Source organism: Neodiprion virginianus, chromosome 3, assembly GCF_021901495.1.
Source record: "Neodiprion virginianus isolate iyNeoVirg1 chromosome 3, iyNeoVirg1.1, whole genome shotgun sequence".
In the NCBI taxonomy this organism is placed as follows: Eukaryota; Metazoa; Arthropoda; class Insecta; order Hymenoptera; family Diprionidae; genus Neodiprion; species Neodiprion virginianus.
Window position 1 is genome coordinate 4,101,955 of NC_060879.1, and position 112,983 is coordinate 4,214,937.

A 112,983-nucleotide genomic window follows, 5' to 3' on the forward strand; every position below is an offset into this window, starting at 1 on the left:
CTACAATATGTACGGTAGTTCGATACCCGTGCACGGATTTCGAAAGCACAAAGCTGTGATATTCCTCGATTCTTCGATTAATTTTCCTCCGATAAAAGCTCAGGCGGATCGACAGACAAAGAAAGTAAATTCACAGAGAAACGCTTCGATTCTCATGACGTAAATTAACGCGATGTGAATTCACGATAGCCAATGGGAGTGTTGACGCCGTGGCGATGATGATGATGACGACGATGACGATTTGGTTGAGAAGAATTCGAGTCCGCCTCTTGTACGCGCTATTTGTTTGACTTTAGAAGTGGGACGACGTAGGTAAAAACCACTTGTGCAAATAAACTGCAGCAAGGTACGTAACCTACACGAGCCTTTTGCTTCTACGTATTCGCATTATACTCACACGTGCCGTTGCATTCTGTTTGCATTGCATTTTAGATACGTTTTACCAATTTATTCATGAACCCCCCCTCGGCAAGGAGGCTGCATCGCATTGACGCGAATAGCTTGGTACCTATACCTTATCCGTCTTTTATACCGCTTACCGATCAGCTCGATACTGGTAGCCATGATCCGAAACATAGTCGAAAACCTACGCTTTGATTTCTCTCGCTCTCTTTCGAAATTGCGCTTGAAGGTCTGCTTACTGCAAAAAGATACGAACACAATAAAGTTACCACTAGACATTTACCCACAAATCATTCGTCCGTCATTGAACCGGGTGAGAAGTTCACCGCGAAAACGATTTTTCACTCCAGAGTTAAGCGCTAAGTTGCAACTGCTGATTCACTTTTTTTTTTTTTTGATCTTACATTCTGATACTGTTCTGCTATTGCGCGCAGCTCGCTGCAAAGTTTCGAATAACAAACAATCTTATCAATCAATCAATTTCTACTTAAGAGAATAAAGCGTTGCGTTCATACAGTCATTGGAAACCATGACTCTGTACCATCGTTTATATGATTTCAAGATACTTGGTAAAAAAAAAAAAAAAAAAACGAGGACATCCAGGCTTTTCAGCAAACTTCTCTAACACTCGGAATATCGACAGTCTGGTGGCCTCGTCCGAGTTTGCGTATAATCTCCGCATCCATAATACATAACGTCCGTGGTGCAAGACTTTTTGACACTGCGAGTATTGTCCGTGGTAGGCGTGCGTCTGGTGATGGAAGCCGCGGAGTTTTCAGTCAATTTTTGTATAAATACTACATTTTACTAACGCTTATTCCGATGCACTCGACGCTTGCATATTACACCAAGCGTATGTGGCACAAGGCCGACATTAGCATCTCTACCGGTATACACTTCGTGTCCCCCGAGCAGTCCTTTGCGAAGCCTCCGGAGCTCTGCTCGCAGCACGAGTTTGTCCGGAGCTGAATTCTGCGGGACGATAAGCAACGAGGCGAACGCTTTTCGCGTCTGATAGCTTCCCCCGATTCCAGCTTCCGGAAAAAATCAGAAAAAGCAAAAATCGGAATGGCCAGAATTCCGAATATAAATATATAGAAAACTCACAATCGCGAAAGAACGAAGTGGTGAATCTTCATTAGGCCAGAAATTATGGAAAAAGAATATAAAAGTATCGAAATTTGAAGTTATACAATTTAGAATACACGGCTGGTGAAAATTCTGAAAGGCCATTGGCAGAATGAGGCAAACACAAACAAATTACCTTAGGACGGATCGTAAAGTAGAATTTTCGTCTATTCGAATTCATAAATGCCAAGGATCAAGAATCAGAATGGTTAGAACTCCGAGTAGTAATCTTATAGAAGGCTCGGAATATAGAATTGCAGCGTGTCGGAATCGTCGGAATGAAGAATCGCAATATATCGGAAGAGTCGATAACTCATATCGTATTGGAAGCCAAGAAATATAAGTTTACGATATCAAAGTCGTATTCAATCTTTTAATGAGACAAAAATGTTGCAGATGAAAAGATACGCCCGATGCACCTAAGAATTTCTTTGATTCTGTATACAAAACATTTTGCAAGTCAAAATAGATTAGTCGGTTACTTTCGAATACCGATCTTTCCGAATTTTACGATTCCGAATAATGACCCTTCTACGTTCAGGATATCTGTTTTCCACCGTTTCTGGATGATCAAGTTCCAACTTTTATTTTTATAATATTTGGACGTTTGAGAATACGAAACTTTCTACAAATTCTTTCTCTGGAACACGGACTCTATAAATTATTAAATTCTGCACCTCTGAATTCTCGGATTAACGTTTTCTGAAGTAAGTAAGTTCGGATAATATTAAAAACTCTACTAAATACATTTTAGGTTAACCGCAGCTTTTTATTGGGCACCATTAGGGACTTAAAATTTCTGTAGTATCTATTCTCTCACATTTGTTATTCGAGTTTATTAAATTCGGAATTCTGGCCATTCTGATTTTCGGTTTTTCTGACTTCGTACCCCGACCCAGTCCGTTCGTCATCGATTCTGCAATGAGACATTCGAGACCACCAACTCGTTCCAACACTCAAATCGTCCCAACGGTTGAATTTGCCTAATCGTTAAGGTTCCGGATGATCGATGACCCGACTACTCGATGCCCGATTAAAACAATCTGAATCTTGACCATTCGAAAAGGATCCGACAAGCCGTTGCGAATTTCTCGGCATGATCGTGGGAAATCGCATTCTGCACGCGCGTTAGACTCTGAAAACGATAATCCGCGTGCCTGATGCAGGCACCTGGTTTGGAGCATAGGAGCAGATTTGAAATTGGTGAAAGTTCGAAATGGTCGCGAGATGCTGTTCACCGTAAAACGACTCTTGGAAATCGGACGAATTATATCCCCGTTATACGCGCTATCGCGCTGCGTTCCGTGTAAAGCGTGAATTAAGAGGCTCGAGTCACTTTACGGCAATTTATATCTACGCGGTGATGCACGTGTACATTAGCTGGGATAGATTTCTAACCAGAAATTTTCCCGATCGATTCGTCTAATTGCGTGTTTGCGAGTTGCGTCGGGTTCCTGAAACGCCGACACTTATTGCACACGCAGTTTTCAATCGACTTGTGCTAACTGGGACAAAAAATGTCTCGCTTGTGGTATACATTGGATCGAATCATCGTCGGTGCATTATTGCACGGACTTGTGTAATCCGGGAATAATTCATGACTCATTTTTCAATCGGTAAAATGCATTGTTCAGAGTCTGATTTAGTCACGTCATCATCGGAGCACGAGTCATTGGTGAATCGAAAAGTCTTTCAATTCAAATCGCAGAGTTCAAAAATCGTACAATGTCGAACCGAGAAAGTGGAATTTCAATTAATTCAAATCTTCCAAGCTTGAAATTCAACCGTCCGACGCTCTTTATACGCTTCAATCCTACGATACAGAAAAATCATTCTAAAGAAAGAAAAAGGATAAATTGCCGGTACGTTGTAACTTTCCACTTCATTTTCAATCCCGTTAACGTGACAACAAGCGTATGAATTTTATTTTCACAAACGTTCCGACCAAACGATATCTCGACGTGCAAAAATTAGAGTCAGTCCAATGTAGAATTATTTTCGGAAAATATTTGTAAAAATTTGGAAACAGTTTGTCCAAAGAACCTTCTATGTATAATTTGGAAGAGTTACTTAACGAACATCCTGTAAAATCTGAGAAGCTCGTGCACAAGCCGGGCAAAGTTTCTTTCCATTCTCTCGAATTCCGTCCTTGAAGTACGACTATAGTTTCGGGTATAGTTAGTTCTGTACTTATAGGTATACTCTACGAACACAGTTGTGTAGTTGCTCAAGTTTCTGTTCAGCAGTTCTCCACTCTCTGTATACTCCGACAGTCTAACCATTGAGCAAGCCGATAGGTCTGTCAAGTTGGTACAACCAAGGCATCCCTTCCTGCTCCCTTCTCCTCTCCCTTCTCCAGTCTCATCGACCACTTTTGATCTGAGAGCAAGTTTCCTTTGTTCCTCCGTAGCTGCATCTCCGATAATTACCGATTACCCAAAGGCCACTAATTGTAAGAAGCCGTTGTTGTCCAGGGATTTTTCTTCACGTAGCAATGGAAACATCGCCTCCTAAAAGTCTTTCGATGGTCTCGCACCGTGGCTTTTTCTAGAATCTTGAATCACGTAATCTCGTGTATCATCGAAATCCGACGTCAGGAGGAACTCGGTTTCAATTGTTGAAAAATACCGGGTGGATCACCAAGTTCAAGTTGATCGAGAATACTCTACAAGTCCACTAGTAGGACACGTGACACGTGTGGACGCATTTCATGGACCAATGAAATATCCACAATACCTACCGCAACGCGACTATCAGACCACTTCACTGACCCAACGATTAGAAGTTCCGGAGTTGGTTATCTGAACTTCTTGGAAAGTCTGCTCGAGTTGTTTCAGCGCGAAGGAAGGTCAATATGACAGGATCGAATGGGACGCGTTTAAAGATTCATTTTGAAAAGTGCCAAGAATGTCAAATTCCAAATTTTTCCTAGCCATCGGCTTTCCGACCATTCAAAACACTGTCGCTTCTTCAAGGTTTGACTTCTTTACCTCAAGTTTCGCTGTCACATAATTCGGAATTAGGCACTCTCGGAAGTTTTCAAATTGGGAACTTCAATCCCGCCTCGATCGAATGAGGAACAAACTTGAATTTTGATACATTGACGTTTGATATGTGGCGTGTGGAGACTGTGAATAGAATTCCTATCGTGAATGGAAGAAAATGCAGTTAATTTGGTCGAATTTGCGTTTACACCGCTTCTTTATTGTACCGGCTGACGAGTCCATGGAAACACCGTGTTCTTATCTCTGATTTCACTCGGTGCAAGCTACGAGTTCCGAAGGATTCTGAGTTTTCTAACCAACTACCGGACGCCTTGGCGCAGAAGTGCGAGTTCTGCTGAAATGAAACTCGCTGAGCGCATTTTAACCGCGGAACATATTCATTGGTTCGTTATGGGAAATTAGGTTTGTGATTCTGAGCGTGCGATGAAAGCTCAATTAGAGAGAATATCCTGCTTTACTTTGAGAACTTTGCGCCTTTGATTCGAGACCAAGAAAAGCTCCATGTCTCTCGTATTGGTCCTTTAGATAAATTGACCAATTCGTCCGAAGCGTTTCCATGTTTTAAGAGCATCATAAAACTGTCCGCGATATTTTGGTTTCCAATTTTGAGTATTTGGTTTTCGAAACTGGGAGCATGGATTTGACGGAGTTCAGCTTAAATACGTTTGAAATTCAACGAATTAAAATCAATTTTCAAACGTCGAGCTTCGCTATAAAATTCAGTCACTTCCTTGCAGAATTGAATTTCTCAGCTTCTGTTTGTCTGCAGTTAATAACTGTGGAAGTAGACTGGCAAAAACTTAAAACGAGTTTCAGAAAGCCCGAGGCTCGTTTGGCGTCACTGATTATTTACATTGCACAGGAGTTGATGATCAATTGAGTTCCTTAGGAAATATCATTTAAAATTGTACGTGACGCTTGCGAATCTTTATTTTCCGTATTCGTTGAAGTAAACTTAGAACCTGGTCAAGAGCACGTACGCAATTTATCAATTAGATTACGTGAATTTTCAAATAATCGCGGTGAGATTTTCTCTCTTTCCTCGTTGCGATGAGTGCTCCATAACTTTTTCCGCGGTCAGTATTTGCTGTATCATTCACTCGTTCTGTTGAAACTATCACCGTATGTTATCACAAAAAGGTCAAGGAGAACGAACAACGATGCCCTGTTTAATTGGACGTGAGAAAATTCGTTTAGATCACGTGAAAAACGTCGGTCAAATTTTCAACTTCGAATCAAATGGTCGATCGATAATTAACGATTCAATCGATGTCTGCAAAAAGGATAAAAAAAAAACTTTCTTCGATTTTCTACGAATTTTTATTAAAATCGGAATATCTCACAAAACTTTGTGCAAATAATAATAATCTTACGTTCAAAATTGTAATACGAAAATTTGTATTTTTTTTTTTTTTTCAGAAAAATATCCACAAGCTGCAACAATTTTTAACGAGAATTAACAATCCGTTACAAAAAACTAGGCACGTATTTACAATTTTGTAAAAAAAAAAAAAAAAAAAAAAACAGGTAATACGAAACGTTTCAATTTCCGTAAAAATTTATAGTAGTAAAAATTTTCACCAGTCAATTATGTTTGCAGATGTTAAATCGAAGCTGAGTGAGATGATTGCTACTATTTTTTTCCTCTATTAAAATTGAATGAAAAACTCTGCAGCCGATTGGAATGCATTTTTGGTCACCGCGAGATTAGGTGACGAGATTAGGCGTTAGATAGTTTTTTATCGCCTCAATTTACGCCCACATTTTTCGGTTACTGTGATAATTTTCGGTGTCCGCAAGGTCACCTCTTGTTTCATACGACGAAATTACACGACCGGAAGTTCGCTGCTCTAACCTACGTCATTAAAAATGACCACATACTACAATGATATGATAACTGAAGTTTAGCTCTTGGACACCGCGGTTAGACATTTGTACAAACGAGCGGAGGCAACCGCTTTTCCATCATCGCGACAGTGTTTTAGTGCTGAGCGCGTTACTTGGAAGAATACCAAACTGCGCGCAATTCATTTCGGGTAATTGGCGTTTTCTACACAGTAATTTTCATTCCAGATATTACCGAAACTGAAAATTTGTAATTTTTAATTTTTTTTTTTTTCTTTATCACTTAGTAAAGTATTAAAAAATTGTTGAGTCAACCCAAAAATCTCGAGTCAACCTGCCGATCGAGAGACATGTTTTTTCTAACCGTGAGAAGATCGCGTTGTTGATTGAAGAAAGATGCATTGAATGTAAAAATTATTGATCACTGGAACAGGTTGTTTTATTTTTTATTTATTTATTTTTTTATTTTTTTTGTAAAGAAAAGATCAGTGCTGTGCATTTATCGATGACGAAAGGCGAAAAAAGATGACAGAATTGTTTACGCATTTCGCACATTCGTCGCATAGATTCTGTGAATTGCGTGTAAATTTTGAATTTCGATTAAACGAATCGAAGCCGGAATCGAGATTATTTTCAATTCTACGGATAAAATCGTATCGAACGAAGAATAAATGGTAATTTTGTAGGTAATAATAAAATGACCGCTTCTGTTTTCATTTCGACCAGACGATTATTACCAACGAGAGACAATTGTTTTATCGAATGGATCGAACGGAATGCAATAATGTCTTTTACCGAATCCCAGAAATTGAAAATACTTTATTATCAACTCGACGTACACTCTCGACTTTTCATTCTAAAAGCATTAAAATCAACATGTTTTTCATCGATTACCAATTCACGAGTCTGTACAAAGCGTTGCTCGTGTGTAGAATTATCGATAAGACGTAGGGTAAATGCGACGTTAAAAATTTTCGTGTTATTTGTTTATTTTCACGTTATACGTGTTGTGTTGTTGTTGTTTTTTTTTTTTTTTTTTCTTTATTCTTCTTCATCTTTTTTCGGCAAGTTTATTGCACACACCGCGCGTATCGAGGCTGCTATCGCACAAGAAATGTCTAGACGCGTCGTAGCCGGTATATTTCTGTTTGCACCGAGTGCACAACCTGCACCGGCAGAAGCGGCAGAGTAGCGGAATAACGAATTGAAAACTTATCTCCTTATTTTGTTTGTACTCGAGGTGAAATTGGCGATAAGAACCCGACGCGTTAGCCAGCCTTCGACGAGTTTAACGACGCGCGTCGCTTTTTGGCGGGAAAATGAAAATTAAAACGAGGCGGGAGATTTGAAATTTCTATTAATACTTTAACCATCGCCCCCGAATTAACCGAGTCGAAATCCCCCCCCCCTGCGTCACTGAACGAATATCCGCTTCCCGGATACGAATGAACTGAGCGCCTGGGAAGCTGATTTCAACTGTTACCGGTTATGGTCAGTTGGTTTCCGGCAGAATTTCCCACTCCGTATCAGGTTCAAAATTCACAATTTCGAGAGATGGAGGGAGGCTCTTATCGGCGCCGAGGCTCGACGCCCGGCATCGTTTAAGCTCCAATCATTCATCCGTTCATTCATTCGATGTTCGAAATCTCGACGGCCTCGACCCGCGTTTGGCTAATCCAAAAAACGTACTCACCGATAGACCGACTCAATCCACGGCCAAGGAAACAACGCGCGTTACAAGTTCGTGTTTTTGCAGCCAGACAACAGCCAGCCAGCCAGCCAGAGGAGACGCGGCCTTCGCATTGACCGATAGCAGCAGCCGTTTCGGTGCCTCTAACGCAACTCTTCGCAACGCGAATTATGATAATAAAAGCAACACATAGTGTGTAACGTGAGGCAGGTTAGGGGAGCATTCTTCTTGATCAGTCCGGAACAACATGTTGACCCAGACGGTTTAGAGCAGAGCTCCGACGATATTCTCTTTCGCTATTTGTATTTCGCGTATACGTTTCCACCAATTCACGGCCGAGCTTTCTTCGATAAACCTTTTCGGTGTAGTTCTATCATCGCTCGGTTGGATTCGGTTCGATCTCGTGACTTTGTGTACTTTGGTTTGTGATCGACCTTCGACGCGTCGTTATATTTTATCATCGTCGTTTGAAGGACTTTGTGAAGTGGTGCAGAAGAAGAAGAAGGAAAACAAGGCAATCAAAGAAAGACTCTGGAATTTTGGTAAGTGCTACGTGTATGTACCTGGTCTAAGACCTCGAAGATTGTCGATTTACCAATTCGGGAATGCGGAACGAGTTGTTTGAGGATCGGAATTATAGCGCGGAGGGAGAAGCTTGATGTTTTTCTTGTTTGACTTTTCGTTGGTCAGCCGCGAATGAATTTTGCGGAAAATAATGAGCGATGAAAAACATTAATCCTCGATTAATCCATTTTTTTAAATTTCAATACATCCTTGATTATAGTTTCCGGGCTAATGACGTTTGACGAAAAATAACCTTTAACTCTTGATTATCTTTACTACAGTTTTCAAGCTGTGATGTTACAATTTTTTATCAAATATGGAAAATTATTTGTGTAGTCAAATATTATTGACAATTTTCATTTCGAAAGAAGAAATTGAATACTGTTTTAATTACGAAATTATGCTTTATTCTTTCATCTTCGACGTTTCGAATGATTTTTTCCAGTTTACAATTTTGCAATATGTAAGCGAGTTTTACTTGCTATTAATAAAATTGTGCAAGATGTTCAATTTTAATAATATCGGTTTAACATCGTGAAAAATCATAAATGATATTACGAAAAAAGTTATTACACAAAAATTTCATGGTTTTGAAACAGGTTTAAATTTTATAATCGAATTTTACTATAGACAGAAATAAACCAGAAACTTGGCATCAATTAAATTCGTTCGTATCCTCAAGATAAATTAATAATACGTAGTTAAATTTGTCGCAAGTGACAGATCGTTTCCAAAAATTTGGAAAAACAAATCTGCCACATTTTATTTATAAAATTTTTTCACACATATGCGTGTGAAAATTTTCATTTACCCTGCTGTTTTTGCTTTTTTACAAAAAGTTTGATTTTCGTTAGAAATATCCTGTGTCCTTGTATTGTTTCCGAAATCGCATTTGATATTTTCACCGATATCTGTATCCTGAATTTCATGTAATTCATGCACTTTTCGATTCGCGGTAATTTGAAAAAAAAATTTTTTTTTTTTTTTTTCCTATTCTTCATCGTCTCAAGTAATGTTCAAAAATATTTTCGTAAAGACGATAATAAACCTGTCGGCGTACAGGCTGAAAATATTATTGCGCTTTATCGTTTTATTTTCACATCCGATCGTGTGAGACGAGTTAACAAATATCTGTGGCACCTCAATTATTTTAATTCGATTCTCCGTAATTAAAACTCGTGGATGTAAAAAAATTTTACAGATAAAGCACAGAGCCTGACAATAAAGTACACTGCGTCTGGAAATTGCGTCTCTGACATTATCCGGGGTCCGGTCAGCGGTCTCTGGCAGACCAATAAAATTATTAAACGCAATATCTCGTTAGTGCGCCTTTGAATTAAAATATGGGTAATGAGAGCGGAAAATAACAGTTTTCTGGCAGAATTGTTTATAAAAGTTGGCAGATATGATTGAAAAAAAAAAAAAAAAAAAGATTTCAGCGAGAAAAACCACAATCATTTTCGCTAAATCAACTGTCTCTCTACTTTTCCGATAAAACTTACAAATATATAAAATCATTCCATCACATAATTCGCAGTAGCTTTACTTATTCCATTTGTTTTTAATTTTTCTTGTTCTTTAAACTTTCATCGCTTTTTCTAATTTTATACCGCTAAAATCTAGGATTTTTTTTTTTTTTGTTTTTTTTGTTCTTCAACAATTCGTAATCATTCCGAGACAATTTGTCGTACGTGGAAATTGCAACACATATAAACACTCCTCTTGGTTTTCATGAGTAAAAAAAAAAAAATTTGTTAAAATAAAAATCGATAAGTTATAAACAGAGATAAGGTTGGCTGATCGATTTTTTTTTATTTTAATTTTATTCTTTTTACTCCACTACGTTCATCAAATTCCTGAACGTCAGATGAAAATAATCTTGAAAAGAAACCGAACAATTCGTATCCCCGTGTTAAGAGATCCTTTTAAATGTTAAAAAAAAAATTCCAATCTTTTATATTCGACCTATAAAATTTCTATCGCATGGGAGAAGAAAAACGCAAGTCACAGCTATCCACGATTATTTTTTTTTTTGTTGAATCAAAAGGGATTCAATGTTTGAAATGTCGACGAGTTCTGATAAATTTTTCGATCGCAATCGGAGATGGTGGTTTTTATAAATTTGAAATAGTTGTCGCAACGAATATCATGTTTTTTCTCCGCTAAAATTCCGATTTCACGGCATGGATATTATTGCGGGTAGATTTTCTTCATACTTGGTGGATAGATCCAGAATAAATAACAAAGAATATCGTCAACCGCAAATTGATGTAAATAATCAGAACGGGTTGTTTCCGCGGTTTGATATCGTAACGCAAACCGTTGTTGTGAGGCGTATGAATATTTGTTGCTTAACCCATAAACATTGTAAAAAGCAATTAGAGACAAAGCTTTAAGTGCTATTGTTATAATTTGTAACACCAGACGCCTGCGTTCATTTTACAAGATGCCTCTTTTAGGAATGTACATTTCGAAAGCGAGACGCTTATCGCGTTCACATCATTTAAACACGCAATAAGCGGAATCTGCGGAGCCGGAAAACTGTGGTTTCTAGCAACCTGATTGCCGAACATATAAAATAGCGTCGCAGCGTTAATTTTTCCTAGAACTTGTCGGGGTATTAATTTGAAACTGAAAAATATAATATTACCAAAATATTTGACTAAAAATCAGAGAAAACAAGCGGAAAGAGGGAGAAACTTTAGAAATTATCTAATTACCGAGGAAAAATAATTGTTAACGTAAAAAGTGGGAGAGAATTCGGATCAGTAAAATAAGGATCAAAGTGATGCGCAATTGTAAAAATTCCAAATTTCTTTTTCGGGAAAATTGAACCTTTTTATTTATCAAATGTTCAGAGTTTCGCGTCTGCTTAAACTCAAAACCGTAAATAATATTCTCCCGAATATAAATAACTTCATCATTTTTATACCTATCGGCAAAATCGTAGCCTAGACTGGTCTCAGTTTACTGCTGTAAGTTTGCCTCTCCGGAGAACGGAATACAACAAATAAAAAAATATTCAAATCTAAAAAAATATTTATTCCAATTTCCCTCAGATGATAATTAATCGATGATTTAAACGAATAAAAGTGAAGAAAAATACTTTTTTCTTACAATGGAAGTTATTTTCTTATTCTATACCACACCAGCAGAAGATATTTCAGTATCTTGTAAAAAAGAGGACAATGTTTATGATAAATTCTTTGACATTTGTACGTAATTTTCATTGAATTCGAGTGTATTGTTATTATTATTATTATTATTATTTCTTTTTTTTTTTTTCTTTATTTTAATTTTACTAGATTATTTCAAACGTACCTCTTACTGAATAAAGAGGAATTCTTGCTCATTACTCACACGATTCAGACTTTTTTTTCTCCGAGGAATCTAAACCATCAACAATTGAAATTAGTCAAACCGTTTACTTTTAATTTGAAAGCAGACGATTAGTAGTTAGGAAATTAAAATGATAATCCTCTCGCATTGTAACAGTGAAGAGAAAAACAAATAAAAAAAACAAAAAGAAAACAATAAAATACTAAAATTTTATTAAATAGAATTGTACTGTTAAAAATCAAAAAAAAAAAATTACCGCTTCTTAGCGTGAAGGAATAAGAATTGTATTGTGAACGAATTTTTGAATGTCACGTTAAATAGCAAGAGCGATAACAGATGATTTAGATTGAGATAATAAAAATTGAAATCAGACGACCCGTTGCTTGGGCCTTCAACTCGACGGCGGACGATTAGTGGTTATAAAATTGTGATAAGAGTGAATTCCTAACTACCGCACGTTCCGTCCTCTTATAAAATTTAACGCGCATGCGTTAAAATGACAAAAGAGTGACTTTTTGCCAGGGCTGCCAACCGTAACGAACGTAATCTTAAAAATGTTGACAATTGTCGTTGGCAGTTGTATTCAAAACCGATAGTCGTTGAAATATTTGAGGTAACATAAATCGCGGCGAACTGTCGTGTGTAAATTTATGACGGTTGGTCACCCTGGTAGACAACCGCTCTCGAATTATTGCGCACGCGCGTTAAATCTTAGCAGACGACGAATCGTCCGGTATTTAGTAAAGAGGGTACATTTATTAATTACATTAATCAAACTCGGCAAATCTTTCGCCTGAAGGACTAATTCGAAGAAATGCCGAATCGAATAAAATAATTCATCGCAACACGTTGTTAACGAATTATACCAGCCTCTGAACACCTCACATATCAACATACATTTACGCATATCGAGGAGTGACAACGAGTCTTGTGTTTTCGGCGGATAAATTTCGCTGACTCTACGCACTTCCTCCGAGAGAGAGAGGGAGAGCGAATTAAGCCTCGCTCGGTCATCGGTGCATGCAACTGCATTTCTGTACGGCTGGAACGGCCTCGTTCGACGGCCATGTGACCCGGTGTATCGAGTCAGGCCTGACCTGGGCCAACCGTGGCGTGCAGTGCCGAATAACGAAACCGCAACCGGTTCCGCCGCCGCCGCCACCGTTTCTCCCTACCCCGTCATGACCGTGGCCCGGTGAAAAATGCACCGAGTGGCCCAGAGACCCAAACACAAAGGAGGGCCACGGCCAGCCAAAAATAATCCACGCCGCTTCGCCCCCCTCCGACTCTCCCTCTCGATATTGCATCGCGTTTCGCTCCGTCCTCCGAAGTCGGCGACGTTTCGCGGATTTTCATTTCTCTATTCTTTTCTTCCTTTCTGTTTCTGTTTTTTTTTTTTTTTCTTGTTGCTCCCATTTTATCAAAAATTATGCACAAAACGTCTCGTCATACTTGTCGCTATTTTTTTCATTATATTTTATACCGGTGTTCCGATAAGTCGATGTTAAATGACTGAAGACTTGTTGAGTAAAATGAGGAAATGGATTTGGCGTTTGATTGATAAAGAAATATCGTATTGAAAATTATACGATTATATTGAATAGTTACTCGTGCCACATTATCTTAACACTTGAACCATGCTTTGATTATTATTTTAATGGTACCCATTTTACTCACAAACAGAGTTTATATCAGCTCGGTTTCGTTGACGGTATTTTTGATGAGAAACCTTTTTTTTTTTATACTCTGTTGTGCTCCTTCTTATACTATATGTATGTGTAAAAAGTAAACGAATTGGAACAATGATTATGATCGTGAAATACAGGCTCGAGACGTGCGATTGAACTTTGTTCGGAAAAATATTCCCTGAAAATGAAGAAAATTAAAAATCTTTAGAGTTGAAAATATTGAAAAGGTTCAGTTGATTTATACCGTATTGAAATAATCGAGTTCTTTCGTCATTGTGTCAAACGCCATAACTTTGTTTTTCGTTCAACTTCGACGAATTATCTGCATCGTAGATTTTTTTCTGTAGGCTTAGATGCATGAAAAATCTTCTGCAAATCGTCTTAGGAAAAGATTTTAAATAAGCCTGATATTTAATGATTGTTCTCAGGTCAGATGAGGTTTATTATACATCGAGTATAATTATTTACGACACTAACTCTGTGAAGAAAATTAAGTTTATTGTCAAAAGAAAGAGCAATAACGATATGTTTCTGGCATTAGAAAAAATGTCCGAATGATTGAGCCATCGTTAAAAAACAAAATTTTTCCGATTCTTGCGAAACGCAATTTTCACCGATTTTCAAATTCATCAAGCAGTATCGAAATGTTTTCAGGAGTTCAAAAAATTTTCGGACAATCAGGATTGGAGTATAGAAGGAAACAAATTTTTCACAAACGGCCTTTTTTTTGTGATCGGAATCATTCGGTACGAAGAGCAATCAATTTCTTCAGTCATACGTGTGACATAAAATTTTTCAGACAAATTGAAAATAGCCTCTATCGAAAAATTCCGGTTTAAATCGTTCAGTAAATCTGTTAGAATATTATTTCAAATATGATATTTTTTTAATACCATTTTTCGAGTTAATTATTTAATTAATGTAACAAATTCGCATGCTGCAAATATCCCAGCTATACCTACGTTATTGGGTTTAGTCTCAGGCCCATTGAATTGCGAACAAGCGTGCAACGTTTCTTTCTAAAATAAGTTTGCTTGTTAAATTCAACAAAAGAAGTCAAAAATAAACTTCCACTTCCTCTCTTCTTGCTCGCAGCCACTTTTCCGATACTTGCCGTTCAAGAAACTTGAAATTTTTCACCCTTGGCGACCTGCCCAAATAGGTCGCGCATTTTAAACTTCGAATCAGCACTCACGCTGATATTATTTCAGTTTCCGTGAATAATCGATTAAATTATCGTAATCACTTGTAGCTTGACCTTCGATTAGCTGTTGAAAATAAGTTTTCACTTTGCAAAGGCTGGAATTGAAAGAAAATGTGACACATGTAACTATTTAGTGTAATTACAGTCGTCAATACTAAATTTTCTCATCACTGCCACATTCGATATGTTTGTTTAACAAGGTTTGAACATCCATTTATTGTTGCTCCGACGTAAAATCATTCCAGTAGTTCGAAGAAAATATGAGACGAGTGGCCATGGTTAATAAGAACAGCGAAACACGTAAAACAAGATTTCGGGTTACAGTTGCCAGACTCATGTTCATTTTTTACACAGAATTAATAGATTTGTTGGTTATGGTGAAAAATTAAAATATTTAAGAACCATTAAGTAACTTCAATTCGAGGTTTTCGGCGCAAGCACAAACTAGACATGAGTATTAGATTTCATTAAGTCATCATCATCATCATCATCATCATCATCATCATCATCATCATCATCATTATTATTTTTTCCTCATAATGATAAATTTCACGTCGTCATTGCGTGCAGACCGTCAGTGCCCCTCCCGGTTGGGGTGTCTGCAGTGTATTCGTATGCTCATTGGAAGATGGGCGAGGTAGCTGCAGCCCCAGCTTTCCGGTTAAGGTTTTTTCCCCTCCTGTGACCACAATTTGCCATATGCTCGGAGAGGAACACGGCGGCGCGCACGCCCTGCGGAGGGAGAGAAGAGAACGAAGGAGAGAGAAAGAGGAAGAGTGAGGGGGAGAGAGAAACAGAGAAAGAGAGAAAGAGAGAGAGAGAGAGAGAAGGACGAAGCTGGGCGATGGGGCCTCGCCACGTCAGCCCCAAATTTAACCACAATGGAATACATTGAACGATATTTGGCGAGTCCACAGGCATGGCTATGGACGCCCTACAGACGTGACGCCATGTGCAGACAAAGTGCACCGCAACGTCAGAGGCCAGAGCACTCGAATTATTCACCGGAAGCTCACTTTTTACCTTGTGCAATTTTCCTACTCCCGACTAATGACATTCAGGCACAATTGTGGAATTAATTGGGCAAGGTTCGTAGCAAAAAAGATTCAATTCGGGTAGATTTCTTCCCAGTCCTCACTAAAATCTTATGCGAGACTGCACAAGGTGCACAATGATCGCACAATTGAGTTTTGGACTTAACTGGAAGACCGATCAACAAGTTTTACGGAGCTTGAAGATGTTTGAGGAAACTTAGACACGATACGTCAAGGACGGGGGAACTCGAATTATTCACCGGAAGTTCACAATCAGTTTTTTTATTGTGCAATTTTTCAACTCACGATTAATTTCGTTCAGTGTACAACCGTGGAATTAATCAGGCAACATTTAGACAGAAAAAACTCATTTTTGTATGCATTTCTTCACAATGCTCACAGAAATATTGTGCGAGTTTGCACAAGGCGTACAATATTCACAAGTTTATGCAAATTCGGGCTGGATTCGACGCGACGACTGATCATAAAATGTTTGTAAGGACTTTGAGGAGTTCGAGGATACGGCTGACGTGTGATTTTTGTGATACAAAATTTCGTTCAGTTCTCTTTGCAAAGATTGCACAATCAGGGTTGTTCGGTCCGTTCGATTTCTGGCCACACGCGAAATATGCATTAGCGTCCCTGCACAGCGGTGCACAGCGAGTCGATAGAGGTAATTATTATTAACCTCAACTAAGGAGCGTTCACACCAGACGAACGGATCGCTGGTCGAGAAGGTTCACCTTGCACAATTCGTTTGAATGAATTGCACAATGGCGATTCGCCGGCGAAGATTGGTCCGAGAATGGAGGTAACGGAGATCGAATAAAGGTGAGATTCAAGGCGTTGATTTTTCGGCTCGAGTTATTCAAAAGACTGTACTTGCAGAGTACGCGGGACTGCATGTCGGGTAACGTGGCGCTGCGTAAGGTACACCACAATTTTGTTCCCCCGTCGAGGGTTGGGCGCAGGGTAAGCGCTCGTTGCACGAAAGAGAAAATCAATAAACAACCCTTTTTAGGATACATTTGACTGGGCGAAAAGAGAAAAACGCGTGTCGAGAGCGTGCACGTTGAAACAGGCTGAACAGTTACGGATTTTTCTCCTCCTTCGTCGTCCTTGCCTTGATAGTTTTAGCCGCAATCACCGCTATCGCTGCATTTCCGGGGGAACTTGACATTGTCGCAGAATAAATGAAAAACATGGTAAAATGGGACCGCGTTTAATTCCCTCAATGGTGAAATCTTGCCATTCATTTACGACGATGGACTGGTTCGGCTAACCGCTCCTATCAAAGTCCTAATTAGACGCACTCCACGGCTAGGACTCATCCGCTCGCAGGAGGCTTCAACCGACGTACGTGGTTACGTGTAACCCACACTGTTCCTTGTCTACATACGCGCCCATCGACCCACACGCCAAACTTTTCCGCACATGCATCGCACACACACTATTCACTCACGTAATGCAGCAGTACCCAGCAATCGGCCAAGTCCCGCTAACGTCCGCTCAGCCTTGCTGAATTCAGACCTCGGACAGATATCGCATACTGGGTGATCCAACTCTACCATTGCGCTGAGGGGCCGTTTTTTACCCCTTGTTTAAGCCACCTTCGTTTTCGATTCCATTTTCTCATGTTTGCCGATCGATCAGTCCTGTTATGCTTGTCAGAAAAATCTGACACCTGGCGTGATTATGGTTGACGATACCAAAGAAGCATTCTTGAACTGCAACATCTATCCTCTGGAAGTCGTTGAGCTTGCAGTACTAGTTTCTCCGTCGAGTGTACTCGCAGAATTGTTACAAAGGTTAACTCGATGAGTCTTTAAAACGCAAAACTGTCGACTTATAAGGCGATAATACGGATTGGTTTGACTTTGCGCATTTCATTATTTTAAAAGTTAAAAACCGGGCCGTATAACTGCGGCTACCGAGTTCAACCACATCATTCGTCATTTGGGTAAAACAGCTATCTACAATGTCATTTCCGCTGTTACATGCGTCCGTGAGATTAATTTTCTTTTCATTCGTTAATCACGATTCGTCATGATCTGACTTCACACCATAACTCGGCATTCCTTTAACCAGCAGAAATAAACTTCAGACGTGTAAAACGAACCGCGTCAATTTCATTGCATGAAAAGCGTTCGTTCGCTACAGGCAATGAATTACACGGAAGGGTCTCTGCTCGTTTTGGAAAAAGTAGCAGTCTTCTGTTTAACACACGTTGTTCATGATTTCAGGAATCGGTTAAAAATCTTGACAACCAATCGGAACGTCACCAACGATCAAGTCACACTTTGGCTAGCATACCCGTCGACCGAAGTCTACGTACGGACATCTTTGGGAAGCTTGGAAATCATATCATCGTAGGACCATAATTATTCATCCTAGGTAAGTGGTGAAAACAGAATGTCCAAACGATAAGACGCCACCGCGTTAAGATGCCTCTTGGTGTTGCGCAACGTTGAAAAACGACCTGCCCTACATTCGAACGTCGGTCTCAAGTATCCGTAAAGCGAATTGGGGGGGGGTTTACGGTTAGCCTGGACCACCCGGTACACATTCGCATCACGTACACACACCTCGCTTCGAAGTGTTGAAGAGGGGCACCAAGGGAGACGAAGGGGGGCAAGTCGTACATACGCTACCGGACTCTGTGGCTACCGGGTCCCCCGGTCTTCGCGTACACTGTGTACTTACACACGGGTCGATCTGGGTGTGCACACGGTGTATGCACACGGCATCGCACATTGCGCTGGGTTTGTGCTCGCAAACTGCAGCGTCTGCGCCGCGCCGCCTCGCCCCAGTGCATTATACATGTGCTGCACCTTCGTACGTGTGGCGAACATTGAGCACACGGATTCTGCGATGCATGTGCCAGTGGTACACACTCTCGTTTTCCGTCCTGGGCCACTTTCGCTCTCTGTCTATCTCGCGCGTGTTCGAGAGGGAAATTTGGCAGCAGCTGTTTTAAATTGAACCCAACTCGAGTAGTCGAGACCAGCACTGCGCCCGCTGCTCAAGCCGCGTTTTATAATTCTCTTCGTAATCCCGAATTCGATACCAATTTTCGCACTAGTTTACTGCAATCACTTCTTCATGACACCTGTACCGTAACTATGATTATCGACATAGTTTTTCTCGCTTTTACTCAATCGTGTTGTGACGTTTGACGATTGTGCAGTATTTTCGATCGAGCTTTGTAAAGGCTTTTCAACTTTCAGCATTGCGTCTTCAAGACTGACCAACTCGCTCTTTTTTCTTTCACATGTATACCCAGTAGAATTTCGTCGCAATTTTTTTCGCATCGTATATCTTGGAGTTAGAAAGCATTTCCAATTGATACAGAGTGTCTACCGCAAGAAGCCTCGTGAATCCGTTCTACGAAAATCGGTCATCTTGATACGGCTACACAGAAAACGAACTTTTTAAAAACACGTTGACAAAGATTATGTAATTGTGAGAGCCACTAGTTCGAGACAAGTTCTACGAAGTCTAGCTGTGCGATGATCTAAGAAAAACCACTTCCGTTGGTTAATACTACGCAACTGCTGTGCAAGGAATTACAAGAAAAGTAAATAAATAAGTAGAAAAATCGAATCACGTGAAACCCTTCGGTTTCATCAAAATTTCTCTCATACTGTATCAATACCGCTACACTTTTGCTCAAGGATATAAAATGCGGTCTGCTTTGACCACAACTCCTCAATTGGCGCTCCCTTATCGTATATTTCCGGTAAATTCATTGCTTACTCATAAACGTACAATAAAAGAAACATAAAACAAAACAAGCTCGGAGAAATTGTAATTTCAAGTAATGAGAGCTTTCGAAAAGAATACCTTGTACGGCATACATTTTTGATATTATGATAAAAATTGTTCTTACAAAGATCATATATATATGAGCGAATCCGAGCTTTTCTTCGACCGCGAATCCTGACCAACAGTCGCGCCTTCCGCTTATTAAACAGGACTCACAACTTTACATAGAAATCTTAAATAGCCGAGAACTTTGATTCACAAGCTTTTGAGAACACAAGTCAGCCTTTGGAACAACTGTGAAAAATTTGTAAAACCCTCTTTAACCGTACGTCATCATTACATCCCGTTTGCTTGGACTTTGCCGGTTCATCGCGTGGTTTTTCTTTTCGTCTGTTTATTATTATTATTATTGTTATTGTTATTGTTATTATTATTATTATTTTGAACACGACATTTGATCGCGTAATCGCATTGCAGAGGTAGTCTAACTATCCAAGCTCACGTTGACAGCGTTGCGTTAAATTTTCCAAAATAACACCAGAATTGCAAAGTTCAGTTTCGGTGGAAATGACGAAAGCTTACCTGGCACGGTTATTCGTTTACCTTTTACAAGTGCCTCATTTAACCGTGAGATGATTCTGAAACCAAGAAGGTCACAGTATTAAAAATCGGACGCATCATTCCGACACTGTGTGATAAAAACCCACGTCGAATTGCCTTTTCGTCATTGAGTCATGAGAGACCTTCAAATATATCAAGGCGAGTGCGATTACCGCCAAAATGCGTAATGGGCGCATTTCGCGGTCCCTGATATGGCCTTTTGATTTGTGGAAGGCAATTCCCTCGGACGAAACGGAGTCTTCCGGTTTAATTTCGCGAAAAAATCGCATGCGGTGATTTTTGCCACCGTTTTTGGCTCTTCCAGTCTCCTTGCAATTTCGCGCGATTCCATTCCAGAACACAACAAGCCATGCAGATGCGCGAATTCGAATCTTGACGGACGTGCAATTCGTTTTGATTAACATTCTGGTGCAACGAACTAATTACGCTAATTACTGATTAGCCGTATCTTTCGCTTTCGCTTTGGCTTTTGCTTTCGCGTATAATGCATATATTATATATGCATTTATCCGCGACGTTCATTTGCCGCGAGTCCTTGGCTTCGCCGCAGCTTCCTTTCAAATGACATTCATCAACGCTCTCCGACTGCAGGCTCTTGATGAAAATCCCATTAGAAGGGAATTCGCGATATTTACTTGGAAACACATTCGGTGATCCCATTGGAATAGAACTCAACCAAAGTATTAGGCAATTTTTAATCAAGCTCAACTTCTCACAGTCGTACCAAAAAATATGACTCGGTGTAAACCGATGACTATCAACGATCGTTTTTCATCAAACCCTGACATTTATAACTGACCGATGATTCGCTCGCGATTTTCAGACCGCATTCAATGCCTCGTTCCACGATGACTGCTGAACGATTATTCCTGCACGGTGATGAGAAACTGCATGCATATATCGCGAAAATCTTTTGACACTTGAAAATGAACCGCGCACGCGCGATTTTTATCAGCCGTTCGCGCAGGCTGGCCAACCCGAGTTTTCAGCCGTCAAACTGTTTCTGCCGGCGATGTGGTTGACACGAATTTTCGAGGTTAGAATCTCAAATAATCGAGGCAGTGACTCGGAAAGGTTTGAGAAGCATTTGTTATCGGGTCGGAAAGTTGATTCTTCAAAGAACGGTCGGAATTCATCGCTTGTGCTCTTTGAAAATTCAAACGTAGACATTTTGCGTAGGTTGGCCGGCCTGCATCGCGGACAAGAATATCGCTGCGGGAAGATTTCGCCGACCAATGAGATTTAACTATTTGGCGCATGCGCGGTTCATTTTCAATTCTCAAGATATTTTCCCGGTATATACCAGCGGAAAAAATTCGAAAAATCTTGCCTATTCTGGATCTCCGAATCAACGACAATGCACCCGCCTTCAGATGAGATATAAAAAATGGCGCGTGTCCAATTAGCAACACTGCAGATTAACTCGTGAAACTTTGGCTCACCGACGACGTTCCAACACAAACGCGTATCGCGCAACGTGTCGAGCTAGTTTACAGCAGGCGCGGTAGCCTGTTGAAAACGAGCTGTACATATATAAAATACATACTTACATATGTACCTAGCGTAGTTGGTTACACACAGACGCCTATGTACACCTGCATTAGGTATACAACGCTCTATGTTATACCTATAATATGTGTAGGTGTACATACGTATGTATGTACAACTGGTGCACAGGCGTGCGGCTGGTTTCGCACCTAGTTCAGTGTTTGCCAAACGCTCACGACGGCAAATATAATTCATTCCCATGTCACTGTTTATCATTCATAATATTTTGTTGCCTGTAATCAGCACGCCTGAAACTTTGCAACAGTCATCGTTCACGATCGGTTGATGGATATTCGTTGTGCACGGGTGTCAACGATCTTTTCAATCGATTATACATTTCGGATCCAATGAATTTGAATATCCGTTGTCAGAGATGCGATGCGTTGTTGGGTTGATTATTGTATTGATGTGTTACTGTAACCTCAAACGGGATTGAAAAAATTGTTTGAGAACGAACGTGGATATATTTTTTACGATCATCGATCATATTTTTTAAACTTTTGAGTCGCCGGAAATTTATAGGCTCGGTTTGACAATGACCGAAGTTTGGCTGCCAATGGAATTCGGAACTGCGACACTTTGTCACCGGATGAGAACCACTGCACTGTCCGTATATCGGCCATCCTATGCGCAACAAGTAGAGGCTCGGATATTCCGTGTCCAAAATGCTGCTCCAGCATCCCGAATCGAGGTGTAGCTTCGGATTAGAGCAAAGCTGGATTAAACGGCTGATTTTACCTCCGGATAATTCGCAAAGCGTTTACCCTCGAACTCGTGTTACGGGCATCGCCGAAAATTATACTCCAAACCCCGAATAATCCCATCTTCTTGTCGTACGACACGTTCGTACAATGTTTATAAATAATTGCCATTTCATTAGCAAAAAAATTATAGTTTATTATTTCTGCTTCAATAATTGTCGGATGAAAGAATTTCGCTTGGAATCTGAGTTGTTTCTTTTTTTAAATTATCGTTGTTTCGATGAAAGAAATTTTTTCGTTCGATTCTTGTGCCACAATAATCGTAATTTCAAAATTTAACGACAATATTTTTATTGTTACAATTTAAATTTCTATATTTCCCACATCATTCTGACTATGCAAAAAATTTTTCCTCTGTAAATTCTTGTGCGATAATTATTGTGAATTTTTAGATTTGGATAATTCTTGAAACGATGTGAACAAAAATGTTTTCCGCAATTGAAATCATTTTGAGCATAATTTATCTTCTCACATTTCCTACACGCACAATTGAAAATAATTTCACATTCCAGCACAGATATTTGTGCAAAGATTATTTCCCCAATGTCGTTAGAATACAATTACAATCATTTTCAACCCCTATAATTGAGAAATTTTCTTTTTCCGAATAAAACCAACCGATAATAATGATTAGAAAAATTTTCTATGCAACAATGAGCGCGAATTATCTCGCTCACAATATTGTGCTCGCTCTACACTTGTGCGTGTAGAAATTCATTTTCAAGCCGATAATGATCGGCCAGTGTAAAAACACGACGAGACTTGCCGAATCCTCGGAAAATAAATTATCCGCGCCTGCTGCGAATTCAGCATTGCGTTGTGTCAATTTTCACCATCGGCATATGCTTAAGTGACGTCACCTGGATACCACGGGAGAAGATAACGAGATACGGTCAAGGCCTGCGGCGAATCGTACGGATGCAACGAGGCCGGAGAACCATGCTGATGCACAAGGCAGAGATTCGCGGCTGTTGAATCTGCCCTCGCGAATTTTATCAGGTTCCTCGGAGCCTCGCGTCGGGTCGTGTTGTTCGGTTATTTCGTCTCTTCGCGAAGTCGGCTTTGCAGCCCTAACCGAGATTTGAATTCTTCCGAAGCTACGTCGGAAGAGGAAAAAAAACAAAAAAAATAAAAAATAAAAAGAGAAAAAAAACGTATTCAGACACGATGCAGATATTATCTTGGGTCGTTTTTCTTTGATCAAGGCCATCCTTAGGACGTTTCACGGTCTCACGAATTGCATTCAAATTCGCTCAAGCTCATCGGAACCGATTCCATTTTTTTCCTTTTTGTCTTCCATTCTCTTTTCTTCTCGCATACGAGAAAATTAAAGCGAAGCGAGGAGATGGTAAAGATTTCGAAGTTCGAGTATTTTTTTTGATTGTAACGTTTCGAGAAATACATCGATCGTGTGACGGAAATTCTTCAGATCGAATTATTCGAGCTCACTCTGACTTTGAAATTTTACTTTATTTTCCAACAATCGATCTTTATCCACATGAACGATATCCATTGGCTACACTGAGAGAAATTTTTAGTTCCGGTTACCGCTCAGTCCTTAAATATTTTAATTTTTTTTTCCACAATCGAAAAATATAGTTCTGGGTAGAAAATGAAAATTAGTTTTCTAGCCGTTACCGGAAAGTCTGGTATCCGTCACTATTATTTCTCATTACGATCACTTTTACTATATTAGTCAGATTTTAAGCCTTGACTGAAACGAAAAAAGAAAAATATACTAAAAAAAATAAATAAAAATAAAACAATCAATTACAATCGGAAATCATGCAGTGACTCTTTTGCCTCCGCTGACAAAAATCGTTTCCCTCAATATTAATCCGAGGGATGGTTGAATAACCCAATTTACAAGTCTAGAGATGGAGCGAAGGCGCCTTGTGCACACAGAGAGGGAGAGAGAAAAAAAGAGAGACGGAAAGAGAGAGAGAGAGAGAGAGCAAGCGAGGCGCGGAGAGGAGAGTTTCAGTTGAATCTAACGCCTGGGAAGATTTCGTAAGCAGGCCCCGCCTCCTACTCCATCCGACCCATTCTAAACAAATGAATCACGCGCCAAAATGGCCGACTGACTGAATTTAGACGTCACGTGGTGCGAGTAACGAGACCCGTCGTACCACATGTACATTTCGTATACATTTATATACACGTATGCATGTAAGAACGTAACCAATCATGCCCGCGTGCACTCATCCGCATTGCATACGTTCCTTATCAATATTATCTGCACATGTATACGTATGGATCGCTTATGCGCGCCTCTCTACCGAGGGCATAACACGTATAGGTATACCGTGCACGTATACACGTATGCGGAATTTGTATAAAAGAAACTGAAAAGGAGAGAAAAAAAAGGCTACATTGATAACGCTTATAAATATATATATATATATATATTCAGCAGCGTGCAATCGTTATTATACGGCAATTTCGTGATAAGATTTCCTTTTTGTTTGGTCGGTTGTCTTTTCTCTCATTTTTCTCTCCTCCCATTTTTTTTTTTTTTTTTTTTTTTCAATTTTTCTCGTATACGCTACTTCTTTATTACAGTCTCAAATCGCGTCGCCGGTTTTTTTTTTTTCACAAAAACCGGAAATCAGGCATTCTCTTCGGTGTTGGAATCGAAAATTTTCAACGGGCGTAAATATTTTTCAAAATTCCAAGTCACAGATGTAGGTGCAAAAACCTGTGGAAAAATTAACAAACTTTCCGATAGTGGAAACCAAACGTTTTTGGGTGACCAAATTTTCATGGGTGCGGTACGGAAAATTATTATTTACCTCAGGTTTGATATATATATATATATATCAATCGAACCGATTACCTGCATAAATTTTCGTCCCACGTGTCCGTAACGATCTGACATTATCAACAAAATCGAAATTTGCGAAAGGTGAGCAATTCGTCGTCGATTAAATTTCCCGGTCGATGGCGCGAACTTGCTATCGGGATTTGGAAAAAACTTTCGTTCCTTCTTCACATTTTACCTGTGAAGTAAGAAAGAAAAAAATGAAAAAAAATGGAAAAAAAAAAATTTCGAAAAAGAATTCGCGGTCGCCAAATCGCGCACGAAAATTCAACATCCGTTAATACGTGTGGGTCGTAGTAGTTACAAGGTGCGCCAGGCAGCGAGAATATTATTCCCCTGCTGCACAATGCGTAAGTGTAAGGTAACTCGCAGTGACTGCGTCGAGTTATGGACAAGACTGCGGTGCAAAGAGCGCGCGAGTTACGTAAAGCGTATAAGAATTGCGCAATCGGCGGTCGCGGATTAGCGAATATTAAATTACAAAGGCGCTAAAATTTTAGCAACTGTTGTAACACATGCACGAGTATGGTATATGCGTATGTATAATAACATATGGATGTATGTTGAATACAACAACGTGTATACGTGTACGTGTATATCTTTATAATATATTGCAAGCTAGTTGCAGACATTCAAAAGTGCAAATTCACCGCTCATACAGTACCGGGCGTTTATTCGCGCCGAGAGAGAGAGAGAAAGAGAGAGAGAGAGAGATAAAGATAGAGATATTATCGACATACGTACATACGTGTATGTACACGTACGTAATGGATAAGCCTCCGAAGCACGGTTCTTTTGCTTCACTGTTCGGTAAGCGCGAAATCGCCATCTGCAGGGTTAATAAATTGCGGTCTGAGATAAAAATTTATATAATATCTACGTTATACTAGCTCAGCTCCGCTCGTTTATATTTTCAAGTGAAAAACTTTCGGCAAAGCTAACAGACACGTCGATGTATTTTTTGTTTTTTTTTTTAGAACTCATGGATAGCCTTAAAAGTCTTGAAAATAATTTTCCTCCATGATCTCTGTAAGAGTTTACGATCGCCAGCGTTCGCATTTAGGTGTAACTGTGCGAAAACGTAAAGACTTGGTGCACAAATATCGTTATATATTCTAAAACTGTTGATCCGATTGAAACTTTGATATTATAGCCTGAAATTTAGAGCCAGAGGTGGAAGCTGTAAGCACAGAAAAAAATAGAAAATAATCAAAATCGATTCGGTAGTTTTGGAATTATAGACGAATACACGAAATGAGGACAAACACGAGAGACTTTGAGTTTCATACGCGTAAAGATGTTGAGATGTATGAAACTCGTATAACTCGTTACCCATCTCTCTCTCTATCTCTCTCTATATATTATTTATATTTTTCTCTCTTGCTGCATTTAGTGATTAGGCCGCACTTATCACCGGCAATTGTAATTCTCGGTGCAAGATATACGTATTATATACATACATACATATACAATATACATACATATATACCGGAAGAATCTCTTGAAACTTGAAAATGAACCGCGCACGCGCGATTTTTATCAGCCGTTCGCGCAGGCTGGCCAACCCGAGTTTTCAGCCGTCAAACTGTTTCTGCCGGCGATGTGGTTGACACGATTTTTCGAGGTTAGAATCTCAAATAATCGAGTCAGTGACTCGGAAAGGTTTGGGAAGTATTTGTTATCGGGTCGGAAAGTTGATTCTTCGAAGAACGGTCGGAATTCAACGCTTGTGCTTTTTGAAAATTCAAACGTAGACATTTTGCGTAGGTTGGCCGGCCTGCATCGCAGACAAGAATATCGCTGCGGAAAGATTTCGCCGACCAATGAGATCGAATCAATCGGCGCATGCGCGGTTCATTTTCAAGTTTTAAGAGATTGTCCCTGTTTATACGCGTACGTTGCGTGTGTGCAAACTGCACCTCGAATCCGCGATCGCGTGGTCGTCGCCATATTTCGGTTCCGAGGGACGTCGTCGACGCATTAGAGTAGCTTAAAAGAGAAAGGCTGCGCAGCTCGCCGGTTGGATCTGCCTTCTATATATCCCCGATTCGAGCTAACGCCGAGCGAAGCGACGTCTCGCAGGCTCCACGAAATCCCGGCCGCGGACCGAATGGGATGAAAAATAATAACCGCGTTTAATAATTATTCGCCTATCGTTGAGAAGAAATGGCTGAGCGATCGGATGAAATGAAATCTGCATCGCGATTTTATATTTCAAATTCGATTCTAAATTTTTTGACATTTCTTCTTGCAATTGATTATATTACTCGATGGTGTTCGAAAAAGCTCTTTGCGAACTGGCGTTTTAATTACAATCAAACTTTTTGAAATTTTTAAAATTCGTAGTCGATACAATTTTCACGTTCTCAAATTTGAGACGTACTGCAATTAAACGAGCTGCACAGTTTTCGTTATTTTAAAAATTTAGACGTCTACGTCTGTGAAGATATCCGTCACCGCATAATCGTTTGATAAGACGCTACAAAAGCTGTTGTTTAGCAAACCTTGTCGTTCTTTATATATATATATATAGGTATATATGTCCAAACTCTAAATTTATGTGAAAATTTTCGGCACAGCTTCGCAGCTGTGTTTGATTTTTCCTTCGAGTAGGCACCTATATCTCACCTCGAACCTAGAGTACGAGATGAACACTCTCAAATAATACGCTTCTGCATCCTTGGAATACCACAAATGAATTTAATTTCAAGTTGGTACAGCACGACGACGTTGCATACGGTAGGTGAATATTGAATTCGCAAGTAGTGCTGCAGAAGTCGCTTCACATATATACCTATGTATATGTATATATATATATATATATATATATATATATATATATATATATATATATATATATATATATATATATATATATATATATATATATATATATATGTGTGTGTGTGTGTGTGTGTGTACGCGACACGTATAATTATAGGTATAAAGTATCATCGAAAAGGATTGCGAAGCTAGGAAGTCGCCCTGATACTTCTGCATTAGTATCTTGAATGTGCGTCAATATAATTATTTCACCTCCTATAATAATCACACGTATAATGTTGCTACGCGTTGCGTAACTAACGGAGATTGTCACAAAGCGGTTAAATAATTTCAACGGTACGACACAAACTCGCTATATATATATATATACACAGGGAAATTATTATAAATTGTAAAAAAAAAAAAAAAAAAAAAACAGACAAAGACATTGGTAAATTTTTCAGTCTTTGTATTTTCACCTAAATTAATCTGTAGAAACATTGCGATGTGATTATTGTATTTTTTTTTTTTCTTGTCAGGAAATAACCTCGGGCAAAGATAAGTATGTAAAAAATAAAAATAAAAAATCAGCCATCAATCCAAACCTTACCTATACATGTATATATTTTTGTAAACAAAATGTCTATTCAAATACGAAGAGGCATCGTTTGCTCGAGTTGAAAACAATACAATATCCAAACGATGCGTGAATAAATACTTGTCGGAATTGAAGAGAAAGAGAGAAAGAGATGGAAACAATTTGCAGCGTATATATAAAGTGCATCACGTGGAAGGAATAACGAGGTAAAAAATCGAAGGTCTATGCATGCTCGCTTAAAGCGAAAGACCAGAATTATGCATCATGCTGGTATGTACAAGATTATACCAGATTGTACATACATGTATACATACATGTATACATACATATATATATATATATGTATATGCGTGCATACATGCATACACGAGGTATGTGTAACGTGCTAAGCCGCGGTGGAATTTTTGTGCAAGCTATTAGCGTTTAAATTTCAAATCCCAGTGCCAACTGCAGCCTGCATTAAATTGTCTTCTATTAAAAGTGTCATGGCCGAACCTTCTCCCCCTTCCTCTCAATCCCCTTCCCGCCTTTCTTCTCCCCTTCCTCGCCGTCTCATCATCCCGTGTCCGATCGACACAGTCACTTACTACTCGGCCCGTTACTCGACACACACGAATGTTGCAGGCAAACGCGCGGCGGACATTCAAGCTCCAACTTTTCTCCGCTGGCTCTTAGCGAAACGACAAAGGCGAAACGCGCCGAAAAAGCTCACACCTCACCCACCACCACTCTCGTTACTTGCCTGTCGGACTCGAGACTTGATTGATATTACCTCGTTATTTGATCTAAATACTTTTAAAAGATCGATGAGAATCAACTGTACGTAGTTCGGGGTAGAGCTTATATGGAGTCGAAGTAAAAATTCATTATGAAACGTGTAAAATCGGTTCCAAATGGTGAAGAAAGTAATAATAATTCCTTAAATTTTTCACATTCTTATTTTATTCCCACGGTCTTCGTGTATCGAGCGGGAAGTTTCAAACTATATTTAAAAATAAGCTCATTCGCTATATTTTATACTGAATTATATTTCAAGGTTATTTGTTGGCAAAAAAGCCATATCCTCGAATATTCAGTGAGATTCACTCATCTTTTCAGTGATAAAAGAAAAAAAATGATCGTTTTACCAATCGGATGTAATCTGGAAAAAAAAAAAAAAAATTGAAACAAAACACTAGCATTCATTAATCAGCACTGTAATGGAATAACCCACATGTCAGCACTACGTAATATCACATTCAGTGACGTATTTTTGTTTTTTTTTCACTTAATCCGATCGCTTGACATATTGAAATAAAAATTAATTAATGCAGCACACGTTTCTCATGGAATATCCCATTTATGATTTTTTTTTTCACTGAAAAGAAGATGAATTTCACTGAATATTCAAGATTATGGATTTCATTGCCGACGAATCATTGTTTTTCACTATTTGGAACCAATTTATTTAACCGGCTCCATCGTGAATTTTTTTTTTTTTTGACCCCAATATAATATATATATGATAAATCAATTTGAAATGAAAAAAATTTTCACAATTTTCGAGTAAAAAAAAATTAGAAACTATGGTTTAATTATTTTATTTAGTTGAAAGAAAAGAGAATATTTTTCCCTTTGTTCCCCCTTCTTCTGACAAAATAAAACAAATCAAACAATAGTTTACTGATTTTTTTTACTCGAAAATTGAGAAATTTTTATTTTCTCTTTGTCAATTTTAAATTTATTCCGGCACCGTTTCCGATCGATCTAAAAATCTGAAATAGTTCAGGCACTATCTTTTCGTTATTATCTATCGATTCTAGGGGTGGGAAATATAACTTGGAAATTAACGAGCACTCTAAATTATACATGTAACAATCATCTTTACGCAAAAATATTGGATATACCCGAAACTGTAGCTTTTATGCGACATCGTGATAAATTTTAAAAACATCTCTCGATTCGATTTGCAATGAATTTGATTATAGATTCTGGAATAGAAAATCACTCTGACTGATTCAATGATTTAGTATAATCGAATTTTATCAATCAAGGTTTTGGACATTTTTTGAAAAAGATATTGTAAGCGCTGTTCATGTATTGTAAATTTATCCAGTGTTTTGTTTTTCTGTCCTAGTGTACGCGAAATTATTACGAGGTTTCTAAATTTCTATTTCCGATTTCTTCGTACATTTGTGAGTCGATAAGTTTTCATTATTTGGACCGTGACTAATTGGTAGTAATTAAAATTGTTTTCGGTAAATAATTCCCGAGAAATTGGATAATTCTTTTACACGAAAGAGTTGCTAGATTCAAGTTAATCTTATCGGAATTGAGCCTTCAGACGTTGCGAAAATCTGTTAAATAAATAATAACACGCGGTGATACGATTTTGTTCTTATCACTATCTCTTTGATTGGATTTCAACACTTGTTTGCGCAAGTTTCCAAACTGATATGCAGTACAGTTTTACAAGTGAAAATATTTCTCTCGGTATCATAAGTCGAAACATTCCGCAGACGGAAACTGTACGGAATAGAGAAATCATGTCAAGTACGTGTGTAAGACGAGAAGGGAATGGAATTATCGAGGAAATCGAAAAGCAAAAATTTCGTGTGTCAACTACCCGCAGTCGTTAGACTTGCAACGGATATTTCCACCGCATTTTTCGATCACTTCTTTCTGATCAATTAGCCTAATCCCTGAGCCTCCGTACAAGCAATAAGCTAACAGGTGAAACCACAAATCAGGGATAAGAATCGGCGATCCTTCATCCCGCGGAGTGATGAAAAGCACAAAAAGCACAGCTGCTCGATGCGCGTTTACGAATTCAAAGCGGTCGGACTTAATCAATGCGGTTAAAAAAAATAGTGAACCTGAATATCGGCCCGCAGGTTCAGGATCAACCGAGCAAAGAGCAGCTCGGGCGGGGATTTTGCTTGCCACAAACTCTCCTCCTCCAACAAGCACCAGCAGCAGCAGCATCAGCACAGTTTGTATATAGAGCAGAGTCCCAGCTTCCGAAGCCGTCTGACCTTGACCGACAAACTCCACTGCACCGAGCGTTTGCACTCGGCACCGTCGCTCCTCCTGCTGCTGTTGCTGCTGCTGCTGCTTCTACCGCAGATGCAGAAGTGCATTAAACGCGCTGCGCTAACTCAGCGAGTTTGGTTGAGCTAAGCTTCTTTTCACTTGCTGAAACGTCGTTCTCGCTTAATTCCACCCTGGTTTCCCGATCATTTCGGTCAATTTCTCGCACGGCTTGATGATTTCTTGTTGTTTTTTTTTTTTCTTTTTTCTCTGAAATTCGCATTAGCAAGGTTACAACTAAACGATGATTCGACGAAAATTGTGCAAGTTGCAGCATTCCATTCAGCTCAGGTTCCCTGCTGAATGTGATGTAGTTTTCCGACCGTCGAGTGGTCAAGACAATTTCACGGTCTTTGCAGATGCGGTACGAATGGTAAAAAAAAAAAAAAAAAAAAACAAATTCTCGGAAGAGAGGAAAGAAACGGGGATCAATGAAAACTGTTCAAGCAAAGAACGAAATGGCTTTATTTCTTCACTCAAGACTTTATTTTATCATCAGACTAATATTCATTGCAAATACAGTCGAAAATGCGTCTCATGCAGTTCTTTTCCAAAATCTTCGGAACGAGATTCTGGAATCGATTAGATCGTGTGAAAAGCAATCAATCTTTTTTTTTTTGTCTACACTTATGACGTGAGTGCGTGGTTTTTTCGATGTTGATCACAGTTCGCGATGACGATTGAGAACGTTGAAATCGAAGTGACATCAAGCCTGCATCACCTATAACGAAGGTCGGCTTCAAGTCACTGTAAGATCAAGTCAGACTTTGCTGTATTCCGAAATTTCATTCCGACGAAATCGCGGTTATGTTTATTGCGAGGACTCGAATTTGTCCACGGGAAAAGTAACAGAACTTCAATGTTGTTCGTAAGTTTGACTCGAAATCACGGAAGGAGAAATTTTTTTCCGCAGGTTAAAATGCACCTGGAATCGAGTATCCGATCTGTTTAGAGAGTCCGTTTAAATGGTTTTATAGTAAGTTGCGGAACGCTTTGCAGCTTTCAGAGAGGTATTATTACTCTCTTCGCTTCGCGGCAAAACCATAAAATACCGACAAAATTCACACCTACATAGTACAAAGCTTCGTGCTGCATTTTAGACAGCTAGAACGACTCGAGTGTGTGGGTATAATAAAGTACAGAGTGACGCGACTCTACGTCCTTCGACTTTTTGACACCGTCGTGTAGATCTCGTTGCACGCACGCATGCGGGGCTATAGAATTTCATGCAACTCTACGTTATGCATATACGAATACCTCACGTTTCAAATAAGTAAAATTATTCGCATCGTCAACGTGTACGAACCGTTCGTTTCCAATAAAATATAAAATAATTACTTCAATCTTTTTATGAAGTTTCGAGACTCCAAGAATCTGGGATTCAACAAGGCGACGTTACATTAAAAAAGAAGTCTAAAATCATGTACGTATAACGCATATTTATTTCGAATTTTCATTTTGAGTTCGTAATGTATAAAAACTCATCGTTAATTCTGGTGTGGTGATTGAATTGTTCGCATCCCGGATCATTGGAAATAATTTTCCTTTATCATCATCCGCGTCGTAAGTACATTAAATATCGTTACGAACGATCAATTCGAGAAATTGACAACATCAAAATTTCATTGCTTCGAAAGAAAAAAAGAAAAAAATTACTCGAACAATACCCAATTGAGTGATTTAATAATAATAATAATAATAATGATAATAATAATAACAACAACAACAACAAAAATAATAATCGTGGGAAATTTGCTTTCCGGAAAAAATGCAGGCGGGTACAGTGAGAGGTGGTAAGGTATAGGAAAAAAAAACAAAAAAAAACGTTGCGGAGTTAGAGGGAAGGGGAAATAAAGATATGTACACACACTGCGAAGAAAAACGAGGCAAAATTTCAAGGCAGAAGGTAGGTAGGTAGGTAGGTAGGTAGGTAGTCAGAGGTGTTCGTCGTTGTTCGAAAAGGCGGGGGAGTGGGGTTGGCGGTAGGGGGAGGGTCAGGGGGAGGGGGAGAGGGGAGGGGGGGGGAGGGAAGAGAGCGGGTACATTGCACTTATCGGTCGCGTCTCCTCATCTGGCTCTCCGCTGGTATACCTACCTACACACACACACACACACACACACAAAATAGGTAAGATGTACCGTCGCACGAGGCGCCTACTTTTGCGATGTTCTGTACCTACCGTACGTTCCGCGGTTTGAAAATTTCTGCAATTGCACCAAGTGCATGTGTATGTAGAAGAGAAGGCAGGCAAGTAGTAAGAGAGGCGGCCGGCTAGCTGAAACGGTAGGGGGGAGGAGAGGGACAGAAGGATCAGAAGGAGAGAAAGAGAGAGAGAGAGAGCCTCTTGACGCACACACCGCCAGTGGACGCCGCCACTCTTCCATCGGCGTTAGTCCGTCCACGAACGGCTTACACTACTACTTTGCGCAGCGCTGAGGCTTGGCTTGCCTCGTTGAGCCGCAGCGCTGCGCTGCGCTGCGCTGCGCTGCGCTGTGCTGGCTGCTGGAGCTGCGCACGCACACACACACGTGCCCAGCCGGTGAAAACGTACACGTGCAGCGCGGAGGGGAGGAAGCGCAGCGCGGTGGGGAGGGAAATAAGGGGCGTCTAGGGTGGGGCGAGGGAGGGGGGGGGGGGGGGGGGAGAGGAAGGTCTGTCGCAGCGATCATGCCTGCCCGGTTGCATCGCCGGGTGGCGCGGTGGTGGCGCGGTGCAACGACGATAGTGGGGTTGCAGGTTTGCGAGTGTGCCGCGCCGGTGGCGCGCTATCCAACTCGTGGTGAGAGATGCAGTTACGCTAGCGCAACGCGGCCGGTCGCAACTGACAACACTCGCCAGCTCTTGTCGCGGTGCACGCCGCCGCCCGCGCCTCTTCGGCAACCGTGAATTTATTACACGCGCACACATATATATGTATATATATATATATATATATATATATATATATATTTATACACGCTGGTATATACCGTCTATATATATATCTGTACGTACATATACCTATGTATGTATACATGTATATATGTACACCGACCTACGCGAGTAAATATATTATGTGCGTGTGTATACGTATATAAATATTTTTACGCGACGCAAACAAATACGCAGACATATACATGTATATATATATATAGTGCATATAGTGCATATATATATATATATATATATATGTTTATATGTATGTATATGTATATATGTATGCGTAAAGTTTAATAAACGAGTATATTAATAATAATAATTATTAAACATACAAGAACATACGATAATATCAACGTGTATGTGTATATGCATGTTAACTTGGCAGATGAGAAGGTAGAGAAGAAAAATAAAAAATTACCGTACACGGATTGCAATTTTCAATGTTGATAAAAATAAAAATGAACAACGAACAAGGAAGTGGATAAAAACAAAAATTAATGCAAGAAACAAGCTTTTCTTTTCTCACATTCGTTCTGTAATACTTCAAGCACGGTAGTTGTACTGCGGGGAAAAGTATGCGAATATATAAAACGACTTGATAAAAGGAAGGAAAGAAAGATAATAAAATAAAAACTCCCGAGGGAGAGATTGAATCGACGCTGATAAAAAAAAAAAAGAAAACCAAAAAAAAAAACTACAAACAATCGTATTCGTTGCACAAGTTTTATAAGTGACATTGTTAAAACACACGTACATCATATATACAACAGAGTAATCGGGGAAGAACGAGGGAGAGAAAGAGAGAGAGTGATCAGTCGTCGATGTAGGTAGTTCATACCTGGAAAAAGTTATAACAAGTAAAAAAAGAGAAACAACAAAACAAAAATTTGAAATCAAAAAAAAAACCCGAAACCAAATGAAATTGTTAAGAAAAGACCCGATGAGATTCCGCTGAAAAGAAGATGTAACATATTAAAACGACGTTGAAATGAAAGTTTGCGTAAAATAAAGAAAGAAAAAAAAAAAGGAAAAAATTGAGGTGTCGGTAGTTTTGTTTGTTTGTTTGTTTTATTTATTTATTTATTTTTTTTTTTTTGCCATCCCGTGGGGCGGAAACCGGAATCATTTCTTATATACACTGGTAGGGGGTGCAAGGCGTTATATACTTCGGGGGTTGCGTGCGCGTCGGGGGTTTTGAAGTACTCTATCAGTTCTTACCGTTCGTTCGGGTTCTGTTAGATACGGGACAGTGTTTTTTTACCTCCTGAGTATTGAAGTGAATTGCATACGAATACATACGTCTGACGAATATGTTTATACGTACATACATATACGTGTATAAAACGTAAGCGATTAGTTTGTTACATCGAAATTTAGTGAGTTGAAATATTTGCGTAGATTCTGTGACGAGCGGAAAAATCATCCGGACAAGTGTAATTCGTAAATAATAAAACATGTTCGTGATCAGTTTCTTCAAGATGATTGATTAAAAGTTCCTCCTACAAGCAGCGCTGGAATCTCGAGATCGATCTACATTTTTGGCTGACAAACAGTGAGTAGTGAAAAAATATCTTATCGCGCATCGTCGATTAGCCCGTAAAAATTGCCGTTCCGCACGTTTTCAGTATAAGTAATATGAAAAAAAATAAAAAAAAAAAAATCCACGCGACGGCCTCAAGGTCTTCCCGATCCTTGGACAATTTTTTACCAAAATCTGCGATCCGATGTACGTATGTTTAGTAAAAATCCACTCGACGCGTCGAATTTTCAGCGGATCTGCAAGCTCGCGCGTCGGCTGGATCAAGCGTCGAAAATTCACTTTTGCGTTGGCGCCTCGAGAGCATATAAAGTGACATTACAGAGCTGTAGTGCGATGCATCATCGCGAGCACCAAAATGGCCGAAATAGCCGACACGCGTGGCGTGTTTTTCACGAGATGGTAGCCGAGGGATAGCAGATACGAATAATTGTCAATGTCGTTAAGTACGGTTTCTCAGCTGCTCCATTCTCGTACTCGTTGTCTCTTCTCCGATCCCTTATCAATGTTTTGTCTACGTTGCAGCTCGTTGTGCCACCTCCTTCACTTTAAAATCTTGTTGTCAGTGAATTCTGTACAATTCTATTCGCGCAAAGTCAGGACCATTGCGGTTCGCAAAAACGACGACGCTCATCCGTCTTCGAAGACCTTTGAAAACGCAAAAATTTCAACCTGTCTTAATCGGCTGATTCACTTACGCTTTTTTGAAAATCCAACTTTACCGCCAATTGTGTAAGGGACGAACTTCGCGGGGTTTTTACCCAAGTTTTGAATGCCACGTGGGGGTCGCGCGTTACTGTGACGTCACGACCCTGCGCTCTGCGGAAACAGGTCGCCATCGTCGCGTCGTGCCTGTGAACATCATCGAATTCCAAAAATTTAAGCGAAGGGCTTTCGAATTCTGTGCTCGCTTTTAGTGCCCGTTCAACATCGCGAAAACCTTCTCAAACTTTTCGATACTCGTACAAATATTCACGCTTCACAAGTTCAAGGATGTTTTGTCGGCAGCTCTGCAGTTTGTACCGTGAAGTTCACTGAGATTTTAGTAACCGGGAAATGAGTTTCCCTTTTTTTGTTATCATTTGAAAGCTGAATAACCGATCGGATAAACTGACTTCTATCGATGAACCGAGCCGAGATTTCGTCGCAAAGAGTACTTCCGAATTTTTCTCGTACTTTCTTTGTTCTCTTTTGCTTTGAGGAAACTTTGTGCAAGAGTCACGTATCAAGTTTTCTGTTCTCGTTCGCTTGTCCATCGTCATTTCAGTAAAAATTCTCAAATAAAAATAGCCAAGATGACAGTTGAAAGAGCACAACATTTTCTACGGTAAAGAGAGCAACCTGAAGTCGTGTCTGAAAATAGGTTTCAACTTATTTTTCAACTGCTTCGAAACTTTCGGTGACAAAAATACCTCAAATTAACCCTAGAACGGTAATGTTACTTTTTTTTTACTGTTCCGGAAAGGGGGGGGGGGAGGAAAAAAACGCCCCAATCTTGTGAATTCCATATCTCGGGTACATCGTATCGTTGAGAGTTCTATAGGGTCTCGTTCTCTCCTTTTTTTAACAGAGAATCACGTGGGCTGAAAAATATTTTCCACGAATTCCAAAAAAAGTGGACAACAATCAGTAGGCGAAATATAAAAACATGAGATCTTCTCTTGCGGCGGGAAATTTACATTCGCCTGGGGTGTTTTAGGGTTAATTTTTTTTTTTTTTTTTATTTGCAAATTACGAATTAACAACGCGGTGATAACGAGAAGAGCGAATTCGCGAATGATGGTGATGGTCGTCGGTTACTTTCACGGTGCATGGAGTTGATTCTACACTAGGGTTAAAAGAATTTGAATAGATCGCGGAACCACTGTGCAACAGCGAAGGAAGGCTGTGAACGAAGAGAGGAAAGAAGAGAGTTCGAGGTGCAGCCACCGCATGCATTATACGTGGACATGTCAGGCGCGTGTATCGAGATGGTTGCGTTACATGGGAAGAGTCGGCGAAGAGTCGTCTAGTGCTGATCTGAATCGGGGTCAAACCGAATTTTCTACTTTAACCTACTGGATATACGGCGTGAATTTAGCTTTCTAAAACCTCCATCCATATTAGAATTTAAACAGCGCTAACCGGCGCTCCGCACGGAAACAGACGCCTGATTCGAGCGTCTTTTCATTTACCGAAGAAGTCAGTCTTAGTCCTCGCCGAATGCTGTAGTTCCAACACGGGGAAGTAAAAGTATCGAAGATAATAACGAGGATCAGTTTTTGCGTCAACTTTCGGATCATGACAGATCGTCCAAAGCCACCGAACGTTTTTTGATTATCCGACAATCGGTTCGGGACAAAGTTCGGAATCATCAAACTTCAGACGAACCATTAAATCGAATGTCTAAATTCCAAACGGCCAAGACTTGGAACTTTAACAACCTTCCTGTATACCCCGATGTGTTTACTGCACGTGTGAAGCTTATGGCAACATTCATGAAGTATCGACCATTCGGAATTTGGACGTTCGATGTTACGGTCTGAGCCTGAGCTTCAATATTCGGAACTTTGACCTGCACCGAAGCCAAGAATCACCCAAAAGTGTCATTTTCACGATGACCATGATAAGGACGGCTGTCTTTCCGAGCATTCTGCTCGACCCGACTCGCGTACACACCGAAGTCTTCATCCGCACGCGTGCATCGAGACCCCCATAGTCCGAGGCACCAAAGAGAAGTCTGTGCCAGCCACAGTCCGTGATTAATCCGTTGTGCGGTATGGCATTGTGTGGCATTACGTGCTTTCCAGCGTCTGTATAGCTCTTGACCTCCGATCTACCAGCATGTGCAACGCGTAACGGCAACGGCACCAAGCTCACATGAGCTTTCAGGGATGGACCGAGTCCACGTTATTCCAACCACGTACGGAAACAACGACTTGTTGCCGAAAATCTGCCGGGCTAGTTTGCTCTCGACATTGTTTCCACGGTTGGTCTCGATTCTTGTGCTCTTGTTGAATGTTTTAAAGCAAATCCATGACCATCGGGCGATATTTCACATTTGCTTTATTGGGTTTTCAAAACCGTTTTGTTACGGGAACAGAAACGACGTCGGTGGCAACGAATTATTGTTGAGCAGTCGCTAATGGCAGTTGGTCAGTCTGTTCGTAGCGTTGGGATATTTTGAAAATGTGGCAAACCACTTTGCTTCAAAATTTGATAGTTAATTATCTCGAAACCACACCCAGCTCAATCCATCGCGTTCGTATATTTTCTAAGAAAAATATAATTTGCTTTGAAAAATACAGAGGGGGGGGGGGGGGGGGAACCTTTCCACGCAGAGTTGTTTTCTTGTTATTTATCTGTGGTTAGAAGTGCTGACATTCGATCCTACATGGTGTCAGTTATTAGAACACCGCGTACCGATTCGTTAGAAAAATTCTTTCCATTGTAAAATCCCCGTTGGAAGAACAACGCTGTTTGCACGTAGTGTTGTTTTCCCGATAACGAAATTATTTGAGGAGGAATTTTTTTATCTTTTAATTTTTTTTTTCTACGCCATAGCCGATGAGACGAGGAAGAATAATAAACACAATTTCTGCACGAAGTGTCGATCCTCTCTATCAACTCACGACTTTCAATCCAACACTACCGAACATGGTTGAGAAATTAATTTTTCCCCTTACATTCTGCAGTATCGAAAGTGCACAAAAAATTGCCTAGCGCATAATTTACGAGCCTGGATAAGACAAGCACTGCTAATAGCAACGCGGGAAAAGTAAGGAGGCAAGTAGCGAGCATGGAGTCTCGAACCACATCCAACCAAGGGAGTAAAGGTCAGTTTCACTGGAACCTCTAGTGTCGTACATTGGTTTGTAGGTGTATCTCACAACCAACCACACGCATACACAACGACTTATCGATCGTCATACCGAATTGGCAATCGTCCTTTTCCAACGTAGGTGCGGTTAACGTTCCCATTTACCATTCTTGCATAAAAATTCTCCTCTTCAGTCGTCACACCGAGCGTGTCGTTCGTTCTGATCGTTATCTCCCGGTTCACAGATTTTCAGACAAGTTGGTGTCGGATGATTTCACGAAAATCGTCGCGCGTGCTTCCCTAAGAAAATCGCATCCACCTAGCACAAAATTCAGCTTGCATATGGAGCAAATAACTGCAGCGTTGCGAGTAATACCGGGAGTATTTAACATAGGTGACATTCAAGATTCGTATGGACAAACGTCCCGGCGAGACCGTGTAAAGATAGAAAAGAGAAACGATGGAGAGAGAGAGAGAGTGAGAGAGGGAGAGAGAGAAGGGGGGGGGGGGCGGCTCATCCGGCACTGGGGGGCACCGGGGGCACGCTAGACAGTAGCTAACAAAATGGCCGACAGATTTAGAGTTATGTAACTCGTGTGCAGTCTGCAGGCTGGATATGTATATATATATATATACAATTTTTACTTATATATATATGTATGTATATGTGCAGTGCCAAACATGAACGCTCGCTTATAACTCGACGTTGCCATTCGCAGGGTCAACCGAAAGGCGTCAAGCCTCGTAGTTCAATTGCGACGTTAAATTTTCACCACCTAGAAGCTTCGGAAGCTCTTGACTTTGCCGATAATTTGCGAGACCTGGACCAACTTGAGCTTTCGTCAGAGCTTCACCGTCTCGCACGGAGTTGTAAGAAAAATTTTCCACCTCGACTTTACGACGTCCAACGTCATTCGTTTTTTAAACCTCCAAATTGTTGAGGTTGATTGTCGAAATGTAGGTTGTCGAGACGGGCCAATTTCAAAAGCTACATAACTGACACCGTGATATATATATATATATATACACACACATTATTCTGTGAGATATTTTACAACGAAATTTTTCTCATTGTATTTATTATAGTAGCGATCAAAGTTGAGATGATCGGCAGTGTGAAAAGAAGCCAGTAAATCGGGGGAAACAATCATTAAATACTCGTGTGTGTATATATATATACATATGAACATTGACGAAAGTGTAACGTTGCGATGTGTTAACGCAGTGTTTATATGAACAAGGTGCAAAGTTCATGGGCAAGCGGGGAGCTTGCGAGCTTGCGACTTTGCATAAGTATAGACTCCGACTTGTACCGTATATCTGCTTAATAAGACCAGCATGTAGAGAGGTACCGCTAGATCTGGACTGGTAATCTGGCATAATGTGTGTGTGTGTGTGTGTGTGTGTGTATAAATAAACATACATACAATAGTATAATATATCATAACTTACATCACGGTATTGGTATTATACATGGAAATATGCACGTACAATAATGCGCTTGTAGGTATAAAACTCAAAGCAATCAGGCTACGCACAATATGCCTGTGTAATAATGTTGTGTGATATGCGATTGTGAGAAACGTGTATTTTTTATATTTATATATATATGTATAAGAGAGTATTGCGAACTTTTAACGGATCAACAACTGCCGCAGGGCAATGCAATGCTCTCCGTTGTGCAGGTTCATCATTCCCTGTCAGATATCTGGGTTACCACCCATCGTTGTCTTCAATTTTCTTCAATATTACACGAGCGATTTTTTTCTTACGAAAGAATTCCAAGATTGAGAATAAAATTTGAATCGGTCACCGTTCGCTGGTCTCTGAAATATATTGAGCCGCTTTTTTTATTTTATTTTTTTTTTTTCAACTAGATTCATCCAAAATCTTGTAATTCAAAAATTGGTTTATCGTAAAATTGACCAAAGGCGGTGAAGTCACTCGTTTGTAATTGATGCAGAAAAAACGTGTTTAACGAATGTTGTTCAAACGCTAATATATAGTTCGTAACGATCATGAGCTTTAATGGAACATTCGAAATCGAAACGATTGTCTCAAAGCTAAGTTTTCGTACTCTTGGTGAGAGGAAAAATAAAAAAAAATAAATAAAAAAATTCAAGTACAAGCAGCGGCAGCTGTCATATTTTGTATACTTAGACTCGTGTTAAATGCTAGTCTGTCTTCAGATTATTTTATCTATTCGTTTGGTATTTTCATCTTTTACGTGAAAAACTTTTACACCTTTCGTGAGTCGGATGTGAAAATAGAAAAATGGATTCTAAAAAAACTGTACGTAGAAATCGTCGCGGATGTAAGTTTTCAATTGTTTATTTCGGTCCTTCTTTAAACAAATTTTATCCAGAATGTGATGAAATCTTGAACGGTATTTATATTTTTCTATTTTTATTTTTGCAGTGATATTTTTTCATCCGCGTTTTTATTATTTCTTTTTCTCACAAAACATTCCTGCATCTTAAAATTGGAATTGAGATGTTACGCGGAACGAATGTGTAGAAAACAGTGACTAAAATTCATTTCAGTATCGTGATAAGCCAATTTCTCACAATCGAAAATCTATATTTAAATTCCCGTCGCTGTTTTTTGTTTTCCTTTTGCGCGTGAACGAAGAATGAGACATCATTGTCCGAAATTTTTTACGTATTGCATAATAACAACCGATACATTATGTAACATTTTGCATATTTGTATTATCTAAACAGCTGTGCAAATTTAAACTCTGTGTTACGTTAACGAGAAAGCTTGCGATTCGCAGAGTGGTTTTTTTTTCGAGAAGGCGAGCCCTCAAATAAATGAACCTCCAATTGTGTTTCGATATTTGCGAGGCGAGTACCCGCGACACATTTTTTTTTTTTTTTTTTTCCATGCAATTCACTGATTCGATTTTTTCTAGAATACCAAGCCTGAAGAAAAAAAACCAAAAAAAAAAATAAATAAATCAATGAAATTTCAGCGTCTAGAAAAAAATAAAAGCAAAAATTAACAAATACAATACAGGTATAAACGAGCTCATAGATCTCAAGTTGCGACATTATTTTTTTGAGGAGAGGCAGGAGAAAGGAGAAAGAAAAAACAAATACAAAGAGCAATGTTATTCCGACTTTTGGAAGAATGTTTTTGAATAATACGGTAGGAACACTCGTCAGTTTGTTGCATTCTTGTGTGTTTTTACAGCTTTCGATAATGTTCAAATAAAATCTTCGAAATTATATACACGGTGTTAAAGGTTACGTATACCTGTATAATAGACGACAGATTGTACTCGGTAAGTCGTAATAATATGAAAATTTTTTTGTAACCAAAATTGAAAATTTAAACATTTGTATTTATAAAATGAATTTAGATGTCACCTAAGATCAATTTTAATCGGATTAATTTAATTATTTATTTACTAACCGTAATAAATAAATTTCTATCGATTCAAGTATCTTTCCGTATAAAATAGAACTGGCAGTAACGCATCTAACAGCTGTATTTTGCTTGTTGTCAGTGTTTAGTTGAATTTCATTTATAAATTTACAAAATGGGTAATTAAACAATTCAATTTCGACGCAACGGACAATTTGGAAAAAAAGAATAATATACATTATATGAATTTTCAATCACTTGGATTAAAATATCTACAAAATTACACGTAACAAAATATTTTTTATAATCCATGGGTAACGTACGAGAATTGGTTAATACAAATGACACTTTTTTTTGTATTTTGATCGTCAACAGTTGCGATTGAATATTGCATAAAAATATCCAATCTTTTATAATTAATCGCACAAAAACTGCAGGTCAGATCTTTCTCAAAATATTATCTCACTAGAATTTATTAGCGATTAACAACATGTCAAAAACACTGAGTTTTACATTGACATTACTCTAATGTCCGAACGGCCTTAACGGGCCGAATGAATTGACGTTATGCCGTGTAATATACAGACGTGCAATTCAACCCGTCGCGCGGTTGAAAATTTAGCCTAGTTTCACCGCTGGAGATTCTCTTCAACTTTCCGCAACGATCAATCGACCCTCGGTGGATAGCAACGGCTATAAATATAAACAATAATGTAAATTGGGTTAACGAGACGAATTTCACGTCTCGTTGTACTTCTTTGCGTAAACGTAGAACTCTACGATTGGCAAAATATCTCTCATTTCACTGAAACAAGATCTGCGAGAATTGAAACATATTTTACTCAACTATACTACGACCCATTTAACAATCCGCTTCAATTCTCAAGATAATAAAGAACGTTAGCCCGAGAAAAAATTGAGCGGGGGGGAAGCGACGAGAGATAAATTAAACAAAATGAAGAAGAATCTGTACAGAAATGAAAATAAAATCCATACTTCTTATCGTGAGAACGTGAGAAAACAATAGGGGAAGAAACAAACTCGGCGAAAAACAACTCGAATATAATTTCTCAATAATCGTTGGGTCTTATCTTGTTAGGAATATTTTAATTGCCAATTAGGAATTAATGCATATTGCGTTATACGAAAATATATGTTTAACGAACGATTGTCATTAACGGTTATAAAAATCTTTGATAAATCTCGCGCAAGGATCGGTTTCTTTGGGAAAATAGATTCGGTGAAAAATTTTAACGGAATATTTATAAAATACTACGGATTTTCTTCCTTTGTCACGTGCTCCGAGAATAAATCTATGCAATGATTACGAGAATATTAGGGAGTCGATAGCTGCGTTACGTAAAATCAACAATTTGGCCGCTAATTGTGAACGATATAAACGAATGTAAAGGAGCGTCGAATCGACTTGCCGCTCATTGATACGGCACTGGAAAATGTAGAATCTAGGATCTAGAATATAGGAATATGTAATCGGACGGGTCTTGAGTGTACAAAGCGCGAAGCACAGATGACGGCCAAACTGGGAATGAGGACATTTACTGGCGTAAAGTACCCACTGTGCGTCCACTGCACTGGTGGTGCAGCTGGGAGCTTAGAACGCGTGTGCATTTCCACATATTTAACACACACACACGCACACATGATATGCAACGTGACTCATACTAACGGGCTTAAAAACATTTTCTCGCAATATCGTTGCGCGATGGAAAGCAAAGATCGCTCGAAATCTGCATATGTGTCTCCAGCAAATTGTGATTTCGAACTCGAACGTGAATTTCGTTTCGATCGAGGAACGAAAGTTTTTCTCACGAATCGTTTAGAGCTGATTAATTTTATTCGAAAATTGTAGCTACGAATTATCAAAAATAATAAAAAGAAAAGAAAAATAATAAAAAAAAAACACAACAAAATGGAAGTTTCGATGCGGTTTTAAACATCGAACAAAGAATTTCGTACGCCCGCGATTTTATTTTACATGCTCAAAACGACCATTTTTTTTTTTTTTTTTTGTCAATTATTAATGAGCAGGAAGCGTGAAGCCGTTTCACAGGATCAACCTCGTTAATGTATTTTTCGCTTCTTGCGTTTTTTATTTTATTTATTTTTTTCAACGGAATGTAAAACATTTTTTTGAAAGTACGTTTCTGTTGCGTAAAATTGTAGTCTTATTTCAATTGACCATGATAGATTATTTCGTCGTCGTTAAATATACAGCAACAGATGGATGAAGAAGGAAAAATGATTAGTAAATATGAAAGGCCGCTAATTGTATAATTCGCCGCAAACCGCAGATGATAAAGTACTATAGCCATAAATGTCTTGGAAACAGGAAAATCTTTGGCTATCAAATAAGCCTCGTTAGTTTCCTCAGCTGCAATCGTAAACGAAATTGATATTTTTATAACAATTTGTATGCTTTTTTTATCGGGAAAAAAATTTTACACCGCCTTTACGGTGAATAACGATGAATTTTTTAACTCGCGTTACGCAAACATATCACAAGTGAATTGTAAAACAAAAAAAAAACAAAAAGTACAATCGTTACAATAAATTTAACTCGTGTATTTTTACCCAGTGTGAAACGTTAATTCCTACTTTAGACTTTATACTCCGATCTGTCTACAGTTTCCCCCTCCCATAAAAAAAAAAAGAAGTCGACTTGAAAGGCTTCGGTCAAAAAGTAAAATGTGAGGGAGAAGAATCAGAAGGAGGGTTCGTAAGGGTTGAAAAATAGATTAAACTAATCGGTGTTTCTTTTATTCCAACTGTAATTTCTCGAGGACGATGATTGATGAAAAAAATAGGGGATAACAATAAATAAATAAAAAAAAAACACATTTATTTACCGGGACAATCGTTGATACGAATTTTCGAGGTTGAAATCTCAAATAATCGAGGAAATGACTCGGAAAGGTTTGGAAAGCATTTGTTATCGGGTCGCAAAATTGATTCTTCAAAGAACGGTCGGAATTCAACGCTTGTGCTCTTTGAAAATTCAAACGTATACATCTTGCGTAGGTTGGCCGGCCTGCATCGCGGACAAGAATATCGCGGCGGGAAGATTTCGCCGACCAATGAGATTCAATCATTTGACGCATGCGCGGTTCATTTTCAAGTCTCAAGAGACTGTCCCGGTATTTTCGTAATTTGAGGTTAAGCCTGAATTTCATCGACGCCACTTCTCACTGTGTAATATACAAGCTGACAGCAGTAATATCGCAAACCGATTTGAGACGCGAATTAAAAATTACTTAGGGACAACGTGTCGGCTAATAACTCATGTATAAAGCCGATGCGGTGCAACGATTGCGTGTGTTAGTCTACCACAGCACAATGTGCATTATTCCCCCTTCGCGTAAGGCTTGTAGTAGAAGGTACGTTACATCCACCTGCATTTATACCAAGTCTGTGTGTAAGTTTGCACGCGTACCTTTATAAGTAGGTGCAATATATGAGCGTTGCCGTGTGCTCGATGAAAATCGATCGGGTAAAACTCACGACCTAGTTTCAAATTTGTCTCAAAGTATCCTGTCATTATTCACAACTGTATGAACCCACCGTCTTCGATAGCTGTGTACCTACTAATGTGCGTTATGCAAACAGCCGCTTGGAATACCTTTTTTCTAAATAATTTTTTTTTTTTTTTTTCCACTTTTCATAAACTCCGGTGATATGAGAAAAGCTTGGGTTTCGGTCGGAAATCATTGTTTGCAATTTCGACGGATGTTTGCGTTTTCGAACCTCTGGAAACCAAAGAACAGACTTTTATAAAAATGTCCGTACGTCGGTCTGTTCAGAAAAATTTGAAACTTACAGGATTTTACAATCAAATAACGGACATGAATAATTGGCGTGTTCCGTTTAATTTCATCTTACGGTTCTACCGGCAATAAATCGATTTTCAATGTTTTACCGATAAACATGTATTTACTCTCAAGAAACTTTTATGTTTTTCCCCGTTTACATATATATATATATATATATATATATATATATATATATTTTTTTTAAGAAAACATTGTATAAATTTTTTTTGTTTTTCAGAAACTTTTTTCTTCCTCATTTTTCTTTCACAATTTTTTCATACGGCTGCCAAGTCCTGTGAGTTTCAGATTTTTCACCCGGCCAATTTCAAGATCATAGCGGAAGTTTGTATTCCCTTATGGTTGTGATGAAAATTATCGCAAAAAAACTTTTTTTCACCGTGTTTTTTGTTTTGTTTTGTTTTACCTTTTTTAAAATTTATCCAAGGATTTAAGGATTTTTATCTTGCAATTCAAGGAGGATAAGGCATGATAGCTTATAAATGTGTCAATTTAAAAAATCCTCAATTTACGATTGTCCCGTAAACAAATCAATAGAAAATATTGATTCTCGAAACAAAAGTTCATGTATTCACCCGGTGTACAAAAGTGTGAAAGTAAATTAAATTGTGACGAGAAAATGTTGCGTGTAATTGCATAATTATTCATACCAAGATGGGAGTATTAAAAATTGATAGGAAATGGCTGCAGACTAGATGTAAAGTTAAATTAAGAACTGCAAGACTGCAGCGAATTTTAATAATATGCGGAATAATTATTATTCAGTCAGTCGGTAGTAGTAGTGGTAGTTAGTATTTGAATATTTAACGTTAGACAAACACACGTAAAAATGGGGTACAAGGTATACATATAATATAATGAAATAGCGTAAAACTTCATCTAAAATGGAAAATTTCCTCGACGCGAGTTCTAATATTTTGTATTTTCATTGCGTTTTCATTTTACTTTTCTACTCTCATTATTCATACATCCCTCTAATTAACTCACCCATGTAAATAACGAGCCTTGATACTCGCCGCGGCGAGTTTGTCGTTTGATATTTTTCGAAAGGTGAAAACGGGAAGTTTTGTTGCCGAGTCTGCAGGGGATGCGATAGGGGTGACGGATATCGGGGTGAGGAAAGAAAGTAAATGAAAAAAAAATTCACCTCACCTGCCCAGAGAAAAGTCTCGTCGCTTCTGCAAAGCCAGACGAGACTCGGAACGTTTACGCTCTCTGATTTTGCTTTCGTCCCTAGACGAATTCTTTTTTTTTTTTATTTTTGTTGTTTTTTTCCCCCATTTCCGTTGCTTCGCCCTTACCTCGAATTCTGTTCTTATTTCAAAGTGAAATACACCGATACGTGCAAAATGACAATATTTTTACGAAGAAAATAAAAATACCTGTCAATCTTCGGAATTGTCCAATTTCAACGAACTATTGATGTAAAGAATATGTCGACTTTGAAAATGATTAGTTTTACACTAAAATTACTTGTTCAGATCAATGCTAAAGATTCAACTATCGTATACCTATAAATTCAAGTTTTTTACGCCAGTTGAAAATCATCGTTAAAGAGTTTTTTTTAATTTATTCATTTAAAATAAAAAAGAAAAAAGCAAAAAGAAAGAAAAATAGAGAAAGGACGGTTAACTGATCGTTCAACTTCCGGATGGCTCAAGTCAGGCGAAGGAAAAGGAGACTATGTACATACATACCGAGTCGTATGCTCGAGAGTAGAAGTGCTAAGGGAAGAAAGTGTTTGCCCCTTGAAGTTGGCCGTTGGATATACATGCAGAGGCTCGCAATAGCAAACAGAGTTCTAGGTGGCGTTTAACACTTTGTAGAAGCAATTGGCGAGCTGCTCGTATTATATCTACGAGTACGTACGTGCATCGACTTTTTTAAACCTAGGCTGGAACCGCGAGCTTTTTACAATCGCAATTAATCAAGCCGGCAAGGTCGGAGTCAAGACTCAACTGACAATGAGTCGTTAAATCGTGCAGTGTCTACCTCCTTATTTTCTCCGCTTCGTACGCGTGGTCAACGCTGCGTAGACACGTATGAAATTACCGAGTGCACATGATACGGGATATCGTACGTGAGGAATTATCAAAATACACTGAGAGAAATTTTTAGTTCCGGTTAACGCCCGGTCCTTGACTATTTTCATTTTTTACCACAATCGACAAAATATTGTTCTAGGTAGAAAATGAAAATTAAGTTTTCTAGCCGTTACCGGAAAGTCTGGTATCCGTTACTATTCTTTCTCATTACGATCGCTGTTGCTATATTTTCTTGCAACTGTTGCGAAAATTTATCGCTTGTGCAAGAATAAATCGACGTCAAAGCCTTGTTTAACTAAAAGAGTAGAGTAAACCTCAGAAACTGATTTTGCGTTGCGATTACCAAAAAAGGATCGACGATAGCGCAGAATGGTTTCGCGCACCTCGTTTTTAGTAATTGCAACAATATTCAAACAGTTTTTTTTTTAACGATACCTGTTTTACTCAATATTTCTAGTTACTACATATAACTGATGGAATTGTTCTCAGTGTACAAGTGCGAACCGTCATTGATTGCTTTATTCTGCAAAATAATTAGGTTTTCGAATCGGATCAAGTTTATTGTACCGATTAAGCGAAAATCTATTTCTTCGAGCTTTTGTGTGATGATTGGGAAGAAATTTTTTACGGGTTTGTTGTCCCGGAAATAGCGAAATATAAACTAATAAAAATGGGGGGGGTTAAAATTACGAAAGAGAGAAAAGTCGTTTTAATGCAACGAATGATCAGCGTGTCGAAATTGGGATTTTCGATAAATTGTTCGGTAGAATAACCGCTATTTCGAAAGTTTATTTAACCGAACGCTCTTTTATACGAAAATGTGTTTTCAAAAAACGCACGAGTCTGAGATTTAAAAGTCGATTTTTTGACTGTTCGGTATTTGCGCAATTCGATATTTTGCCTTTCGTAATCTTACCCGATCTCAAAAAAAGAAATTTTGGTATAAATTTATTTACACATTTCTATGTTCTCAATGTTTAATTTTTGCACAAGATAGGTTTTCGTATTTATGGTGTTTCTGCGATTTTAACTGTCGGTAATTTGACCGTCGAAATTTCGACCCGTCGACTTTTTTGGTCTTTCGCACATTGTATCCCAATCGATGAAAATCGATTTGAGTAATAATTCATTGACGGTAAGAAATTTCGTTGCAATTATGACTAGAATATTGTTGCAACTTTAGATGTCGTGCATTTGGAACATCAAAGCGAAAAAACTGCAATGTGTAAACAAACTAAATTTTCTGTTCCTTATCGTCTTATAGTTTAACAGATAATCCAAGCTGCTTATTAACGGATCGATTTTTTACTCGTTATAGTTCGATCTGTGAATTGTTTCAGAAGAAAATGAGCGACAGTTTCTTGATCTTAAGAAAAATGATAAGGATTCAAATAGCAATTTAAAAACGAATTACATACATTTTACTTGAAAGTTAGTCCTAAAAATTAGTAATCTGTTGTCTTTCTTTTTTACACGATACCGGTTGAAACCGATTCATTACACGAGGTAACTCAAGCCTGAATAACAATCGGTTAAAGTTGAATTCAAATCAAAGGAACAACTAAAAATCAGTTTGCAGGAAGCGTTGAAGTTGAAGAAAAAAAAAAAACATGTAACATAATTCAAAAATATATTACACACGCGAATAAACAATCCTTGTCTCGTCTCGTCTGTGTAAATCTAATTTTCTAATTTTAATAAAATACGGTACAAAACGATGATGAAACAAAGTACCAGGAAAGGCGAGGGCGTCGAGGGACGGAGATTTTTTACGTGGGTGCGGAAAACGTGGAGGAGGTTGGAAGCGAAGAAAGAGAGGATCAGAGGAAGAGTACAGAGAGAGAGAGAGAGAGAGAGAGAGAGAGAGAGAGAGCGCAGTGGCAAGGGGGTTCCGAAGGTAATATCGTACTCATATTTTAGGTTGTGAAAAGGAGGCGGGGGGGGGGGGGGGAGGATTTGAGGGGCGGACGAGACGACGAAACAAAAAAGAATCGGCGAAAATAAAAGTCCAACTCTGTAACCACCCCTTGCTCCCTTCACCCCCCTCCCCCCCTCCTCCTCGCGTCTTCCGCGGGGTTGGTCGGAGGGTGGATGGGGGAATAGTTACCCCCGCTATTTCGCGGAGAGAAGCCCCTGATGCAGCCCGATGCAGGCTGGTGGCTTTTCTCCGCACCCTCTCTCCTCACCCACCCTACCGCCCTCCGATTCCCTGAATCCCTGCTGAATTCCCCTGGCGTAACCCTCCCCCATCCCCCCCTTCCTTCACCCTTCCGCTTTCTGATACCCCGACGTGCCCTTCCCCCCCCCCCCCCCCCCTTCCCCCCCTGCCCCTCCATCCTTCCGTACCGAACTGCACCCTCTGCACCATCCGCCTTCGCGAGCTCGATGCTATTTCAGAAATTTTTTGAATATCCGATCAATATACAACAAGGGGGTGATGCTTGGCCGCGGCGCGCGCTGTGCGCGGTAAGCGAAAACGAGAAAAAAAAAAAATAAAAATAAATAAAAAAATAAAAAAAAAAAATAGAGACGAAAACGGGGAGGAGGGAAGGGGGAGGAGAGAAGAAGGTTCGTTATGTACCTAATACTCGGAATGTTGAATGAAAGGGGAAGAAATCGAGGGATAAAATATTAACCCTGGAACAGCGATGGTATTTTTGATGTTTTGTTTTTTTTTCTTTTTTTTTTTCTTCTTCTTTTTCACTTGTTCCGCCAACGGATGGTGAAAAAACAAGCCAATACTGCAAATCCCATCTCTTGGTTACGTCGCATCGTCAAGGGTTCTACAGGATCTCATTCTCTACGAATTGTCTGACAAACAATCACGTGGGTAAGAAAAAAAAAAACCTTTTCGCGTGAATCCCGAAAAGTGGTAAACTCTCGCGGGGGAAAAATTTGAATTTTTCGAAGTATGTTTCTTCAACCACTCACCTTGCCGTTCTAGGATTGGGAAAGGGGCGAAAACTAAAATTAAAAAACAAACACACACGCGACACGGAATTGCAAAGAAAATGGAAAAAAGTACGAGCTGCAGAAAAGAAGGAGTGGGAGGAGGAACTGTTTCGACGTTTCGCTGCAGATGTATGTATGTATACATCTCATCACACCTACGTAATACATGTGTAAATACGTACAGAGAGACACCCCTGGAGACACGAGCTGCAGGAATTAATGCTCCCAGTTCCGTCAGCCCCACTCTCGAACCTTCGAACAGCACCCGCCGACGAACCTGTTAATTTATCATCGCTAAAACTTCTTCACCTCTTTCCACCACCAGGCCTCTTCACTGCATTTTCAAACTCGGCTGATTGATCCGCCTGCACTCTTCGGACGATTCCCTATTGGTACGAGTCTCTGCAGAGAAGGGGTTGGAAATTTCAATTATAAATCTTCACGCCGTGCATTATTATATACCCAGTTGAAAAAATTGACATAAATTCATCGAATCGGTGGTTATTAATTTCCAGAAATAACAAGATTCCCAATTTTTCGTACAATTTTCTTCTTGTTATTGCTTTTTGTTCGTCCCTTTTTTTTTTTCTTTTCATTTGTATACCGAGCACCGATTTTTTACCCATAGATTTGAGAATTAGAATTAGTTTAGAAAGTTGACTTGACTTGATAATTAACCATACGGATGTGAGGATGATAAATTAATGAAAAAAAAAAAAGAATTCGACAACATGAGATTATTATATGAAATCGGGCATTGTTTTTTTTTTCAGCTTTTACTGAGCTATCGGTTATATCTACTAATTTTGATTAAATCAAGGTTTCGCCGACGGGAACAAAAGATTATATTACCTGTGTATTATTGGTAATCCGAAGCTGCAGTGGCACAATTTAATTTCGTGTAAAAATTTTAGGCTTCGTTATTGTAATTACCATTTTTAGTATTTTATTTTTTATTCACATTTCGTTGGTTGAACAAGTTTTTAATGAAAAAATTCATCGCTACATTCTGTCGAAATTGGTTAATTAATTAATGTATACCTATATCCCATAGACTTTTATATGCAGACCCGAGTTTATTAGTCGGCTATAAAATTTCCCGCTGTATGCATACGTGCGGTGGCTAGAAATTCATAATTTCCATCAATTCTACGCGTGAATTAATCCACGACATATGATCATCTGAAATAAAAGACAAACTACGCGGTATTTTAACCATAAAAAAATAATCTAGCATCCCGAATAACCGATTGTTTTTAATTTAACGTTGCTCGTCACGTCTTGTTTCTTTTATTTATTTTTTTACCGTCTTCCAACTTCGAACAATTGCGATTATAAAAGTTTAAAAAATTTTTGGTCTACGCGGTACGTTTCCCTATATGTACAGATATAAATAACTGCGCGGTTCGATTACTCGATAGCATAATTTGGCAATCCGGAAAGACGAGAAAGTGATTAAAATTCTTTCAGTAGAAGTATAGAATTTTTATAATGAATTCGTTAATTAAAATACGAGAAACTTCTATTCGGCGTTAGATTGCGATGGAACTAAAATCGGATTTCGGCCTCGATACCAGACGGAAACAGCTGCACAAGCAAGGGTCGTAAGTTCTGAAGTATTTCATAATTGAGACCAGAAGAAGGATCGATAAAATTTTTTTGGCCAGACACAAGAGGCGGAGACCCGGCGAGAAAGAGCGAGAGAAACGTTAAGGAGAAACCGAGACTAGAGAAAGACGGCGAGATCGAAATAGGCGGAGGGCTGAGGGTTCGAGGAGGCGTCGCGCTGCACCCGACACTCGGGGAGAACTGAAATCTGCACCCTGTCCGTGCAGCACACGCGTGCAATGTCACACGTTACACGCGTGCACGCGGCTAACGCGAGAAAGTGAGAGAACAAGAGCCAGCTTCCGAGGGACGACGAAGGGTAGAATTCAGGGACGGAAAAGGAAAGGGAGGAGGCGACATGTAAGGGTTGAAAAAAAAAAAAAACGGGCACCCACCCTCACCTCTGCACACTTTTTGACAAAGAGAACGAGCGCTTTTTTATAATTGCGTTTTTAATTTGATGGATTCTTTGAAGCGATTTCTCTCGCACCCTTCGCTGATGTTGCGGGGTTTCGTTATTTCATTTCAATTTTTAGTTTCTCACCAGTTCGCTCGGTTCTGTTCGTCTTAATTTTTTATTTTTTTTTTTGTTCTTCTCTTCCAGCTCTTTCTCGGTTGAGAAAGTTTTGACTTTAACACACTAGTAAGGGAGAGAAAGAGAGAGAGACAGAGAGAGAGTAACAACCGAGGATGGAGTGGGGGGGTGGTTTCAGTATAAGGGTGGGAAAAACGGGGTGTTATTAATATTTCGTTGCAGTGTCTCCGTTAATTAAGAATTTAATTAGGAATTCACACTACGTTGAATATACGCACGTGTTTCCTTTTTCACGCTACTCTTTTTTCTTTATTTGTATCTTTCTTTACTTTCTTCTTTCTCTCTTTCGCTAACTCTCACACATGGGAAGAGTGTTCAGCACGAATAATGCTGCGAGCAACTACCAGACACCACTTTACTTTTTTTTTTTTTCATTGCAGTGATATACTTTCGATTTTTGTATAATTCACGAATTCAGTAATCCTGAATTTGAGATATCAAACATCCCTTTTCAACGTCTGCGCCAAAGATTTTACATCATCCGGTTGTCCGCTGGTTCCATTAACAGATTGATGGCGGAATTTTAAGGGTGAAAATGAAAGCCAACTACTGAATAACACCATATAAGCTATCCGCGTTTCAAAATGAAGGTCCAACTACACCCCTTCGTAGGAGTGGTCAGAAAACTCTCCCCCTAAACATCAGCAGCAGCCCTCGATTCTCCCCCAGTCAAAATCATCCGCTACCATGATCACCCTTATACCTACTCGCCATGCTGCATGTACGTAAAAAATTCACGGGGGTCTCCAATTCGCTGTACAGCTTATATGCCGATGAAACGATGGACAGGGGTGAAAATAATCCCAGCCTCCATATTCTTGATGAAATAGCATTTTTATTTATGTAAAAACTGGCAGTACTCTTAAGCCTAGAATTTTCTTGACACACTTTTAACAAACGATTCGACAAAAGCGCGATGTCAGTGTTTCATTTCGTATCGTTGAAAAGGCTTCAGGTTGAAACAACCGGAATTCATGGTCTTCGACGTGTGCGAGCAATTCCAAGACCTTGAGGTCTTCAAGAGTAATTTGCATCCTCGCATGAAAATTTCGTCCAAACGGTTTCTGGATAACCGACGCATGTGATACAAAACTGAAGACAATCTGAGGATTTCATTGTTCGTTGGTCAGTTTCCATGGCCAAGACGGCATTGGGTCAGCTTTGGACGTGACGATCGATTGGTGTAAAGCCGTTTCTGAAACGTTGTATTAAACGTCGTTTGAACTGACCACGAATGTCGGATGCGAGAATCCCTGATAAATTGATGGGCAGATATTCCGATACCCAGAACATCGGTATCCTGGAAGTCGTGAAGATATTCCGGAGATTACCGCGAACCGCATAATAAGGCGGTGTATTTAAACCAGCCTTGGAACGTATCGGAGTCCATCCCCTTTACGGTGGCGTATAAGCGTCGAGGCGTTTTATAGGTAGATATAAGTACAGGAGGCGCGAAAGCGGCAAATGAACAATAGAGCGTTATGGAATAGGAAAAATATATCTGGCTGGAGTGCCGAGTGGAAGATGAGAAAGTAAAAAAAAAACATAAACAAAAAAAAAAAAAAAAATAAAAAAACTCGAGTGACAGCGGAGGCGGATAAACAGGCATCTGAATTCGGGAGGGTAAAAACAACCGGAATAAAGTGTATCTCTGGGAAACGTTCCGCGGGTTCGCCACTATCGGTGCTGCAGGATGGACCGCTTCGCTTTGGCAGAGGTGGTGGCGCTTTCAGGACCGGTCGGCGGAAACGCAAGAGGGTGAGGGAGGCGGAGGGTGAAAACGGGGGGTTGGAGGAGGAGGAGGAGGAGGATAGGAAAACGGGAGAAGGATGAGGAGGGTGGGAGGAGTGGGAGGGAAAGCGAACTGTTGCTTCTATCCCGGCTCGACGCCTCTTCGTCATTGCGGGAAGCGCGGGAATTTCGAGCGTTTATCCCGGATTTCAACGATTAGCATCCTCCCCTGGCAACCCTCGAAATTGAAAGGCCTGCATGCGCGGAAATAATTCCACCTCCAATGCACCGCTACTCATTTATAGCTCTCGTGAGTTTTGGCTAATTCTCTGAGTTTCACCGTTCTTTGATCAAGCCCGTAGGTCGCAGATTCTGACTCGAAGAGTCCAGGAGCTTAAACGGTTTCCCAAATCCAAATCAATTCCGTGTTGCTAAACGAATCCTTACCGTGATTTCGAATTACTTTTCTACGACTTTGAATGAACAAACGGGCATCACTCGAAATCACATCTTAATGCTATTTTCTCTTCGAGGTTTCACCTTCAGTGACTGTTGTAATGGATTCCACGACGTCGGAAGATCTACCGTAACTTTCCGACATTCGAAACTATTACACATATGCTTACGCGGACACGATAAAGTTACAGAAACCGGCACTAAAATCCATTCGATATCGATGGATCATTCGAAACCGTCGAAATCGACGACCGATGTAACGACCTCGTCCGGGTTTTCATCATTGCTCATTTTCTCGTCGTCCAAGTTTCTCCGATTCGCATCCTAGTCCCTCATCTTTTCCACCGTAAGAAACACCGTCGGTAATATTCGAGTACCAAACTGACGTGTTAACTTTTGTCAATCACTATCACCACCATTTTCCACAAGGCATCGGGGTTTTCTAGTACCCGCCACTGAACCGTGACGGAGAGAGGTGAAACGCCGCTTTTCCCCCTCCTCTGATCGCGCATATCTCTAGACTGCGATCAGCCTATGTACCCTGAGCCTGCCCACCTCTCCGCTGAGCTTTGCCAAGACTAGTCTAGCCTAGCGTAGCCTAGCCGTGGCGGTTGACCCACCGCCGGTTGATGTCAGTGTTACGCCAACTCTCCTAGCGACGCCGCCGCCGCGACGCCCCCGCAGCCCGCACCCGCGTCTGCAGAGCTACTTGTAGCTTATGCTCTCAGAGAGTCGTGAGGTCGGCTTGAACCTGTTGGCACTATTCCATGTCGGTGAAGCGCCCCGATATAGGTAGAGACGCGGTTGTACGCTCTCTGTAAACGGAGGCACGAGCCGTATGCGCGACTCCTTTCATCACTGCACAGCTGTTCGCAATTTTCACCTCTGATTCCAAGATCAAATTCCGTTTCGGTTGGCCATGCACCGGGACCTTCTGACTGCCACGTTACAATGTGTACATCCTGTTTTTATAAACCAATTCTTCTCTCTCTCTCTCTCTCTCTAATTTACGGTCGATTGGACCCACGTTATGGCAAAGGCCGATCAATGCCACTTTGACATTTTTTTTTTTTTTTTCTCCACCATTCATTGACACGTTAAAATTCACCGAAAAATCATAGATCAGCATGTAGAAAACCTATACGTAACTATAAAACTTGCATCGTCAGTCATGTCACAATATTTGGCAAGCTTGTTGATACACGGTAGTGTTGTGTATGCGTGACCTTCGCAACACGTCACGCATATCGTATATATTTGCGTTATGGAAATTTTGGCATATCCGCATTGTTGTATGTTCAACTATTAAAAATTTATTTCCGTGTCAAGTTCAATTGTAAGTCTATTATGATCGACCATCTGAATCATTTCAAAAAAGTATTTCTCGACGGTGGTGATAATTCTACAGATTATTCTCAATTTGATCGATTTTTCTGAAGAAAGGGCGTTTCGGGCTGGGCTGCAGGTCGCATGGGTGCAGCGAAAGAGGTGGAAGTATACGGTACCCTTGGTGCACACCTATAGAGTGGCGAAACAACGATGGAAGGGTAGAGAGAAAAGCTCGCGTCGCGGAGCTGCCCGTAAAACAAAGTAACGACAAAACCAGCCCTTCCCCCTCCCTCGACGAGCGTGAGCTTTTTTCCCCCCTTCGCCGCGGCCCTTGGAGCCACCGGGTGAGCGGAAACGTCGAACGAAACATTAAAAACTGGCGGAAGGGAAGGAGGAAAGGGAAGGTTGGGAGGGGGCGAAAAAAGCTCCAGGGGCGCGCAGCGTGGTATAGATATACGCGGAGGGTGGCGCGCGTACCAACCTAGCTGGAATAGTAGGAGCGTTGCACTTGGAGGGGAGAAGGTTATGACAGGCGAGGTATTGAGCGGATCTTTCGTTAAAAAAGGAAAGGAGGGAAAAAATATATAAGGAGTTAAAAGACGGGGGTGGATGGTGGGGCGAAGGAAATAGAAAAAAATAACAGCGGACAAAAAGAGTTTCGCGAAAAAACGAGAAAAAAAAAAAGAACAGAGAATTAAAAAAGAAAAGACGCCCCGAGCATCCAGCCTGCATCGCCGGGGGAGGAGAGGCTAAGTAACCGAATCTGACGCACCCTTACTACTCTACTCTACCTCTAGCGTTGCTTGCAAGCTTACCGAGGGAAAAAGCGCCGCGCGGAAGCGCGGGGAGCGCTTTTCCAACCCCCGACTTCCCCCTCCCTTCCTTTGCTCTTACCGCCCCCTCCCAACACCTGCACCTTCGATTCACGATGTACCTTGGCACCTACCGCTGGCACCACCCCATCGACGCCATCGTCCCGATGCACCCATGGTTACTACGGTCGGGTTCCTCGCTCAAAGAGCTCATACCAGTTCGTACTCTCTTTTCCAAATTCTCCACCCCCATGCACTCCGGATTTCCGGATTGCGTTATCTCCGCTCGCACCTGGGTTCATCTCCAATTTGCATATCCATGCCCGGTCGGGGTATGAGGGACGTGGGTTTTCGGATTGACCATTGCCGAGAGCCGAACTGTTGAAATTCATTCACTGATTCTTGATCTAGATTTTTTACATTCCATCTTAGACTGCTTGTTTTTGGTGCAAAAATATATGGATTATTGTATAATTAGCTGACCGGATTTGATCCTGGTGTAATTTAGTCCACGGGGAAGTTTTTTGGTAAAGTGAAGTACCAGAGAGCAAAGCGATATCAACGAAGGCTTGGGATTTATAAAATTCTTTTGCCAATTCATTGCAGATCGTGATCACAAATCAATAAATGATCGGAATTCAATGCACGATGACAAGTAGTGACTTGTTCACTTTCGAGTACCCGACCCTCAACATCAATCGGTGACGACTGATGGCTGCGAATGATTGTCCTCGTGACTATCTGGTCCAAGAAACCGTCTTCGTTAATGCCAATTGCGAATCGGTCGAGTCCATACTTTTCCCATTTGTTAGAAATAGCCAGGAAACTAGTCCGCTTAAATTTATAGCCATCCACCTATAAGGTTTGCGTGTCTAGGTCCCGTCTTTTCACGCATGATACTCGTCCAGGTGGTGTGGTGTACACTCGCCGTCTATGCTATGAGAAAATACGGTGCCTGCGTGTATACGTATATAGTATAAAAATTCTTCGCGTGTTATCCACTGCTGCTGCCGAGGCAAAAAAAGGTGAAAAATATATACAACGGGTCACACGATATCCCACGCAAAATGCATACATCGCGAGTGACGACGGAACGCAGGACAATAGTTTTCTCCATCGTCCAAATTACGTGCATTTGCACGCGGTCCCCTCACGTTATACATATATATATATATATATATATATATACATATAATATATATATTCCCATCCATCCATCGAAACCTGTTCAATCTAGTCGAAATCAAACCCTCAAAAACCCAGCAGGACAGGTGCATCTTTGACGCGCCGAAGCTGACGCACCCTGAGAGCGTCGAGCGATAGACGGGGGTTCGATGGGGGGAAGGTAGGGTGGAGGGGCGGTGTTATCCTGGAGGCTAAGGATAGCCGCTAGGTGGATAGATAAAGAAGGAAATTGGGATGAGCCGTGGGGGTTGCAGGGGGTGGGGGGTGGCAGGAGATTCGAAGACTGAGGAGCGAAACAGAACGTGAGAGAGAGAGAGAGAGAGAGAGAGAGAGAGAGAGAGAGAGAGAGAGAGAGAGAGAGAGAGTGAGTGGCGGATGCAGCGAGAGAAGGAGTGGGGGAGGAGGTAGAGGAGCGTGGCAACCTAGGATGAAAGGATGGTTACCAGCTACTACTCTATTGATCGGTAATTCTTTTTCTCTTGTTGCATATTAGGCGCTCTCTGCCCGCGAGACTCGGTCCCCCCACCCTCCCCCTTCCACCCTTCCACCGGTCCTACCACCTCCGCCCCTGCAGAACGAACCTCACCATGCACCGTCACCACGACGACTCCGCACCCTAGACGAGGCTGCACGAGGAGCGCGTTGCGTCGCGTCGCCTCCGCCACCAGTTTTCAACCCCTACCCCACAGTCGGACCTCTTCCCTCTCTCCGTCTTCCGTCGTCGGTTACCCCGCCACCACGGCACTAGCTTCCTCGTTGCCCGTTTCCTCCTCCCCCCTCCCCGCCGACCCACCACCCCCGCACATCCTCCTTCCGCCTTCTTACAGCAATGTTTCATTTTAAGAAAAACCAAGCCCCTAGTCGAACTTTTGGACAGGGTGGGGCGGTGGTGGTTACATTCTTCGACGGTGGGCGAGGGATGGACCTGCATCCCTTCCTCGATTCACGTCTCCCGCGTCTCGTCGCCTCCCACTTGCTGCATTTGCACTCAGAGCTAGACTTACAAAGTTGCCATTATCTGAAATATTGTGTTGAACGTTGTCGGGACGGTACGCGTTTCTAAATTGTCCCGATGTCACCTTGCGATCGGATGTAAGATTGGCTCGTTTATAAAAGCGTGGAACACACGCTTCCGTGATTAACATTTTTGCATATCTTACAGAGAGTGGAGATCAACATGCTTTGTTCTAAACGTGTGTTTTTTTTTTTGTTTGATTTCAGGTATGTGCTACGGTGGAAATTATTATCAAGCCAGTCTAGAGTCGAGGTTGGAAGAAGATAATATAAAGTACAGGAAGGACAATACCAAAGGGGGATATTAGAGAGGAGAAAAATAGTACTAGCACGTTGAGAGAATCGAGGAAAATTCTCTATCCATCCATCCATCTATCCATCTATCCATATATCTCTCGGTATTCATGGAGCCGATGCTAGATGAACCAGTACGCGAGAAGATAGGACATTAAACGTGCGCAGGAAGACGGAGGGAAAGAAGCACAGCGAACGTTATTCTTAGAGCGTCGTTTTACCATCATCCCCACCGGAAGCCCGAAAAATCTCCTCAAAAACTCCCACTACCACATTTCCGTCGGGTAGTGTCTCTCTCTCCTTCGCGGACGCTTTCCCCACCTTGTCAGATTCCCTCTCGCACCAGTCTCAGTTTTCCCCCTCCTTACTTCCTATATTCCCCCAGACGTTCGACGACGCCGTTGCACCGAGTTCCATCCCCACCGCTTTACTGAGGACAAGGTATACGTCACGCGTGACGTCACGAGAGCATACACACCGGGACACCACCAAGCTCTCATCCCCACCACGGGAGGCAGCCGTGCGGCAGTAGCGGGAGAAGAACACCCCCAGGAGCAGCGGTTATATACCCGGTGCATTTCCCCTCACCCAACGCATACACATCCGAGGGGATATCACACGTTCCCGACGAAGGTCTTCGCGCGCTCTATCCAACGTTCGTCGTCTTGGTTGTGGTGGTGGTGTCGCGGCGGTCGTAGGTTCGCTGTTCGGAGGTACAAAACGCGAACGGGAAACACACACACATCCTAAGATGTGATTTCAAAAATGGCGGATTGCTCCTATGCCCGTTGCATACAGGAACGGCGACACATTCGACGTGAGCTACTGCGATGGACGAAGAATATGGTTTACGTAGTTGGTGAGTAGTCGCATTATTTTAACAACGAATTACGAGAGTTTCGAGGATAAATAAAAAAATTGGAAAAAAAAAAAACAAAAACAAACAAACAACGATCAACAAAGAACAACAGTGTCTGCTACTATAAAAGAAAAGAAACCAAAAAAAAAAAAAAACTCAAAAAGACAAGATAACTCGTTCGACACATCTGACTCTTTACGTACCGTTTCTCATTGTCATTGCATGTGTGCGCGCAGCTCTGGGAGCAAGAGAGAATGCATCTTGTGCGCACCTCGCTAACGTCTGCTCTCCCCTCCCCCCCCCCCCCCCCCCCACCCGCCCCGCACCCACTTCCTCCTCACCCCCTTTCCCGTACCCTTTTCCTATCCGTGGTTCTCCCCGTTTTCCCCGAACTTCTGGCACTAAGAGGTTCGCGGAACCGTTCTCGGTTACGGTGTTTCTCCCCCCACGGAACGTCTTTGGTAGCCGTGGTTGAGCTTTAGATTCGCGCAATGGACTTCGGGAGAAACGTAGGCTTACGTCGCGCGGAGAGAACGAGCTTTTAACCGCGCACGCTGCACGCGGAATGCCCTCCCCGATCACGGTGCGCGCGTGAGTTGCGCGCCCCCCTTCGTCACCCCTTCGCAGTGTCTCTCTTTCTCTCTTTCTCTCTTTCTCTCTCTCTCTCTCTTTCTCTCTCTTTCTCTCTCTATCTTTCTCTCTCTCTCTCTCTCTCTCTCTCTCTCTCTCTCGCGACCTGTTGCGATTCAAAACGCGGCAGCGGAATCTTGGCCGAGGATAGAATGACAGTGTCGGTATCCCGGCCGTATCGCGCTCCCAGGATTCCCCTTCATTGTCAACTGGATCGCTGGTCACATCCGCGTCGCAGCGACGGCGATGCGTATCTAGGAACCGTTGGGCGATGACGTTGCCCAGCTGTGTTGCCTTGTTTGCGATTTTATATTTTTGGCGGTCCAAGCCATAGATAAACTTGGGCTTTCCTTTTATCTGTGTCGATGCGGTTTCCTGCTTACTTTGTTCCTATCCCACGCTCTGTCTCTCTCTCTCTCTCTCTCTCTCTCTCTTCTCTCTCTCTCTCTCTCTCTCTCTCTCTCTCTCTCTCTCTCTCTCTCTCTCTCTCTCTCTCTCTCTCTCTCTCTCTCTCTCTCTCTCTTTCCCAACTTCCTCCCGGAAAAACAAAATTTATAATTACTAACCACACACAATTAGTCCAAATTTAACCGGTGACGGTTATGGTCGTATCGTGTTTCCGTGTGAGTTCAATTTTTTGTTTTTTTAGTGATCAGTTTTTCTCAACTACGAATATATATATACATATACATGTACTAAAATTAACACGAGATTTATTATCATTCGCCATGAAGTTAATTGAGCAGTATCAATTAAGCGGTGAGGATTATGATTATCACGTTCAAATATTATACCTTACAACCATGGTACTTGCAATGAATTTTGATTTATACCTATACGCGATTGCAAAGAATACCGAGCGCACCGTCTCGTGAATGTATACATAATGTCGATCTAAGAAATTCGAATATTCAGAAATATTCTGTAACGCTAATTTTTTCTCAATCGTGCCGAAACCGAATGAGAACAAAAAAAAAAGAAACAAAAAAAAAAAAAAAAAACCGAAAAAGAAAAGGAACAACAAAAAGCTCGTGGTAAAAAAAAAAAAAAAAAAAAAATAATTGCGGAGCTTTGAAATTTCGCGTCGGGGAACAAAGTAAACATTATAATAATGTGCGCGCGGTGCAGCGAGAGGAGTGCAAACTACGGAGAAGGAGGAGGACGAGGATGAGGAGGAGGAGGACGAGGAGGAGGAGAACGACGACGAGGGGGGCGGGAGGGGGAGGTAGGCGGCTCTCGGAGGGGAAAATGCAATGCCCTCCCCTCCCCTCCCGCCCCCCTCGCCGTATTCCTTCGCCGCCCGTCGTCCTCCTCTCGGAGCGCGTCGTTGCGACGCCGGCGTCGCGACGGGCGTCAGGAGAGCGCGGAGTACTGCACGGGCTGCGCGCCTTGACCACAGACAACCAGCCGTCCCAGCCGCCGCCCGAAAGGTTCTCACCTCTCTTATATTCTGTTACACTCTCTACCGGGTTCCCTTTCGATCCATACATGCTTGCAACGCGCGTACCCTTTCCGCGTGCCTGTGATTGTACGTCGTCTGCCCTGCGTGTCTTTGCGTCACACGTGTACGCGCGTGCGTGCGCGTGTGTGTGTGTGCCTGTGTGTGTGTTGTGTGTTTTTGTATTTTGTCTTTTATTTTTTTTTTTTTTTTATCACAAGTCGAACGCAGCCATGTGCGTGTGTGTCCGTGTGTGCCGGACGCGTGCCATGTCTCCATTTCGTTTTGTTCGACAATTTTTGCATCGTCGTTATACTCACGCATCGTCGTTCCTTCGTTTCAATATTACTGAAAGCTCTGGTTCGAGTGAGTGAGTGAGTGGGTGAGTGAGTGAGTGAGTGAAGGCCATTCGTGCCTTTAAATATCTGTGATTCACGGACCCCGGTGCATCGGTCACAAAATCCAAAATCCACGATTCATGATCTGCTGGTCTGACGCAAATTTTTCACTACGACGACTCGACGTAACAACCTTGTTCAGTTGTTCCGCAAACGTAATTTTTAACGAGCGTTTCCTTGGTCGGTAGGTAACTGAGAGGAATATATTGATAAACTTTTATATTGTAGATGTTTCATCCAACAGTGGGGATCTATTTTGTCTTTTCGTTTTTTTTTTCTTTTTTTCGAACACTCAAATCAACGATTAGATTGTTTTATCCACAACTTGATTTCTCCCATCGTTTCACTTTTCATTTTTACAATAATATAAACATATAGCTGGTTTATCATTGATAAGAATATTCAACACCGATTCGAGTCGTGAAATTGTTGAAATTAATAAATTTGCTAAACAAGCGTACTCGTTAATGGTAAATGAAATGAGTAAAATACACATCCGCGAGTTCGAAAAAACGTCATTGTAACTTGAAAGAGGAAAGACAAAAAAAAAAAACTTCCGCCGATACGAATCTCCGAAGGATGGCGAACGTTACAAGTGCGACAATAAAAATTCGTAAAACTTCGCGTTTCTTCGTCGAACAGCGGGGATGTCGGGAGGGATTTAAGGATGGAGTGGTGGAACAGAGGTGGGGGGTTAAAATGCGTAATGAAACAATACCGTGATAGCGTCGGAGAGTGGGGGACAGGGGGTGGCGACGCCGAGTGCAAAGTGGCCGAGGAGAGGGGACGTCTTTGGCGTCCCTGCCGCCCCCTTATCAGCTTTGTCGATTGACCTCGCTTCGGCTCGAGGGGCGAAAGGAGAAGACGAAGAAGGGCGGGGGTGTCGACGGTGGGGAGGAACGCTACGCGGGGGGTAAATTGACGAAAATGACGGCTCCTCTTCCTCTTTCTTTCCCCTTTTAACGCAGCTTTTTCCCTCTTCCTCTCACTCTTCCTCTAACTATTATTATTATTATTATTATTGTTGTTATTATTATTATTGGGGGGTTGGGGGTTTTTTTCTTTCTTTCTTTCTTTCTTTTCTTACTTCCCGATGCAACGGCTCGAAAATCGTTTCCTAAAAACCCCTGCAGCTGGTGCATCTCGGTGCAGTAGACAGACTCGACGCATCGGTGAACAACATTCACGAAGAGAGCTGGTGCTACCGCTACGTCGGGACGACGAGAATAATTCCACTTGTATAATTTATATTCTCTTTAATCACAGTGCGTGCGTTGAAAATCGTAACAAGTGAAGTTCGAGCAGCTATTTCGCGTTTGTGAACAATTTTTCTTTTTGTTTTTTTCTTCACAAAATACGAATCGACAGATTCGAACGTGTCTGAATCCATATCGTACGGCAATCGATCTTCTTCCGTAAAACGTTACCTTTTAATCGAAATCTGCGAGAAATATTTCATATTTTCAATAATCCTGAATTCCTTAGGGGGTGAAATTAGTGCAGGTTGTGATCGGTGCTGTAATTCGACGCCTGAACTATTTCCGATTCGCGTTTAAAGTAAGAAAGATACTTTTTTTCTACGAAAAATTCGAGTCTGCCTTTAACGCGTTCACTATATCGCATGTCAAGTACGGAAAGCGGAAGTGATTTCTTGGCTGTGGTTTTCAGCGCGTACCTTATCTTGGAAAATACCATTCCGAATTTGATAAGTTTTAAGGAAAGAAAATAAAAATAAAATGAAAGGCCTGTGTCCGTGTACAAAGATGTTTTAGTGAAATCCTTCGGTATATATTTGTGAGTGAAGGAGAGAGAGAGAAAGAGAGAGAGAGTAAGGATAATATCAACAAGTTGTACGGAACCGGTGGCGGCCATGGCTATGTGGTGGGTTCTTCATCTCTATACATATGCATGAGGGATACACACACACACACGTACATATAACGTATAACATGTAACGGACTTTGGGTTTGGATGTGTGTTACACGCAAAGATCCAACACGTTACTTGCTGGGTGACTTTAGACTATATGCTTAACCTCAAACCTCCGTATGTGTTATACATACACACATGTTGTTCGTTCTTGTCCTCCATTTTCCTCCAGGCTTGAGATTAAGCACAAATCGTCCAAAGTCCATATAATCAAGCACGCCGTCTAAACTAAAGATATATGTCATATTTAACGGGTTGCACCATCAAGTATCCGAGAGGCGTAAAAATATATAATATAAATATAGGCGTTCATCGCCACCCTTTGTTGTAATGTCTCATCAGGAACGGACGCGTTGGTTTACCATCGTATCCGTCGTCGGTAGAGGATGTTATTTTCTGATTGTTTGTTTAATTTGTTTTTTTTTTTTTTTTTCTTCATTGATTGTTCTTCAACGTTTTTCTCATTTCGCGTACGTATTATTGTCGGTATTCAAACCGCGTGAATAAATTATAATCGTTATATTCATTGCTTGTGATGTGATTCGATAAGATTTCCTGCGTTTTATAAACGTAATGTATCGTTAATTTATTTTCAAATCATTTACCAAGGCAAAAGATTGAAATTCTTTTTTTATTAAACAAGAGACTCGATTCTCAACAAGATGTTATTCGTGTGTAGCAATCATTTTGTTCGGTTATTTGTCGAAAGCTTGCGGGAAATACGGTTCATTGATTAATCGAGTCGTCATCAGTGTCGACTGTTATTTCTATTCTAGATCAAATTACGATACGCATGTTCAATCATTCCGGTCAGAACTGTGACGATACATTTTTTTTTTTTTCTGTTTGTTTTTTTTTTTTTTTTTTAATCGCAGTGACGATCGTTGAAAATTTGTTCGAAATACGGTTTCGTTTCACATCATCATCATCATCATCGTCATCATTTTCATTTGGCATCACTGTCATAGCTACTGCTGCTGCACGTGTGATAAATCATGAGGCAAACAAACCGAGTAATTGACACGGTTATGCAAACGATGCCTAAATATAGTATCGCGAGTTATTGCCAATCAGTACCTCACACATGTATATATACATATATATATATATATATATGTATATACGTATAAAAGTACCTGTGTGTCGGACAATACGTGTTTTTATCCGACATGCGCTTATGTGATGGTGAAAAACATTGAAATCATCGTCACCTAATTCATTCGACGATCAGATGACGCAGAGAAATTTTTAACGGGCATACGTGCGAATAAGTTCGAATAAAATTAAAGTTGGATTTCGATCCTGCGAAAGTATTGAAATGAAGATTCAGCTAAAATTTCAGTCAAATCCAATCGTCATGATAATCGTTTAAAGATAAACCATCCGAAAGAAAGTTAACCAACGAGTGAACACATTCGGTTACAGTGGGATGCTCACCTCAAAATTTTTCTCAATGCAGAAGCTCCGTTCAGGCAGTAAATAAGCTCTCCTTGTGTGCCTATAAGTGTATTCACTTCCGGAATAGTAGGATCCGATAATCGTATCCCTCAAACGGTGCGAATCCCCATTCAAGTTTGCAGCATCCATCTCTCTCGAAACTATTCGACCCAAGGCTACTATGTGCACTGTGTAGAATCGGAGCGTGTGCTACACGTTCCTCTCTCTCTCTCTCTCTTTCTCTCTGACTTTGATATATATGTATATACATACACACAACGTAGCATGGAAAAGTTGTGCGTTGTCTCAACGAAACCAACCGAAACATTTCGCTTCTACCACTTCTGACTGCAGTACTCTCTCAGTTTTGGTTTTAGCCCCGATTCGTGACATCGTCTCTGGTCTCTTTCCTCACGAACGTCACGAATTTTGAACTAAAGCGTTTTGCACGCTGTACAGCCTGCATTCGAGGTCTTTGCGGCGTCGTGTCGTCGTCACCCTTGGTATCGATTAAAGCGCATCTAGGCACCGGGCACCGTTTGAAAGCCACTTTGTTCCACCAGCGTTCACCGTCCTGCACGCCTTCGTTCACCGTCAAATAAAATACCTATCATCCATTTGTGAAAATGGTCTCGAACCGTTCCCGATTTACCATTGTAAATGATCGTTAATTTTGACAGCGCAACGACGAGCTCGACATCTTACCGACACTTTCGGAATTATTGTTCGTTTTTCATTCTACTTATATCCGTTAGAGAACAGTGATTGTTTGCACTGTATTCCCGGTTTTGGTACAAACCAAGTACTCGAGTAAAAGAAATAGTTTTTTTTTTTTTTTTATTTCTTCCTCTGACAAGGAAGTCACGCAATGATGAAAATATCGTGAAATATTAGCAGTCGTTTCGTTGTTGCGCAGTATTTTGTGAAATGGATTTATACCGTTCGCGATGCGAACATCACACGATTGGACAATTTTCGGTGTATATCCGTCGCCGTAATGGAAATTGAATTTTCATACGAGTCAATGCCGGTTTGATGATTCGATGCTCGATTGTTTGCCGCACGTACTGTGCACACATCCATACAGGTGGAAAAAAATCCTACGGTGGAAGGGGAGTCAATTTTATCCGTAAAATCCGTTCACGCATTCTGTTATCCTGAAAATTGATTCCCTGCAGCCCGTTAAAATTATTTTCAACGCTCTTTAAACTCCGATTGTTGCTAATTTAGTGAATACGATAAACGAGCCGGGGATTGATCGAACAAATCTCTCACCCTGCCCAACTCCATGCACTTGTTTCAATTTTATCCCACTCTCCTACAGCGTGACAGTACCATCAGATTTTCGTAATTTCGCACAGCTTTGGTTTCAAATATTCAGGTTTATTTTTCACCTTTTAATAAATTTTTTAACCGAACTTTTGTATCGAATTATTAAATCAAATGGGAATCGTTGTACGGATTGATCGATCGAAATTTCGCTGAAGTGAAAATTTTGGAATCTCAACTTTTTGCAATTGCACACGAAGTACAGAATTCTTACTTGTGTGATACTCTGAGATCATTCGAGTACTCGATACGCGTTTCTTATCAAAATACTGGCAAAAGGAAGAAGAGAGAAGATAAACACATCACAATACTTTTGTGCAATGTGTTATCTCTCGCTGAGCAACTCGGCGTCTGGTCGTCACGTTTTTTAGCAAGGTTGAAATTGACGATTTTTCTTACGCGTACCTCTTTTTCCGCAATTCCAAAAATATTCAAACAGTTTTTTTAACGACACCTGTTTTACCGAATTTTTCTAGTTACTGTAACAAATGAAACTTTTCTCAGCGTATCTCAATTAAACTTCAAATACCTTTCGATCATAAAAAAACCTATCCAAACTTTTTTTTCCAATACCACGAATAAAACTCTTCCTCTCCTAATTCCAATCAGCAAAATACCGAACTCATCTCTTCAAAAAACATTTTTTATTCACTTCAGGAGCAAAGTCTACCAATCATTCAATCGAATTTCATTCTCTGTTTCCCAATTACTGAAAACTCGAACGAAAGTCGTCAAGATGTTGAAGCTCGGGTGAATGCAAAAACAAAAAAAAAAGAAAAAAAAAGAAAAATGGACGAGAAGGCGAAAACGTCGGTTCGAAAAATGTTTGCTGATCCGGCACTAGGTCCTTATGCACGAAGTGACGTCGGCCGTCTCGTTTCTGGTGTTGAGGTAGGCCTGATATGCGCGGCGTCGCGACGCGCATCCGTGCAACCACCTGTACACCCTACAGGGTGAGAGGTGGCTCTTTGTGTTCCTTCCCGTCTTCTTCATCGGCTGCGAGAGGGACACGCTGATCATTACCCACGTCTCGCCGGTGTCCTGAAGGAGCAGACGTGGCCACCCTGCAGGGCGTTCGAAGTACCGGGAGGGTTGGCTTTGAATTCAAAGCAGGGTTGATCCGAAATTCCGATCATTCCTTTTTTTTCTCCTTTTTTTTATTCAGTTTTTGATAACAACAGATTTTGTCAATTTTTTTTTAAACGGAATAATTTTATTTTTTGTTTTTTTTTTTCACGTGAAAATAAAATTGCTGGTACGGAAACAAAACGTCAACCTAATGAATTTGCTTGTCAAAATTGTTTTTTCGAGTTTAACTTGTTCGCATTCAAATTAGAGAAATGTCAATTTCGGTTCGTTAGCAAAATTGTACGGAATTATACGATCTTGGTAGCAAAAGTTTTGTCTGTGAACGAAATTTTAAACGCGATCGCAAAAGGGAGAGTGAAGCTTCTGGGATTTGTTGGATAAGAAATTTTTAAAAATAACTTTACCTCCTCGTATCTAGAAATTGAAAAACAAAATTTTATGATTCTTCTAACTCTTTATTTGTTCAATACTTCAATTTATGGTGCTGTTGGAAAATGGACAATTTCAAATTTCTGCATCACTAGAACCAAAAAAAAAAAAAAAAAAACAAATCCTGACGCCTAGTTAGAATCAAATCTACTATCGGTCCAAAAGACCGATATTTTACAACAGAATGCAAAGTTTGCTTAATACAGGTTTGGATTCAGTTTATTATTAAATATTTATCGTATAAATAGACCACGCAGTCGCGGTAATACGAGCGAGCTAATTACAGGACTGTAGATAATTAATTAACAATTGTACAGTCTCCTTTCGAATCAGCCGATTCGATTGATTCAATTAAACAACCGCGTCGAGTAATTACGTAACAATGTATCAGCCGCTGGTACAGCCCGAGGCAACCAAAGTGGCACAAAATCAAGGTCAACCAAGTAGTTTTTCGTTCAGGACGTGCGAAATTCGGTAGCAAATATTTCTAACGTCACCTTAATGAAATTTGTTAAATTCGTCAAAGTCACGAATCCGTTTGAAGTCTTGTGGAACTGTAAATTCGGTTTTCCGAATCGTTAAACAGTGCTTAACGTTTCAAAGAAAGAAAAAAAAAAATTCAAAGAAAAAAAAATTTGATTTCGTATCAATCGTCGTGCAAATTTTATTCCGGCGGTTTTCTCTAAACATCTTCAAACCGACTTTGTTCCTCTGCAGCAATTCGTTTCCAACATTAATAATTACCGTTACGCGGAAAGTTACGCCGCGTGTAGTTTCACCGAAAGTTACGTAACGAGGGTATCTTAAACATCGTCTTTGTTCACCGATGTCGCTGGAACGGTTTTACAAGCGATACTTTTTGGAAAAATTTCCAGTGATCGTAAAGTCGGTGCGACGGATTCTCGGTAGTTTGAAACACGGTGCCTGTTCCATAAACTCCGTAATAAACAATCCAGCTTCGTATTCGTTAGATTTTGCAGAGGACGTGGTTAAGCTGGTTCATTTTTATAAGCAGAAGTTCGACCGGAATTGTGCGGCTTTTGGAATAATAAGCGGGATTCCCTGTGGATGGATATCACTGAAAAAAAAATCATCAACCACACTGCACCGACAAATGTGCAGCGGCGCATAATTTTCTTCTATCACTCATCCTCTCTCTCTCTCTCTCTCTCTTTTTCTCTCTTTCTCCCTTTCTCTGTTTCTCTCACTGAAACCATACGGTGACTCAATAGAGTGTGACAATTATCAAATGAAACTAGGTGCATGCTTATCGCCTTGCGGTTGTACCGAGTTTATTATTACCAACTGCAGCACTAGCGTTGCAAGCTTTACTAGTCAGATCTTTCACAAAGAGAAATTATCGTACGTTTTGTGAAAATTTTCTTTTTATGTATAAATACCGCCTCGCCTACAGTTATGCATTTCGTTTGCTGTTACTTGAGGTTGAATTTCAATTCAGCATCTCGATTAGGGCATGAAAAGTCTTGAATTTGTCAGGAGTTGAGCCAAAATGGATTTGTCCTGATATTTACACTGTAAATATAGGCTCGAATCTTAAAAATAAATTGGAAAGAGATCTCGTGTTAAAGAATCTGAAAATTGTAAATATTTCCTTTATTTTTGTTGCATAAATTTATAGCGACAGCCGAAAAACATGTTATATATTCATTCGTTAATCCATTCGATCATTCACTCGCAAAGTATATAAATTATCGACCAACAGGTGAAACGGATTAAAATTATGAATATAAAACGTCTTTCTTTCATTAAAATTGGTTCTCGAATTTTTCTTTATTCCTTTTCAAATAGTCTCTCATTTTAATTTATACTTGTTTCGTTGAAGCTTTGTCGTTTTAGTGTCTTGAATTGTTTTGCTGACAATAATTGACGCATATTTTATTACCCGCAGAGCAGATCAATGGATGTTGGTTGAATCGTATATATCCATGTTATTATATCGTTAAAGATACCTCACGTAGTTGATGTTTTGTACACCTCTGATTTGATTACGTGAAACGGAATCTTCAGATTGGTAAATTATTTCATTCGTTATCGAAGTTGAATTCTTCGGGAAGAAAAAGATAACAAAAGACACCTTATGTTAGGAAATGACGATGATTTCGCAGTGAGATATCGTTTGCGAGAGGAAAGGTGTACTACACTTACTAAAATCGGACACCACGTGATGTACAAGCAGGGTCAATTTCAACTCGGTACGATAATTAAATCGTTACAACGTCGATGAAAATTTTGAATATTTAGCAAGTGGCGAGATAACTTGGTCGAATCAGTCAACATTCCGCTTCTCGCCGTTGGAGTACGGATGCAGGATATGATTCGGCGTTGTTGTCAGGACGCACAGGCTGCGAATCCACCCACAAACATGATATCAGACATATTCGTTGATCGGGTAATTGGCCAGCTGAGGCTTCTCAAGCCAGCTGCTCAATTACTTTCTCTTTCTCTGTTCCTCTTCGTCGTTGAACTGATACAACATTCGTGGCAAAAAGAGAGAGATAAACACCGTTTGAACAAAGATGGGATGCAAAGGAAGGTCGTCGCTGCGATATAGTATCGGAGACAGACAAATCACGAAGAGAGTTTCAATCGAGTTTTCCTTATCGGCAGTTCTTTTGGAGCTCATATAACCCGACCGCAACTCGACTTCGGTACTGAAAGTACAAAGACTTCGGAACCGCATGCATTATGCATATTATATACCGGGGCAATCACTTGAAACTTGAAAATGAACCGCGCACGCGCGAGTTTTATCGGCCGTTCTCGCAGGCTGGCCAACCCGAGTTTTCAGCCGTCAAACTGTTTCTGCCGGCGATGTGGTTGACACGAATTTTCGAGGTTAGAATCTCAAATAATCGAGGCAGCGACTCGGAAAGGTTTGGGAAGCATTTGTTATCGGGTCGGAAAGTTGATTCTTCGAAGAACGGTCGGAATTCAACGCTTGTGCTCTTTGAAAATTCAAACGTAGACATTTTGCGTAGGTTGGCCGGCCTGCATCGCGGACAAGAATATCGCCGCGGGAAGATTTCGCCGACCAATGAGATTAAACTATTTGGCGCATGCGCGGTTCATTTTCAAGATTCAATAAATCGTCCCGGTATAACATGGACCGTGTATTTGCACCGCTCGCTTTCCAAAGGACGATCCATAGCCTGAACAAACCCGAGTCCGAACAGGATATCTGCACCGTTTGCAATACAAATTTACAGCCGATTCCCAATTGTCAAACGTACGATCGTCAACCTCTCGATTCTCCATCGCCGAATGACCTCGCCTGCGGATCCAGACTCTCCAGACGCTCCTGAACCATCGACTAAGCACTTAACAACAGCTGAATTTAATCAGAGCAAGAGGCTTATCGAATTTCTACGTCGCGGATAATCGCGCGTATATACATCTACACGCAACGTATTTGTGCAAAAATATTCGCTCGGTGCATGATCGCGATACAAAGTCGTTTTTATTCAAGGATCATCGCACGGGTCGTTCTTTCGAATACGGTTTACCAACCGGCGTTTTAAGCTCGTAACGTTGCCACGCTCGTTGAGTTGCTTAAGGTACGCTTACGGGTTGGACTGATACACGGGTTGTAAGAATCTTTATCAAATTAAATTTATTTGATTAATTTACGAACAAACTTCACGCCTAGTTTATAAGTTACGACGAAAATAGCACGATTTCTTTCATTCTTGTCTTCATATATATGTATATATATACGTATATATAAAACACGAGCCGTTCTTAGGTTTAAGATTCGTTCGTTCACCCATTCCATCATTCGTTCATTCCACGTGTCAATTCTTCAAAATTATGTATATTGTTAAAATTGTAAATAATTGTCTTTTCATCGGTGCACTTGACTCTTGGATTTGACTTTATTTATTTTTTTTCTTCCTTTTAAACAGTCTCTATTTAATTTTTATATCGTTTTTGGTGTTTTTACTTCTTGGGTTTGAAATGTCTGTCTCAATGGTAACTTTGCTTTTTATAACACGTTAGTTGATCTTCGGTATCTGACGTTCTTATTACCGAGACTGGAACCTCCGTGCCTTGTTCCTCCAAGAAAGTCGTTGGCCAAGAGACCCGCTTCTTGTGAAGATTGTTGAAGCTGGTGAAGAAACACACCACGTGTCCCACTCTCCATGGGTCAAACTCTCATCAGCTCTCGCTGTGACCATTTAGCGGGTATATTCGAATCGTTATTGGGTATATAACCAATCGATCTGAAAGGTCAAACCTCTGAGTATAAATTCGAGCTTTGGAATCGTTGGAATCGATTTAATGATTGTAATTTCCAAATATTCGGACTAAATATCGCGTTGATTTATCTTGGAAATTTTTGCCGATTGGTATTTTTCGGAATCATTGACTCGTCTGTAATTTCAACAATTTCATTGTCTTGTCCGTATTTAAACTTTTGATTATTCGGTCTCATCAGTTTCGCAGATTTGGATTTAGGAGCGTTCAGAATTTTCATCTTTCGACAATTTGAAAATACATTCAGTGTTTGCCATTTGGATCTTCAAACATTAGTTCCGAAAAATTTTTAATGTTCGAAAACTTGACGATTCAGAGTTGTTGTTTTTTTCTTGTAACTCTTTTTGCAATTTGAACCTGCATTCGGTCTTTGGCATTTAGAGCTTTGATAATTTGTCACGATAAATTTTGAATGTTCAAAAAGTGTCGATTCAAAGATTTTCCCTCTTTGAAATTTTAACCACTCGACAGCCACTTCGATTCGACCACTCGACTCATTTAACTCGGAATTTTGACCCATACTAAAATCGACTTTATCGACGGTTGATTTCAGTAATAAAACAGGTAGCAAGAGAACGCTTCACGTGGTGAGGAATGGATTTAAATTTAAACGTCAAGCGATCGACGGCGAAATAATTCATTCAAACTGGGCTCAAAACATTTTTTTTGCAATTTATTCGACTTTTCCCAAAATTCGCGGTTCGTCTTTATGCCATTTTCGACGTCTCGACGTCGTTTGTGATTACGCTGCAGGGAATATCGTCGTTTCGACGTATCTCGCATCCGTATTACGGAAACCTAAATACCACCGAGTCGGACACGGCATCGAGTATCGACCAGGCGTCATAAAATGACAACGAAGTAGGTACTCTGACAATCGGATTTAGGTTGGTTCCTCAACTACTATTCGTTTCGCCTTAACGCTTCGATCCAACGGACTTATCGATGTCGGTCAGTATTCCGTTCAAGGAACGCGCGCAGTATTTTAACGAGGTTAAAGTTATTAACGTTATCGTGACGAACCATTGGAAAAAAAAGTCGAACATCTTCTTATATTTACAACGATTTCTAGTGAACTAATATCGCGAAATATCACTATGTTTTGTTCTATTACTGCTTGCTGAATTTTAAACGGTTGAAAAATCGACAAACGACCATTTTTCTTAGACGTTAAACGCTGCTAATTTAAACATTATGTATTTTACGCTACGTAGAATTATTCGCGCTCCGTATTTTTCATAATTGAACTGAATGGCAAAACACTTGTTGCAAAAAATATGGATATTATACGTACCTAATAATTAATTTATTAAAACGAGACTAATTATACACTTGTTTGGAATTTCAATTCGTTGCTGCCAAAAATTGAAAATAATCAGTTGAATGAATTAGCGAAATACCTTTACTCGGATTCAACTCTGACAAATCGGGAAAAAACACGGGGGAATTTTACAGTAGAATTCGACACATCGATTATGGTTTCGAGGCAACATTATGTGGCAATTCTTCACATGATTTGTATCATACACTGGATGGATTTGACTGCTGCTGCAGTGACCAACGAACATGCTTTTGTCAATTAATGATATAGCAATTCAATTACGTCCATCATTGACTGTGATGAAGAGAGGAAATCTGGAATAACTTGGATTCATTACCCATCGATACGAAATACTGTTAAAAACGGTGGTCGATATTCTGTGTAACTGTGATTAACAAAATAAAAAAAAAAAAAAAATGTTAAAACAGTTAGAAGCGGAAGTCATTTTACTACGAATGGTTGCTGAAACATTTTACGATTTGCAATTTTTTTATTATTAGCAAAATGAAGATGAGAAAATATCTCTTGCGAAAGACGTAAATTTTTTTTTTTTTACTCCGGTGTGACTCACGAAAATGTTTCAGCAACCATTCATAGTAAAATGACTCTCGCTTCTGATTTTTTTCACGTGTTTTTGTCGGTAAAAGTTTGTAAACAGTAAGAAGGGAAAATCGGCTCACTCCGGATCCAAGCTTGAAAATTTTTATATCTGACGCAGAATTTTTCAGAATTTTTTCAAATTTTTAATCTCGTTCGGTCAATAAAATCGTTTCCAAAAATTGTAGAAAATTCAAATTGGGTCGAAAAAGTACAAAAAAAAAAAAAAAAAAAAAAAACACCTAGTACCTTTCGAAGTGAGAACGAACAATCATAGAAAAAATCGCGCCCCAGATCTAAGAGGTTAAGGGTAAAACCCTGGTCGAATTGGCGTGGAATGCCCCATATATAATTGATCAAATCTGAAGACCCGACTTCGCGCCGTATTTTCGCCTAGAATTTTCCCCTTATTTCTCAAGTACGATAATGACTGAGAACGAAGAGAACGACGGCGACGAAGGCTGCGGTTTAATCGCTTCTCCCCACCGCTTCAAAACACCGCGTAGAAATAATATCATCGTGAGCGCGTTCCTAACGCGGCACACACCACACCATTTTCTAATCCGCAGCCAAATGGCCTCGAAACGAGCCAATCCTAGGCCCGGAATTTTCGACCCATTCATTACACGTGACGCCCGGGCTCTACGACGGCCTCTGGAAGCGAAGGATTCTAATCTCGTTTCAGCCAATCGCTGTGGCGAAGGTTTGAATACCGGTAGAGTAGAATGTCTTCAAGGCGGGGAAAACCGCTCTGTACTCGATCGGTTACCGTAATTATACTAATTTCTAGTCAGAAGGCTGTTCTTTGTTCCCAAACCAGGCTTGTCTTCCAAACATATCGCTTAACCTCTGTAACGATTCTTGAACACGAGTATTAGACACCCACGCATGTTTACCTCGTCTACGACCCGTTGCTCTATAATCTGTATCGAATTTACAGGCAGAGTTACGTACCGGGACGATATCTTGAGACTTGAAAATGAACCGCGTATGCGCAAAATAATTAAATCTCATTGGTCGGCGAAATCTTCCCGCAGCGATATTCTTGTCCGCGATGCAGGCCGGCCAACCTACGCAAAATGTCTACGTTTGAATTTTCAGAGAGCACAAGCGTTGAATTCCGACCGGTCTTCGAAGAATCAACTTTCCGACCCGATAACAAATGCTTCCCAAACCTTTCCGAGTCGCTGCCTCGATTATTTGAGATTCTAACCTCGAAAATTCGTGTCAACCACATCGCCGGCAGAAACAGTTTGACGGCTGAAAACTGGGGTTGGCCAGCCTGCGAGAATAGCCGATAAAACTCGCGCGTGCGCTGTTGATTTTCAAGTTTCAAGAGATTGTCCCGGTGCATAGAAGAATTGATTGGTGGTAAATTTAAGTCCAATCGTAAAACTCGCCAAGTATATATCTATAGCCGATTTTCCGTACGAGTTTATCTAGGCTAAAGCATACAATCAATATCCGTGCACGCAGAGAAGGGATTCGATGAAGTTGTATCAAACATGGCAAAGAAAATCTGTGTCTTTTCATGTTTTTTTTTTTTTTTTTTCTGCCAATTTGTAACAAATTTTGTTTCCTACCTTTTTTGTTTAGCTCACCGGGATCCCAATTTTTTAACTGTTTATTACGCGAATCGAACTTGGCACGCTCGTTTTTGGACTTATCGTAATTTATGCGAGAGGCTGGGATCTCCGGGCTTTGATGCCGATGAATTATTCCTCGAAGGAAGTCGGAAAACTTATAATTATACGCTATAATCGCTTCTCGCTAAAGTAGCTTGGATGGCTTTTCTACATCGACGAAAACTCGATGTCACTCAACGCTGTTGTTTTGGAATAAGTCAATTTCCTTGTTTTCCTCTCGATGAAACTTCGCGTCTTATGATCGTAAATTAATAATCGATATACGTATATTATACATGACGACGAAAAATGATCGTCCATAATCAAAGCAATGCCAATTTTTTTTTTTATTTTCTTTCGGTAATTCTTTCGTTTTAACTTGCTCGTTGGTCGCTTTCAACGTTTATGGATCCATAAAAATGCACGATTAAAAAATGAAAAAAAGGAAAAATTCGTCATCTACAATCATAGCGGAAAAATTCCAAGTCTAAATAACAAGATTATATTAACACTTTCCGATACTTAATTCTGTTCAATAATTTTCTCTGTTCGTTGAACGGAGTAACCTATTTTTTTTCTCGTGGTTAAAATGGTTACGCGTACCTCGTTTTTCCTAATTCCAACAATATTCAAACAGTTTTACTGAATTTTTCGAGTTACCGTAACCAATGAAATTTTTTTCAGTGTACTGCTCAAGAATCTTGGCAAATAATTGTTCACCGATGCGTGAATTACAAAGACACGATCCTTACATGCACACGGCTGATAAAATCCGATGATGTATCGACATACGAGTTACAAACGATCATGCACGTGCTCATGGCATGCTGCTCCGAACAAACTAGAAAAAGTGCAAAGCAATTTACATTCGCCACTCGCTCGGCATTCGCGTTCTCCGCGTGCTGCAACGTCACGTTCCGGAATTCTGTTTGTATTCTAATTAATACTCCATGTCTTATCTAAGCCGCCTCAACTTTGATAGGAAATCGATAGGACGTATATTAATCGAGTAGTACACCGGTGCAGTTATATGTATTAACAGTTTTTTAGTTAATCCAAAAAAAAAAAAATAAATAAATGAACACAGTAACGTGAAAGAAGCTTCAGAATTTCATTGATCATCGTTAATTTTTTATCATTATACGTACAGTTGTGTAGAATTTGCACAGGCATTGATCTGGATCGAGTTGTTCGGGACTTTGTCTATTTTTTAATACAGGGATTGCAATTTTGGTTGGCAAGTTTGAAAAAATCCTTCTCTAAAATCGTCTTCCGTTAGCGTGAATTAGTAGATCGGAGTTTTTATCAAATGCCTGATTTGTTTTCGGGGAAGATTCGAAGACTAGAACGGGTGGAATGATTTTCTTGAAAAATTGTGGGAACTCGGATATTTCTATATATCAATCGCTGTATGATCGATAACGAATCAAGCCGAGTTGCAGAACGTGTGAAACTTCATATAAATCACTGATTTTCAACTTGCTTCTGAAAAGTCATTGACATTATGTTGAAGGATAGTCAGTTTCACCATTGTTGTGAATTTATTATCATTAGAAACATAAATTCATTATGTTTACTACAATAATTCAAAACGCGTAATATAATCAGCTCGGAGAAGTTGTTGAAAATTGATTCTAGAAGATTAACATTGTTTGAAAAAAGTTTCGATTATAATATCGCAATAAAACGTATCAACGATGATTTTCTATACTTGCAGTGACCAATTATTTACCAACGTCATTCACACTTGAATAATAAAAAATGAACTGATCAATTCTGAAAATCATTCAACGTAAAAATAGATCAATATCAGGATTCAGGAGATATATATATTTATTTATATAATATGTAATATATATATATATAATAATCGATTATTATTTAATCGCAGATAAAATATACGATACATAAAATATTTTGACGATTTCCCGATATGGATAACTTAATCTATTACCGATGAAAAATTCCTATCACGATTTAACGAATCGGTTTATCGTTATGCGAGGTCGTCGCGATCGCGATTCCGATGCGGCAAAATGAATAAAAAAAAAAAAAAAGAAAAAAAGAAACGAATAAAACTTATTCAATCGATAAACATTCTTCGGCACGACGCGATTATCGTAATCTTCCGATGCACCGTAACTATAATTGTAAGTAATATTTGTTCTTTTGATTTTTTTTTTTTAACGCTAACACTCGCGGGTTTACTTATCGCGTAACTCGGCAGCTTGAAACCGCGACCGCGTCAGTAAATCAGGGCTCCAATTGAAACCGTCGATCCCTCTCTCCGTCGGCCAATTAGCACATTCGTATTTTTTTTACGAATGTATGCGCTTCGCTTTTAATTCCTGCTTTCTAAACATTTTTATCCATTTTTTGTCTTACGTTTTTTTCTCTTTTTTCTGTTTTTTTTTTCATATTCATTCCTCATTTCCTTCCAACAATGATTTTGACAGAAATATTTGCAAGCTCTTGACTTTACTATCCAAAGACGATTTATCGTATTTATTTGCACGATTCTCCGTTTGCTGATAAGGATTTCGATCCTTAATGGCGCGCAAAGTTTTCGATTTTTTTTATTTTTTTTATACTTGGAGAACTTTTCAACATACTACTTTTCGATTATTTATCGATAATTTTCGACTGTTTGTTATTGTTAGAAACAAATTCATCGAAAAAATGGTGGAAATCGATGGTGATAATTCATTTCCGAGAAAGTTACCCCGCTACACATATATCTATATTTTTTTAAACAAATTAACAGCTTATGGGGTCACTGATTACGAATCTAAAATCGGATTTTCCAAATTCGAGATGGCGGATCCAATATGACGGACAAAAATTTCAAATTCGATCGAATCTGGAAAAAAAAAACCTGTCCAGGGATTTTTGGGGTCGCTGATTAAGATTTTGAAATCAGATTTTCAAAAATTCAGTACGGCAAACCCAATCGGGAACCCCGAAAACCACCGTGTGCAGTTTTTTCACCGGATTCAATCAAGTTTTGATCTTTTGTCCGCCATATTTGATCCACCATCTTGAATTTTTGAAATCTGATTTCAGATACGTAGTCAATCATTCCAAAAACCATACAATGCTGTATTGTTATAAAAGTTGACTCAAGACATAAATGTGTGACTCAAAGGGTTGAAAGCATTTTTCCAGCTAATCGAATTCCGCAAAATAGCGGCTCGCAATTTTACCGACTGTAGTTCAGAGTTGTGTCAAAATAAATTCATTATTCGATAAGGTTGCACATGTGTATATATGTATACATACAACAAATAGACTATCGTAAAGATACGAGTGAGAAATGTCAATTGAAAATTTCTAGAAATCATTCGATCGACAAAATGACGAGTAAAAAAAAAAAAAAAAAAAAAATCCGTACCTTTTTCGCCCCGGTTTCAATTATCGAGCCAATCAAAAACGACGAAGTTGGCACGGCGATTATCGCCTCGGGTCGAAAGTTTGAGTCTTATCGTTACGAACATTTTATTGGCTCCTGAAGCGCAGCGTGAAAAGCGAGTCACGGGCACGTATATAACAACCGCATAGCTCATAGGTCACTATCGCCTATTAATTTTCTCTCCCCCGTATTTACAGCTGCATATATATATATATATGTGTGTATATATAACGTGCGGCTTTCCCGATATAACATAGAAAACGTGCGGTGTACCTACAACGGTTTGATTCATGGCCAATGTAGACGTGCCACGTGTAGTATACGATTACTTTTAGAAGTCTCGACGATGCTGCGCAGGTATAATCAACTGCCTTCGACTTCCATTGCCCATGGATACTTAATGAAAGGTTGCAGATATCGGCTTTTCGCTTCTCCGTCGTTATGACACGATACGCGTGATAATTAGACCAAATCAAATATCTTCCTTCAATCGCCTTCTTTGGCGAAGAGAGATGCGAATTTGTTACACACTGAACGGAAATTCGATGAAACTTAACGCTTTGAATATTGTCGATGAAAAAAGACGACGACATCACTTATTATAATTAAACGTTTATAAAATATCCGACAAGCCGCGGAGGGTATTTAAATTTCAACAATTTCTTCTTTGTTTCGATTTACTTTTATTCTCATCTTTTTTTTTTTTTTTTGTTTCGTCACGAAGGGTTCAGTTGTCGAAAAATTTATTTCACGATGCGTCGAGATAATTTTCTGAATTGAGGTGCATTGGGTGAAAAAAAAGAAAAATTTGGATATTTTTAACACTGACTTTTGAACTGTGGTGAGTTTATTTTTTTCATCACACTTGAAAATTGTCCCAAGTTTTATAGTATATATACATTTATTGTATTCAAATGGATTGAATTTTTTTCAAATTTCTCATCTGTAAAAAAGTGTTTTAATTTTCACGATAAAAATTTCTGATCAATCTTCCTTTTTCCCATCGTGAACGTAGTATCAAAAATCGAAACCCGTGTTGATTTTGTCGTAAAATCAGCGTATCGGTCTTTATTTCTTCTTTTCGCAAACACACAAGAATTTTATGAAAAATTATCATACGGATACACTGACAATCCTTAAATTGAGTTAAACGTGATTAGGCACATGTTTTTTATGTTTTTTTTTCCTCTCTTTTTTTTTCGCTCTCATGTGCTTATTATTTCTGCAACTACGGGCGAAAACAAGTAGGGAGATAAGTGTGTGGAAGAGTGAATAAAATGATAAAAAAACGAAACCGCCAACTACACAATATCCTATTATAATCAGAAAATGCACCTCCGCATCCATCGGTCGTTTTGCACAGTTCGGTGCATATACGTACATATATATATATACGTATGTATAGTAGCAGATACACGGCATCGAACGACATCTGTAAAAACATGATGCAAAGGTGTGCAATTAGTGTTTAATGGAATTTATGTATACGTATTTTTTTTTTTTTATACATATACATGTATATAATACGTATAACTACGACGTGGAGATATGTAATATAATGGCGATTCTTTCAGGCCAACTGCAGTACATTACAACGATATGTATATAGATAAATTATACTTATTTATATACACCTGTACATATGTATATCATATTTCCATTAGTTGAAACATTTGACAAACATCAATAATTTGTTCAGATGTTTTTCGCACGTAAAAACTGTTTCGTTCGTTTTTATTTTATTTTTATTTTTGTTTTTATTTATTTTTTTCCTTTTTTTTTTTTTGCCCCTCCACTTCTTCTCTTTTTGCAACGTATTATTTCTTATTATTAGATCCAGGTTCATAACGCACAGACACACTCCACAGTCCGCGAGCCAATAATGCTGTTCGGTTTGCACATGCTTATTTAGACATAACGCAATACGCGGCAAAATTGTTAATTATATTCCGACTATGCGTATGTAACGTGAATTGACGGTGTGTTATTATAGCCATCGCATGGCTGCGGAGGCGTAATTTTTCATCACGTTTTCAAACAAATTAATTTTATTGTCGAGGCTATCTCGCTCTTATTGACAAATAAACCATCGATCTATTCGTCTATCCGTTTATCTATCTATACGGAGACTTTTTTGTATTTTACAACTTCGCTGTGGGAAAACGCTGTGCAACTTCGAGTTAATCTGATGAAATTGACGTGCAATAATTTTCAGGAACAAAAATTAACAACATCGCGAAAAATAGTTGCAGATTCAAGGTGAAGTTGTGTTTTTCTTTTTTTTTTTTATTCTCACGGCCCTTTATTTATCTTCTAATATTTTATTTCCTTCAATCCTTTCACGACATTTTTATTTTGATTATTCCTGCGCGTTTAATCGTTATTGTCTTAGAAAGAATTTACGAGGCATGAGAAATGATAATTTGACCTATATTTATGTACTTGCCATTTTATAAAAAAAACGTAACGATGCTCACACGGAATTTCAAGCAATTTATAAAAAAGTACGAACGGGACTTTTCATGTTAATTATATTCGGATCAAATACATTTACGTACATAGGAAGGTATTAAGTGTATTTTTACCGATGATCGCTTCACGATAATTAATTTTTGACGTAATTGTCATCATATTTCTCATTTGATTCCATTCGCAATTTTATTCAAGGTTTATTGATAATTTATGGATAATTTTTGTCGTCGAATATACGGACGAAGAGTCGTTTTGATTAGAAAAACAAAAATGTATGTACGATCGTAAATTGAAACGCGTTTTACCAGAATTTGTAAAAATTTAGTGATTCATTCGAAATTATCGTTTATGAGTTGCCACATTATGATTGAAAAACTTACGAAATCCTTATTGAAATAATGAAAACCGCCTAACTGATTTATCCCGAGACTGATCGAGGGAAACTTTTTGAAAATAGGTACCGCGATTTTTCAACTTGACATAACGGATCCTAAAAATTCTGTCGTGACAAGTAACGATAAGTTTTATTCGCACAAGTTCAACAAAAAATAGAAGAGAAAAAAATAAATAAAAATTTCAGATATCGAGTGAAAAATGCACCGGGAAAAAATATAAGTATATATAATATTGCGTGAAAAACAGGATTCTTGTTCAGCACGATATTCGCGAATTCGCATGCCGTTTATTTATATTCTTCCGCTATGTGCATTGCATATATTATTATGCACCATCAGACACGAGCTGAATCGGAAAGTTAACGTATCGATCAATTTTATTATCTGTAGCGCACATCGATGCGCGGATGAAAAATAATAATAAACTATAAACAACGGCGGCGAGAAAGAGTCGCGGTTTATTTTAGCAACTGCAATACTACGGCCGTGCAACGGAGTCGGAAATGAAGAGGGGGGCTTTCAAACTTGCATTGTACTTTTTTAGTCCAACGTTGCGTCGTTCCGTTTTTATCTACCACTCGTTATTTATTTATCATAAACGATCCCACTCCGTTTCGTGCAACTTTTCAACCGCGCTGCTACGAGACGATGAGCTTTCGTTACAACAACGCTCATCCATCATCTCATCCCTCCAATTTTACCGATCAAACTTTTGCCTTGGATTGTTTTTTTTTTTTTTTTTTCTTTCCAACCCTACGGATTGTAACAAAGTTTCATCTGCGTGGATAATAATTTAAACTACGATTTAGCGAGTTATTAAATCTGTTAATTTAGACGTTTCGGAAACTTGAGAAAAGCAATTGTGTCATGTCTAGGTTAAAAATTGAGTTACAAGTAAAATGAAAGAAGAAATAAATAGAATATATACGATCTATAGTCGTTGATCTTGTGTAATTCGCTCAACCGATCGCAAAAGCTAAGGCTGAAGATTCGGAAAAATTTTATCAGACTTATATACACGTATATTTATACACACGAAGTCGTTAATCCAATTCGAAGGAAACAAGGTGGTATGTTATGACAGACATTACGTCGATGAGAATTTTCTAGATTCTTTCGTACGTTCGAAAAATGTGTATATGTTGAAATGTATAAAAGGAGACGAAAAAAAATCTAACGGTCTGAAAAAAAATGGGAACATTACCACAGTTGCTGTTGCGAATGTGCGAGATAAGATTGCCTGACTGAAAATTGTGCATGGCATGTGAAGCACACGGCATTCGCAGTAAGTGCACAGCGACTAATTACGGCGATTGACGATTTATCTTCGCGACGAAATCAGGGGTGAAAAAATGAAAATAGCGGTGGAATGAAGCGTGAGCATTGAGGTGAAAAGGAGAGAGAGAGTAAAAAAAAAAAGTTGAATGGAATGGGGTGGAATGAAAAATAACAGCAGATCGACGCTGATAACGAAGCTCGTCAAACGAATCGTTTCGAGGTCGGTCGCTCAATAATCTGCATAGATTCACGAACTAGCGATAGTCTCGATCAAATTTTGTCTAAATCGCAAAATATCGCCATTTTTCCAAACCTCTGAACTTAGCCCCGAAGTCACGCGTATGGACTGCATACTGATAGTGAATATTTCTTGGCTCTGCACGATTATCCGAAAGGCGAATAGTTTCCGCTTATCAAGAACCCAACGGATATTGCGTTTTCCGTTTACGCTATACGGTACATTTAGATATATATGTATATATATATGTGTGTATGTGTGTATGTATCCCGGTTGAGATTGTCCCGGTATATCTATGTAAGCGTATTTCCCCTATTAAACGACTACAGACAATAATTCACAGTAGCGGAGAAAGAAGCTATAGATTTGTGCATAGGTACGTAAACGATGTTGAATTAATTAACATCGAAATTATTATTCGTTCGGTGAAAAAACTCCCCTTATCTAACTCGATGATAAAAATCTTTCAAACACGTTTAAAATTGGTAAAAAAAATATGAGATAAAGATTTGCAATTGTTGATCGAAATATTTTAATGAAAGTTCGATTGAAATGAAGTCTTATCCATTTTTTTAATACAATGGTTTCGAACTAATTATTCAGCAGGCTCTAATCACTGTTAGAGTCTGTCATCTAAACATGTCACTGATATTCTTCGTTCGTTCAAGTCTGATCAAGAAAATTGTTAAAAAAATAACTGCAACGTAGGATTGCTCTTGCAATTTTTTCAATCGGCGCAGTAAACCGACGATATTAAACATCCGGATTCTTGATCTTTCGTCAAAATGGAACCGACATTTTTATATTCCATAACGAATTGGTCGAAGCATCGAAGCATCCGAAGACCTCGATCACGACTCGTCTCTAACCCAACCGTGAAAGTCGCACACTGCAATGAATGTTGTCATGTTGATTGTGAGAGCGAAATGAGTTCCGTTAAGAATGATGATAAAACATGAAATAACACACAGGCATAGAACGTTTGCAGTGCAAGTTGATCGCTCATCGTTGTTTGATGTAGTTGTGGTGGTGTCGCAGGTCTAGAAAGGGTAGCGGAAGAATTGATGGGCCGTAGGAGATGGAAGCTTTACCAAGATACAATATACAGCAGCAGTCGCAGTGCATCGATAACGCAACCGCATCACATTTACCCGCCATCCCTCTGCCAGGATCCCCCAGGAAGTCAAAACCACCACCAACCAGTGTCGGCGGCTGCGACGGTACAGCTGAGGGTGAAACAAGAGCCGAATACACAAAACCGCGATCATTCAGCCGACGAGGAACAGGAACTGGACAAAAGGGTCGTAGAAGACGCGCGGCTCAGCTCCGAAGGCATAAAGCTCGAAACAGCGGATCGGGACCAGGACCTGGAGGAGGACGAAGACGACAAGATTGGCGAGGGCGCGACAAGAGAGGCGAGCCCTCTTCGCACTCTCAACTCAAATCTCCCTCGGGAACCGAACCAATCCAACATTATCGACACGGAAGGGGCCAAGGTCAGTATCGGCATATTTTTCTCCGAATTTCAGGTAGTTGTGCCATCTTTGGTCGCTGTATCACTTTTGCAGACACTCTTTGCAAAAAAAAAATCATGCTCCGTTCATTCGTGACCAGAATCCAACTCTTACCAGATCCTAGATAACAAGTTTTTAATTCTAGAGGTCACGTGGTTCAGGGAACCTTTTCACCATTTATGGAATCAAATTTTGTTGACCCGTTGTAAGTGTGGCCACAACTGTATCAAATTGTAGCCAAGAGTAGTACTTGCAGATGACCAAAACTGGTACATCAACTCTATGAATCATTCAGAGAAGCTTTTTTGATAGTTATCAACCCTGAAACATAAGATTTTTATGGATACGGTGTTCGATACCATGATATTTTAACTGTAGCAAAAGAACTTGAAAAACCCTGTTAGGTCTGGTGAAATTCGTTGAGAGCTCACAAATGTGTTTTGAAGGTTCCGCTGGTTCCCAACTTCAACACGTGTTCAGTTCGACCGATATTACTCCCATCGCGATGATGCAAAATTACTTGGTGATCGAAGTGTATTAAAGCATAGAATTAGTTCGAATCATCCGTTCGAAGTGGGTTTTCACCGCAACCGGAAGTGCGTACAGCATGGGAAGATAATTTTTCTTATTAAGAAAGTTGTTCGGTTTTGTGCGGGTAATAAGTTACGTGTTGTAAGTTAGTTCAATGACCATTTTATGCTCGCAGGAAAATCGCACGGTTATCACGCTTCGTTATTTAAAACTTCGAGAAGATGAAGAAATCAACCTCTACAGTTTCATTTCGAAAGATCCCACTCGTCGTATCTCTTGAACGAGATGTGTATTTTTTCTCAGTAGTTTTGTTTTTACTTTCGTGTTGCGCGGAGAAATCTTTCTCTCGGTGAAATCGAAGGCCGGGTCCTTGTGGTAAAAGACGGAAAGCTTTAAAAAAAAAAAAAATTACAATATAAATGAATAAATCGAAGTAACGAAGAAGAGAAAATTTTGTCAAAGAAAGAACAGTTGAAGTAGCATGTACTTGTGTAACATAAGTACATGTGAAATAATGGCTGCGTTCGCAAGTGAAATAATCATGGCATTGTTTAAAGTGGTAGAGAGGTAGTAGAGGTAGAGGTAGAGAGGGGCGTAGAATTGTGAAGAAGGATAAAACGAAAGAAGGCAGAGAGTTTAGTGAGTTATACCGCGGTTGATTGTGGCTAACCGCGCGCCAGTTGGTCACTCTTGTTTCGTAAAAGGATCGTGCGCGATAAAAGTTACCAACAGTAATAAATACGTCATACATATACGCACATCACGCGTTATAACCGGATTATTTTAGGAACAAGAGGCAGATCTCGCGTTGGAGCGGGTTCAGGGGATTCAAGGACTGCTGAGGGTGAAGAAGGAGGAAGAGCTCCAGGAACCGCCGAGTTCCGTTGGGCTCGTATCCTGCCTCGAGGAGGGGGTCCGGCCAGTGGCTCCTCTCGGCAAAGAAACGGAGGAACGGCCCAGATTCTCCGTAGAGAACACACCAACCTCGCTGCCTTATCTCGGCATCGGCGTAACGAACAGACGTTCGAGTCCTCAACCTGTGGATTGGAAGCCATTGGACAAGTGCTACCTCTGCCTCGATGGCAAGCTGCCGCACGACGAACAACCGCCCCTCGTAAGTCGAAAGTTACATACGTTATCCTAACTCTAAGTTTTTTCACCTTTGACCGGAGCTTTTTTCGTAAGGATAGAAGCACTCTGCTTTTACAGACGACTTGAATTCGGAGACCAGTGATGAGCGATATTCGATGCGGAGAACGGCTCATTTTGAGCATTCTTACAAGTATATCGGTACTCGAATGAGCTTGCAATGAAACTACATACTCGTGAGATTATCAAAAGCACATGTCAGTGAAGCTCCAACATTTATTCATTGACATCGAATCTAGATGTGTATAATAATGTTTCAGGATTCAGTGTTCAGTAAGCGCTGGGATATCGTTCGTATTGCTGTTCTTTTAAAATGCTTCTTTTGTCACACTTTTTTTTTTTTCCTTCATAAACTGGTGACGGAGAGAACAATTGTTACCATCCAATTCGGGATCTGATGATCAATCGACGTTCCTATGGACAGTAGTGCAGAGTAGTTTTTTGAGTTGAAAAAGTATCTGGTGAACTAGAAGAATTGAATTTCAGAAATAATTTTAAGGTTAAATTTTCACACGTTTAATATGTTTTCGTTTATTTGACATATGATTTTGCAAACAAGTGGTATAATTTGACGGATAGGATGATAGCTTAGTGAATACCAACTTTCGTTTTATACGATTCTACAAGGGTAGTTAAGGATGGCGAAAACTCGGTTATTTCGCTACTTCAGGATTGCTTGAAATTCAGCAAACCCAAAATTGCAGAAAAACATATCTTCACAATTCTAAAACTAAACTCCTCGAAAAACGAATCGAAAATTTAAAAATATAGATTCCTGTATCAATGTTCCGTCACGTTAACGTTACTATAACGTAATCATCAAATACTTGAGAGACAAAGTGTGTCAGAACCGTGTACAATTTTTCGTAGAACACTAATTTCCAAGATTTTTCGAACGATATCAGAGTTTGACAATGGAAGTGGCGTAAGTCGGTTTTCCCTAATTTTTCAAGCCAACGAAATTTGCATTTAAGATTCACCCAAGTCCAAGTCCATTTGCTCTAAGAAGATCAGGCCAACCTGACCAACACCATTTACGAGTATGAAGTCAGTAACGTTACTTCAACGATGCATGTTCAGGAAAAATCGTTGCCTCGGACCTTTAGCAATGTCCGAAATTCAATGAACGACGATAAACGAAACATACTCTCATTTTGAACATCCAACTGGTTGAAAGTCATTTTAATATTGATCAATAATGCATCGTTACGTTAACGTTACCAACTTCAGCCTCGTCACCGTTCGCATTTAACGGTCGACCTCTCGCGTTGGGGATGCCAGTGAATTGCAGTCATTTGAAAAGTTCATTGAAACCCTCGAGACAAATTTGACCAATCTTTCTTTTCAGCAGATTAACTCGCCTGACATAAATTCGCGAAACTTTGTAACGCAGAGTCCGCAAAGTGAGACCAGCAGCAGTTCCCGGTCAGCAGAATCCCCGATGTCGGTCCAGGTCGACCCGGCGATGGCTGCGACTTTGGCGACGGTTGCGGCCCTCGGTGGTGCGGCTGGTGGTGCTGCCGGGTATCCGACTCTCCTTCCTCACTGGTGTTTGCCCCCGAGGGAGGCGCCCCGGGTCGGGGTACCAGCTCACCAGGAGAGCGCCTCCGTCGTCGACCAGCCACTCGACCTCTCAGCAAAACCCAGAAACTCTCAGGTAGGTAGGCCAGCGGTGTCTCTCGTTTCGCGAATTCCCGTTTACCTTGGTCACTGACAAGTGCGTTATCCACTTAAGCCGCACTCGCAGCGAAGATGCCCGAAATAAAAATAATTTGCTTGCCAAGTGCTGGTGCCGTTCCTCTGTCATGGTACATTTACATTCATACCACTGTACTCCGTCGTTCTTACGGTGGTATTTTTTGGAGTTTACAACTCGTATCGTGAATTTATCGACACCTTTTGCGAAAAGTATCACGATTCAGATTTCATACGAAAACTAGGATGCTGTGGTTTTCACAGCGAAAACTAACACGTTTTAACATACAGATTGGTACGAGTGTAGCGTTGCTGGGTATGAAAATCTAAAAAGATTGACTTAATCATATCCGACAAGATACAATGGTTGTTGCACTCTTGGGTAAGGATTACTTGATGTAAATGTAATAAGACCAATTCATATTTATATTGATAAAACATATGGAAGAAATTTAAAACATCTGTAGGGAACCTGTAAAAAAAGCATTCATTTTTTTAACATCTGGATCGACAATGCAATTTCGAGGATATTTATATGTTTACTCTTATGCGAAAAACGCACTTCTCCATCCGCAAATTGACATTCATTTCGACCACCGCGTACCCTACAAATCTTTAGAAAATTCTTATTCCGCTAATCGAGACATGATAGTTATTGCGGGGATAACCGAAATGTGCTAGTTTTCGCAATGAAAGCCGAAACATGCTAGTTTTTGGAAACACCCGAAACGTGCTAGTCTTCGTAATAAATCTGAAATATGCTACTTTTCATAGAGAGACGTCGATTTACGGACAGCACTTTTTTGGAGATAAATCTACAGCAATTGAGACAAGATTATAAATCCAATAATGAGAGTTGCAAGACCAATTGTAAGACTTACCACAATTGATGTAGATTTGACTGCAAAAAAATGGTGTCCATATATTTCCCACAACAGATGTAAAATCGTCATCACATTTTTTTCCGGGCAGTTTTAACCCTTACGTGACACACTGGGGTCAATCTAACTCATTTTAATTAATCGTTGCATAGTAAAGAAAATATTCAACCGAATGGTACGTGAGAAAATTGTACATTACCCTATATTTGCTGGTAGAATAGTTTCTTCCAACAAAAATTGATTGTTTACGTGTAAAAAAAAATTGTGAATAAAAATTTAATGAAAAGTCATTGGAACAGAGCGCGCTTGAAAAAAATGTATCAATTTTGAAGCTTGAAAACGCAGTTTGCAATTTCCACTACATTTTATTCTTCATTCATTATTCTTGTGGTATATAGCATTATACATTACTATGTAGTCTGTGTGTCTGAAATGAAGTGGGTATGAGGTCGATTTGACCCCAGTCTAACAAGTAAGGTTTAATTCCGAGGATATTGATCATGTTGCGAAGATTTCCCACCTTTTTTCTTGTCTCTAAAAATTTCTGTCACCTTCGATTCACGTTTCGTCATTCGAAATTCACCATGAAGAGATTAGTCGATACTTGCGAACGAATTAATGTTTCTTTCAATTTTAATCTGCTCAATTTTTTTTTGCCTTTCGTCAACTTCAATTAGAAATCAAAGACTTGGATTTGATATCGACAAATGTTTAGTTGCATAACATCATTCTGGAAAATGAACTGAATGGTTTTTGAATGTTTTTTATCGTGCTCTTGGGGTTGTCTTTTCTCTCGATTTGTTTCTTTTGTCGTTCGTCGTTTACAAATTTCTTAAATTCAGTGAAAACGAGAGGCTCGAAATTTAAAAAATTTCGCATCCGAATCTCACGGACTTAAAACATACAAATAAAATTTCAACGAGGCTGTTTGCTGTAGCTTGAAAATCGTTGAATAGTACTTCGAAACGAACGCGTAACGCGTCATCAGGTTCAACTTCCGGTGAAATTACGAGTGGAAATTACCGCGCAGTAGAGTAATAAAAAAAAATCTGCGGTGTGGGGAAAGACTGAAAATGGTCAGATTTAATGACGTTTACGTGCATAATAAACGTCGCATTAGATCGTTCTGGTCCTGGAAATTTTTTATCAATCGAGGTAACCGATGAATGAATACGAGTTACGGTTTATGAGGTGGTGGTTATTCTCAGACTCATCCATTACAACGTACCGGCTTCCGTGAATCGTGGTTTTTTAAAATCCCTCATTCCCAGTAATACATCGGGACAAGAATGTGACGTCCGTAATAAACTTGATCCTTCCGTTCTGTTCTAGGATAACAACATATCTCTGTTGGAGCAACAAAAAATACCTCTCAGAATGCCGACGGGAATCGACCCAAAGAGCATTTTCAAGTGAGTATCAACGCCATGCTTTATTTTCCCCGATTATTATTAATTATCTTTTCGTCGTTTCCGAATTTCGATTACAAGTGCGCAGCAGCTGCGTATTCAGTAAAAACCGAGCCAGCGATTGTCTGCGGTTTAAAGTATACGAGCCAGTCTTGCAAATTCAGTGCGCAGACTGAAAGAAATTTTTCTGAGTCACACCCTGGTAAATTATGATTCATATGCAATATGACAGAGCTTTTTATGCACTTCGTATAAGTTATAAATATAGCTGTGCTTATTATCGCTAGAATGAGACCACGTTTCGAATCTTATCTTCATTTGGTGGTGCGAAGTTTTGTTTGTTCATTCTATCAATCGTTTTATCTCTCACGATATATTTTTTTTTTTTTAATACGTCGTCAGCTTTTTCCTCCATCGATAATACCTTCGCTATTACTCACAGATTTTCACGTTTTGTTTCGTAATTTTAATACCTTGTAATTTGACAGAAATCGTTCTCATGATATGTGTATGATTGTCCCTAACTTTCTTTATTACCGTTCTAATTATTTTTTTGGGGAGGATTTTCGGTTTTATGCAATTCAGTTGAGAATGCGATAGAGCGTGAAATCGAGTTGAAATCTGCAAACGCATGAATTGATGAAAATTCAAATTTCACATTTTTAGAGATACGCCTGTATTTCATTTTGGCTAATTTTGGCATTTGAAGCTATTTTCACAAAAATTTGAGCGTCAGTCATAAAACATTTCACTTTTCCTCCATCATCGGTCTTCGTAGGCTGATAATTTATTCAAGCAAACAAACTTCAGTCGCCTTTTTAAACAAACTGTTCGCATTCGTCATCGGGATTCGTTATCTCGAGTAAATTCTTGATGAAATTTCTCACTGTTGCACAAACCGCGGTACATGATGAAAACGAAACGAATTATCGGATCGACGGCCATCTTTTAAAAACGCAACCGGTTGGTATATAAATATTACATGCTGAAATAGGAATCGTAGAAGGAGATTGAGGCAAAGCTTTCATTCCGATAATTTTATCTCTCCGGTATTTGTCTGAGGCAACATATGCGACCACTTCCATCTCCTCTAATTGCGAAACGTGACGCATTCTTCAGCTTTCTTATTTTCATTACTTTTTTCTCATTTTCTTTACGCTACCTCCGCTAATTTTTCCAATTCATTCGACAATTCCAGTCGAGTCGAAATTTCTAAAAAATTTTAAGTAGTAATTGCGCGCATAAGTGGTCAAAACCAATAACGACGGTACAAATTTCCGATTATTCGATACGTCCACTGTTTTACAATTTCTAAAGGATAAGATTGCAAGAATTTTCCGAGGACCTAACTGCAGGAGAAATTTTTTCAGGCATTCTTATTTGATCGCGACGGCAGAAAAAGAAAATTGAAAATTATATCTACGAACCATTCGCAGAATTTTGATTATTCATACAGACGAGATTCGGCAATTTGAATCAAGATTTCATTCCGTGATATACAGTGTGGATTGCTAACGACACGATGGTCCGTCGTCTGCTACAGTTCAATGCGCATGCGCTACGATCCGAGAGCATTTGTTTTTCAGGGCGAACAACCGTCGTGAAAGTAACATCAAACATTTTTACAGTTGTCGCTTGCTGTTGTTTTCAATACCGAAAGCTGTTGAAATTTTTGAGGTTACATATATCGCGGGTAACCGTCGTCTAAATTTATGACGGTTGGTCATCCTGCTCAGCAACGTCCCTCGAATTGTAGCGCATGCGCAATAACCTTTTCAGTCACACGTTATTCAACTCAATATTTTAAAATGAATTTTCTTTCTCGTGGATTTTCGGGGTAGCTGATCACGAATCTGCAGTCAGAATTTGATAGTTTCTAAATCCAAGATGGCGAGTCCAATACGGCGGATTTCAAATCAAAAAAACTATCAAAATTCTACGATTCTTGTCAAAAAATTAATCGGGGGACTTTTGAGTCCGAGTTGAACAGCACACGGTTTTTTTTTTCAATCTATAAAATCGTTGAAATGATAAATCAGCCGTTAATTGTCGGAGGATTAATATAGCGAGTAAAATCAGCACAGGGAATATCGAACTTGCAAATATCACGCACGGTTAGCTGCAAGTGCGTAGATGCTTGGAGAAATTCACGCAGACTTACGCACGCATGCGAAATGCACTTTTATCTTGGATTCTGTCTGAGTATGGGGAGGAGGTCGTTGACCCCGTCGAGAGAGGCGCGGTGGGGATCGGATTGGGTTGGGTTAAGCTAGGTCATGCAAGTCGAGGTAAGGCGAGGAAGGGCCGAGGGTGAAATTGGGGTTCGAGGGGTATTTTCGCGCCGTCTGAACCGTTCCAGCATCTCCTTGTGCTCGCGATTATCATTCGCATTATGCTAATCTTATCGGCGAGAGACAAATTGAGAACTGCAACACTGCAGAGCGGAGCAAAGATCGAGAAAAAGGGTCGTATTACTTTCGCTCACCAACACGCGCGCATTACGCTACGCAATTTTGTCCGCTGCATGTGCAACGTCAACTTGCGAATCGATTCGGTGCTGAAGTCGTGTACGATTCTCCGTAAATTCATACACACGTGACGCGAACGCAACGAAACTAAGGTGCAAGGTGCCTCACACTCGGGGTTATTCCCTTGGGAAAAATTTTGATGTTTAAATGAAAGCGGCGATTTTTAAATTTTTACTAAAATAGGACCCGAGGACCATTGACCCACATTTTTATGCCTAAAATCCCGTTTCGATTTTTTTCATTCACACTTTTGCTGCGTTGTTTATTTACCTCATTTTTCCAATATCAACGCCGTTAAAAATACACCCTGGAAATTATTTTGGACGTTTCGGATTGGAGTTACTTGAGAGAATATTTGAATTCCTTTTTGTGGCACATATATTCATGTGGTTCAATATTATCCTGTTTTTTTTTTTTTCTATACCGTTGCTATAATTTTAACACTTTAACGTTTCGATTCAGCTGTGGAATAATTTAACCGGGTTCAACAGCTGAATACAGATTCGTGTATCGGAACGGTTGAACTTATATGCAACGAGTAGCGTTGTTGTTGATATTAATTTTTTATCCTTCTATGTTTAGATATCAGTGAATAATAATATGGTAGTTCTATAATAAGTTACTTTGAACATGACGATATATATTCAACAATGAAAAACACACTAGCTATCTTTTGATAGATTAATATTATATTTGAATTCTCATAAAGTGAAATAATTAGCCTCGTTACTTTATCGTATCTTGGAGCTAGAAATTCAAAATCTAAACAGCGCGTGCACGGTGCTCAGAAAAATAAGCCGATTGCAGGTAATGCTTATATTATCTGTTATTCGCACTTCAATTGCGAAATTTCATTTCACATTAAAAATATTCTTCCATAAAACTCGTATGAAACCGCATGATAACGGTTTATAATATCATCGGTGTATTTGTACAAGTTATCAATTCCACTTGACGCGTATAGCCTTCATAATGCAGCCAGTGTTTGCCCTCGATGCACTTATTCGTTCCAAATAGTTTTTCAGGTCATCGCGCACTCCCGATCTTCGATGTTTTTCTTCGTTTTTCTTTTTTTCCCTTCTTCTTGTTATAACCGACACTGATTCAGTATACTTCAGAAATCGGTGTGCGATCAGGTTTAAGTGAATAAAGTAAATGTTATTAAATGCCGCTGTAAGAATCTGAAGAAAATTTGGCGACTCTTTTTAAATGACTTGAAATTGATTTCAGTGATGGGGTGGTAAAAATTCGTCAACACCCTAAACAAGAACCACCCTAGTGAACAGTTAGGATTCTTTGGCCCCGTTAACGACCTCACTCTTCTCTCTTCTTTGGACATGGTTGACTATCTAAGGCTGCGTTTCGACTCGCTTATTTTTAATAATTACCACACGTGTGCCTAATTTCTGAGGAAAACGAAGGGCCGAAACGTAAATGAGACAGGAATTCTCGATCGACCTTTCGCGACACGGTTCAAACATCACCGCATGTTAAACAAGGCCGAGAAGACTTTCCTACAGTAGCGAATTATCTGTTTCAGCAGCTCGTGTTACCGGGCAAAGCCACGTATGACGGGACCTGGAGGTGTCGCCGGTGTTCACGGGGTCGTAGGTGCCGGAGGTGGTCGCAGGACTTACACCGAGGAGGAACTCCAGGCGGCGCTGCGTGACATCCAAAGCGGAAAGCTCGGGACGCGGAGGGCCGCGGTAATATACGGGATACCCCGTAGCACCCTAAGAAACAAGGTCTACAAGCTAGCGATGGAGAGGGAGCGGGAATCGTCCCTGATATCGCTATCCCACCCCCATCATCACAACGAGACCAGTGTTGTGCCTTCTACACCCAATGCGTCTCCCGCCATCGTCTCCGCATCCGTCTCCACGTCCGTCTGCCTGACTGCCACTCCGTCACCACAAGCGGACGAGGTAGGTTTTGGGGACGACTAGTCGATTTTGAAAAGCGATTTTTATCACGAGGATACCGATTACGACGCGTTTGTTTGAAAACAAAAAACGCGGGAAGAAATTATGTAGTCTCGCGAGACCTTACGGGTAGATCTGTAACTGTCGTTTTTCGACAAGAACGTAGTTCAGCGGTCGCTTCCTACTCTCCTGTCATTCGAATTCAGGCGCGATATTATCGAGTCTTAAGTATCGGTGCATACGTCGTACGAGTTTTTTGTACGTCGTATTTAAGTGTGGTTTTGGCTAGGAAGAACGAAAGATGCTTCCCCAAAACATACCTCTACCACGGCAATTTTCAAAAAAAAACTTTTGTAGATGTTATTCTAGTGCCTTGTTGTAATCTCTGTCGTAGATATTATACGTAGGGCAAAGTGGAACAAGTTGATGACTCTGAGATTTGAAATTTTTCTATTGTATTTCTCTCTTCGTTCTTTCCCGATCTGGTATCGAAAAAAATGTTACAGATACTTTTTACACATTTTTTTTTTTTTTTTTTTTTGCAACAAAAAACGAATTCAGCAATTTTCGATTCGTCCCGATATTTTTGAAATAATGTTGACTCTGTAGAGTTAAACAAGCCTGAAATTTAGCACGGATTTTAGCCAGTATTTCGATGCGTTTGACTCGTTTCGTTGCCGAGTTACGATCTTTCAAAAAATGCTGAACCACGTCTATAATAAATCGCGTTCAGCATTTTTTGACAAGCTATAACTCTAACACGAAACGTGCTAGATCCCTCGCAAAAATTTCAAAATGTTTTTTGAAGTTCATTATAGATTTTATACTTGGATTCGATTCTATAAAAATTCCATTCTAGACTCATACTTCTCGGAAAAAATTGTAAGAATATATTTTTATCGATTCCAAGTAGTTACTTTACCAAAAACAAAACTTTTCAACTTGATAACTAAATTTACGAATTAATTGTAATAAGAATGAAAGGAAAAAAATAAGTCAACTTGCTCGACTTTTCTCCTACTGCTGCCTAGAATCTGTTTGATTGTTTTCTATACTCTTTTCCCTTTAGTAAACGCATCTTTTTTGTCTATCGCACTATCTATTTCCGTTCTTCACAGACGTTCTTATGTTACACAGAGTTTTAGCGGAGCGTTTTCCGAGCACTTTTGGTTCCCCTCGATAATTAGTTTTATCATCTGTTTGTTTGTTTGTTTATTTGTTAATTTTTTACTGAAAAATTTTGCATCAACTTTGAAACGTTGCTGTGAAATTGTCGCACGTCCCAAAGCTGCATCAATATTGTGGGATTATTACTCTTGTGTACTCTTTTCTAGTTCCAGGGTCATCGGTATTAATTTCATTTGTATCATACGATCCGATTCGCCCGATTGATCGAGAGTGACACGTGCTGCAGGTTGGGAAACAAAAGTGCAATGAGAAAAAAAGACAAAGGTTTCACCCTATATAATTATATGTTTCACTGTTTTATTGTTGAGTTTAATGTCTTCTTTTGTTCTTTCCTTTCGATTAATCAAATGCCGTCCGGTTACAGTGCTCTTGATAATTTAATTTTCTAATCAGCTCTGCAGTTTCACAACTTATTGACTCATTGTCTTTCTTTCGATCATCATCGCAATTGATCCGCGATTTTTTTGCTTCAAATACATTAGTCCGGGTATATAACTGAGCCTATTCGCCATCTCCCGATATTCAACGACTACGTTGCGCAATGGTTTTAATTTCTTATTAAAACCCGTGAGAATTGGCCTGTCATTCACACACAGACGCAAATACGGACTAACTATTTCTCATACCCAATTTCAATTAGCTTCGATTGCATCAATGAACTCAAAAGCTCGTAGTTCGGAAATTCATTCACTGAACTTTGTTTTTGGATTTCTCAGTTTTCTCAGAATTTCATTTTTAACACAATAGTAAAAATCGACAATTATTCAACAACGTTCTTCAAGTGATCAGAAAAATCTTCGGGACTACGAATTCGCGTTTAATTTCCAAAATTGGTACGCGAAAAAAGGTCCGCAAGTTTGAATATGATTTCTAAATATCTGTAGAGATGGAAAAGATCGTTCGTCGTTTTCTTTTCTTTTCACTGTATTTATTTCCGTTCCGTTCTTCTACGTTTTTCTACGGTGAAAATTTTTAAAAAAAAAGCCAGTCGTCAAACGCATGAGCTTGGACTTGTCCAATAAATTTCCACCCCGTAATTTTGATCGCCATTGCCGTGAGCTATACAATTGCGTAGTTAATTGTCCTGCATCTTTTGCATGGGCTGAGTGTTTATAAATTTTATTGTACATGAACGCCTTGTTTTTTGTTTGCCTCGAATAACCATTATCTGCGAAGACGAAGAGGTAAGTTTTAGAAAAGATAACAACATCGATGAAAAGACTTTTTTTCATATTCTCAGACCTTTTCTTGTCCATTCACAGAGTACGATCATATTTCATTTCGTCAAAGTCAAAAAATTCTTTCGTTCAGGATTAATCAAAGCCAACTCAACGTTTATCGGTATTTTGATAATCATTGAATTTGGGTTTGACCGTTGTAAATTTTTACCCGACGTTTAAAAAGTCTCGGAAATTAAGCAACCCTTGATCGATGATCAAAAGTGGTTATGATTCGAATTTAAAGTTGACCAGTTTCTTTTTGTATCCGTTTTACGGATCTCGGCTCAAGTGGAAACTCCATACATGGCTTGGTTTCAGTTGGACGGTAACATTGGTCGGCTTTTTAGTAATGGTTCAAGAAAACCCTCCAATTATCCCAATTACCAATGCATGACGCTTGTCCCGACTAAGTGAGTAAGAACCAATCGGCATCGGACGTTTCCTTGCAGTCTCTAATCTGACCTTACCGAACCCAATCCGCTCTTCATATCCACGCGAAGTTTATGTCCTCGCAAAACTTTATACCGATAATTGAAAGTCTAATGAAACGGAGTCTCTGTGTGATGATAATAAGAGTGTTTAACTGTGTAGGATACTTGCCCTAGTTACAATAATAACTGGTTAGCAGATTGTGACGACATTCGTCGCTGACTGTGAGAAAAAATTTCGACCTTTTAATCTCCGCACGGTTTTAGGTCAGACTACATTTTTATAAGACATTCGGAAGCCGTCCACGGACCAATCCAATTTTGCCTAACGTTGCCAGACGCGTTGCACTGCGCTGCATTTACGTAACATATGCCAATCCGTATGTGTGGATACAAGCTCAAACTAAATTCCACAAACTTTTGCCCTCGCCAATCAGCGGACGAATCCTCGAACTGGAGAGGTCAGATATTGTTGTGCAATTGTATTGAAAGATTCCGATGAATCGGTTGGAAAAATTTTCGCTATCTCTACTTCAACTTTGGATCAATTGGGACGCTTCATATTACACATGTGCAATGCATCTAGCAATGCAGCGTTGTTTTAATCGGGTATTTGCTTGTTTTCATCTTTCCAACTCTTTTTTCGTTGGTCAAATTTTTTCGCAAGCGAAAATTCTTACGCAGCATCTTATCGGCGATCTTTTGAAACGCGGATGTCGTAAAATGTAAATTGCCTTCACAGCCATTATCCTATTTCGCAACGTATATCATCATCCCGGATGATAAAAATCAAACACGCGTTCAACTGGCCAAATTGCATAACTTGAAAATGTTCGCAATAAAACATCGAGGCTTTTCCCCCTTCACTATTTATCGCTCGTATTTTCTTACCGATCCAGAAAGAAGTTGAGAACTTTTGCAAAAATCAAAACAAATCATCGGCACGAATTACTTGGAAAATTTAATTGGCGCAGAAGTAAGAGTGACGTGAATCGATGTGAATAAGCGGCTTGCGCTGCAATTTTTCTTCAAATTTGTAAAACAAAAAGTTTAGAGGAATCGTAATGTTCTTGTATCGCATTTTTATTAACGCCAGAAATGTTTTGATGGCTCAACTGTTTTACTCGTACTCGACCTACAAACGAATTTTTTTACATCGTGAGATCACGAAATAGCAATAGATTAGCGCTGATTAATAAACTTATGCCTTCTTGAAACACAGGTCAAAGATGCTGTAAACAAATTTCAGGCTGTCTATACTTACGTTTTCATTTGAAAACGGATTGGTCGGTGAATCATTAATTTAAACATAATCTCCGTCCTTCCAAAATATGGAACTGCTCAAAAAATGGCAACTCTGAGGAATGGAAAATCGAAAGACGACAAAAAAAAAAGAAAAAAAAAAACACCAATTGACACGTGGCTCTGGCCAACCTCGGAGCTCATTCCTGACCTTGACACCACGAAAATCGTTCCTATTTCTCACAGTTTGATTTTTGTTTTTAGGGCGATGAGAAAGAGCTTTCGGGAGCGGAGGAGGAAAAGGAAGTCGAAAAGGCTCTTCTGAAGCCGCTACTATCCTTGGAGGATCTCGTGAGGTTTTCGGGCCTCGAAGGCGGTGGCGGGCATTCTCTTAGGGCGTTGCTTCAACAAGGACCTGAAACGGGAGCCGAATGGCCGGGTTTCGACCAGCAGACTTTCGCTCCGTACATCCAGAGGATGCTGGCGGCCGCAAGACCGTTCAAAGGTATACACCGCGATAATCAGTTTTGTTTTTATAACCTCCAGTAGCGCCTTCTCCTCGTCAAGATTCAGGCAAGCACAAAGTGCCGAAGTCCTCGTTCAAGCGAGCTAATCCGATGAAAGGAGGTGGAAATTTCAGTAGCGCACTTTTTTTCCCCCTATTTTTGGCTCCCTCTTGTCGTTCGGTTTCCTTTCACTTATATTCTTCTCTGGCATTTTTCTTTCATATTTTTATTTGTTTATTTATTTTTTCTTTCTCTCTTGCTTTCTGTTTTTTTCTTTACTCTCTCGCAAATCGCGTTACGGTGACCGGGGGAGTGTGAACACGTCCCATTTCTGAATAGGGGTAAAGGCGTAACTGGTTCGCAAAGCGGATAGGTCGGGCTTCTATCGATTACCGAAGTCTTAGCAGAGCCGCTGGTGCAGTTTACTTCAAAACTTTGGAATTCTGCAGCTTACCTGTACCCCCGTACCCCTTGCTTTCCGGCTTTAGACTCGATCACTGGTTGTCCTTCCATATACTTCTACCAACGCGTATTGTTTGTATTTCATTTTCAGTTGATATCGCTGTACGATTTCTTGGGTGATCTGAACTACTCGAGGTTTCCAACTTGCACAATTTAATTTCAGATTTTGACAAAAAGATTTGGTCATACAGTACTGTCACCTCTTTGATAAAAGTCTCTTTTTCTGTACCATATTGTTAGAATTTGGTCGTGATTTATCAAGGAATTATTTTGAACTCTAACGATGTGTTTAGGGACGTCCATTAATCGCGTAATCCATTTTTAGCGCATTTTCAACCGCCATCTCCTGTCTCATGAGCAGTTGTGATGTTTTGGAAGACCCTATCTCCCCCTGCTCGTTATCACGTACATTTTTTCTTACCAATACGGAAAATTCGTGGGTCGGTTCGGTACATCATGGAGCGTAATCATGTATACTCTGTCCATAATTTACCTACCGAAATTAATAAGCAAATCCACTCGGTATTTATTGGGAAGAGATGCATAGAAAGTACACGTGATATTGGTCGAGACCCTCCCTTCCCTGCTCCTGTGTGATCGATCATGATTTTTCCAAGTACCTTTCACCTTCCGTCTTAAGCCTGACGTGAATAATGGATACCTCCTTTACAAGAATCCATAATCCTCAACGAACTTCCATCCTGTCTTTGAACATTCTATGGTATCCAGCCAAATCAAGACCAATTTCCGTTTGACCCGATCGGATCGTTTAGGTCTGACCACTGAATAATTTTGCCGAAAGAGGGACCTGAGGAGTTTACTAAACTGATCGATGTTTCAGGTATGGAAACACCCGACTACCGTATCCCAGAGGTGATGAGGCGGTTGATGAGTGAGGACAAGCGATTGAGCAAGGACATGAACGGTGAACAGCAGCAGCACCATCACCATCATCATCAGCAACAGCATCACCACCACCAGCAGCAGCAACAGCAGCAGCAACAACAACAGCACCATCACCAGCATCAGCAGCACATGCGAGAGCCGATAACGAACGACGACTTTAATCCGAGCATAGAGGAGGAGGCAAGCGACAGTGCTCAGGGTAGAGCGATCCTGAAAATTCCGTCCTACAAGCCGGCGAACACGCCGGGGTCAAGTAAAAACGGTGAACCGTCGACGGTCGGTTTTCCTCAGAGTTTTGCCGGCGGTTCGGCGATGAGTGCGGCGGGTAGTCCGAACCTCTTGGAGCGTTTGAGCCCGGCGTTCTCCGGGACGAGCAGCCCGACGAACTCGCTGGCCGGGAAAGGGGTCGGGGTCAACTTCCGGGACGTGATAGCCAAGAGCATAAGCGTCAAGTTCCAGGAGGGCATGCCGCCCGGCGGTGGGGCCCCGCAATCCCAACTCACCGAGTCGAACCCCTACAAACGGGGCAGGTATACCCCGCCACAACCGCCCCAGCAGTCCCAGGTACCCACGAAACCGGGGGGCCCGGACGGCAAGCCGAAGCCAGGAACGGGGGGCAAGGGAACACGTCCGAAGAGGGGGAAGTACCGGAACTACGACCGGGACAGCCTCGTCGAGGCGGTGAGGGCCGTCCAACGAGGCGAGATGAGCGTACACCGGGCGGGAAGCTATTACGGTGTGCCGCACTCTACCCTCGAGTACAAGGTCAAGGAGCGCCATCTGATGCGACCACGTAAACGGGACCAGAAACCGCAGGACGAAAAGGCTAAGGAGGCGGCCGTAGCGGCGGCCGCCATGCGGCAGGTCGGTGCTCAGGACAAGAAATCGCAGCCGGCGAAACCCCTGAAGACCTTCACTCCACCCGGTCCGATACCAGGGCCCAACGGATTGAAAATGCCGCCGTTCATGGAGGGCATGCCCCACCTGCCGTTCGCCCACCCGTTCAACTTTTGGGGCCCCGCGCCGTTCATTGCGCCCCCCTTTATATCCGGGGCCAATGTCTCCGCCATGATACCCGAGCAGTATTTCGCCACCCAGAGAATGCGGGGGCTCCAGGAACAGCAGAGAAACGTTATCGCGCATCACCAGCAGCAGCAACAGCAGCAGCAGAGGGAGAGGGAGGGCCTTGGGGGCCCGCCGGAAGCGGCTGGGGCCTCGAATTCCCGGGCGGTTGGCCCGGCACTGGGTAAGAGCACGCGGGAGATGGCCGAGAGTCTTTACGATGGAACGGGGACGAACGGTAGCTTCCTCGACAACCTGATCAGGTCCAGCCTCGAAACGGGAATGCCCCGGGATCAGCGGGCCCTCGCCGAGGCCCGGAACCAACAACAGCAACAGCAACAACAACAGGCCCCCCACCACGGCCCCGAGACAATGAGCAACAAGGCGCTGATCGACCAGCTCTGCAGGAACTCGAGGCGCACACCGCTCACGAGGATCCCGCAGGAGGGGGAGGAAGAGGCGGCCTACCGGGGATTGGGACGCACGCTTCCCGAAAGGCCCGAGCGCGTCCCGACCGTCGATTTGAGTCCCTCGCCGTCGGAACGGGGCCGCACGGATGACGGAAGTGACCGACTGACGTCACCGCCGACACCATCGTCCGTTTCGCGGGCCGGAAGTTGCAGAGACGAGGAGACCAGGGACTCGCGAAACGACGGTAGCAGCAGGGAGAGGGAGGGGTACAACGGGCAGGACGATAGCAGGTCGGAGAGGGGCGATGGGGAGAGGGAGAGGGACAGATCGAAGACAATGACGCTGCAGCAGCAACTTAACCACTACCCGGACTTACACAAGATGTACGCCGCGTCAACTGACAAAAGTGCCTGTGATAGTAAACTTATAGTAGATCAGTCGAGCCAGAAACCATCTCAGCAACAGCAGCAACAACAGCAGCAGCAAAACAGCGAGTACAGCAGGTCCGCGGTTATGGGTGGCCTTGTAGCACAGCTTCAACGAGGCTACAACCCGACGACGAGGCCCTCTGTCGAGTCGCAGCCGCAACAGCAGCAACAGCAGCAACAACAGCAGAGCAATCACGTCGCGGTAGAGCGCGCCACTGTCCTCAAAATGGAAGACTCGGTAGAGCAGTAGACAAAGTCAGTACAGTAATTATCATACTCGATTATAGTAATGTTTTATGTACAGTGATGATGCTAAGTCGTTTAAGCGTTAAACGACGTCAACGCCCTCGCGGTCATATCGAGGGAAACCTGAACCACGGTTGAAAACTGTAAACAGAGAGGGGGGTGAGTAGCGATAGGTTACGAAGATCGGCAACGTCTTTCGGACTTTGTTGATCTGTGTAAAAAAAAAAAAAAAGACAAGCCGCGGAGTTGCATGATATATGTATACGTACTAGGCGCGTACACTTTTATATCATTATCGTATTCTCTGTGTCGATGTGATTCTATCTACTGTGTGTACTTCAAAGGTGAACAGTTAGGTTTTATAGGTTTTAGACTGATTTAATGGTTTTCTTCCGTGGCCGAAGGGTTGGCGGGCAAATCGTTCCAAAAAAAAAAAAAAAAAAAACACAAAATGAAACAATAGCGACTCGGCTCGCTCCTACCCTAAGTGAAAGAAACAAAAACTGATGCAGGAACAGAATATAAAATATGAATGAATGAATAAATGAATAAATAAATGATACACAATTACCTGTAACCATATACGTCATGAAAAATCCATTCCGTTATCACAGTACCGTAGTTAACGGGTCAGATTCAAAATCTGATCGGTTCGCACTTTTTGACCACGGCGAGATACATATTTATAACAAGTGAGAATAAAGAGAGGAAAAACAAAACTATATTATTATAATATATGGATATAATAAAATATTGTGAGAATGAAGCAAAAATACAAAACAAATTCGCATACAAATACACAAGGAAAGACACATCATTCATTTACATGAAGAAAATAATTAGTTTATCAATAAATAAATAAATAAATAAACTATAAGAGAAACGAAGACACGCAGACATTATATAGACACACGAAACACAGTACACAAAAAACACTCAACGTATACCTTATTATACCTAATTATTATTATTATTAATATTATTATTAATATTATTATTAATGTTATCAATATTATTATTATTATTATTATTGCTATTATTATTATCATTATTACTACTAATATTATGATTACGATTATTATTACATATATATGAAGGTAAAAGAAAAAAAAAAAAATTACCACAACGTATTTTTTTTCTCTCCTCTAGCGATGTAAAGCCACCTAAATATACCTATACACTTATACATACATACATATATATATGTATATATAAATCGTGTATATATATATATATATATGAATATAAATATGAATACAAATATATTTAAATATATATTATTAAATATATATTTAATCACAATACATAAGGAGCAACATATTATCACATAAAGAATAATATATATTTTTGGTCATAAAAGTAAATGAAAAGTTGAAAAAAAAAAAAAAAAAAAATAGAAATGAAAAATGAATGACGACGACGAAGAAACCAAAATATTATGTTCTTGGCACGGAAACCGTAAATATTATTGCTGTTACATGATCGCAATGCATTCTCCAAATCCACCGTTCAGGTCAACATTGACGTCCCCGTTGCCTCATTTGCGGCAATTTACCGAGGTGATTTTGAATCTTGAAGACAGTTTTGAACAGTCTTCGATTACTGCACAGAAAAAGACAATATTCGCAAAAGCCCTTTTTCCAATATTTACGACCCTTATGTACACCTGACATTGGTTCAAATTGATTTGAATAATCAAGTACGTGCTGAAAGTCTACGGTTACCAATTTGGCGTCACGAGTCGAGAGTTGAAAACCTCGCCGCTGGACGCGCGGCGATCGCGTGAGTAACGCGAGGCCCAATCGAGGCCCCGATTCCGATATTTCTTGACTCGAACCCCTCTCCGATCTACACGTACCCTGACACGTAAGAAGATGATTACAAACTATACGTCAAATAACCATGTGTAAAGAGAATAAAAGAATTTTTATACGATCGTAATTTTCTACCGTTATACAGCACGCAGGTGTGTGTAGAATTTAGCCTGTAATATCATACATGTATAAAGAAATAATTTCACGTAGATTTTTCACCGTTCCAAACTCTTTAATGAAGGTAATCGGGGCTGGGGTTCGAGGGTTGAATATCGGGACCGCAACTGAAACGTTACGAAATCGACTGCTGTAGATTTTTAGAGGTAGAGAAGAAAGTTAACCTTTCGGGGTCCGAAGTATCGAAATACGCGTTCTGGTGGCAAATATAGGCGACTAGAACCGGGTCGTATATAATTTTTGAAGTCGTTTTTCCCAGTGGATTTAATTCTGTATCGATTCGATATTCTAAAATGAAACTTCAACAGCTTGCACGAATTCTTCTGCGCTTTGATATTCGCATAATTACGGTTGAACGGTCAGCTGATGACCAGGTTCGTCGCCATATTGCCATTAGACGACGCGTAAGAATCTGTGGCGGTTTTGGATTGCAATATTCGATGTAATGTGGTGTGAAATAGAGAAGAATTTTTATTGAAAATAGGCTCAAATGTTAACATTGGTAAATCAGATTCCACTTCAAACGAAACATTTGTGAATTTTGACAAGCATTTTTTAATCCTTCATTCTCTGTCATTTTTTTCTCGACACCCTGGGCTTTCCGTACGTTTTAGAAATTGTATTGAAAATTGTCGTCATAACTATTTCAACTTCTGAATAAGTAATCCAGTGTATTTGACATTTGAAAATTTTATTCATCATTTTTCCAAACATCGTAAACAAAGAATTTCTATTCACTGCGAAGCATTTCCGAGGGTGTCGAAACGATCTTATGTACCGTGTAAAAGTTCACTTCGGAAACTGAAGTAAAAAAACAAAGATCAAAATTCAATGTGGTTTCGTTTTCGTAAGATTCGTCGATCGCCCGAGATACTTTTAATATACATAATAGGTGCACGAGTTACTCGGGCGTAATTTCCACTTGGTGAGAATTCATTTCCGTTGGACCAAAAAATAAAAATTATTAACAAATAAACAAATAAATGAATGAATAACATTAAACATAAATTATTAAGACAAAATAAATTAATTAAATAAAATAATTAACCGTTGACCATGTATGAACGAGACAAAAACATTAAAATAAAAACAATTATTTAGTAAACATAAAAACACGTCTATACCTACGTATATATTTATCCTATAAACAAATAAATATATACGTATACGCGCCGTGTGAATGAGTGAATATAAACAATTATACCAAGCGAACGTTAGTCTACGAATGACCATAAAATAATACGACGAGGTGATGAAAAAAAAAAAAAGCAACTGTCGATGAAAGTGTTCTTGTTTGAAAAAATTTCTCTTTGTTACATTTACGCTATTCAATTTTTCGTATTTATGATCAATACTATTAATATTATTATTATTATTGTTATTGTTACTATTATCATTATTATTATCCTTATTGCTGTTATCGTAATTTCTGTTTTTTACTCCTTATATGGCCCAGACTGCATGCAAACATGACTTGATCTATCATACGACTGACTTCCAGGCTGTATATCTACGTAATGCATGTATGTTCGGTGTTTGAAGTTAAGAGAAAAAAAAAAAAAAAGAACCCCCCAGCAAGTAATTAGAAAAATTCTCCCCCCTCCCCCCTTTTTTCGCCCCCGAAGCAAACTGCATTAACTGAATTACCATAAATTGAAGATAAATAATAATAATGATAATTCATCAAAAATTATAATACAAAAATTATCGCATTATACGCATCACGTATGTAACGTTATATAAAAATGATATATATATATATATACGTATATGTATATATATATACTCACGTATATGCTCTCGGTGTTTTTTGGAACTGTAAATACGAAAAAAAAAAACAAAAACAAAAATAAAAACTTTATGTCATAAATTCAATCGAACGTGTGTGTGTGTAAGAAGATGTAATAAAAAAAAGCAAAACAAAAAAGACAAAAAAATTTAAAATCTATAAGGAAAAAAACATGTTTTTTGAATACACATATATACATATATATACATATATATATCTATAAAAAAAAAAAAAAAAAAATGACAAAAAATTAAAAATATTTGATACTGCTTAAGGTTTTAACGACCATGATATAATTGTGTGTAACGCTAACCGTGTTGAAGTCATTCGGTGTATCTCAACTTCTCTATTTGTACCTTTAACAAAATTTCACTTATGCATACATACACGCGCACACATACATGGATGAATAGACACTTATATGTACTACATATACTATATATATTAGGGTGATTCGGAAACAGGTTCAAAAGTTTCATTTAGGTATACAAAGACACCAGTTAAAATCTTAGATTTTAATATTAATATTTACGGGTGGCTCATAGCACTTTTCGATTTTCGATAAGAATAACATGTTGTTTTCATCTTATAGTTTTTATAACTAGCTAACGAAGCATCGTACAAAAAATATAAAGACATATTTTTGTAGGAAATTGGATGCTCTACATAAAAGGTATCTTGTCAAAAATTTCGTAGAACTAACTGTGTCAAAGTTACATCCAGTCAAAAGTTGAGTTACCTATAATTTGACCTTTTTTGAATATTATAGCGCAACTACCGGTCTTATAAAAAAGTGTACGTGAGTTTTTTTTGTGAAGCATACACTCTACTTTAAATAGATGATAACTGATAATTGATTTTTGCAACAATGAAAAAAAACTATCTTTTACCATTACAAAAAAAAAAAATAATAAAACGAGAAAAACAATTTTAGAGCAGATTTCTGCTAAAGATCTTTTCAAAGTGTACAATTTTTTCATTGTTGCAAAAATTAATTATCAGTTATCATCTATTTAAAGTAAAATGTACGCTTGACAAAAAAAATCATGCAGACTTTTTTTATGGGACCGGTAGCTGCGCTATAATATTCAGAAAAGGTCAAATTATAGGTAACTCAACTTTTGACAGGCTTTAACTTTGACACAGTTAGTCTTACGAAATTTTGACAGGAGACCTTTTTTGTAGTGCTTTCAATTTCCTACAAAAATACGTTTTCAGATTTTTTTTACGACGCTTCGTTAGCTAGTTATAAAAACTAGAAGAAGCAAACAACATTTTTCCTATGATATTCTTATGGAAAATCGAAAAGTACGATGAGCCACCCCTAAATATTAATATTAAAATCTAAAATTTTAACTGGTTTCTTCGTATACCTAATTGAAACTTTTCAACCTGTCTGGAAGAAAAAAAAAAAAAAAATATTATTTTTCTGAATCACCCTAATATATATACATATATAGTGAAAGGCGGTAAGAATAAAAACACAACTATCGCGATTCCCACTTGACACTTACCTTCATCACTCTTCGAAATTAATTGTTAGATGTGAACAATGCTGAATATATATATATATATATATATATATATATATATATATATACATATACATATATACCTGCACACACACAGAATTTTTGATGAGAATAAAATTAGTAATTACAAAATTGTAAATCTGTATTTTGGCAAAGGAGCGGGAAGAAAAAAAAAAGAAAAAAAAAACAAATTCAAATCGTTGTTTGAAATAAAGTAGGAATTAATCGAAAACGTTTCAATTGAAAGAAAAATAATCAAATCTGATAAAAATAAACATTTCGAACGTAAAATTCGTCCGATTATTGTATATTATAAATTTTATAACACTATCATTATTAAATTATAACGAAAACAACTCACGTTAATACTCGAGTAATGATGCACACATACGTTATACGTACACGGTCTATGACATCTAAAACCGACAATTAACCTCGTACGATAATGCAGGCCTGTATTTTTTTTATTTTTTTTTATCTTGATTTTATCCACGTAATAATATACCCGTAACAAACCACCTTTAATGTGTGAAGATTAACAGCAAACGATATATATTTTAAGGATCGAACGACGATCGCGAAATCGTCTTTGATTACGTAGTGATTTTTTTTTTCACGATAACGTTAAACATTGTTTGACAAAAAAAAAAAAAAAAAAATCAAGAAACAGCGAAATCAAATCGTAGTTTCCATAATTGTTATTTCATAAAATTTTTGCGTTTCACTTTTCCTATATACTGCGAATTTTGAGTACCTATTCTGTTTGTTGAAGAAATTTATTAAAAAAAAAAAATTGTACTTGGAAAATAGTCCGACTTTCAGAAATCAAAATATCTAGTTGTAGATCAACGAGAGATTGTTGTTTAAAAAAAAAAAATTATAATAAAAACGTCACGATTAGTTAGTCAAAGCTTGCTCGCGGTTGTCGGTCGTTGATTTTGTTTTACCGCTGATCAAACAGAGATATTCGAGAACATGATGCTGAGCGAAAGCTGAAGCATTCGAGACATGATTCACAGTTCATTCATACATTGTACAACAGTCATTGAAGCAGACAGAGTTCGCGAATGTGTTCGATAAGTATAATTATTATATGAGATACGGAGTCGTTTCGAAATTTTAGCAATTCGCGATCGCTTCAAAATACTTCGTTTCTCTTATTGTGTGACAGCAGCGAATTGGGGATGATATAAGACGATTTTTTTTTTTTTTTTTTTTTTCATTTTTCAACTTGCGAAATAAAAATTTTTCATCAATGTATATACGTAAATTCAATCGCTTCTAAAAAGGTTTATCGCTATACTGAAATCAGATTATAGGTAATGATTATGGATTGTAAAATTGCTGAGATTTCTATTGTTATCAATTAATTTTAACCGATGAACAAAAGGTTATGATTTTAGAATCTTGCAAATCGATTTATCACAATCAAAATATTTATTTCAAGTAGCTACGTGTT

General features: G+C 39.7%; 1 protein-coding gene and 1 long non-coding RNA gene across 10 annotated transcripts; one reads left to right on the forward strand and one right to left on the reverse strand.

Annotated features, from left to right (window-relative positions):
- Nucleotides 1-8,303: 8,303 nt before the first annotated feature.
- Nucleotides 8,304-106,502, forward strand: LOC124300675 (mushroom body large-type Kenyon cell-specific protein 1-like). Of its 9 annotated transcripts, none has more exons than XM_046754983.1 (10): nt 8,304-8,612; nt 18,143-18,293; nt 61,250-62,195; nt 87,523-87,980; nt 89,317-89,643; nt 91,027-91,335; nt 93,587-93,666; nt 97,732-98,116; nt 102,456-102,696; nt 104,001-106,502. In XM_046754983.1, the coding sequence occupies exons 3-10, from the start codon at nt 62,102-62,104 to the stop codon at nt 106,214-106,216; spliced, it is 4,110 nt and encodes a 1,369-aa protein (XP_046610939.1). In that variant the 5' UTR covers nt 8,304-8,612; nt 18,143-18,293; nt 61,250-62,101; the 3' UTR covers nt 106,217-106,502. The 9 variants fall into 9 exon arrangements, with proteins under 9 accessions (XP_046610939.1, XP_046610937.1, XP_046610938.1 ...); XM_046754981.1 differs by lacking the exons at nt 8,304-8,612; nt 18,143-18,293 and adding exons at nt 34,654-34,728; nt 35,151-36,317; XM_046754982.1 differs by lacking the exons at nt 8,304-8,612; nt 18,143-18,293 and adding exons at nt 35,055-35,158; nt 36,164-36,317.
- Nucleotides 32,412-34,290, reverse strand: LOC124300676 (uncharacterized). The gene is made up of 2 exons (XR_006907281.1): nt 34,026-34,290; nt 32,412-32,566 (listed from the first exon to the last, which is right to left on the reverse strand). It is a non-coding gene; the product is annotated as an uncharacterized LOC124300676 (long non-coding RNA).
- Nucleotides 106,503-112,983: the final 6,481 nt, after the last annotated feature.

Bases quoted from the DNA above. Each gene is read 5' to 3' on its own strand.
- LOC124300675 (XM_046754983.1), top strand. From the start codon at position 62,102: ATGGCGGATTGCTCCTATGCCCGTTGCATACAGGAACGGCGACACATT. The intron at 87,981-89,316 runs GTCAGTATCGGC...GGATTATTTTAG, and splicing joins TCGACACGGAAGGGGCCAAG to GAACAAGAGGCAGATCTCGC. The intron at 102,697-104,000 runs GTATACACCGCG...TCGATGTTTCAG, and splicing joins GGCCGCAAGACCGTTCAAAG to GTATGGAAACACCCGACTAC.